The sequence below is a fragment of the Leptodactylus fuscus genome, chromosome 1 (assembly GCF_031893055.1).
Source record: "Leptodactylus fuscus isolate aLepFus1 chromosome 1, aLepFus1.hap2, whole genome shotgun sequence".
Classification (NCBI taxonomy): domain Eukaryota; kingdom Metazoa; phylum Chordata; class Amphibia; order Anura; family Leptodactylidae; genus Leptodactylus; species Leptodactylus fuscus.
The window spans coordinates 337664548-337782779 of NC_134265.1; the positions used below are offsets into that span (position 1 = coordinate 337664548).

The following is a 118232-nucleotide window of genomic DNA, read 5'->3' on the forward strand; positions in this document are numbered from 1 at the left end:
GCAGCGTGTATATATCGCGGGACTACAGGTAACAGCATGCCCTAGCCCATCTAACACCAGGATAGGTTTGGATTGTCCGCAGCCATAGACACTTTTTATAGACTTCTTTTCCTCTAGTGTCTGGATGTGTTTGCAGAGAGTTTTTTTTTTTTTTTCTTCAATAACTTTATCAGTCACAATTGTCCATTCAAGGGTGGAGATCCTGGCTATTAACCCTATCACATCTGAACAAGATTGAGACGTAGCACAGTGCGGTCGTTTGACCCCTTTCGCAGTCAGAGGACAGACGTTATTAATGCTGTATGTAATATTGTACGACTCCTGAGGTGTGAGGGGGGAGCACTGCCCTGACTCCATAGGTTAGCTAATTGTGTCCGGCAAGGGGAGGGTTAAGCAGGGAGCATACAGCGTGGCAGTGTGTAGCTGCTGGTGATCACATCTGGCTGTTTGGAGGTAGGTGACTGCAGGGTTACGCTTCTCTGACCATCACAAAGCTAGAGGATTTTGATAAAAAAGACAAAAATTGTAAATTTTCTTTAGGATCTGAAAGTTTTTGAAGTTGCAAAAAGTTTTATATGGGACACAGGAGAGTATCTGGAGTGAAGCGTCACGTATATTACTATATCCGCTATGTGTAATATAATTGTACACTGTAACTAATCACTATATATATATATATATATATATATATATATATATATATATATATATATATATATAATATACACACAAGTACATGTATCTGCAGGTGTGTAGATAGATAGATAGGTGCAGAACCTGAATACTCGCTATTGTCTGTGCGTATACTCCTATATACTCCTATGTGCACTGATCTATAAGACGTCAGGATTCAGCGCCGGCTGCACAATATGTTAGCACTGTAAACAACTCTGCCATTGTCCTGTTTGCGACGTGCTGATCATAGCAAACCAACATGAAAGCTTTTCCTGTCTGTGGAGCGTGTGCGGACTGTCCATGTACATTTCCCTGACTTTCTCTGGATACTTTGTGTGTATATACAGTATTTGCTTCCTCTCTGACTGATCGGTTTATCGACGTAACTAAGGGACAGAGCAAATACTACTTCACAGGTGTATCCAGTACAGAGCTGAGATGTATCATGGGGATAGGTGATACACCCTGATACGGTGTGCTATTAGGTTATATATAACTCATATACTAGTAGGTGCTAAAAACAAGTCCCCAAATGTTACTTTGTAGAATACGGAGTTCTATATACTCTCATGAGCAGTGGCCTGGTTAGGCTGTATTTACATTTGGCTTCAGGTACCATCTTTATGCTGATGACACCCAGTTATACACATCTTCCCGGGACATCACCCCTGCACTCATACAGAACACCAGTGACTGTCTCTCTGCTGTCTCTAATATCATGTCCTCGCTCTATCTGAAACTAAATCTCTCCAAGACTGAACTACTACTGTTTCCACCATCTAATAGATCTGTCCCTGATATATCCATTGTAGTCTCAGGCCTTACTATAACTCCTAGGCAGCAGGCCCGCTGCCTCGGGGTCATGTTTGATGCAGACCTTTCCTTCACCCCTCATATTGAATCACTTGCACGCTCATGTCACCTCCACCTCAAAAACATCTCCAGAATACGCCCTTTCCTTACCAGAGATACACTAAAGACACTTATTGTCTCTCTGATTCATTCTCGCCTTGACTACTGTAACTCCTTACTAATCGGTCTTCCCCTCACTAAACTCTCCCCTCTACAATCTATTCTGAATGCAGCGGCCAGGCTCATCTATCAGTCTAGACGCTACAGCGAGGCCTCTGGTCTGTGCCAGTCGCTACATTGGCTGCCTATTCATTATAGAATAAAATATAAAGTTATCACCCTCATCCACAAGGCTCTCCATAATGCCGCACCTCCATACATTTCCTCCCTCATCTCTGTCTACCGCCCAACCCGTGTTCTCCGTTCACTCAATGACCTAACACTTACATCCTCTATTATCAGACCCTCCCACGCTCGTATACAAGACTTCTCCCGAGTTGCAACACTTCTCTGGAATGCTCTACCCCCAACAATCAGATTAACTCCCAACTTCTACAGTTTCAAACGCAAACTAAAGACGCATCTTATCAGACAGGCCTATCACAATGTCTAACGTAAACCCTTAACCCTCCCCTGTCCCTGCTCCCACATTACCCCACATGATATGATGTCATCTCAGGATAACTTTATAGGTCCAAGCTCCATCCACATGTTAAAGGACACAACTGTCGACGGCTCATAAAGTCTTATGTTTATGCAATGACAGTCACCTCTATTACAAAAGTGTCTGACCTCTGTATAAGCAATGCCGCCCCTGCTACCTCTTGTGTCACCCCCTCTACCTCATAGATTGTAAGCTCTTGCGAGCAGGGCCCTCAGTCCCATTGTGTGAAATGACTTTCTTTGTAATGTATCTTTCTGTCTGTATTTGAACCCTACAAATTGTACAGCGCTGCAGAATATGTTGGTGCTATATAAATAAAATTTATTATTATTATTTATGCACCATCTGATTGACTTGAGGGTCTGTGACAAAATTTGGACGTCTTATCTTTTTGATGGGCCAATCACGGATGTGTAAATAGATCCATAGGGTTGCATTTATTTTAGGGCAGTCCTGTGAAGGGCATGGTCATGGTACCTTTTCCCTTATTGGGCCTGCACGAGATGCAATGACCATCGGGCCCATACAACATGGAGGGGCACGTATTTTACTGAGCCATGCGGTGACTTCTCCAGTGGTCTATGGGAGATATATGGCATGTCACCTCTTTGACACGCACACTCATGTGAGCTACTATGAACTACTGATCATGATCACACACTTCGGGCCAGTTTCAAGCATAATATGGACGTATTACCAGAGAGAATCCCGTTCCAGTCACAGGTCTGATCACCCAAACTAACCGCACCATAGTTCCTTATGCCTCTTGTGTTGACATAAAGGAGCACTCCGGATACACCATATAATGCCAATGTAAGTCCATTCAGTGTTTCTATAGCCTTACATTACTTATATTTCTTTTCCCAGCAGTCAAAATGTCAAGCGAAGGCAGTAAAGCAGAAGAGGAGACCAGCGGGAGCGAGCTGGAGAAAATTGCAGACCTTGTCCTAAGCGGTAATGAAGAGTCTCTGCCAGAAAACAGTCCCCAAAATGAAGAGGTACACGACAAGCCACAGGACGAACCAACACAGAAGTCTGAAGAGCATGTACCTGAGGAGGCGCAACCCCAGCCGAATCCTGAGGAGTGCTGTGACACCGTGAACCTAGAACAAGGACCCGACTCCAAGGATGAGCAAGAAGAGCATAAACATCTAGTATGTATATCAGCTAGAGCAAGAGCTTCTTATGCACAGTTTTAGGTTATGTTCACACTGTAGCTTTTGGAGAGGTTTGTGAGGCACATCCAGAAACTGGCCCCAATCTGCCTTCATTGTTTTCAGTGGTGGCAGTGACGGACGCTTTTTTTTTTTTTTAGCATACCTTAAAATGAAGTGTCCTGCCTTCTCTGGCTCCTGTTTCTGCAGCACAATCACTGCTAAAGCTGCAGCAAGAGGGCTTACTCCAATCAGTCCCATTATAGGAGACTAATCACATGTACAGAAATGGAGAATCGGCTTTGCCTTTCTGCTGCCGGATTCCTTGGGAGTGTTTTTGACTGCCTCGAAATCCTCTCCAAAAGCTGCCGTAAGAGCATACTCTCTGGATGTATTCACACGTGGCAGATCTGTTGCAGAAATATCACAGGATATGCTATAAATATAGGACTCGCTTCAATTTTGAGAATTCGGTTCCTATGGATGAAAATTTGATTGGGGGCTGGGAAATACCTTTAAAGGTTATTTCAACCCTCACATTGAATGGAGTGAAATCTGCAGAATATAGTGACATTCTATAAATTTGCACGACATGTCAGTTTACATGCAGGAAATAGATAAGATGTGTAATGGCAGGACCATTAGACCAAACCACCAACTCCAAATCTGATTCCTTCATAAAATGCCATTAACGCTATACAACGTTACTCCAAAGAGGTAAGCAACAACACCTACATCGCCCTGTTGGGGGAATGCCCCGGGGTAGATGCCATCGGTATCCGAATCTGGGAAAGATGTGTTATGTCACGAGCTCGGGAGAACATAGAATACAGACCACACACATTCTGTATATCAAAAGTCTTCTGTTTTAATGGGGGAAAAAGGTTGTTTAAGTACAAATCAGACAAAGAGCTGGCTTGGCTATTCTAATTAGTATTCTAATTAGTATAATATGATTGGTTTTAGAGTTATAAGATAAGTCTGGCACATGGCTATTGGCTGAGGCCTAATGTAATCTGCATCTCATTATAACTTTCCAAACTGGGATGGACTGTCTCATGAAACAAAGAAGGATACAAAATACTTGTGTGAGCTGACATCCTAGATGTATCATGGTAAAAGAGATAAGATGACATGCTGGTGCCAGACAACTCCGGCCTTGGAGATAACGGAACAATGGCTTACAGAAAGTCTGTGCCTGCATCACTTCACACTCTGAGTGACCTCACCTCATAGTATATGTGTTAGGATACAATATGGATGACATATTAATAATAGAGTTTATAGAACACAATGGTGTATATAGAGATACATGACTGTATTTGCCACTCACAGCCCCAAAGAGCTTATTCGCATATTGGTAAAAACAGCATGGCAGCTGAGGCAGCGATTCACAAGGGGGAGACACCATTCATACAGCTGACCAGCTGATATTCTGGGTTCTACTGATAGACTCCCTTTAAAGTTTCCTCTTACTGATACTGTATTTGATGTTTTCAATGCATTCAATGGTAAATCTGCTTGGAAAATCCATACAACGTGTGCTTTTAGCTTAGAAGCATCGACTCATGAAGACACTACCTAACACCGGTAACGTCATGGATCCATTCCTGAATTAAAACATGTATTGTAAATCTGTCCTATGTGTTACCCAGTGATGTTGATTTTCTTCAGTGCGTAGTACAGACTATTCAGAAGTGTCCTATTTGTGTTATAGGACTCCGAGGCGTGTGCTAAGGAAAGCACTTGGAGCACCTGGGGAACGTGGGGCAAATCTCTTCTGTCATCCGCCAGTGCCACTGTAGGTGAGTGCACCCCATACTATAGTAATGGCTGAAAAAAGTAAAGCATGCGGTCAGGGCTGAGCCATTATGATCTAGAACAAAATTAGAATTAATTGAACATTTTACCTGGATTATTGGACAATTATTTTAGGACTCTCCTCTGCTATGCCATGACCTCTATATATAATCCACTGAATTCTGGTTTGGGTTATTCACACATCAGCAATCCTGTCTGGACAGTGCACAGTTAGTGACGTATCCTGTAGTAAGACAGGATGGCGCGGAGGCAAAATAAGTCAAATCAATGTGAGCGAGTTCATGTTGGGTAATTGAGCTGGTATTTGGTTATTTTATGATTTATTGCCCAGCCCTGCCTGCTGTAGACATGATATATAACACGGACTCCACCATCATTTCATGGTAAGCAACAACCAGGTGTATCTAGTGATGTAACTCTAGGAATAATACTCAATTTAATAATCTGTCTTTGGTCACCTGGCCATAGGTGTATTCAGGGGTCCGTCCCCTAGAGTACACCTAGAGGATCCACAGTATTTTCCACACACGCAGAATATTGAAAACCATACTCCCGATTTCAGAGATGGTGGGGGACCTGGCTAAGGTGGAGCTGTAATTCTGCTGGGGATTTTCTATTTCAATATTCCAAACAGAAAATGCAGAACCAATCCTTGCACTCCTAGACTAAGCTCCACATCCATATTTGACTACAATGATACAAATGTTGTTACAGCATTGACCTTAAAGTTTTCTATAACTAATTCTGTAAAAGTATTGAGCAATACCGGCAGCTTCACATGTGTAATCTCTGTTTTACCCAGGGCATGGGATCTCTGCAGTGAAAGAAAAAGCAGGAGTCACATTAAGAATCAGAACATCAGAGTCTGAAGAAAGTGGCGAGACAGGAGCGTCTGAGGCCGGAGATGGAGAAGGTGAATATACATGCCACAACTAACCCAGCCATGATTGCCTTATTGTGGACAGGTTATCAAGCGAGCACACCTCACGTATGACCACAGTAAGGATATTATGGCTGGGTTTCTGAAAGTGATAAACCACAGAAAGTCAACGCTAAGATCATTAGAGAAAACTTTTAAAATGCCTCAAAAGTTTGACATGTGAAGAATATGCAAATCTGACTTCCATGATGTAATTAGGAAGCCAGTGCCTCAAGAATGCACACCAATAGAGGGCGCTCCCTTTAACATCATGCCGACCTTCTCAGGAGGCCTTTGTTTGCAATGATGTTGGGATTTTACCAGGTACAGTCTCTCAGCCAAAGACAGCTGTTTCGATGTTCTTGCATCCCGTCAGCTTGGCGCAGAGAGGACTGACCTGGCAGAGGTGAGAGGCTTAGACAGGGTTGAGGGGATATTGTCACTCCATAGGGAGAGACCACAATATAGGTGTGTGGAGTCTTATTAAGCCATGAGCACTCCACTGTGCAAAGGAACATGGGAAGAATATGCAAATCTGACTTCCATGATGTAATTAGGAAGCCAGTGCCTCAAGAATGCACACCAATAGAGGGCGCTCACTGAGAATGTGCAAGTCTATCTTCCATGATGTAATTAGGAAGACGGAGTCTTCCTAATTACATCATGGAAGTCAGATTTGCATATTTTTCCCATATTCCTTTGCACAGTGGAGCGCTCATGGCTTAATAAGACTCCACACACCTAATTGGTGGTTCTCTCCCTATGGAGTGACGATATCCCCTCAAAATTTTTAATTATTTATATTTGCAAAAATGTTTATCTTCTAATTGTCTACAAATGTAAACATTTTTATTTTCACATGAAAACTATTTTAATGCCATTCTTCACCCCCATGAAGGCTTGCAACTTGAATTTTAAAAAAATAAAAAGTATTGGCTTTTGGAAGAAAAATCTTATGGCATATTGTTGTATTAATATAGGGTAATATTTTTCACCTGTCCGTTTGCAGTATCAACAGAAAAGGGTGATAGCCCAGCGGAGCCCACCTCACCCACTGCAGGCCGTGGAGTATTTTCAGCGTTAACTAATGCTGTACAGAACACGGTAAGATATCATTCCCTGGCATGTATAAAGGGTCATCTATTATCAGGATAATCAGGAATATGTGGCAACTTTATGCAAAGACTTGGCAATTCCACCATACACTTGAAGGGGAGCTGAGATGCAGTAAAAGGAACTCCGTATCTAGCACTGCACCATGGCTTCTACAAACAGCTAACACTAGGTTCACACTAGCGCTGGCTCTCCAATGTCCGGGTCCTTCAGGGGAATCTAAACAATGGAGATGCGGACCACTATAATGGGGCCTGTCGGGGTCCGTCATTTTTAAAGGGATTCTACCATTAAAACCTTTTTTTGTGGATAAGACATTAGAATAGCTTTTAGAAAGGCTATTCGTCTCTTACCTTTAGACGTGGTCTCCGCTGCGCCGTTCCTTAGAAATACCGGCTTTTACCAGTATGCAAATTAGTTCTTCCGCAGCGTTGGGGGCGGGCCCCAGCACTCAAACAGCGATGGAGGCATCCCCATTGCTGCCAAAGAAGTGTCTCCAAGCGCTGCCTCCTTCTTCGTCCACCGCGTCCTCTTCAACATGTTCTTCCAGCGCAGGCTCGTAACTTCTAGCAGAGCAGGCGCACAGGCCACGGGAAAATGGCCGCTAACAATACTGTGCAAGCACCCATTTTTCCCGTGACCTCTGCCCGAGGCCTAGAAGTTACGAGCCTGCGCCAGAAGAAGACATTGAAGATGACGCTGCGGACGAAGAAGGAGGCGGCACTTGGAGACACTTCTCTGGCAGCGGTGGGGATGCCCTCATCGCTGTTTGAGCACTGGGGCCCACCCCTATCACTGCGAGAGAACTAATTTATATACCGGTAAAAACCGGTATTTCTAAGGAACGCCGCAGAGGAGACCACGTCTAAGGGTAAGAGACGAATAGCCTTTCTAAAGGCTATTCCGACGTCTTATCCACAAAAAAAAGGTTTTAATGGTAGAATCCCTTTAAACAGAAAGTGGCGGTGGACATAGTTCTTTTTCCTCTTCTGATTTTCAGTGGATTCTGCGATGAAGTCTCCATTGGAAACTCTGAGAAGGACATTCACCAATCTAATAGTGATGACCTATACTATAGGTCAAGAGTATTAATGTCCCAGAGATCCTCTTTCGTTTATTGGAAACTTAAAATCTTTGTCTGCCGTGACCGCTAGTTGCCAACTGTATGCTGTGTTATAGATATCTATGTACAAGTGCTATTCATCAATGGGGTTGCCCCACAATCACAGCTTGTCTCTTATCCATGGGATGGGATAAGTAATAAGTGTCTGATGGAGGTTCTGCTTCTGGAACGCTCACTGCTCACTCTTGTCCTCCATTTAAAATGTAGCAATAGCTAAACATGTGCTCTCTTCCTCCATTCAATTACATCTTTACTTTTCCTACAGAGTTGATGTGGAGTGACAGTGTGCATGTACAACCATAGCTTCATTCAGTCAGGGGACAAAGGAGCCTTGTTCTTGTGATTAGTAGGGTCCTAGTGGTGCGACCCACCAGTGATCAGACACTAAATTAACCTATTCTGTAAATAGATAATAAATGTGATTATGGTGCCAGCTCTTTAAGCTGCCCCTAGTGCCTGCAGCAGGAACCTGTCTGTCAAGGGTGCAAAGCTTAGAATTTTTTATATAAACTAGCAACTAATAGGGGGTGTAAACTTAGATTAGACAGTCTAAAGCCAAACCAGATTTATAAGCCGCACCAGACTGTCTATTCTAAGTTTGTGCTGTCGACCTATTCGTATTATTACCTATGCCCTAATGCGTACTCAGGATACAAGGAGCACCGTATCAAGGAAAGATCGAAAACTGTGTACAGTACTTGTGTATTTCTAGTTACTTATATTACACTCTAGTGACCCATCATGTTGTACAATTCTTCTAGGGTAAATCTGTTTTGAGTGGCGGCCTTGATGCCTTGGAGTTTATTGGAAAAAAAACAATGAATGTGCTGGCTGAAAGTGACCCAGGATTTAAGAAAACTAAGACTCTTATGCAGAAGACGGCGTCTTTATCTCAGGTAATGAGACCGAGAACATATGTCATGACGCTGTGCTGTCTTTCCTCAGTGAATGCAATGTAAGGGCCTTGCATAGCTGCTTCTTTTAATAGGTTTCTGTACCTTAGATTGTCCCTTACCATATGTCTTAATAGACTGTGGTGAGCGTACCCATAAGGATTCTCCATCCTAGAGACAAAAATGACATCCTTTTGGTTAACACATTTGACCTCCACTGAAAACAATAACTAATAGCAAAAACATAATAATTAGAGATGAGCGAACAGTGAAATATTCGTTATTCGTTTCGAGTAGCCCCTCAATATTCGACTATTCGAACAAATATCGAACCCCATTATAGTCTATGGGGAAAAAAACGTGCACCAGCAGCAATTTATTTTTTGGCCCTTGGGGTGACCCCTAAAAAATTAGATTTCAGGCCCTTGGGGGGAGCCCTAAAACATTAATTTTGCAGGCCCTTGGGCTGGAGCTCTAAAAAATTGCTTTGCAGGCCCTTGGGGGGTATCCATGAAAAATTAATTAAATTTAAAAAAAAATTTAGTTTTTTAAGAATTACATTAGGATGAAGGGGCTGGGGTTGGAGGAGGAGGATGAAGGAATTGGGTGCTGGCAGCCCCTCTCCAGTACCTCGACTGTGGACTGGATACCCAGCTGGATATCCACGTCCTCGCCCACGTCCCCTGCTGCATAATTGGCAGGTTCACTGTATGTTTCTCACACTGACAACAAGCTCTCCCTATCACTCCAAAACGAAGATGGCCGACACTATTCTTATGTATCAGACACACATGTTGTTTTCGGCAGCCAATGGGTTTTTCCAATTTTTTTTCGATGCCTACGTTGTCGTAGTTCCTGTCCCACCTTCCCTGCATAGTTATTGGTGCAAAAAACGCGCCAGGGAAGGTGGGAGGGGATACGAAATTTTACTGCGTTTGCCGCGTTTTATTCGATTGGAATCGAATATATCGAACAGCCTGATATTCGATCGAATACCAATTTGATCGAACGCCGTTCGCACATCTCTAATAATACTAAAACAGAGAATAATAATAAGTGGTTCCCTGAGTTATATTGGGTGACATCTATGGTGCCAGTCTCTTTACCCATGTTATAAGGTGTTGTCCGAACCAGGATTCTCTTTACCCTAGGTTGGGGCGATTATGACCCTTCATCAAAACCTCTCCATTGTGCTGGTCTGTCCGTTTAGTGGTAACACATAGTGTCTGACTGACCTTATAGACAGATTGTGTATGACTTGGCCAAACCGATATCCGGTACACCAGGTCTGGCTCATCATGTCTATGGGGGCCAGACATCACTGGAGATCGGGATCGGGCAGTCAGATTTCAGCTCCCTAAACTTTTTGTTAATGGAAAGATAAGCCACTGCCAGAGGAGTTTAGGCGAAGCCTTCTCCCCTCTCCCTGTTTAGCACTTATGCACTTTTTAGCCACGCAACGACGCATGTGCAATATATGGAGGACTCGTTATTATGGGAGACATTGCACAAGATAGAAAATAAAGAGAAATCCTGCAAGATATCCAATGAAATACATGCTAAATGAAAGACTTTTCAATGTCCTTGTGCAGATGTTGAGGGAAGCCAAAGAAAAAGAGAAGCGGAGGCTTGCAGAGCAAGTGTCGGATGAGAGGACGGCACACTATGGCATGTTATTCGATGAGTACCAGGGACTGTCCCATCTGGAAGCTTTGGAAATACTCTCCAATGAAAGTGAGACAAAGGTAATATACAAGAGATACTGGACTGTGGATTGCTGATGTGTAATCTGAACATATTATTATTATTATTATTATTATTATTATTATTATTATTATTATTATAATATTTGGCTGTACCTTCTCGCAGGTCCAAGCCCATTTATCTACCCTGGGAGAGGAAACATTGGAAAGCTTAAAAGCAGATCTTATTGCTATCAAGGATATTTTCCTTCACAAGGATTTTGAGAATGAAGAAGAAAGCAATGCTGAAGGTATCCTTTAAGGAAATGTCACTTTTGATATATACACATATGTATGTCTACATCTCTGTATTTTTCATGGACAAGGCGTTCACACCTGTACTGTAGTCTCCGATAGGTGACTTTGTGGCAGTGTCTGCTTGACATTGGCGAACAAAAACGTCCTCCTGACCGCACAACTTTTTTATCCAGCACTTTTACTTTAAAAACAATGGACACCAATGGACTCCACTATAGTCATTGGGTTCTGTCGGGCTCTGTATGCGCGAGCTATATTAGCTGTCCATTGTTTTGGTCCGCTAATGGGCCAGAACAACGGACAGCCTGAAGCTAGTGTGAACTTAGCCCTAGGAATAACATAATGAACAAGTGTAAGGCTCTGTGCACACTGTCTTCATGCCTTTTGTTAGTGAGGTCATTGGAAAGATTCTGTGCTGTATTTCTCTATTACAAGGCTCAGACATATCCCCTAACATACAGTTGTGTGAATAAGTCTTCATATGTTTGCCTAAGTACAATTCAGATTAAGAGCATGACAAAAACATGACTTTTTTCCGGTTTCTATCCTGCCTACTATTTCCAATGTGATGGCTTTACAGCATTGCCGTATCTTATCCATTGGACACCATGTGTAGTTATAGCTAATGGCTGGTAGCACTTAATGTGCATTTGTATCCGCAGATTTTTTTTTTGTGGTTTTTTTTTTTTTTTTTTTAATCCCAGCTTAAACAAATTCAATGCATGTTTGCAGTTTTTTGTTTTTTTTTAAATAATAGCAACTAAAAACCGTAAAACCTGCTCCTGTACATACATACACCCCCAGGTCATATTCACATGGTGCGCTGAATAAGGTTGGTGCCATTTTTTATTGTGATATATGTCCGAATACTATTTTAGCAATTTACCGTATATACTCGAGTATAAGCCGACCTGAATATAAGCCGAGGCCCCTAATTTTACCTAAAAAAAACTGGGTAAACTTATTGACTCGAGTATAAGCCGAGGGGGGAAATGCAGCAGCTACTGGAAAATTTCAAAAATTAAAATGGTCGGAGTTTTTGGGTGCAGTAGATGCTGGGGAAGGGGAGGGGGTGTTTTGGTTGTCTGTCTGCCCCTTCCGTGAGCTTGAGGACTGGGATTTATTTCCCCCACTTGAAATTCAGCCTGGCTGAATATAGGGGATCTGCAGTGCTCCTATTAACCCCTTCCTGATGGAACAGGAGCACTGCAGCTCCCCTATATTCAGTAGACACAGGGATACCTAATGTGTATGTGTGTCACAGTCATTTTCTACTTTTATATGTATTCTAGGGAAAGGAGGGATTTACAACTTTTATTTTTTAAAGCTTTTTTTTTTTTCCACTATTTTATGGGAGATTCTATACATTTTTTTTTGTTGTTGACTCGAGTATAAACCGAGGGGGGCTTTTTAAGCACAAAAACCTGCTGAAAAATTCGGCTTATACTCGAGTATATATTTCACTAGTAAATCCCTTCTGTTTTTCTACACAGGAGAAGAGCCAGAAGAGTTTACGCGGATGCTTACCGAGTTACTATTTGAGCTGCATGTCGCTGCTACCCCTGACAAGCTCAATAAGGTATTACCTACACTCCAAGGTACCCCGAGACTTGGAGTGGCATCAAAGCAGGTTTATTATACTGATACACATTTGTTTTCTTGGTTTCCTCTTTGCTTATTACTGGTAATATTCCTTTTAAGGCCTTATGTTGACATTAAAGCCATATTACAGAGCTGTATTGCATGTGTTTACATGATGTATTTGCTCTATGATTGTTCGGTGTGACTGATCCATGAGATCCGCTGAAAATCCAATATGAAGTAAAACACCATTGTGATCTGTATTGCTGTATATTATAGGTTGTCAGTATTGGATCAGTGGGGATCAAACACCTACAAACCCATCAACTAGTACTATAGCCTTGACGTGCGAATTGTAGACTTCTATAAATAATATATGAGATATCTTACGGCTGTGTTAGTCATATACTATTACGTATATGGGCACTTGGGAAGTTTTACATCACATTTTGAGAATGGCTGTAACTGTACCACATATATAGGCGATGAAGAAGGCTCATGACTGGTTATCAGCAGAGAGCCTGTGCTCAGAGCAACAACATGAAAAGGTGGCCATGAATTTTCAGGAAGAGACAGAAGTGGTGAAGGATAACCCAGCAGAGGCCAGTGAAGAAGGAGGAAAAGCTGAGGGGAAGGGAAAAATGAGTTCTGAAGTAAGTAATCTGCCATCTTCTAGTAATGGTAACCTGATAAGGCTAAGTTCACATCTTTGCTGCAAAAATCATCATCAATGGGGTCTGCCGATGTCCGCGTGTAACCGCTGTTTTAGTAGTCTGGCTTTCCGTTGTTTGTGACCCTAGCCTAATGGTATTTTCACATGACCATCGCCAGACTGGATTCCATTATTTTGCTCTTTATAGAAGGGAACAATAGAAATAAGTATGGGATACTACCAAGATGCTCGTCCAGGCCCTCATAATCTCCCGCTTAGATTACTGCAACACCCTTCTCCATGGACTCCCAGGAAACACCCTCGCCCCCCTCCAGTTCACCTTAAACTGCGCTGCTCGCTTAATTCACCTCACCCCCCGATCTTCATCGGCTGCTCCCCTCTGCCAGTCCCTCCACTGGCTACCTATAGCCCAGCGAATTGAATTCAAGCTACTCACGCTAACATACAAAGCCATCCACAACCTGTCCCCTCCGTATATCTCCATCCTAACCTCCCGCTACCTGCCCACACGTAACCTCAGATCCTCCAATGACCTCCTACTCCGCTCTGCTCTCATCCGCTCTTCACACAACCGTCTCCAAGATTTCTCTCATGCATCCCCCATACTATAGAACTCCTTACCAAGACACATAAGACTGACCCCCACAATCACAGGCTTCAAGAAGGCCCTGAAGACTCCCCTATTCAGGAAGGCCTACAACCTCCAATAACACTATCACCGCACCGCCATCTGTACAGTCTCCCCCCTCTCCTTCTGTCTCTACCCCCCTTCCCTCATAGACTGTAAGCCCTCGCGGGCAGGGCCCTCTATCCCAACTGTGCCAGTCGGTCACTGTTAGTATTATATCTACCTGTATATTCTGTGTATTGTATGTAACCCCCAAATGTAAAGGACCATGGAATTAATACAGTAATGTGCAGCACCATGGAATTAATGGTGCTATATAAATAAATAATAATAATGGGATGTTTAAAATGATGGACACCAGTGGAGGCTAGAATGTCCCACTGAATATAATGGGGGCTGTTGGGCTTCCATTCCAGTGGACAAATATAGTCCTGCATGCAGGAATATTCTGTTTTGCAATTTTTTGTGGATTCTGAGAGTGAGGCCACCAACACAGACGTGAACTTAGACTTACATTGAGTAGACTTCTTCTCCAATGCAGTACAATCTGACCACTAGATGTCATCTTCTGCAAAAGCTGCCCTACGTTTTTATTATATATGACCTAATAGTATCTTCGGGCAGACACATATTGCGCTCCATACTATCTATTATTGTATATTGACTGCTCATGTGTATTCACTAGGTCACATGTGTTGATTTGACAAATGGTAGAAAATGTAATAATTAGGAGTTTTCATGTTGTTTGGTCTATAATATAATAAAATAATACTGATTTCTTATTTATTTTTAGGATATATACATGAAATCTGTTGAAAGTCTGGCAGAAATTACAGCGCGTTGCATTGAGCAACTACATAAGGTGGCGGAGCTCATACTGCATGGTCAAGATGTAGAAAAACCGGTAAAAGACCAGGCTGTGGTCTTAGCCAAGTGAGTATACAAATATAATACAAGCAATGCAACCGCTAGTGAACTGTAAATGTATCATTAATAAGAATAGTTACATTAATGCCACTTTGGGCACCAGTGATAAATGGTACAAATTCATGAGAGGGGTGCAGATGAAGATTTTAGGTATTTAAGCACTCTTTATTGGGTTGATGATTGGGGATACTGGTATATGATATGCGGTGTTGTTGCCACTTCTCTCCAGGGGATATGTAGGATCAGGAGGTAAAAACATCAACTATTAACTTTACATTTGGTGGGAACATAAGCGCTCTGTACAGTAATTCTATGGAACCAGTGTGTAATATTGGATTGTAGGATACAAATTATTAACATGGACTTCTGCCATCATTTACATAATACTGTGTGTAGCCCTAGACCAGTCTTTCTCAAAGTGGGCGATAACGCCCCCTTGTGGGCGCTGGAGGCCTATAGGGGGGCAGTAAAGGGCACAGAGAAGATTGGGGGGTGATGGCTAATTTAAAGGGGTGGTATCATAACAATGATTCTATCTATACTGCTTGTTAATGTGAATGTAAGACTTTTCCTAAATACACTGCTTCAGCAAAACTGCTTTGTGTGTCCACTATCTTACTTTATTCACTTCATTATGGACACTAGCACCTGGCCCCCTGCTCATTGCTGAGGGAGCCACATGACGTAGCTCCCTGCTGTGTGGGGGGGAGAGAGGGGGGGGGGCTGAGTGTACGGAGCCAGCCTGTGTCTGCACCACACATACACATCACATACACATCACCTAGCTCCCTGCTGTGAGATTGAAGGGGGGGGGGGTGTGTGGAATAAGTGCTGCTTTCTTATATAAAGCAGTCTAAAAACTACTGGGCTAAAGGACCTGGTCTCTCTGTTCACTAGGATAAAGCTTTATTATATAGAGCAGGCTGCTAGTGGGCAGAGGAGCCAGGTCCTTTAGGAAACTCCGTACAAGGTAAATCCAAGTCTTATTTTCACATGACACACATAATTTAATTATTAACATAATGACTGCGATTGTGATTCTTAAGATGTAGTAAAGTAAAAAAATTTTGGGGGGGGCGCTACAAAATAATTAATTCTCGAAGTGGGCGGTAGACAAAATAAGTTTGAGAACCTCTGCCCTAGACTAACATGTGCCATAGCCAGTGAGAGCGTATCTGAGCACCATCTGAGATACAGCACATTGAGCACCCTATGTTCACCAGTGAAATTTGTATGTCTTTGTCCCTTCTTAAGGGGCCTGCGAGCTGTTCTGAAATAACAATTCCGGTACATCTTTTCTTATAACGCAGTGCTGTTTCTCTATTACCGTATATACACGAGTATAAGCCGAATTTTTAGGCACAGTTTTTGGGGCTGAAAATGCCCCCTCGACTTATACTCAAGTCAAGCAGAAAAAGAGCTTGAGGACTGTCCCCCCCCCCCCCACACACACACACTTGGAATTCAGCCTGGCTGAATATAGGGGATCTGCAGTGCTCCTGTTCCATCGGGAAGGGGTTAATAGGAGCACTGCAGATCCCCTATATTCAGCCAGGCTGAATTCCAAGTGTGTGTGGGGGGGGGGGACAGTCCTCAAGCTCAGGGAAGGGGCAGACAGACAACCAAAACACCCCCTCCCCTTCCCCAGCAACTACTGCACCCAAAAACTCTGACCATTTTAATTTTTGAAATTTCCCAGTAGCTGCTGCATTTCCCCCCTTGGCTTATACTCGAGTCAATAAGTTTTCCCAGTTTTTTGTGGTAAAATTAGGGGGGTCGACTTGTACTCGAGTATATACGGTATTCCTCCTAGAAATTGACAACTGGGCATCACCAATCTCCTTTTGGTGTGTCTCTATACAGCCTGACACTGTTTGGACAATGTCAGACCCACCCAAATGGTAACACCCAGTTTATCCGTACATTTCTGGAAACAATAACACAGGAACATTATAACATACAATGCTGAAGAATTAGAATTTCCCGTAGAATACAACACTCTACTAAAATAGACATGTCAAAAAAGGGAACAGATCCTTTTTGGGGGTTTTTATTGGTGTCAAATTGGAGCACATCATTTTTATTCTTTGCCCTTTAGGCTGACCAGCGCTATGTGTAAGGAAGTATCCTCCCTGTCAAAAAGTTTTTCTGAGTTTCTCACCTCCGCCGGGGTAAGTATGGTATATTGTGTGCTTGTTCGTTTAAGATAGTTTAGACAGATACTTTGCTGGCCTATATATTCAGTGTCTATACAGTACTGTACAAAAGTGTAGCAGATGTGGGGACAAAGCTGCAAAGTAAATAGGCTTTCGGATATAGAAATGTTAATGGCTTACTTTGTTAATGAATACAATTACATGAATGAACAAAAGAGAAATCTAAATCCTTCCATATTTGATGTGACCTTTGCCCTTGGTGGCGGAGTCCTGGAAGTGATGATACGGCCCCCGCAGAGCCCTGATCTCACCATCATCCAGTCTGTCTGGGATAACACGAAGAGACAGACGGATTGGAGCAAGCCTACATCTACAGACGATCTGGGCTTAGTTCTCCAAGATGGCGGGAACAACCTCCCTGCTGAGTTCCTTCAAAAACTGTCTGCAAGTGTATCTAGAAGAACTGATGGAAGGCAAAGGAGAGGTCACGTTAAATATTGATGGGAGTTAGATTTCTTCTTTGTTTATAAACTTCATTTTGATGATTGACAAAAATAAGATATTAACATTTCTATTTCTGAAAGCATTCTGAGTTTGCACTTCTTACTCCACACCTGCCTAAATATTTTGCCCAGTACTGTGTGTGAGTGAGTATGTGTATGTATGTGTATATATATATATATATATATATATATATATATATATATATATATACTTCTCTCTCTCTCTCTCTCTCTCTCTCTCTCTCTCTCTCTCTCTCTCTCTCTCTCTCTCTCTCTCTCTCTCTCTCTCTCTCTCTCTCTCTCTCTCTATTTATATATATATATATTTACATCTTGCACATACATGCTGGAGAATACTCAATTATATAATTATATTTACTTAACAGAGCAAGTTGAAGGCAGAAGTATTGAACCCTATGGTCACCAGTATACAGCTGGAGGTAATATAGCTCTATCTTTTTCCAAGAATGATAATCCTATACAAAACCATAGTTTGAAGGTGTTTTCCAGCATAATACATTTATCAGCTGTTCAGACGATAGATGCTTAGTGTTAGATTGTTGGGGGGGACACCACTGAGACCCCAACAGATCACCAAGTGTGAACACCACCGGTTGTATTGGTAAGAAGAAAGCATATCATTGGGATACTCCGGGAATACAGTTCCCAGATATATAATATTATCTTGAAAGACCTGCAGACCCTATCTATATCTGTTAGATTAAAAAATGCTGGACAAAATAGTGCAGCATGCTGTGCTGTTTTGTCCAGTAAAATGACGGACGCCATGTACACCAGTGTTTTGTACTAGACAGTAGTGCACGTCTGTAATAAGTTGTAGCTCTATATAGAGTGCTTAGAAGATTGTCCCAGTGTATAGTTTATACTTATGTGCATTATTATCTTCCTTTATGGAAAGCTACAATATAAATAACCTTTTTCCTCATTTTACAGGGGAATAACAGCACCACCTACATCCAGGACGCGTTCCGGCTCCTCCTGCCTATACTACAATTCTCCCACATTCAGGCTACCTCGTCTAAAGCATAACCGCTCATATACAGCACAGCTAGGTTATGGCCTTTGTACAAAGCACTATCAAAGCTGAGTTTTTGGACATTGTTTCTCCCAATAATTGATCCTCCAAAGTACCAGTCAGTAAAGTGAGCCGTCCCTGGACTCTTTAGAAACTGGAAGAGTCCCCTATGCCATTCAGCAGAGCTAAAAGGGATCGCATGATCCACTTTGGGGTCAGAATGGTTAAGAGGAGTTTTCTTAAGAAGTCAAGTAAAAGGGGTTTCTTGCTTTTTGGTACTTTTAGAGGTCATTTAATGGATGCAGATATGATCACCAGTTAAAGTAGTTTTCTGGGTTTAAAGTATTGATGACCAATCCTAAAGATAGGTCACTAATATCAGATGTGTGATGATCAGACACCTGCTATTCCCATTGCAGATGTACAGAGAATAGAGCAGGAAGCAGACAGCTATGTTCTCTGTGTAGTGGCTGAATTGAGGTACTGCAGCTTAGGTTACATTCAAATGAATGGGAGTTGATTTGCAGTAACCTGGTTTGGCCACTACACACAATACAGCGCTGTCCGCTTCCTACTCTATTCTCTGTGTATCAGCTGTTTACTACAGCTGGCAGGTGGCCCCCACAGAGCTGATAGTAGTCACTTATCCTTAGGAAAGATCATCAATATTTTTAGCCCAGAGAACCTCTTTAAGCTTTGATGGTGTATTGAGCAGAGGACATAATCCAATGAGAATCTGCCCTGCTGACGTGTTCCCTTTTACCATGGTGGCTTTACTATAAGCCACCAAATAGCCAACTATAATATATGTCAGCTGGGAATCGGCGCTGTGTCTGGTACATGCACATTTGCACATTGTATAAAAGAAACCAAACTTTTTAGAATAGGTTTTTCAGACTTAATTCTCAATAATTATTTAAAAGTATTTTTCTGCATAAGAAGCTATAATAATATAATGTTTAATGGAATAGGAAATGTGGTGTCAGGGGGCATGTCACAGAAATACTAAGGTCTCTCCATATCGCTTAAGACCTTACTTATAGAAATGGTAACTGTGCCCTTAAAGGGGAGGAACTCCAACTAAGAGTTTCACCCGGTTCCCTAGTACTCTCACCCTCCCAAGATACAGCCTCTATTGTTCCTTGGCCATACATATTAGACAAATGTCTGCCAAATCCTTTGATTTTGGGGAGGTCGGCCAACCATGTAATGCAGACCTAGGCAAAGTCCGGCCCCCTCTGACTTATTCAGTCCGGCCCGCACAGCTTTGACTAGGGGGGGCGTGTCTAGGGGGGCGTGTCTTAGTGCCGGCCGAAGATGGAGATGTGGAGCATGTTATAAAGTACTGAGAGATGTAAGGTGAGCTGCAGGGGGGAGAGAGAGAGGGTGTGTGCCTGTCTATATGTGTGCCTGTCTATATGTGTGCCTGTCTATATGTGTGCCTGTCTATATGTGTACCTGTCTATATATGTGTGCCTGTCTATATATGTGTGTCTGTCTATATGTGTGTCTGTCTATATATGTGTGTCTGTCTATATGTGTGTCTGTCTATATATGTGTGTCTGTCTATATGTGTGTCTGTCTATATGTGTGTCTGTCTATATGTGTGCCTGTCTATATATGTGTGCCTGTCTATATATGTGTGCCTGTCTATATATGTGTGCCTGTCTATATATGTGTGCCTGTCTATATGTGTGTCTGTCTATATATGTGTGTCTGTCTATATATGTGTGTCTGTCTATATGTGTGTCTGTCTATATGTGTGTCTGTCTATATGTGTGTCTGTCTATATATGTGTGTCTGTCTATATATGTGTGTCTGTCTATATGTGTGTCTGTCTATATGTGTGTCTGTCCATATGTGTGCCTGTCTATATATGTGTGCCTGTCTATATGTGTGCCTGTCTATATGTGTGCCTGTCTATATATGTGTGCCTGTCTATATGTGTGTCTGTCTATATGTGTGTGCCTGTCTATATGTGTGTGCCTGTCTATATATGTGTGCCTGTCTATATATGTGTGCCTGTCTATATATGTGTGCCTGTCTATATATGTGTGCCTGTCTATATATGTGTGCCTGTCTATATATGTGTGTCTGTCTATATATGTGTGTCTGTCTATATGTGTGCCTGTCTATATGTGTGTCTGTCTATGTGTCTGTCCATATGTGTGCCTGTCCATATGTGTGCCTGTCCATATGTGTGCCTGTCTATATGTGTGCCTGTCTGTCTATGTGTCTGTCTATATGTGTGTCTGTCTATATGTGTGTCTGTGTGTCTATATGTGTCTGTCTATCTGTGTGTGTGTCTCACCAACCTAGGGGCAGAGATGGAAGGGGAATGTTATACTAGGGCAGAGATGGCAGATGGAGGGGGGGACATGAAACTGGGGGAGAGATGGAGGGGGGGGGGACATGAAATGGGGAAAATAAAGAGGGATATGAAACTGAGGGAGAAATGGAGGGGGGGGACATGAAACTGGGGGTAGATGAAGAGGGCACAGACTGGGGGGACATTAAACCGTGGAGGAAGCTGTAGGGGGACCTGTCTGCCTCTAGTTGCCCCCAGTTTAATGTCACCCTCCAGCTACCCCTACGGTTTAATGTCTGCTTCCAGCTTCCTGATTTTAATGTCCCCCTCTAGTTGCCCCCAGTTTCATGTCCCGCTCCAGCTGTCAATTTATTGCCCCCCTCCAACTACCCCACTGTTTAATGTCCCCCTCCAGCTGCTCCAGTTTCTAGTTTCCCCCAGTTTATACTGAGGCACCAGGTGAGGGACTTAATACTGTGAGACAGTTGGAGGGGACATTATAATGTGGGGACATATAATGTACGGGTGACTGTAGGAGGATTATACTGTGTGTGGGGGGGGCATGGAAAGATGATTGGGAATGGGCGGAGTCAACATAGAAGTGGGTGGAGCTAAATTTGCCGTGGCGCGGCCCTCTAGCATAGTTTCAATTTCTTATACGGCCCCATGGGAAAATTAATTGCCCACCCCAGGTGTAATGTGTATGTGGGCTTTCCAACTATCCCAGGTAGAAGCTGTTATAGGAGAGAAGAATCAAGCTATTGGATTTAAAGGGAGTCTGTCAGATCCAAAATGTCTCCCAGACCCATAACGCTTTCACCTAGGGACCTTTAATAGGAGTGGAAACTTTTGTGACCACAAACTGATGATGTAAGTATATCTGGCTCCGCCCATGAGGTACTTGCAGTCGCGGCTTCTCGCTCCGGAGTAGACCCAAATGAACGGGCCTAGTCTGGAGGGTGCTGTCCCGAGGCGGACGCCAGGGCTGACCCAGCCGCAGAATCCGCCTGAAGAAAGGGCGGCTCACGGAAAAATGGAAGCTAGCGGTCTGCATAGACCTCTATTGTGAGGGGGCGGATTCTGAGGTGGATTCGGTATCAAAATCCACCCCCTCTTGCCCCATGTGAACGAGCCCTTAATATTTCGAAGATCCCAATACCACTTCAATGGCAATGCTTTACGTGTAAAACACAATGTGTGAGTTCTTTGTATATTTTCTATATGCTTATGACATTACAGAACTAAACCGCTGTCAGATACAATTCTCTCATAATTTAGGATGATATTACAGTCCTGTCTGAATACTTCATGTGTGAGATTATTGCATAAGTGATCTAGAAACTTTACTAAATGGATTATTCTAAATACATATCATGAATTACATTTCTATCATGTGCAGCATGGACCCTATGTTTTGCATACAGCTATAAGTATACCGACAAGGTCAGACTGTCCCACTAGAGGACACGGGGAGAGTCTAGAGGTTCCCGCATGTGTCCCTTCTCTAGGATTGCAGAAATTGTGGCCGTATTCATGAAGAATGATATGTATATGAAGATATTTATTTTTAGGATCCTTCTGCTTAACCGTATGCGTACTTCTTTCTTACAACCTTTGCATATCAGCTTTGACTATTAAAGCAAATTTTCCAAAATTGGTTGAGAATCGATTTGATGGAGTCAGATTCAGTTTGTTGTGTATAAGGTTACCCGAACCCCCTAAAAAAAATTTTTTAAAAAAAATCACTTGTGACACTGAGGTCTCCTATGATTATATCCAACTACTTTGAAGCTCAGACATGTATTAATAATGTCAGATTGACATCTGGCTATGAGTAAGCGTATGATAACCGGTGGTGACAAACAGCTAGTACAAATACACACCGCTTGCCGCACTACATGACGCTTCTTATGAAGCGCAGCGCCATACATTGTATAGTGGCAGTGCTTGATATTGCAGCTCAGTCACTTTCATTTGGCCATGTGACCGATGGATGTGATGTCATTAGCCTAAAGGCAAGCGGAGGACTGCAGAGTCTTCAACAGCTGATCGATGGGGGTCCAACCTTATTGATGATATGTCATTAATATGATAATCCTAGAAAACCCATCTCTTCCGTCATCTCTAATGACTATAGTTATCATGGTAACTTATGTCAGTGTCAATTTAAAGAAAAATTAGGGTAGAATAAAATTTTGGATACCAAGTAACTGGTTATTTCCGGAGACCATAGCCACTTTTATACTCTGACAGATTCATCTTCAGACATCCAAGAACACAGTAACAATAATCTGATACTGTTCTGATCTGATATTCGCTATTGCCATTATGACACTTTTTGTTACAATGGTTTTTATACATGAGGATCGTTGTGAAGTAAGCAGAAACCTAAGTATACTTTGTAGCATGTGTACAAATTGTGCTTCCTGTGCCCTTTCAGTGGGGGGCATAATTTTTTAAGAGTAGACAGTATTTTACAATGTGACAACATACTGCTGCAGGAAATCGTCATGCTTAGATATTACTGCTGATCCTGCTTCTTATAATTCCCTTTATTATAAATGATAACTTATAAGGCGAACTAGCTGCAGACCTTACCTGCGGATTTATAGTACAAGGCATGTGATTCACCCTATTGAAGTGAATGGAACTAAGCTGCTATACCACACACAACCTGAGGACAGGTGTGGCGCTGTTTCTAAAAGAAAGTACTGTACATTTAGGTGCAAGTATTTACAGAAATGTCTCCTGTTCTGGTATATGCTCTGTTCAGAGTTGACACATTTAATAAAAATTATATAAATTACTTATGGTAAATGTTTGTCATGTATCCCATTTTGCATAACTGATCTCTTATTTTGACACTGAATAATGCAATCTACAGTATATCATAACATGCATACTCACCAATACACTAAATAACTGTATAAAGTACACCATCATTTTATTGAAATAAAAAAGTTTAAAAAAAAAAACATACTATACATATTGAAAAAAATGTATTTTCTCTTGGTTCGGAGGGAATCCTGCCATTACTGCAAAAGGCCCCTGGTAACCGTCCCAAACTCCTGTATTATCAAAGAGAATATCCAGTCTGTGATGTGTGTCCTGCACATAATACACTATGTGATGAAAAGTATCCGGACACCTGGCTGAGAATGACTTACAAGTTGGTGGCGCCTCCATCGGTAATACTGGATACAATATGGTGTTGGCCACCCTTAGCCTTGATGACGGCTTCCACTCTCGCAGGCCTACGTTCAATCAGGTGCTGGAAGGTTTCTTGGGGAATGGCAGCCCATTCTTCACGGAGTGCTGCACGGAGGAGAGGTATCGGTGTAGGTCGCTGAGGCCTGGCACCAAGTCGGCGTTCCAAAACATCCCAAAGGTGTTCTATAGGATTCAAGTCAGGACTGTGTGCAGGCCAGTCCATTACAGAGATGTTATTGTGGTGTAACCACTCCGCCACAGGCCGTGCAGTATGTACAGGTGCTCCATCGTGGTGTAAGATGCAATCGCCATCCCCGAATTGCTCTTCAACAGTGGGAAGCAGGAAGGTGTTTAATACATCAATGTAGGCCTGTGCTGTGATAGCGCCGCGCAAAACAACAAGGGGTGCAAGCCCCCTCCATTACCGATAGAGGGCGCCACGAACTTGTAAGTCATTTTCAGCCGGGTGTCTGGGTACTTTTCATCACATAGTATAGATAGACAGATAGTGACATGCACCTTCTCTGGAAATATAGCAGCGATGCAATGATTTTGTTAAATTCATTTGTAGGGTTGTACCTATCCAAGATACATCCAGTGCCTGTTATTTGTGATCATAGAAGCAGCGGTCATTGTACAACCCCCTTAGATAAAATTTAGGCAGCCACTATAACTACGACGCTTACTCTGCCCTGTCTTTGTCGTGGAGGAAGCTTGCTCCAGCAGAAATCTCCCCCCACTGCCCAGTCTGCAGTGGAGACCAAGCAAAGCAGAAGGTGAAGAACTTTCTTCAAGTCTGTTCATTGCAGGGGCTTTTAAGAGTCCCTACACGTGGTTAAGAATTTCTGTCTTCCGTTTCTATCATATACGGCTTTGCAACCTCTTTAAGGTTGTAGTATAAGACCAAGTATCATCACCGGAGATTGTATTTGCACCTTACAAGTGTCCATCCGATGTAAGCAGCTTCATTGAGAGGTAGTCCATGGGGAGAATTACTTGTACACTGTATCTTGCTGTTCAGTTATTATAGGAAGGATGGAGGTTGTGCTCAGAGTTTTCTGTCCCTCTAAAATAAAGATATTAATAATTGATCAGTATCTCAAAATGGCCAGAGCTGTAAGGCCTGAGTGATGTGGAAGATATATAGATCACATTACTAAGATCAGTAGGATCAATTGTATTTTAGAACATATTTCCCCTTGCTGCTGCAAGACTATCTACACAGCCCTGGTTTGGTGACAATCACCTATTGTGTATTGCCATTGTTATATGTATGACCAGCGTCAGATATTAGCATCATCTTAAGAGTATGTCATATGCAGGTTGATGGATGATGGCGGAGATGATCTGGACATATTTGCCATAAATCCGTAAAGATTGGCAAATGATATTGATCCCACTCTTAACGTGACTTCCTGATATCAGCTGCAATATTGTACTAATTTATATATTAATTGAATGTGAATGACGCTTACCCCACTTACACATATCCTCTTTATGACAGACTTGCTTTGATGATATGTTGTTGTGTTCTTCATTCAGTCTTTGGATACTTGATCTTGCTTGGTTATCTGTTAAGGAAATCAGACATGTAATGGTCAGTGTATTATGACTTGTAAGATATTATATATGCATTAAAGGGATTTTATCATTAGAATCCCTTTTTTTCTAACTAACACGTAGGAATAGCCTTAAGAAAGTCTATTCTTCTCCTACCTTTAGATGTCTTCTCTGCGCTGCCGTTCAGTAGAAATTCCGTTTTCTGTCTTGCTGCAAATGAGTTCTCTCGCAGCACTGGGGGCGTCCCCAGTACTGTGAGAGAACTCTCCAGCACCGCCTCCTTCAGGAACCAACCTCTACGCGTCGTCTTCTGGCCTGGCTTTCAATCTTCTACGCATGCGCAGTCAGCTCTGCCAGCAGGCCTCGGGCAGAGCCGACTGCACCTGCGCGCAGTTATTTTTTGTGGCCGCTTACTACAAGAGCTCGCGTAAGCGGCCACAAAAAAATGGCTGCACGCAGGTGTTTCAGTGCTGGGGCCCGCCTCCAGTGCTGTGAGAGAACTCATTTGCATAAAGACGGAAAACAGACAGAATATCTACCGAACGGCAGCACGGAGAAGACATCTAAAGGTAGAAGAATAGCCTTTCTTAAGGCTATTCCTACGTGTTAAGTTAGAAAAAAGGGATTCTAATGATAGGATCCCTTTAAGTGGCTACATAGATATTTCTGATATGAGTTGGTGGACATGAAAGCATTCAAAAATTGCCACAGTTTTTGGAAGATCTGCAATCTATACTGAAGCAGTGCTCGGAGCATAAGCCAAGCGTGGAGCATACAGCAAGAACAGGGACAGAATGCAATGCTTAGGGTGGTATACAACTACTGGATGTTGGACCTGAGTAGAGGGTTGTTAGAATTGTATTTGAAACAATGGATCGAATAACAGATAATCTAATTCAGGGACCAAGGCTGCCTCTCTTTGCCTACATTCACACGACCATGGTTCAAAGCAGCTTTGAAAAACGTCCATTTTTCTGGCCATTATGCACAGACCCTTCATACATTACAGTTTGTGGAGGCATCCATGAAAACAGACAGAGCATGACATATATTGGTCATGTGAATAGCCCCCATTCACAGACATTGAAAGTAATACTTGCCATGTGACGGCCGTTAAAAAAAAATTGCCCATCACACGGCCATTTACAATGTTTATGTGAATGTCGGCATAATGTGCAATGAAGGATATTGAAGGATAATGAAGGATATATTGAAATGTTCTATATTTTTTATACTTACAGTCGATAAAGTGAGAGTTTTTTTCCTCTTGCTTTACTTTGTAAACAATAAAAATAAGCCCACATATAAAAACCAGCGAGATCAGAGTCAGCCAGACAATACCGAGGGGTCGCGTGTAAACTGTGAAAATGAACAGAAGTGTGATCAATAAAAAAAGATTAATAATATGTACAGCGTCACCTACTATTTCTGTAATACAGAGAGCATGTAAATGCTTGACTAATATATACTGTACAAAGGTATTGGCCACCGATACTAATACAGATCTTTATGGTCATGGTATAGGGTGACGTACATCTGCAATCAAAAACATCCACCTCCCCATCAAAATTCAACACCAAATGTCACTTTAAAGGGGTCTATCAGCAAAATTATGCTGATAGAGCCCCACCTATGTGTGATAACATCTTTATCGTCCCTCTTTCCACATCCAACCATTGGTCCCACGCTCCAGATCTGCTCTAGAGGCCTTGTCCGCTCCACCCTCCTCCCCAAGAACTCCCTCTTTTTTCCAGTACTAGGCAACCCTGACTTTACACCCGGACTAGTCGACCGCATCTTCCGCAACTGGCTCCGCCATGGGATCTTCCGTGTCTGCCACCTCCGAGACGATGTGGGATGGAATACGCTCCTGGGCCCTCAAGCCTCTCCTGATTTGCCTCCATTGGACACATGGCAGGAGATGCAGCTCCGCCACTTCCTGTGCTCTCTTTCCCCCATGGAATTCCTCACTGAACCTACCCCCTTAGAGAGGATCTGTGTCGGAAACGACCCCCTTCGCCACTCCCTCTCGCTGGTTTACCAACTTCTGATTAAGCCCCCAGAGGACTTTGTCCCTCCATTCATGCTTAAGTGGGAATCTGATCTGTCCCTCTCCCAGGACCAGCGAAGACGTATCTTCTGCCTCTCTCATGCTACCTCTATCAGCTCCCGCTACCAGGAGGCCAACTACAAAATCCTGTCCCGCTGGTATAGGGTCCCCACGAGAATAAAGGCTATGTTTCCCCAGACCTCCCCTCTATGTTGGAGATGCAGCAAAGAGGTAGGCACCATGCTCCATATTTTCTGGTCTTGTCCCGTCCTGTCACCCTTTTGGGAAGGAGTCAAGTGGATCATCCTCCAACTCACCGAGACCTCTCACCACTTGGGCCCTGCTCTTTTTCTCCTCAACCACTGTGAGTCTCCTGTAAAAGTCTTCAAATGCTCCCTGCTCAGATTTTTGGTCCTCGCTGCCCGGGCATGTATCCCGCTTTTCTGGAAGCGAGTTGAACCTCCCCCTCTCTCCCTCTGGATTTCGAAGGTTAACGAGATAATGCACATGGAGAACCTCATCTCCTTTCTGCACGGCACAACTGAGGCGCATACCAGAACCTGGTTTTACTGGTTCACCTTTCAGCAATCTGTAGATTATCGGACACTTGTAGGCTCTGATCCCCCCTCAGACTGACACTACTCCAGCACACCACAGTCACCTGGATACTGGTCTCTTTTAATCCACCGCCCCCCCCCCCCCCAGGTCGGGATCTGAGCGGCCTGGCGGAAGTGGGCAACCTAGCCTGTCTCTTACCCACTCGCACCCCCCCACACACACTACTGTGTATGTCTCTCACCCCAACTTTTTTTTTTCTTTTACTTCTTCCCTCTTTCTTTTAGTTCACTCCTTCCATTTTACTCTCTCCCACCTTCTCGCCCCCCCCCTTTCCTTCCCCCCTCCCCCTTGCACTGCCCCTTATTGTTTATTGGACTTGCTTTAGGGTGGCTATTTTTCGTGTTTTACTATGTAGCCTGACGTCCTCGAAACGTTTGTTAACCCTGGTACTTGTTACTGTCTGTTCTATTTTCCCCTTGCAAAATGTTTAATAAAAACTCTGAATTTAAAAAAAAAAAAAAAAAAAAGTACATTATGATCCCTATATGGGGCTCACAATCTACACATTAAAATAAAAAAAATACCCACAACTCGCCTAAAAGAAAAAATAAGTTATACTCACCTACCTGGGAGCCCTTGATGCAGCCGGCGTCTCCTCTTCATTACCCAGGATCACAGCGTGCAGGACGTCTGCCTCTCAGCGTAGGAGGTGCGTGATGTCATCGCATCGCGCCTCGTACACGGAGAAGCAGACGTTGTCTGTATGCTCTGCGTCTAAAGTCATTGACCTAGTTTTAACTAGATCGGTGTCTTGCAGACGCTGATCTAGTTAACAGCACAGCCTGGGGCATTACTATCAGGAGGGGTGGCATATAATAATGGCCTAGGGCAGTGATGGCGAACCTATGGCACGCGTGCCAGAGAGGGCACGCAGAGCCCTCTATGCTGGCACGGTTGCGGTCTCCCGGATCGCTCAGTAACAGGAAATCCGGTACAGGATTCCCCGTTAGTGAGCAATCGCTGCTTTCAGCTGGATGTGCAAATGCACATCCAGCTGAAAGCTGTCAGTGTAGGCCGCGCGGTACGCACGGCCTACATTGACTATACAGAGTGTGACCTCTGCACTGGTGCGGACATGATGACGTAAGTCATCAGCGCCCGTAGTGAATAGGTGAGAGAGAGGACGCCTGGCGGCCCTTCAGGTAAGTATATATGTGTATTGTCTGGGGAGGGGGCTGCTCTGGACCATTTTGTGCTGTTGGGTAGAGGGAACTACTGTGGAATATTTCATGCTGTGTGGGGAGGGGGCTACTGTGGAATATTTCATGTTGTGTGGGGAAGGGGCTACTGTGGACTATTTCGTGCTGTTTGGGGAGGGGGAACTACTGTGGACCATTTCATGCTGTGTGGGCAGGGGGCTACTGAGGATCATCTCATGTTGTGTGGGGAGGGGGCTACTGTGGAATATTTCATGCTGTCTGGGCAGGGGGCTACTGAGGACCGTCTCATGCTGTGTGGGGAGGGGGCTACTGTGGAATATTTCATGCTGTGTGGGGAGGGGGCTACTGTGGACCACTTCATGCTGTGTGGGGAGGGGGCTACTGTGGACCACTTCATGCTGTGTGGGAAGGGGGCTACTGTGGAGTATACAGGTATAATCCCTTGGGGGGGGCCACCGTGGGGCAAATTGTACTGTCTGTGGGGGTCACTGCAGGGCAGATTGTAGTGTGTGGGGGGGCCACTGCGGGGCAGATTGTCCTGTGTCTGTGGGGGCCATTGCAGGGCAGATTGTACTGATTTTGTTTTGCTTTTTTATGTAGATTGTGAGCCCCACATAGAGCTCACAATGTACATTTTTCCCTATCAGTATGACTTTGAAATATGGGATGGAAATCCATGCAAACACGGGGAGAACATACAAACTCCTTGCAGTTGGTTTTATGCCCTTGGTGGGATTCGAACACCAGGATTCCAGCGCTGCAAAGCTGCAGTGCTAACCACTGAGCCACCGTGTGGCCCCCTGGCAGATTGTACTGTCTGTGGGGGCCACTGCGGGACAGATTGTACTGTGTGTGTGGGGGCCACTGCAGGGCAGATTGTACTGTGTGTGGGGGCCACTGCGAGGCAGATTGTACTGTGTGTGTGTGGGCCACTGCAGGGCAGATTGTACTGTGTGTTGGGGCCACTGCGGGACAGATTGTACTGTGTGTGTGTGGGGGCCACTGCAGGGCAGATTGTACTGTGTGTGTGGGGGCCACTGCGGGGCAGATTGTACTGTGTACAGACCTTTCAGTACAAGCTCTGTAAAGCCCAATTCACACGACTGTAATTTGTGAGTCCGCAATTGTGGATCCAAATAGTTTTAAGGTTAAATTGCCGTGTTGGCACTCCGTGATAATTTATTGGGTTTTTGGTTACAGTTTGGGCACTCGGTCTCAAAAAGGTTCGCCATCACTGGCCTAGGGCATGATGGAAAGCACAGAGACCAGCGCCCTTCCATGCTGCCCCTCCTTATTAGAGTGGCGGCCCTGATAGGTGCCTGTCACCCCAGCCTCATGTCACAATCACAATGGCTACTGTCTTGGAGGACCAGAACCACAGAAACACATTCAACTTTTTTTTCTTTTTTTTTAACTGTTTATTTAAAAAATGTTATCAATAAAGAGAAACAATAAAAACAATGAAAACCCAGTGTCAAATCAAGCAGTAAAATACACAGAAAGTGTAGAACCAAGTAATACAAAGCAAAAGGCAATTCACACAGACAAAACAATTGACGGCAAGATAGGGTACAAGACAGGAGAAAAGAAGGGAAAACACCCATACGGGGGGAGGTCCAGATGTTAACCTATCAGATCGGCTGAGTGGACCAAAATGTGTTCTACAAAACCCCAATAGCACGGAACTTCTCCTCTTCAATATTAAGCAAAGCTGTTAAATACTCCCTAATTCTAGAGTACAACTCCTCAAGTGCTGTGGGACGGTGGACTGCCACCAATGCTTGGCTATCAAGCATCTAGTGGAAGTGAAGAGAAGTAACAGTAGGTGCAAGGCATGCTTGCATAATTTAACGAGAGGGAGATTAAGGAGGTAGGTTCTGGGAGACAGGGGGAGACTGACCCCCAACACTCGTTCCAAAAGGCTGCGGACCTGGCACCAATAAGGCTGGAGAGAAGGACAAGTCCAAAAAAGATGAAAAATATGCACAGGACGGGTACCCCAACACTAGCAGCAATCTGGGACAGACCTGTCAGAAGAGTGGAGGAGAGCTGATGTGTGGTACCAGAGCATCAGCATCTTAAAGAAATTCTCCTTGTGAACAACACATCCCGAAGTCTTAGGTGTCCCCAAATAAGGGACCAATCAGCACTCGAGATAATCTGTCCCAGATAGGTCTCCCACTGTTACATATAGGGGTATTTAGTAAAACATCAGGGGTAGGATCCAAGAGAAGGCGATATATATCTGAAATCAACCCCTCCGTCCCAGCACCAGTCTTACAAAGCCTCTAAAAAAAATGTGGGTATAGGTGCTAAAGGCCCCCGGAATATAGAGGAAGCCAGAAGGGAGATCTGGATATACGTGAACTCACTGGACCCAGGGAGGCCAAACCCAGATCATAGGTCGGCAAATGGTAAGAGAGTCCGAGTCCTATAATTGATAATATCGGCTAGCCTAAATAGGCCTGCCATGGGCCAGCCACAGGGCTAGTGGGTCCAGGCAGGTAGTTAGGGTGGAAGAGAAAAGCAATCATAGAAGAATGCGGGGAAGAGATGGGAAAACGAGCCAGTCCCTGGGGCCAGGTGTAGATTGGACCAAATCAGGGAGCTAGAATGTTGTGGGGCCAACCACAATTTATCTCCATCCACTTAGAGTAGGCGTGGAGAGTGGACCAGGCTGGAATCCTGCGCAATTGGACAGCCCAATAAAACAAATTGGGAAGGGAAAGGCCTCCCCGTGCTCTAGGAGTCATCATAAGCTGCTCAAAAAGCCTGTATCTCCCCCGGCTCACACAAAAGAAACACATTCAACTTTAATAGTTTAAACACACAAATGAAGCTTAGGACCAGGGACGTAACTACCACAGTAGCAGCGGAGGCGACTGCCACAGGGCCCAGGACATTAGTGGGCCTGGCGAACCCCACAAACACCGGGGGCATAATAGTGTGTGCAGGGGCCACTATGGGGCATAACACTTTGTGCAGGGGCCACTATGGGGCATATTACTGTGTGCAGGGGCCACTATGGGGCATAATACTGTGTGCAGGGGCCACTATGGGGCATAACACTTTGTGAAGGGGCTACTATGGGGCATAATACTGTGTGCAGGAATGCGGGTTGTGTGTGCGCGTGTGGGGGAAGGGCCATGTCAATTGTTTGTGTTGGGGCCCCGCCATTCCTAGTTACACCACTGAAGGAAAGCCATTCATATCAGCTGAGGTAAAGGACAACACCACGTCTGAGAGGACCTCATAGGCTACCATGGCGGCCTGCAGAGAGGGCTCCATGGCCACGATGGCTGCTTCTCTATGTGTAACCCCTTCTTCCCCCTCCCTCCACACAGTATAATGCCGCTTATTGCCCCCACACTGGGACGGGTTTAGACACAGTGCGGCCCTAGGCAGGGGAATACATAAAACAACAGTGGCTGCCTGCTTGTGTCTTTTTTTGTATTTTTTGTTATTGTAATGTTTGTTTGATTTATTTGTATACTATAAATAAAGAACGTATAAAAAACAAACAACAGTGGTATCTATGACGACATGACAGGGCCGCTGACGTCACAGATTCCGCATACAATAGGAATGGCGTGAGTAACGTTGTACACTGGCGCCATCTTGGTCACTTGATGGCTTGAGGAGGACGGTCTGTCAGGTAGGCGGCTCTGTACTCCAGGCTGAGTCCAAAGCCGCTGTGAGAAGGGCGACAGGTAATACATGTGGCTCCACGCTGGCATGTACAAGATGGCTGTGTTACACGTCGTCTATGATCCGTCATCACATGTTGTCTGTCTCTGTCTTTCTTATGTTACTTGTGTGCAGTTCTGATTTTTGGTTCCTCTTTTTTTCCCCTATGTGCTGTCACTGTATCCGGAGACACCTGGACGTCTTATAAGAAGGTAGATATTATCTTAGGGGGTGTTCACACTACCACTGCCGTCCGCCCCGGGGTCTCCATCCTAAATCCCGGGGATACTGGAAAGGACACGGCTTGCCAGGGGTCATCCTATTCATTTGAATGGTTTTGTAAAGGTAACCTCCGGTGTCTGTCTGCAGCCTCATGTATGCATGGACACAAAGTCGTAGGGTAGATTGTTTACATGCTGGGCCTTGTTTTAGATTCCATCAGATAATAATCTTGTGTGTTTGTAGATTGCACTTCTATAAAGTATAAGAATTCCTATAAGTTGTTACTAATGTGAGCGCTAGTGTAGAAGTGCGCAGTTTCCACACGGTCCCCTGGTCATGGCCAGCCTGGCTGGGTGACTCCTGTCCTGGGGCTGCGTTTCCCGGCTAGCGGTTGTTGGGATGAAACTAATGCCTGCCCGCGCTGTGTGATTGTGATTAATTCTAATTAATATCATTACTGTACATATATGCCATGTCCACAGTGTATTTGTAGTATTTGTAGTTTAGGAAGTGACGCCCAGCAGAAGGAGAGGACCTGAAGACTGGTAATGAAGACAGGTGGGGGTGGGGTGGAAAAGAGTATTGGTGACTTTCCGTTTCCAGAAACGGGAAAACGGAATGTCACTGGGAAATCAAAAAATGTGCCGGGGCGGTCACATGACTGCCCCAGGAATAGGGGTATATATACATTTTTTTTAAAAAGGAGTAAATTAGAAGTTAGGTGGGGGAGGGGGATTAGCTTAATGTTAAAGTTTTAGTTTATGCCAAACAACCCTTTTAAGTTTAAGGCCAGGATGTGTATTGTATTAGATTGTAAGCTCTTAAGGCCAGGATGTGTATTGTACTAGATTGTAAGCTCTTAGGAGCAGGACATGTATTGTATTAGATTGTAAGCTCTTAGGAGCAGGATGTCTCTTTCTTTCCTTACAGGGTCAGCTCTTCAGAACAAATAATAATATACACAGCAATATGCAGCAGGACAGTTGGGATCCAGGGAGAAATCCGATCGCCACATCTGGGGTCAGGAAGGAATTTTTTGCCCCCTGAGGTATAACGCTTCGGGGAGTTCGTTTCGCCTTCCTCTGGATCTTTGGGTTGGCTGACTTACGAGTCAGTGACCCATTTTATAATATATTAAAGGACCAGTAATAACTTTATTACAATGTTGCTTATTGCTGTTCAATAAAAAAAAAAAAAAATCTATATTGTGTTTTTTGTCTTTTGTCTGGATCTCTCCTTACACATTAGCCATGATGAGAGTGATCGCTGCAGAACTAGACTCGTCTGCTGATCCAGTATATAATAAAGTGTATCATCTCCTACACACATGGTGGCAGCTGCTGCAGGATCGGAGACTATGGGGGGCGCTATATACCAAGAGCAGATCACACATAACTCCATGTCATAATGTTGACTGTGTTATGAGGGTCAGTCTCTGTGATGGGGACAATAACATTATCTGTCTTCTCTTCTATACAAAACATAATGCCTCTAAGAGGCCTGAAGACAGGGGTCACCAAGACACAAACATTACAGTCGACACCAGAGGCCTTGTATAAAAATAGGAATCAAACTAAAGAGGTGTCGAACACAAAAGGTACAATGAGTCGCCATTGGGTCCCATAACAAAACTTGGACTACTATTTCCAGACAGTGGTCACAGTTAAGTAAAGGTTTTTAGAGTGGCTTGCAAGAAATATATTAAAAGGTGCAGGACTCTACATAAATGTGCATTTATAAAGAGCCAGAAAATCTCATGCTAAGTCTGATATAAGCAGGTGAATGGTTGGCGAATGGGACTGAGCTTGCAGTATATGTTTTGGCCAGTACACAGCTCTGCTAGTGCAAACAGCTAATCAGTGTGGGTGCTGGGACTCAACTGATTATCTAATATTGAGTGAAAGACTCATTTAGGTCTGCACTAAATGCTGAAATTACACACATTGATTGGTCCCGAAAACACAATTGGGAAGAAATAGGAAGTTATCTCCAGATTTCCACTAGGTCATGTTGCACCAAAGTGAGTTCAGACCATACAACCTGTGACCTGCCCTACTGATTCTCAGCTAACATTGGTCCATGTTCTCTGTGTTCTCTAGCAGGAGCACCAAGGTCATGTGTCCTCAATGGCATAAAGGGCTCTTTGCCACATAAGGAGACTCCAATATTATAAATGGCACATTGTAGGTGTAGACTTTCCTAAATACTTTACAAGGGCTCCCAGTTACACCTCTGGATGAAGAAAAACCTGACCTACATAGCAGTAACATACACTATGTGATCAAAAGTATCCGGACACCTGGCTGAAAATGACTTACATGTTGGTGGCGCCCTCCATGGGTAATGCTGGATACAATATGGTGTTGGCCCACCCTTAGCCTTGATGACGGCTTCCACTCTTGCAGGCAGACGCTCAATCAGGTGCTGGAAGGTTTCTTGGGGAATGGCCGCCCATTCTTCACGGAGTGCTGCACTGAGGAGAGGTATCGATGTAGGTCGGTGAGGCCTGGCACCAAGTCGGCGTTCCAAAACATCCCAAAGGTGTTCTATAGGATTCAAGTCAGGACTGTGTGCAGGCCAGTCCATTACAGAGATGTTATTGTGGTGTAACCACTCCGCCACAGGCCGTGCAGTATGTACAGGTGCTCCATCGTGTTGTAAGATGCAATCGCCATCCCCAAATTGCTCTTCAACAGTGGGAAGCAAGAAGGTGTTTAATACATCAATGTAGGCCTGTGCTGTGATAGTGCCACGCAAAACAACAAGGGGTGCAAGACCCCTCCATGAAAAACACGACCACACCATAACACCACCGCCTCCGAATTTTACTGTTGGCAATACATACGCTGGCAGATGACGTTCACCGGGCATTCGCCATACCCACACCCTGCCATCGGATCGCCACATTGTGTACCGTGATTCATCACTCCACACAACGTTTTTCCACTGTTCAATCATCCAATGTTTACGCTCCTTACACCAAGCGAGGCGTCGTCTGGCATTGACCTGTGTGATGTGTGGCACCCAATCACCTGACCACGTTCGAAGTCCGTGAGTTCCCCTGAGCGCCCCATTCTGCTCTCTCACGATGTCTAATGTCTACTGAGGTCGCTGATATGGAGGACCTGGCAGTAGGGGGCAGCACAATGCACCTAATAGGAAAACGTATGTTTTGGGGGTGTCTGGATACTTTTGATCACATAGCGTATTTTGCTCACCCATGCCATAGGTGCCAGTGTTTCGGAAAGGAGAATTGCTACTTCCTCCTCCCCAAATAACCAGTGGTACCACATAGAATCTAGGGCAAAACATGGACATATCCAGGGGCATAGCTACCATGATAGCAGTGGTAGCAGCTGCCACAGGTCCCAGGACATTAGGGGGCTTGGTGGCAGCTGCTACCGCTGCAGATTATTTTATTTTTAAATAGGCCGTTACCTGCTGAAGTAACTCCAGCAGATAATGGGGCCTATTTACTTACCTATCCTGGCTCCTGCTCACAGCTGCTGGCGCTTCCCCTTCTGCGGAGGTGGCTGTGAGCAGGATCTAAGATCCGTAAGTGAGGTTGTGGTCCGCAAATTCGACAAACACTATCATTATACTCGGGGGTCTTTTCAGATCCCCGAGTATAATGATCAGAGGGCTAGGAGAGGTGAGGGAACATTAAAAAAAAACAATGTTACTTACCTCTCCTGGCTCTGGAAGGCTTCAGGCCTACTTGGTGATGTCACAGACGTCACATGGGCCGGGGCTTACCTCCTTATGCGTTGCGACGCAAGCCCCGGCTCAAGTGACGTCTCTTCCATCATTGAAGATGGCCGACATCAGCAGGAAGTGCGCTGGAGCCCAAGAGAAGTAAGTAACATTGTTTTTTATGTTTGTATCTTCCCCTGGGTCTCTGATTACTCTGGGACCCTAGAGTATAATAATTGTTCACGGGTGGTCCACAATATTGTGTGCAAGGATCACTATGTGGCATCATACTGTGTGCAGAGGCTACTATGGGGCATCATACTGTGTAGCAGCCACTATGGGGCATAATACTGTGTGCAGAAATGCGGTGAGGGAGGGGAGCGCAGTCAGTCGGGGTCTTTGGGGGGGCAGGGCCCATGTCAAAAGTTCGCCAAGGGGCCCCACCATTCCTAGTTACGCCACTGCTTGGGACATCATTGGGCTGTCTCTTACAATAGTCACTCCACACGGAATGTCAAAATATACAGCTCTTGGCAATACCTCACGTCCTTGAAAAAATCTAGTGAAATATAAACTTATAGAATGAAAATAAAAATGAATGAGTAACCAGACTGGGCATCTGTAGGATCAATATGGCAGCACCATCACTCTCTGTTGGCCACTCAGGGCTAACAGGGACAACAGAAATACAGTCTATATGGCCAAGTTCCTGGAATAGTTTATACAATTGCAGGTATTGCTCTGGACGACGTAGGGGTAAACAACACCTTAGACATTGCGGTCACTATTGACTTCAGCATCCAAGGTGTTAATCACCTGCATTTGGCTACTGCAATTGCACATAAGGGGGCATTCACATGGAGTAATGCGGCGCTGATTCTTGCAAGATAACTCTTGTATAATAGGAGTTGTCTTGAGCACACTTGTTTCAACTAATCAAGGGCTTCATTAGTGGTATCAGGTGTTCTTGAGGCATAATACATTAAATGCAAGGACTGGCTCGGGGTTTGTTGGCTGTGACATTCGTTTCTATAATGGAAATAGATGTAAGTCAAGAGAGTGGTCCAAAAAGGATATGAAAAGATAGCAAAGGTTCTAAATGTTGGATGCATAGTCCACAAGCTCAAATTTAAAGGATTAATGGGGCAGTAAAAACAGTCTGGGGAAGGGCGGCCCTCATATTTTGTGAGGTGCATGCCTCATCATAAACGAGACATGCGCTCTGCTCAGCTGCACGCATATAGAGAAATCTACGTCACCTTGTAGCTGGCATAGATCTCCTGTCTCACTTTCAACAGATTTCTGGTGTAAGTTATGATAAATCTGATGGGGCCTCCTGCACACCCTCACTATCCCCCTTTTTTGGGGGAAGTGGCAAAGGTGGCACATTGCTTTAAAAAGTCACAATTTTTGGGTAAAGCAACATTTTGCACAAAAAAAAAAAATCTGCACTATTGACCACACAACTTAGATTTGGCAGCTGCTACCAAATTTCCAAGAAGGCAAGTGGGCAAACAGTGTTGTCCTACGGCAAGATTTAGTACAGTAGATACTTAGGTTTCGGTTTGCATAGTAAGGCTCATACAATATGCACTCCAAGATGTACACCACAGTGGCGTAACTAGGAATGGCGGGGCCCCGTGGCGAACTTTTGACATGCCCCCCCCCCCCCCCCCGACCAACACCAACGCCGAAGACCTCGACCGACCCCCTCCTACGCATTTCTGCGTGTTCTATTATGCCCCATAGTGGCCCCTTAACACATTATTATCCCCCATAGTGGCCCCTGCACACAGTATTATCCCCCATAGTGGCCCCTCCACACAGTATTATGCTCCATAGTGGCCCCTGCATACAGTATTGTGTCCCTTAGTGACCCCTACACACAGTATTATCCCCAATAGTGGCCCCTGCACACAGTATTATATCCCTTAGTGGCCCCTGCACATAGTATTATCCCCCATAGTGGCCCCTGCACATAGTATTATCCCCCATAGTGGTCCCTGCACACAGTATTATGTCCCTTAGTGGCCCCTGCACACAGTATTATCCCCCATAGTGGCTCCTGCACACAGTATTATCCCCAATAGTGTCCCCTGCAAACAGTATTATCCCCCATAGTGGCCCCTGCACACAGTATTATGTCCCTTAGTGGCCCCTGCACACAGTATTATGTCCCATAGTGGCCCCTGCACACAGTATTATATCCCTTAGTGGCCCCTGCACACAGTATTATCCCCCATAGTGGCCCCTGCACACAGTATTATGTCCCACTTTGGACACCCATAAACAATTATTATACTCTGGGGTCTTTTCAGACCCCAGAGTGTAATAATTGGAGACCCGGGGGAATAAAAACATAAAAAACTACTGTTACTTACCTGTCCCCCGGCTCCTACGCTGTCTTCTCCGCTGCTGTCCTTGTTCAGTGACGTCGGACGTCACGTGACCCGGGACGCAGGCCGGGTTCATGTGATGTCAGAGACGTCAGGAAGGAGGCCTGGCAGGATCGTGGAGAGGTAAGTAACATGTTTTTTATGTTTCTTACCTCTCCCGGTCCGCCAATCATTATACTCGGGCGTTCAAAAAGATCCCCGAGTATAATGATAGCAGCGGTAGCGGCTGTCACCGGGCCCCTAATGTCCCGGGCCCTGTGGCAGCTGCCTCTGCTGCTATGGCGGTAGTTATGCCACTGGTACACCACTAATCTCCCAAAAGAACAAGAAAAGTCAGATTCAGGATTCAATATACTCAAAACCAAATAAACAAGCCACAGAAAGATTGTGTTTTGTGGAATAAAACGAACTCTTTTGCACTATGGATCAGGATCATGTCTGGAGTTAGTAAAATGAAGCATGCGCTGAAAAGAACCTTGTCCACAATGATTCATAATTCCAAGATGGAAATCCAGCAGACAAAAATTCCTTTTTTTAAAAAATTCTTTCTTTCTTTATTTAGATCCAAGAAACATTATAGAAATTGCATCTGATGGTCATAACGCTGGTGCATGTTCAGCGAGATTTAACTACTTAAATCTCGCTGAACATGCACCAGTGTTATGACCATCAGATCCAATTTTTATAATGTTTCTTGGATCTAAATAAAGAAAGAATTTTTTAAAAAAGGAATTTTTGTCTGCTGGATTTCCATCTTGGAATCGTTACTCGTGTTTACCACGTCCTCAGTCGGGAAGACTTTCTGGAGTTATCCGTGCAGCTACTATGAACCAAAAGTGAGTGACTCTTTGCCTGAGCTTACACCGTAATCAGGATGTTATTTGCATTCTGCATTGGACTGTTTTATTTAGCAAACTTAAGTGGGGGCTGTTGTTCCCGTTCCCCTTTTCCCTATCAGTCTGTATAACTCACAATGATTCATGGCAGTGGCTCAGGGCTGTGGTGGGATTTGAAGAAGACACTTGCAGCATGAAAACCAAAGAATATTAGTGAACTGAAAGCCATTGTCCATGAGGAATGAGCTAAGATCCCTCATGAACGATGCCAGAAGTGGGTGTCTGTCCATGCATCATGTTTGCAGCAGATCACAATGGCAAGGGGTGCTCTACTAAGTACTAAAGATACTTGTTATGAAGGGGTTAAAAGTGCAAAACTTGTAAATTTTACAAATAAACCTAATTTCCAGTGTGGGTGGAAAAATACGACTGCAACTCTATATAAGATTATCAACTTCCTTCCTTCTTTCCTGAGACATCACATAGATTATCTATGGTGAGAATTTTCCTCATATACACAATAACATCAGATTGTAGTTAGGTAGGTATCTTCAGTTGGTGGTTGCTAAGGGCTCGTTCACATCTGCGCCCGGTCTCCGTACTTTAGGTTTCCGTTTCCTACCTAAAACAGAGGCAGGAGACGGAAACCTGCAGGAGTCTCTCTCACCCATTCATTTGAATGGGTGAGAGAGATGTCCGGCCGTGAGCGGCGGTGAGCGTTTTGCGCTCTCCGCCGCGAAACCGGGTTTTATAATCCGGACACAGAGTCGGACATGCAGTACTCTGTGTCCGGATAAAAAAATCCGGTTTCGCGGCGGAGAGCCTAAAACGCTCACCGCCGCGAAACCGGATCTTCTGGCATGCAGAAGACGGAAACCATAGAACGGAAAGAAGAACGCAGGTGTGAACCCAGCGTAAGCAGCATTTTACCTAACAACCGGTCTAATGATCTCATTATCTATTGTGACATCTGCCTCCTCTACATTCGGCCTCCTCATATTTATATGAAGTGTCTTGCAAATTCACCTCAAATTTTAGCATATCCTCTACAAAAACTGATATCACCCACTGAGTAATCCTACTAATATTATTGTGTGTTTGGATGTTTGTGGGTTTGTGTGTTTGGATGTTTGTTCCCTAATCACACCTAAACTACCAAACAAATATGTGTGAAATTTTGCATATACTTACCCTGGGTCCCAGAATGAAAGATAGGTCACTTTGTAGATTCCTACGCCGTCGGTCTTCACGCTAAATTACGCCAATGTTCGCTCCGGTATCTGCTTGAGGAGCTGAGATGACGTCATCCCAGGCCCTTGCGAAGTAACCGCATTGGCTCGCGCTGCAGTGTAGGTGGAGCTATCGGTCGGGCAGCAATCTAAGGAAGATGGCGGCGCTCACTCACTGGGGAGAGGACCGCGCATACAGCCTCAGTGTTCAGCCGCGTACCCAGTGTATCATTTATAGCTTTCCACTTAATACACTGGGACATTGCCGTGTTCACCTGCGCTTGGGTCAGGAGGTTCCGCAGGAGGTGGATGCCGAGGAAGGAGGGGTAGGGAGGGAGCTGTGGAAACTGTGTGAGTAGGACCTAGAGAAGAAGCAGGGGGAACCGTGGGAGAGGATGCCGTGGTAGGAGGAGGAGTGGGGAGGGGGTGGAAAGGGGAAAATGGGGGACAAGAAAGAGAGAGCCAGAGGGTGCTGGGGGACAGGAGGCCAGGGGAGTGGGGGTAGAAAGAGGGGGCCATGTGAGCGGGAGGGTTGGAAACGGGGGCTGACGTGGGGGTTGAGGGTTCCGCGGGAGGGGGGTATGTGCGCTGCCGCGGGAAAGGAGGCGGGGTTGGGAGGGGGGTCCCACGCGAGAGGGTGGAAGTCGGAGGTGGGTGTTGAGGCCAAGGGGGGACGGGGGTTGCCGAGGGAGGGTGGCCCGGTGGTGTGTGCGGGGGCCGCCATGGAAGGAGAGGCGGTGGGGGGAAGGGGGTGCCTAGAGCCAGCGTACAATAACCAGTGCAAATTGGCTACATGTACGTGGCTCAATGCCAACACTGACCCGCGGACGAAGTCGCGGGCAGATGCTAGTATTCCTCACTGTCACTGTATATACAAAAAAAACCCCTGTCCTTGTAAATTATCTGTAACTTTTTGTGTTTTCACTTGTTTTTCAGTTTGTATTTCAAGCATAAGCAAATGAGGTCTTTGAAGGAACTACAACACCCCAGAGAGGAGCGAACGGGTTCAGAAGGAGCTGAGTTCATTATGAATTTTCCACAAAAAAACCTAAAATTTTTAGGATTCACCTTGCATGAATCCAGCAAAATGGTTGACAGCTGGTTATACTATTTTACTGTCCTTTTTGAGTTGCAGAAAATGTGCGCAAACCCCCCCTCCCGAAAAAAAAACAAAGCCCCTTTCATACGCTTTGACGTCATCATTGTAACATACTATGAAGAGTACTGGAACGCAGCTACCTTGTATCCTGAAGAGACCTCAGAGTATAATAAATAATAATTTTCCCAAAATTTTTATGGTGAGCCATACAAATATTCACAAAGCAAATCTGGCCAGGTTCAGAAAGGAGGGAAGTTGAGCTCTGTGATATATAGGTTTATATGATAGCAGAGAGAAGCTGAGATCTGTGATATATCCTATTAATATTATAAATGTGAAAGTTTGTGAGTTTGTGGGTTTGTGTGTTTGGATGTTTGCATGTTCGGATGTTTGTTCCTCAATCACGGAAAAAACGCTCCACCGATTTGGCTGAAATTTTCCACAAACATAGTTAATACACCCGATTAAACAATAGGCTACTTTTCGTCACAATAGCGCACATACGTTTGTGCCAGGACCCCCACAAAACCCAAACTCACACCACCATCTCTGCAATCTCACACATTTTGGACCATAGCAAGCCACAAAATTCATATTGCCCTCTGCAGCCTCGCCCCTAACCCCACACAATCACATATACATAGACTTTACCACTTTGCCCCTCACCTTACCGATACTCCAGGAGGTTCTCTTTAACGCTCCGGAGCAGCCATGTTTGCCGACCCCCACCGCTCTGACAATCCGCGACACCGCCCACCCATGTCAATACCCCTAGGCGGTCTAATAAATGCAAAAAAAAAAGTTTAACAACAAGTAAAAAAAATATAAAAAAATAAAATAAAAAGGATTAAAAATTCAAATCACCCTCCTTTCCCTAGAACACATAAAAGTAGTTAAAAACTGTGAAACACATACATGTTAGGTATCCCCACGTCCAAAATCGCCCGCTCTACAAAGCTATACAAATATTTTTCCTGTTCGATAAACGCCGTAGCGGGAAAAATGGTCAAAAGTGCCAAACCACCATTTTTTCACTGTTTTGATTCTGATAAAAATTTGAATAAAAAGTGATCAAAGCAATAACATTTCCCGAAAATGGTAGAACTACAAAGTACACCCAGCCCCGCAAATAAAGACGCCCTACACATCCCCGTACACGGACGTATAAAAAAGTTACGGCTGTCGGAATATGGCAACTTTTCGAAAAATAATTTTTTAACACAGTTTTGGATTTTTTTTAAGGGGTCAAAATGTAAATAAACCCATATAAATTTGGTATCCCCGGAATCGTAGTGAAACACAGAATACAGGGGACATGTCATTTTGGTTGCACAGTGAACGCCGTAAAACCAAAGCCCGTAAGAATGTCGCAGAAATGCATTTTTTCTTCAAATCCACCCCATTCTGATTTTTTTCCCTGCTTCCCAGTACATTATATAGAATAAATAATGGTGTCATCATGAAGAAAAATTTGTCCCAGGAAAAATTAAGACCTCATATGGCTCTGGGAGCAGAGAAATAAAAAAGTTATGGGGTTTAGAAGGAGGGGAGTCAAAAACGAAAATCAAAAAATGCCATCGGCGGGAAAGGGTTAACTTCAAATACTTCTGTCCCAAAGTCACTATGTAAAGTTTCTCACAACACCGTATATATAGCGGCTCTAATACAAAGTAACTTCAACACAAAAGTCTCACATATTCTCTGAATTACAGCAAAAACAAGATACAAAGTTACATTTCATATCCCATACCTTATACACACTACGAAAACCTTACCCGCGCCTGTATATACCCACTGCTACAATCACCGCAGACGAAGTCGCGGGTACCAGCTAGTAGGTTATATGATAGAAGAGAAGCTGAGCTCTGTGATATATAGGGTTATATGATAGAGGAGAGAAGCTGAGCTCTGTGATATATAGGGTTATATGATAGAAGAGAGAAGCTGAGCTCCGTGATATATAGGGTTATATGATATAGGGAGAGAAGCTGAGCTCTGTGATATATAGGGTTATATGATAGAGAGAAGCTGAGCTCTGTGATATATAGGGTTATATGATATAGGGAGAGAAGCTGAGCTCTGTGATATATAGGGTTACATGATATAGGGAGAGAAGCTGAGCTCTGTGATATATATGTTTATATGATAGAGGAGAGAAGCTGAGCTCTGTGATATATAGGGTTATATGATAGAGGAGAGAAGCTGAGCTCTGTGATATATAGGTTATATGACAGAGGAGAGAAGCTGAGCTCTGTGATATATAGGGTTATATGATAGAGGAGAGAAGCTGAGCTCTGTGATATATAGGTTATATGATAGAGGAGAGAAGCTGAGATCTGTGATATATATAGATTACATGATAGAGGGAGAGAAGCTGAGATCTGTGATATATAGGTTATATGATAGAGGAGAGAAGCTGAGCACTGTGATATATAGGGTTATATGATAGAAGAGAAGCTGAGCTCTGTGATATATAGGGTTATATGATATAGGGAGAGAAGCTGAGCTCTGTGATATATAGGGTTATATGATATAGGGAGAGAAGCTGAGCTCTGTGATATATAGGGTTATATGATATAGGGAGAGAAGCTCAGCTCTGTGATATATAGGTTTATATGATAGAGGAGAGAAGCTGAGCTCTGTGATATATAGGGTTATATGATAGAGGAGAGAAGCTGAGCTCTGTAATATATAGGATTACATGATAGAGGGAGAGAAGCTGAGCTCTGTGATATATAGGTGTATATGATAGAGGAGAGAAGCTGAGCTCTGTGATATATAGGGTTATATGATAGAGGAGAGAAGCTGAGCTCTGTGATATATAGGGTTATATGATAGAGGAGAGAAGCTGAACTCTGTGATATATAGAGTTATATGATAGAGGAGAGAAGCTGAGCTCTGTGATATATAGGGTTATATGATAGAGGAGAGAAGCTGAGCTCTGTAATATATAGGGTTATATGATAGAGGAGAGAAGCTGAGCTCTGTGATATATAGGGTTATATGATAGAAGAGAGAAGCTGAGCTCTTTGATATATAAATTTATATGATAATAGAAAGAAGCTGAGCTCTGTGATATATACTGTATGTGCATATTATAGAGGGAGAGAAGCTGAGCTTAGTGATATATTTGTTGATATGATAGAGGGAGAGAATCTGAGCTCTGTGATATAGGATTATATGATAGAGGAGATAAGCCAAGTTCTATGGTATATAGGGTTATATGATACAGGAGAGAAGCTGAGCTCTGTGATACTGTATATACAGTGTTGGCCAAAAGTATTGGCACCCCTGCAATTCTGTCAGATAATACTCAGTTTCTTCCAGAAAATGATTGCAAGCACAAACTCTTTGGTATTATTATCTTCATTTATTTTGCTTTGTTGATGCCTTTTCCCAAAAAGCTCTACTTTTGTCTCATCTGACCAGAGAACATTCTTCCAAAACGTTTTTGGCTTTCTCAGGTAAGTTTTGGCAAACTCCAGCCTGGCTTTTTTTTCTGTCTCTGGGTAAGAAGTGGAGTCTTCCTGGGTCTCCTACCATACAGTCCCTTCTCATTCAGACGCTGACGGATAGTACGGGGTGACACTGTTGTACCCTCGGACTGCAGGGCAGCTTGAACTTGTTTGGATGTTAGTCGAGGTTCTTTATCCACCATTCGCACAATCTTGCGTTGAAATCTCTCGTCAATTTTTCTTTTCCCTCCACATCTAGGGAGGTTAGCCACAGTGCCATGGGCTTTAACTTCTTGATGACACTGCGCACGGTAGACACAGGAACATTCAGGTCTTTGGAGATGGACTTGTAGCCTTGAGATTGCTCATGCTTCCTCACAATTTTGCTTCTCAAGTCCTCAGACGGTTCTTTGGTCTTCTTTCTTTTCTCCATGCTCAATGTGGTACACACAAGGACACAGGACAGAGGTTGAGTCAACTTTAATCCATTTCATCTGGCTGCAAGTGTGATTTAGTTATTGCCACCACCTGTTAGGTGCCTCAGGTAAGTAACAGGTGCTGTTAATTACACAAATTAGAGAAGAATCACATGATTTTTCAAACAGTGCCAATACTTTTGTCCATCCCCTTTTTTATGTTTGCTGTGGAATTATATTCAATTTGGCTTTTTGACAATTCTTTTTGTGGTTTTCCATTGAAGACAAATTAAATGAAGATAATAATACCAAAGAGTTTGTGATTGCAATCATTTTCTGGAAGAAAATTAGTATTATCTGACAGAATTGCAGAGGTGCCAATACTTTTGGCCAACACTGTAGGTTTATATGATAGAGGAAAGAAGCTGAGCTCTGTGATATATAAGGTTATATTATAGAGGGAGAGAAGCTGAGCTGATATATAGGGTTACATGATAGAGGAATGGTATTTCCCCTTTAAGTTTCCGTGTAAAAAGTGACCAATTCTTTCTGATAAAGAACACTTTCTGCACCTTTGAGCAAATGCTCGTTCCCCATCACAGTGTGAAGTCTGTCACCTACTGTATATCAACATACTGTATACCATATAATGTCTTTGTTTAAATCTAATGGACACATGCTACATAATATATAAGACACTGCCAGTCCCCAGCATAATGTATTACTCACAGGGAATCGGTCGCTCATAGTGTAAGGATACATTGATGAAATCGCGATGATCCAATAGCTGATCTCTTGTTCTGTTATGTCTTGTAAGATTACTAATGTGAATCTCAAGCCAGGAAGGAAGAGAGATAGATTCTTCTTCTTGAGAATCCTCCATGATAAAGTTCAGCTCCACATCAGAGTAATGAAAATATTTCCCCTTTATGTTCAGTGAGACATTTATTGGTCTTCCTATGGTAAAGAATGTACACATTATATATTATAGTGAAGTCTTAGAAGGTTATGCCGTATATAATGTTCATTTAGGCTAAAGGGTCTACCATGGGAACTTTTTGTTCATGGTGCAATTTGCAAACATAGAATACAGCAAAAATATATCATAATCACAAACTGTATTACACAGTGTACACATATATGTTCTGTATACACAAAAATACTCTATATGAGCCCATAGATTGTGTGCACAAAAAGTACAATTTGTGTTTACATACACAACATCGAAATCTCAGTCACAAAAGTATGTTTGGTGGCCCACAATTATATCTTGTTGCACAGAATGTTATATGACTTATTTTCATACAGAATTTCATTTTGTAATTTTGTTGCAGATTTGCGCAGATCTGAGCCAAAGCCAAGAATGGCTACAAAAGAAATAGGAAATATGTAAGAAGTTCTTATACTTCTCCCTTCTGCTCAATCCACTCCTGACTTTGGCTTAAAAACCCGCAGCAAAATCTGCAACAAAAAAAAGCCACTAAGGTCCCACATTGTGTAAATGCAGCTTTTTTTGTTGCAGATTTTGCTGCGGTTTTTTGAGCCAAAGCCAAGAACGGCTGCAATCAATTTTTGTGACACAAAAAGTATTTTGTGTGACAACATGGCAAAAAGTTTTTCTGACATAAAAGGAATCAGAACGCAGCAGAAAAAGTGCTGAATTTTATAGTCCCAACAATGCGAGTGACATTTTACTCAATCTCATCCCCACATTGTTTAACCCTTTCCCACCGCAGCTTTTTTTTGTTTTGTTTTTTGCTCACTGATTCCAAAAACCATAACTTTTTTTTTCATTTTTCTGCTTGTAGAGATATAGGAGGGCTTATTTTTTGTAAGGAGATTGTACTTTATAATGGTACCATCTAATGTTCCAAACTATGTAGTGGGAGGCTGCAAAAATAATCAGAATAGGGAGATGTGGAAAAAAAACAGCATTTGCGCCATTTCCTTATTTTAACAGCATTCATTGCACAATCAAAATTATATGTTACCTATTACCAAATATATATTGTTTTTGTTATGTTTTAACACCTTAATAAAGATCCAAAACTTGGGGAACAAATATTATTCCAGGCTCCATATTCTGACGCTTGGACCATCCATAACATCTGTATTTGGGGCTTTGTAAAGCCTCTTTGTTACGGGGCCAATTCATTTGAATGTATGGGCCAGTGACAACCAGGCATTACACATGGATACCAATCTGTATATCATCCATACGTTTTTGACGGAGCAGCAGACTGCACATGGTCGTATGCAGAAGTCCTAATATATGACAATATCTACATGTCAAGACAAATCAAGTTTTACTTTACGTTCATACTTTGCACGTTCACTTCTTGGAGCAATGGGAATGGATTGCTTGGTGGATGACAGATGACAATGTCAGAATAATTCATAGAAAAGCCAAGTCTGATGGAAGATAAAACAGCATCTTCTGCTGTAACAGTCTCTATATCCTCTTCATTTTCATCCTCTTCCAAGAGACATATTATGGAGGTGATGTAGGAGATGTCCGCCATACAGGGGTCAATACACGATAGGCCCACGGCGACACCTAGAAAAAGGATTAGGAAATATTTACAGACAAAATATTCTCATATAGACTTTCACAAGAATTCACAATATAATATTAACCTGTTAATGACCAGCCAGTTTTAGGCCTTCTTGACCGAACCATTTATTGCATTTTTTCCATCCTCACATACCAAGCCTAGATTTTTTATTTTTCCATCAATGTAACTGTATGAGGGCATGGGTTTTTTTTTGCGGGACAAGTTTTGTTTATTGGTATACCTCATGGATTAACTTTTATTAACTGTAGCTGGGAAGCAATAGAAAAACAGCAATTTTGCCATTGGCTTTTGTTATGCTATAAATTTTGCACCATTCGCCATGCAGCTTAAAGAGGACCTTTCATGGGTTTGGGCACAGGCAGTTCTATATACTGTCGGAAAGCTGACAGTGCGCTGAATTCAGCGCACTGTCGGCTTTCCCGATCTGTGCCGCGGGTAAAGCGCTAGCGGTCCCGATACCATAGCGCTTTACAGTCAGAAGGGCGTTCCTGACAGTCTGTCAAGAACGTCCTTCTGCCCAGCAGCGCCTATGGCGCTGTACTGTGGAGCGGGGAGGAACGCCCCCTCCCCTCCTGATAATACTCGTCTATGGACGAGCACTGTGATCAGAGGGAGGGGGCGTTCCTCCCCGCTCACACAGTACAGCGCCATAGGCGTTTCTGGGCAGAAGGACGTTCTTGACAGACTGTCAGGAACGCCCTGCTGACTGTACAGCGCTATGGTACCGGGACCGATAGCTCTTTACCCGGGGCTCAGATCGGGAAAGCCGACAGTGCGCTGAATTCAGAGCACTGTCAGCTTTCCAGCAGTATATAGAACTGCCTGTGCCCAATCTGATGAAAGGTCCTCTTTAAATAACCACTTTTTGACATTTTTAATTTTTTTTACACCGTTCAACATGCAGGTAAAATAACATTACATTTGTGTTGCTTGGATCATTACAGGGACAGCAATACTCAATATGTGCGTTATGTTTTTGTTGTTATTTCTTAAACATTTTGGGATGATGATTAATGGGTTGGTAAGATTGTACTGTGTTTTTTTGAGGGTTTGGTTTTAAACTGTGTTTGATTTTTTTAATACTATTTTTTAGTCCTGCTAGCGCCATGATGGCGAACCTATGGCACGCATGCCAGAGATGGAACTTACAGCCCTCCCTGTGGGCACCCATCTCTGGAACAGATTATACTATGTGGGGGCCACTGTGGAGCAGATTGTACCGTGTGGGGGCCCTTCACTATTTATGTCATACAGTATCTGTTTTATAGCAAATGTGATATTATTAGAGGCTGCAATGGTATTGTATGGTCACTATACGCTAAAACAGATCCTGGGCGATGTAAATAGTGAACATTAATCGTTCAAAATTATGCCATATGCAAACTCTTACTTTTCAGTATATAGCTGTTTTGTATCAGTGAAAGCTCTGTAAAGCACCATTCACGAGACTGTATTTTGTGAGTCAATCATTGGCCGAAATTGTTGACCCACACAGTATTAAGGTTAAATTGCCGTGTTGGCACTTTGTGATAAATTAGTGGGTTTTGGGTTGCAGTTTGGGCACTCAGTCGCAGTTTGGGCACTCCACGAACCGCGGAATCCACCTGAAAAAAGGGCAACTCACTTCTTTTTTCCGCTAGCAGCAACCTGCCACTAGCGGAAAAAAGATCACGAGCGGTCTCCATAGACCAACATTGTGAGGGCATGGATTATGACGTGGATTCCGCGCCATAATCCGCCCCCTCTGTGCCCGTGTGAACGGGCCCTTATTCAACAAGGCTGCAAATATTTACTAACACAGACTTATAGTTTAGACTTAGAGTTTTATGGTGAGGATTTTGGCAAGGAAAAAATCTGCTTCAGGAATTAGGAAATGTTTTTTCTCCGGCACAGTGTATGGACCTTGAAAAAACTGCTAGCATTTTTTCCACACGGTTTTTGCCAATTCCACGTGGATTTTCCGCCTCCCATTGACTGCATTGGTTTTTGCACGTGGAATCCGCTTGAAAGAAGCTTTTTTTTCAACTAGCAGAAAAAATCCACTAGCGGAAAAAAAAAAAGCTAGCGGAACCCATAGAACTCTATGGGGAGTCGTATTTTCCACGTGGATTCTGACACGGATTCAGCGCCAAAATCTTCACCAGAAAACTCTGTGTGAATGGACCCTAAATGGAGGGGGTTTTTTTCACTCCCTTTCCTAACAAGTGACCAATGCTCTTACCTACAGAAGTTACCAGCTATGTCAGACCATCCCTTAGTCAGATCAGACTTCAGTCCCCATCTATTCTGTGCATATTGGTCTTTTCTTTAAGAGGACTTCCTCTTTTGGAGACTGTTTGTTCATAAAGTGTTCTCAAAGACGTTACACTCTACTGTTTGTGGACAGACACGGGTCAGCAAGGAGGAAGCCAGAAGGAGACAGAGTCATTCTAGAAACTGACCGTGACTTCTGAAAGGACTTGCCACTAGTTTAATTCTACAAAACAATTTGCGTGGCCCCTATTCCACCTCTGAGACCTGACCTCACATGATCCTTTTTGTATCCAAATATTGGATGAGATGGTTACACATGCCCATCACCTTATCCATCAGTGCTATGGTGACAACTGAGCTGGACTCCCATAGATTTCAATGGAGGGAGGCACATAGTTGGCTAGTGGCCAAATACATCAGTTTGGAGCTAGTATACAGAACATACACACTGATGCAAACACCTGCGTGACATTTTATTTACATTTTTAAGGGTGTTTTTTTTGTTGTTGTCACATTTGGACATTTCTGATTTGTGGCTTTGATTGTATTGCATCCTCCTTGCCTCACTTGGTTCTTTGTCTCTTAACTTCCTGACTTGTCAGAGCAAGGGCTCATTCACACGAAGTTTCCATGTGCGGATTCTGACTCGGAATTTGCGTCAGAATCCACGCGGAAAAAAAGCCTCCCATTGACTTCAATGGGTTCCTTTTTCCGAGCAGAAAAAGGAACCCATTTAATTAATTGGAGGCTTTTTTTACGGGCGGATTCTGACGCAGATTCCGCGTCAGAATCCAGGCACGGAAACTCCGTGTGCATAAGCCCTAACCATTATAACCACTAAGGCCGGGTTCACACGGAGTATTTTGGACCAGAATTTGACACAAAGGCCACCTTAGGTTCCGCTCCAAAATACGGGTAGCCGTGACTGGATGCTGGTGCATAAGACCAAGGTCAAGATATTTCACTCGCTCCAACAAAAACTCCCATCATGTATAGACACTGACGACTCCAAAGCTTTATATACTTTGGAAAAATATGATAATGTGGTAAATCTTTCTTCATGTGTTTTGTCAGAAGAGGAATTGAAATTACTTTCAAGAGGATTGGGATTCGTACCCAATGAAGATTTCGATTTCTTTAATACAATCTTGGATATTAATAAATTTGTCAGACTCTTGACTGTGAAAAAACATTTCTTTACCTCCGATAAGGAAAATCTCAGTAGTTTGGAACATAGTGATAGCGATAGCGGAGTTGTTGACCAAGAAAATATGTTTATTGATTTGGGGTTTAAGGAACAAACTGCCTTATTGAGTCTGTTGCAATTACAAGAAACTAATATTCCATATAATGATCAGTCTATACAGTGGGTTGGAGCTGATGGCTCCAATCCTTCTTTTTATCCCTTGGGGTCCCGGGCTCCCACCTATGCGCTGTTTCAACAGGCTATGGAACGGGACCTCGGGACCCTAAGGGATTCGATATTACAGCAACAAAAAAAGAAGAATAATATGTCTAAAAAAGAATATGAAGCTATGATAAAACTTAGTAAGAACAAAGACATAGTTATTAAGAAATCTGATAAAGATGGAAAGGTAGTGTTAATGAATAAATCTGACTATAGAGATGCATGTTTAGATATATTAAAGGACGAGACAACTTACAAACAACTTAAAACTAATCCAACAGAGGTTTTTTCAGGGGCTTTGACAAAATTGATTACTAAAGGGGTCAAATTAGGTATATTTTCAGAGAACCAATCCAAACATTTAATTCCACAATTCCCAGTCTTGCCAATATTCCACGGACTCCCGAAAACTCATAAAAATCAGAAATTTCCCCCCCTTCGTCCCATCGTGGCAGGGATGGGATCTATAAATGAAAATATTTGTTCATGGGTTGACAGGCTTTTACAGCCTTTGGTGAACCATATACCTGGATATGTTCGGGATACAAAGATGCTGTTAAATGTTTTCAAAGATATGATGTGGGATGAAAAATATATATGGGTCACGAGTGACATACAGTCCCTTTATTCTAACATACCACATTCGTTAGCTCTTAGGGCATTGTCATTTCATCTGGAGAGATATAGTAAGTACTCTGATTGTCTATGCGAATACATAATAGAGGTAACAGAATTTTTGTTAACCCATAATTTTTTTCTTTTTGATAATCAGTTTTTTTCTACAAATTAAAGGGGCCCCTATGGGGGTTCCCTTCTCACCTTCGCTCGCGAATCTCACGCTAGCATGGTGGGAGGAATTATTCATATTTACATCTGTTAATCCTTTTTTTGACAGGTTAGTCTGGTACGGACGCTACATAGATGATGTGCTCATCATATGGAGTGGGTCAGTAGCGTCCGTGCCAGACCTTATTGAATTTTTCAATTCTAACCCTATGGGTTTGAGTTTTACCTTTTCATGTGACTCGTACCAGGTTTCGTTTCTGGACATATGTCTTATGGGTAATAAAGATACAGGTAAGATAGATACTAGTTTGTATAGAAAAAGTACTATGGGAAACACATTATTGAGAGCAGATAGTCAACACCCAAATCATACAATAACATCTATCCCTGTAGGTGAGATAATTCGTACTAAAAGAGCATGTTCTTCTGATACTATATACAAGGAACAATTGGATATCACATTGGATAGGTTACGTTGTAGAAAATATCCGAAATGGAGTTTAGAAAGGGCAGTTAAGATAGTAGATGAAAAGACACGTGACTCATTATTGGTTGAAAAAACCGCAGGAAAGAGCAAAAGGGATGGTAGATTGACATTTTCGATTCCCTTTAGTAATCAGTTCTCAGCGATTAAAAAAATCTTCTATAAAAACCTTCCGATCTTGCAACAAGATCCAATAACCAACAAAATTATAGAGGAAGGAATACAAGTGGTAGCTAGAAGAGGGAATTCTTTGGGTAGTAGATTGTCACCAAGTTTATTTACTCAGAACAAAGTAGTTTCCAATACGTGGTTAACTATAAAAGGATTTTTTCCGTGTGGAATGAGTCGTTGTAATATGTGTAAATTTGTAAAGAAAACTGAAAGATTTGTGAATAGGGATCAACTGAAAGTATATTATATCAAAAAACATCTTAATTGTAACAGTCAATATGTTGTATATGTGGTAGAGTGTACGGTTTGTAAAATCTTATATGTTGGATGCACTATTCGGAGTTTAAAGATCCGTATCTCTGAGCACATAACAGACAGTACAAAAAATGAAGAGAATATTTCCAGTTTATCAAAACATTTTCAAGTAGTGCATGGAGGCAATACTAGTACACTAAAATTTTATGCCATTGAACAGATCCCAAAATTGATTAGAGGTGGTGATAGGAGAAAAAATTGTTGATTAGAGAAGCATTTTGGATAATGACCTTAGGTACAAGATTCCCTTCAGGTCTTAATATCCGTTCAGACTAGAGATGAGCGAACAGTGTTCTATCGAACACATGTTCGATCGGATATCAGGGTGTTCGCCATGTTCGAATCGAATCGAACACCGCGTGGTAAAGTGCGCCAAAATTCGATTCCCCTCCCACCTTCCCTGGCGCCTTTTTTGCACCAATAACAGCGCAGGGGAGGTGGGACAGGAACTACGACACCGGGGGCATTGAAAAAAATTGGAAAAAGTCATTGGCTGCCGAAATCAGGTGACCTCCATTTTAGACGAATAGTGGATTTCAAATCCGGGTCATATGAGAATGTGAACTTTGTGACTATGAGACAGGGATAGCTGTACAGGCAGGGATAGCTAGGGATAACCTTTATTTAGGGGGGAATGTTATTAAAAATAACTTTTTGGGGCTCTATCGGGTGTGTAATTGTGATTTTTGTGAGATAAACTTTTTCCCATAGGGATGCATTGGCCAGCGCTGATTGGCCGAATTCCGTACTCTGGCCAATCAGTGCTGGCCAATGCATTCTATTAGCTTGATGAAGCAGAGTGTGCACAAGGGTTCAAGCGCACCCTCGGCTCTGATGTAGCAGAGCCGAGGCTGCACAAGGGTTCAAGCGCACCCTCGGCTCTGATGTAGGAGAGCCGAGGGTGCACTTGAACCCTTGTGCACCCTCAGCTCTGCTACATCAGAGCCGAGGGTGCGCTTGAACCCTTGTGCACACTCTGCTTCATCAAGCTAATAGAATGCATTGGCCAGCGCTGATTGGCCAATGTATTCTATTAGCCTGATGAAGTAGAGCTGAATGTGTGTGCTAAGCACACACATTCAGCTCTACTTCATCGGGCTAATAGAATGCATTGGCCAGCGCTGATTGGCCAGAGTACGGAACTCGACCAATCAGCGCTGGCTCTGCTGGAGGAGGCGGAGTCTAAGATCGCTCCACACCAGTCTCCATTCAGGTCCGACCTTAGACTCCGCCTCCTCCGGCAGAGCCAGCGCTGATTGGCCGAAGGCTGGCCAATGCATTCCTATGCGAATGCAGAGACTTAGCAGTGCTGAGTCAGTTTTGCTCAACTACACATCTGATGCACACTCGGCACTGCTACATCAGATGTAGCAATCTGATGTAGCAGAGCCGAGGGTGCACTAGAACCCCTGTGCAAACTCAGTTCACGCTAATAGAATGCATTGGCCAGCGCTGATTGGCCAATGCATTCTATTAGCCCGATGAAGTAGAGCTGAATGTGTGTGCTAAGCACACACATTCAGCACTGCTTCATCACGCCAATACAATGCATTAGCCAGTGCTGATTGGCCAGAGTACGGAATTCGGCCAATCAGCGCTGGCCAATGCATTCTATTAGCCCGATGAAGTAGAGCTGAATGTGTGTGCTAAGCACACACATTCAGCACTGCTTCATCACGCCAATACAATGCATTAGCCAGTGCTGATTGGCCAGAGTACGGAATTCGGCCAATCAGCGCTGGCTCTGCTGGAGGAGGCGGAGTCTAAGGTCGGACCTGAATGGAGACTGGTGTGGAGCGATCTTAGACTCCGCCTCCTCCAGCAGAGCCAGCGCTGATTGGCCGAATTCCGTACTCTGGCCAATCAGCACTGGCTAATGCATTGTATTGGCGTGATGAAGCAGTGCTGAATGTGTGTGCTTAGCACACACATTCAGCTCTACTTCATCGGGCTAATAGAATGCATTGGCCAATCAGCGCTGGCCAATGCATTCTATTAGCGTGAACTGAGTTTGCACAGGGGTTCTAGTGCACCCTCGGCTCTGCTACATCAGATTGCTACATCTGATGTAGCAGTGCCGAGTGTGCATCAGATGTGTAGTTGAGCAAAACTGACTCAGCACTGCTAAGTCTCTGCATTCGCATAGGAATGCATTGGCCAGCCTTCGGCCAATCAGCGCTGGCTCTGCCGGAGGAGGCGGAGTCTAAGGTCGGACCTGAATGGAGACTGGTGTGGAGCGATCTTAGACTCCGCCTCCTCCAGCAGAGCCAGCGCTGATTGGTCGAGTTCCGTACTCTGGCCAATCAGCACTGGCCAATGCATTTCTATGGGGAAAAGTTAGCTTGCGAAAATCGCAAACTGACAGGGATTTCCATGAAATAAAGTGACTTTTATGCCCCCAGACATGCTTCCCCTGCTGTCCCAGTGTCATTCCAGGGTGTTGGTATCATTTCCTGGGGTGTCATAGTGGACTTGGTGACCCTCCAGACACGAATTTGGGTTTCCCCCTTAACGAGTTTATGTTCCCCATAGACTATAATGGGGTTCGAAACCCATTCGAACACTCGAACAGTGAGCGGCTGTTCGAATCGAATTTCGAACCTCGAACATTTTAGTGTTCGCTCATCTCTAGTTCAGACCTATCATATATTTATTAAATACTCACCTTGTTTGTATTAAGTAGTTGTATTTTGAAGTCCCGGAGATAAGGTGTTTGGTTACGGGTCCAGATTAAACTACATTTCCCTACATGCTCCGCTCGATAATATGATAGTCACATGATCGGACTATTTCGTATTACATAAGTGTATAGTCTAGAGGCGGTGTGATCATGTGACTAAGAATGTTGAATTATGGGTAATCACGTGACTGAGGGAGCATGGATGTGGAATTTATACTGAATATGCTAAATCGGAAGAAGGTAAGGACCATATACTTAAGTTTTTTATAAGATTTGGAACAAACAAGTATGTGAAGCTAGGTTTGGGATAGAGTTAACATATAAATATGCGTCTGGCTTATAAACTAGAGTGCCTTGGATAAATAGGGAGATTTAAATATTTGTCTGTCATTAACATGAAATAACGCTATGGATAACGCATAATGTGTATACTAACGATCCGAAAAAATATAAATATAAATAAAAATAATAAATAAAAAATTATTAAATAACATAAGCATACAAAAGGATAAAAACTAGTATAGATCGCTATGTGGAGTTTATATGCGATTTAACGACATGCTGAAAATCTTTTGTGCAAGTTTATTGATGTGTAGTAGAATCTCTGTATTTAAATGTGGTATAACAAGATTAAATATGTGGGATATGAGTATATACATATGAGGTTTCAAGAAGGTTGTTGTATATATTGTTGGAGATATATATAGATATAGCAACAATGAGATATATGTTGGTACATTTAAGGGTTAATGTTTTTATGGGTGGAGTTTCAATTGGGGGTTTTAAAAGGAATGTTTGTCAGCATTTGAGTATGCCATGAGGAAGGGACAAGACGTGTCCCGAAACGCGTAGCCGTTTATGTTCATACCCTAATGTGGTTTCCAGTATATTTTTAATGGATTAAGAATAAAGATTTGGATATTTTTAGACTTCGGATAGTGCTGGAAAAAAATTTTTTTGCTTCTTGGAATCGTGTAACCGGTTGGGTCCGCTGGTATCCGAGCACACCGAGACTGGATTACAGACAATGAATGGGGTGAGCTGAATACACTTACCTGTTTTTGTATTCATTCTAATAGAACCAGTGGTGGGAATATACAGTCTATAAGAAAACTTACAACCAATACATCAACTTCCTATATACACCCTAGACCAGTGATGGCGAACCTATGGCACGCGTGCCAGAGAGGGCACGCAGAGCCCTCCATGCTGGCACGCGTGCGGTCGCCCGGATCGCTCACCAACAGGGAATCCGGTACAGGATTCCCCGTTGATGAGCGATCACTGCCTTCAGTTGTATGTGCAAATGCACATACAGCTGAAAGCTGTCAGGGTAGGCCGCGGATCGCGCGACCGCGGCCTACACTGGCTGCAGAGTTTGACCTCTGCCCCGACGCGGGCGCGATGACGTCATCAGCGCCGCCAGTGACAAGAAGGTGGATGACGGCGGCTCTTCAGGGGTGAGTATGAGAGTGGCTCACTGTGTATATGATGTTGGGGGGAGCGCTTATAATACTTGGTGGGGTGTATGATACTGGGGGGGAGTGTATAATACTGGGGGGGCTTATAATACTGGGTGGGGTGTATAATACTGGGGGGAGTGTATAATACTGAGGGGGCTTATAATACTGGGGGGAGTGTATAATACTGGGGGGGCTTATAATACTGGGTGGGGTGTATAATACTGGGGGGAGTGTATAATACTGGGGGGGCTTATAATACTGGGTGGGGTGTATAATACTGGGGGGAGTGTATAATACTGGGGGGGCTTATAATACTGGGTGGGGTGTATAATACTGGGGGGGCTTATAATACTGGGTGGGGTGTATAATACTGGGGGGGCTTATAATACTGGGTGGGGTGTATAATACTGGGGGGAGTGTATAATACTGGGGGGAGTGTATAATACTGGGGGGGCTTATAATACTGGGTGGGGTGTATAATACTGGGGGGAGTGTATAATACTGGGGGGAGTGTATAATACTGAGGGGGCTTATAATACTGGGGGGAGTGTATAATACTGGGGGGGCTTATAATACTGGGGTGGCTTATAATACTGGGGGGTGTACTAAAGAGCATATAATACTGGGGGGGGTCCTATTTATAAGCACACAATACTGTGTGTGGATGCCACTGTGGAGCATATAATCCTGTGGGGGGGGGGGGGGACACCTACTGCGGAGCATATAACACTGGGGGGCTACTGTGGTACTGTGGAGAATATAATATTGTGTGGTGGGCCCACTGCAGAGCATATAATACTGTCTGGGGTCCCCTCACTATTTATATCACACAGTATCTGTTTTATGGCAGACGTGATATTAGTACAGGATGTAAGAATATTACACGGTAACTATAAAACAGATCCTGTGCGATGTAAATAGTGAAAATTAATTGTTCAAAGTACCAAATGCCGAGACCTTTACATTTCAGTACAACGTTGTTTGTATTATTGAAAGCTCTGTAAAGCCCCACATGACTGTAATTTTTGGTCAGTAACTGTCCGCAATTGTGGATCCGCATAGTATTAAGTCTATATTGTCGTGTTGGCACTCCGCGAAAATTTTGTGGGTTTTGGGTTGCAGTTTGGGCACTCGGTCTCTAAAAGGTTCGCCATCACTGCCCTAGACTAACAACTGTAGCGACAAGTGAAGAAGGGACTAGAAGTTACTTACGTCTTACCCCACTTGTTCAATTTCTGCAAATATATGTTATTGCTTGTATATTGGAAAGTTCTACAATTTTTCCAATATACTTTCTGTATCAATTCCTGAATAATTTTCTAGATCTTTTTGTCCATTGTTAACTTTCAGTGGATACAATAACAGTATATGGTCATGTGCTAGATACACAGTCATGACGGTACATAGAGATCTAGAAAGCTACGAGGAATCGATGCAGAAAGTATATTGGCAAATTACACAACTTTTTATTATACAAACAATAACATTTACTTTCTAAAACTGGACAACCCCTTTAAGTATATCTTTCTACTCCCCCGTCCTGCCTCTCACATATGAGACTGTAGCTATCCCACTCCCATAGCCAAGTGTAAAGCCTTGACCCCAACCTTGGTTCATGCTGTGTCCAGATGGCCATCCTCCTACGAGTCTGCACCCATACTGAGGCTAATCCTCTGTCCCACCAATCCACTGCTTCCGATTCCTTAATCTTCCTCCTCTGACCTGTGCAATGCTTGGATTATGTGTAGTTAGATGATTTTCCAGATTTTTTAAGCTTCTTCCCACAGTCCAAAGCAATCTCAACTTGGTGGGCTCACTATGTAACAGGACATGGTGTATTTGAGGCTCCGATAAAGACATTATATGGAACAGGGATCCATGTGAGAGGTTGTATTCTTGTATTCTGCCTAGGAATCTGTATATTAGAAATTGATCACTTATAGTACTTTAATAGGAAATAAATGGAGACGTTAAGCTTGTACTGATCTCATGCCGCCCGCAATATCTTCCATATCACATGATTCTAAGAGAACTTGATGCTAGGTAAAGACTATGTATCCTTGTATTTATATAGCTAGGCCAGGCTTACCTTCCTTAGTCTTGAACCCTTCTGGAATACAGACAATGAGCAGGACTGTTATCCCGATGAAGAGTTTAAGCAGCAGAGAAGCTGTCATTGCAGACACGTGTCACAGCTAGAACTAACTAAACCATAGTCTGCCCCCACTTATGTAGTTACTAGTCATTTCCTCAGTCAGTTCCAGCACTCGCTTTCTGTCTCATCATACGAGAAAAGTCACATGTGTTTGAAAGGGAAGTGTCGATGAAATGCTTAGAATTCACATTACTCAGATTTCTGCAGCTGACAAAGAAACTTATCAGCAACTCAGCTAAAGATAGAGGGGCACATTTAGAAAATGTTAGATTTTGTACATTATTCTCAGAGGGTAAACACAACGGGCAGATTTATTATGCCTTGTACGCTAGTACAAATTTTTGTGGAAATTGATGTTTCGCACAAAGACATGAGACATTTTGTTCCTTGTGCTGGCAAGGACATGCAGGGTGCGTGGTGAGCACATGCATGTTGAGGCGCCTTTGTCCTTACTAGATTTCTTATCATTTCTCCCAGAAATCTGGCGTAAATGATGTGGGAATTATGCGAAATGTTCACACCAGCGCCTGAACTATGTTTTCAGGTTTCTGTCTTCTGCATGCAGAAGATGGAAACCTGTCATTCCGGGTCCGGCCGTGAGCACCGGTGAGCGTTTTATGCGCTCCGCAGCTAAACCGTTTTTTTAAAGCGGACACAGAGTACTGCATGTCCAACTCTGTGTCTGGTTTAAAAAAAAAAACGGTTTCGCCGCGGAGAGCAAAAAACGCTCACCGGCGCACACGGCCAGAGACTTTTTAAGCCCATTCAAATGAATGGGATTGAAATATGCTGGCAGGTTTTGTGCGGGAAACGGAAACCTGCAGAATGTAGTATGGGCGCAGATGTGAACGAGCCCTGAGCTTTACTGTTTAATCCATTTTTTTGTTCCTACAGTGGAATAGAAGAATGTTTTAAACAATGCGGATGCGAATGTTAGGCTAGACTGGTGCTGAATGAAAAATCTGGTGCATTGATAATGTCTAGTCCAGGGGTGCTCACACTTTTTCAGCATGTGAGCAACTTATAAAATGACTAAGTCAATAAGATCTACTGTGTGGGCAGGGCCTGGGTCTGCTGTGTGGGCGGGGCCCACAAGTCTAACAAGACTGGGCGGGGCTTAACAGGTCTAAGGGGGGGGCCTGCTCTGATGCAGACGTTCTGATTGGCTCAGAGCTCACATGGCACTGCCCGGGCACCCAGCACAGAGCCGACACCACTGCCAGTGCCCACAGCACAGACCCCCAGCCTGGAAGGCTCCTGCCCGCGGCCGAGTGAGAGCGGGGAGCGTGTCATCCCCGGAGCAGCTTCTGCATCTGTCCCGTGTGTTTCGGCGGCAGAGCGGAGGGAAGTCTTCCCTCCGCTCCGCCGCCGAGACACACGGGACAGAAGCGGGTCATGCGATCGACCCATACTTCCTTCGCGATTGACCGTTAGATCGCGATCGACGTATTGGGCACCCCTGGTCTAGTCTAAGTTTACATCACCTACAAATTGGCTTAGTTTCCAACAATTTGGTGCATTTTTGATGCCTTACGTTACATATTAAGCTCCCAACTCTTTCCTAAATCCTATTTTGTAAACCACCTGTCATCCAAGGCACAGAAACTGTCACAAAGTGTCTTATGCTAGGTTCACACCTGCACTCAGTCTTTGCCTGCGGATTTTGTCCCCCATTCCACTTGAAAAATGCAGAGAGAAAAGCGTTACAAGCAGAGCTTTTCTCTCTGCACTTTCTGCCCTTTTCAGGCAGAAACTGGGCAGGATCCCGACAGATTTCATTATAGTCTATGGGGTCCGCGGGTTTCCGCTTTTTTAGGCAGATTAGTTTTCCATTGGAATGGGAACCCAAATGCAGGTGTGAACCTAGCGTACAACAGTGAGATAATATGACTGTGTTTATTGTCTTTATTCTGTATTCTTCTTTATACTATGGAATACTATATATATATAAACCTCTACAAAAAACATCCAAAGGTTAAGACCCCACAGAATGTCTTGCAGCAAAAAAATGCTGCGGGAAAAACGCTGCGAGCAACACATCTCAGTTCTTCCCCCACCGCTTTAAACATAAAGTTTGCAGAGTTTTCCTCTGCGGACTCTCTATTACAATTATATCTATGGGGAAACTGTCAGCATTTCTGTAGGTATAATTGACATGCTGCAATTTCCAAAAACGCGCCGTTTTGGAAATTGTGGCGTGTCCGCACTGCCGTTTTTACCGCAAAGTGGTCATGGGAATTCGCTATATCATCCATTGGAGTATCATGTAGACTGCTAGATACCAATACACTTAGAAGACCATGGCCCAAGGCAATCATTTCCATATTATATATCTTTAGATTTTGTTTTGTAAAAGTGTCATTTCCTGAGCTAGAACTGTTTCAACACAGCTGTGAGAAACACATAGCAAACACCTGTTACTTGACCTCAGATTTTTAGCATTATGCTACTGTCACAAACTAGTAGATAATATACGGTATATATAGAAGGAAACCAGCTGCTAATGGGGCCAATAGGGGAGAGCGGGAATGTGTCTGAGCAGATCTAGTGATTTACCATCTCTCAATGAGACTGCAAACAAGAACTTGTAGATTTGTTCAGAATGGACATTGTCTTATCGCATCTATTGTTTAGTAGTGTGAGGTTGTATAGGAAGCTGCTAAGTATATGTCAATAAGACAAGACATTAGGATATTTCAGAGGGTCACAATATAAATTAGATAGAAGTAGCGTACAGGTCTATAGTGATTAAAATGGTTTGTACAAAAGAATAAATTGCACATGTACAGTATAAGCTAGGTTCATACTAGCGTTGTTCAGGTCCATCAGCAGATCCCATAGACCAGGGGTAGGGAACCTTCGGCTCTCCAGCTGCTGTTAAACTATAACTCCCATCATGCTCCATTCACTTCCATCAGAGTTCCAAGAACAGCAGAGTGAGTATGCATGCTGGGAGTTGTAGTTTTGCAACAGCTGGAGAGCCGTACGTTCCCTACCCCTGCCATAGACTATAATGGGGTCTTCCAGGTGCCTGTTAGGTTTCCGCCAGTTTCAGTATAAAACATCTGTGCAGGACTCTTCTCTCCAACGTTTTTCGGCAGAATCTGCTACGAAGACTCTGGTGCAGATGTGACACGTAACATTTCTTCAAAACCATTCTAAATTGAAATTGAGTTAAAGGGATCCTATCAGTCAGACACAATTTTTTGTAGGTACCACGTCGGAATAGCCTTAAGAAAGGCTATTCTTCTCCTACCTTTCGTCGTCTTCTCCGCACCGCCGTTCGCCTACAATCCCGGTTTCTCTTGGTATGTAAATTAGTTCTCTCGCAGGACTGGGGGCGGATCTCAGCACTCAGACAGCACTGGGGGCGTCCCCAATGCTGCGAGAGAACTCTCTCCAGCACCGCCTGCTCTTCTTCAGCAGCATCCTCTTCAGCCTCTTCTTCTGGCGGTGGCTTGTAACTTCTAAGGCCTTAGGCAGACTGCGCATGCCCACAGGCCCCGAGAAAATGGTCGCTTACAATACTGTGCACATGGCCATTTTCTCTTGGCCTGTGGGAATGCGCAGTCTGGGATGGTAGGCGAACGGCGGCGTGGAGAAGACGATGAAAGGTAGGAGAAGAATAACCTTTCTTAAGGCTATTCCGACGTGGTACCTACAAAAAATTGTGTCTGACTGATAGGGTCATTTTAAAGGGCTGCCATCATTCTGAATTAACATATGATCATCCATAGAAGGCCTGATCAACAAATACTTTTGCACGTTAACCGGTTAAGGACCAGGCCCAAAAGTATGTTAAAGACCAGGCCTTTTTTTTTTCAAAACTGACATGTGTCACTTTAAATGGCAATAACTTTGAGACGGTTTAACTTACACAAGTGGTTTTGAGACTGTTTTTTTCGTAACACATTATACTTCATGTTAGTGGTAAATATTAATCAATATTTTTGTATTTATTTATAAAAAAACCTAGGAAATTTGATGGAAATTTGGAAAAAATTGCAATTTTCAAAATGTGAAATTCTCTGCTTTTCAGGCAGATAGTCATACCACCCAAATACATGAATAAATATTATCTCCCATATCTCTGCTTTATATCGGCATCATCTTTTGATTGTCTTTTAATTTATTTTGGATGTTACAAGGCTTACAAGTGTAACAGCGATTTTCTAGATTTGCAAGAAAATTCCCCAAACCAATTTTTTAGGGACCGCTTCAGTTCTGTAAGGAATTATAAAGGCCTGTATAATAGAAACCCCCATAAATCACCCCATTTTCAAAACTACACCCCTCAAATTATTCAAAACAGCATTTGGGATGTTTGTTAACCCTTTAAGTTTTTCATAAGATTAAAAATAATATGGAAGTGAAATTTAGACATTTCATTTTTTTTCATTAATACATTCATTTAGACCTAAAATTAACACATTCACAAAGGGTTAAAGGAGAAAATGCATCTCACATTTTGTTATGCAATTTCTCCCTTGCACAGAAATACCCCACATGTGGGCGTAAACTGATTTTTGGGCACACAGCAGTGCATGGAAGGGAAGGAGCGACACTGGGTGTGTGAACAGCAGATTTTGCTGGAATAATTTTCAGGCACCATGCCTCATTTGCAGAGCCCCTAGAGTACCAAAACAATGGAAACCCCCCAAAAGTGACCCCATTTTAGAATCCACACCCCTCACAGAATTTATCAAGGGGTATAGTCAGCATTTTGACCCTACAGTTGTTTCACAGATTTTACTAACATTGGGATGTGTAAATGAAAAATTACTAAAATGTCACTTTATCCCCAAAGTTTTAATTTTCACAAGGGGTTAAAGGAGTAAAAGCCCCCCACAGTTTGTTAAACAATTTCTCCTGAACACGGCAATACCCCATATGTGGCCATATTTTGCTGTATGGGAACATGGCGGGGCTCAGAATGGAAGGAGCGCTATTTGGCTTTTGGATGGCAGATTTCGCTGGAATAATTTTAGGTGCCATGTCTCATTTGCAGAGCCCCTAGAGTACCAATACAGTGGAAACCCCCTAAAAGTGACCCCATTTTGGAATCTACACCCCCCACAGAACATATGAAAGGGTAGAGTGAGCATTTTGACCCTACAGCTGTTTCACAGATTTTATTAACATTGGGGCATGAAAATGAAAAATTACTTTTTTTCCAATAAACTGTCAATTTAGCCCCAAATTTTTCATTTTCACAAGAGGATAAAGGAGAAAAAGCTCCATGAAGTTTGTTAAACAATTTCTCCTGAACACAGAAATGCCCCATATGTTGCCATAATCTGCTGTATGGGTACATGGCGGGGCTCAGAATGGAAAGAGGGCTATTTGGCTTTTGAAGGACAGATTTTGCTGGAATATTTTTCAAGTCCCATGTCGCATTTGCAGAGCCCCTAAATTATCAATATAGTGGAAACCCCCTAAAAGTGACCCCATTTTGGAAACTACACCACTCATAGAATTTATCTAGGGGTATAGTGAGCATTTTGGCCTCACAGCTGTTTCACAGATTTTATTAACATTGGGACGTAAAAATGAAAAATTACTTTTTTTCCCAATGAATCGTCCATTTAGCGCCATATTTTTAATTTTGCAAGTAGTTAAAGAATTAAAAGCCCCCCACAGTTTGTTACAAAATTTCTCCTGAACACGGCAATACCCCATATGTGGCCATAATCTGCTGTATGGGTACATGGTGGGACTCAGAATGGAAAGAGAGCTATTTGGATTTTGGAGGGCAGATGTGGCTGGAATAGTTTTCAGGTGCCATGTCACATTTGCTGAGCCCCTAAAGTACCAATACAATGGAAACCCCTCAAAAGTGACCCCATTTTATAAACTACACCTGTCAAGGAATGAATCAAGGGGTATTATCATTTTGTGCCTAAAATGCTTCCAAAAAATGAATGTCCAAAATGAAAATTGAAATTTTGAAAGAAATCTGCCATTTCGGTGCCCAATACGTTGCACCCACTTTGTGTTGTCAGAGACCTGCACTCCTAAAACTATTAAGGGGCCATCCCGAGGGGCAAAAAAATATATATGTGGGTGTAAACTGCTGCTTGGGCACACAGCAGGGCTCAGAAGGGAAGGAGCACTGCGCTTTTTAGCTTTTGGGGTACAGATTTAGAGGGACTTTCTGGGGGCCATGTTCCTTTTGGAGAGACCTGGAGGTAACTGTAAACCCCATTTTGTAGGGGCAAGTTTAGGGTCTCTGCAAAAGTGTCATGGCATCCAAAAACCAAACCATCTGTGCTCCAAAAACCCAATAACCCTTCTGTGTCCGTCTGTGCCCTAATATCAGTTTATACCCACATATGACATTATGTCCGTTATCCCGGGTACACCAGTGTCATACATGTGTCATAAACTGTAGTTTGGGCACACAGCAGGGCGCAGAAGGGAAGGAGCGCTATTTTGGTTTCTGGAGCACAGTTTGGTTTTTGGACGTCACTTTTGCAAAGCCCCTGAATTGTCAATAAAGTGGAATCCGCAGACATGTCACCCCATTTTGGACACTACCCCACTGATGGGATTTATCAAATGGAGTAGCGAGCATTTTTCACCCTTGAGTGTTGCATTTATTTAGTTTCCAGAAATGAAATCGCAACTGATAATGAGAAGTTAAAAATGAAAATTTTCCAGAGATTCGCCATTTCAGTACCCGATATGTTGTGCCCAACTTATGTCAGCAGAGACACTCCAAAAACTGGTAAGTGGGTATCCCGGGCACAACAGCTTTTAGAGCGTTCATCTCTGATACAAGTCGGGCACTACATATTACGCACTGAAATGACGTATTCCTGGAAAAATGGTCATTTTCACCTCTCACAATCATCTGCGTATTCATTTATGGATAATAAGTTATAGCAACACTTGGGGGTTAAAATGCTCTCTGTACCCCTGGAGAAATCCTTCAGGGGTGTAGTTTCCAAAATAAGGTCTCATATCAGGGGATTCCACTTTACTGGCGTTTCAGCTCTACAAAAGTGTCATGGCATCCAAAAACCAAACTGTCTGTGCTCCAAAAACCAAATGACCCTTCTTCCCTTCTGTGTCCGGCTGTGCCCTAATATCAGTTTATTCCCACATATGACATTACGTCCGTTATCCTGGGTACACCAGTGTCATACATGTGTCATAAACTGCAGTTTGGGCGCACAGCAGGGCGCAGAAGGGAAGGAGCGCGATGAGGCTTTTGGAGTACAGATTCAGATGTTTGGTATCTGGACGCCATGTCATGTTTGTAGAGCCTGTAAGGTACCAGAAAAGTGGATTCCCCAAAGGAGTGACCCCATTTTGAAAACTGCACCCCTCAAAGAATTTATCAGGCGATGTAGTGAGTATTAGTATCCGGACGTGACTGCACAGCGGATGGCGAAAAGGGAATATATAAGCTGTGCGGAGAACATTGCAAACACCAAATTCCCTACTATGTCCCCGTAGCTCCTATGATTGGGGGAGTCACTCTGGGGGTCACTTTGAGGGTCACTTCTGGTGTCTGTTCCCTCATAAGCTGTAAATCTGGGGTGTCCCCTGATATTCGCTCACACTGCTTATACATTCCCTTCCTGACGCCGCCAGTTGTATTCTAATAATTTGGCGATTTGGGTTTTTTTTGTCTTCACATTGGTAGATGCTATATTTTCTTTATTCTTTTGGTGACGCGGCCATATAAGGGCTTGTTGTTTGCGGGATGTGATGTATTTTGTAATGACACCATTTTTGGGGTGCCTACAACATACTGAATACATTTTATTAACTCTTTCTTGCTGGATTTAAAAAAAAAATAAAAAAAAAAATAAATCCTGGCATTGAGTTGTACCCTTTAAATTTTGCGCCATGCAGCGTACAGTATAAGTAACATGTTCCCTTTATTCTGCAGGTCGGTACGGTTACGGCGATACCTCATTTATAGTATTTTTTTATGCGATACTAATTCTGCAGAACAAAAACACATTTGGGGACATAAATCAGTGATTTTTGCATCGCCATCTTCTGAGAGGCGTAACATTTTTATTTTTCGGTTGACAGTGTTGGTTGAGGGCTTATTTTTTGCGGGACAACCTGCGCTTTTTATTGGTACTGTTGTGGGGTGCATATGATTTTTTGATCACTTTTTATAGCATATTTTGTAAGGTGATATGGTGAAAAATCATTACTTCCGGCGGGTTTTTTCGTTTTTTTTTTTCAGATGTACACCGTATACATTAAATATTATTTCAGTTTTATTGTACAGGTTGTTACGGACGCGACGATACCAAATATGCATTGTTTTTATTAATTTTTAGTACTTTTTTTATATAATTCATTTTGTATAGAGAAAAAGGGATTTTTGGGCTTTATAACTTTATTACTTTTTTCATACACTTTATTTTTTTTTTAAACTTTTTTTTTAACTTTTTCATGTGTCCCTTTAGGACACTTGAATCAGTTGATGCTTTGATGAAAGCATCAACTGATTCTGTATAGTAGCTTGCAGGACACAAGCCTGCTCGTGTCCTGCAAGCTGCAGAAGAAGTGAGACACATCGCTCACTTCCTCCATCGGTCGGCAGGATCAACCAGGTATGTGGGGGCTCCGGTAGTCTGGGGTCACTGGCCAGACCCCAGACTACCTTTTACTGACATCGGCACCCCCCGAACTCGCCGCGGGGGGTGCCGATCACCTTCAATTGCCGGCGGATCCCTTTCGATCGCGCCGTGATGTTTCACGGCACGATCGAAAGGGTTAAAACGTTCAGTCGAAACTGAGTCCGACTGAACGTTGTTGAGGGGGTGGTTAGGTGTCAGTAACACCTAACCCCTGCCCTCCCCCCGCCCCACCCCCTGCCTAGTGAGTCTCTGAAGACCGGCCGTAAACTTACAATCGGCTGGTCTTAGAGACCAGGACTGCTGGCCGTAAATTTACGGCCAGCGGTCCTTAACCGGTTAAAGTAGCTCTGTCCTGGGGAGCCCCCTGGACCCAGTACATGTGGTGGGTGACAGAAGGATAGTGTCTGTGGTGGGCCCCATGTTGGAGAACAAATCCCACCCCATGTATGAGATCATGATAGCACTGGGCAGTATTGTCAGTGACCGACTGCTTCACCCCAAGTGTGAGAAGGAGCTATCAGAGATCCTTCCTCCCCGCTGCGGTTAGGCTGTATAACCAACACCGAGCTAAGCGAAGATCATTCCATACAGAGAACTGAAAGATCTTTAAGTTGTGATATCTCTCTTCCTCTTACTATTTTTTACCTCTGCCTTTACTATTTTATCTGTACCTAATGTCATTGTAATGCCTCTACCGTGGAGCTTTTTGCATTTGTATATTGCATTATCCATGCTGCTGTAACACTGAATTTCGCCATGGTGGGACTATTAAAGGATTATCTTATCTTATTTACAGGAAACTTGCCAAGTAATCCTACTAATATTGTGTATGGATGTTTGTGAGTTTGGATGTTTGTTCCTCAATCACGCTAAAATGCCTGGACGGATTTGCGTGCAATTTTCCACAAACATAGTTTTCCCTTGGGATTGAAACATAGGCTACTTTTGGTGCCACTAAACAACATGGCTTCCTAGCAGGAGACTCACAAAAGCAGGACTCCTAGCCCCAGCTATAGACTCACACACACTGCCTCGCCTTTCCTGCCACAAACTGCCTGCACACTCCTTACTGTCACCTCAGGAGTAGCCCTCACTCTACTCACTCACATTTACATATAGATTTCCACTACACACGGAGGCCCATTGCTCCTGCCTGCAATCAAAATGGACTGGGATTGCAGGCATTAACACTTGACCCCCCTCCCCCTCAAACACCCCTTCCCCTTACCTTCAACGTTGCAGACCGGCTCCTGCCTGCTGACCTCACAGGAGCCGACCTGTTCCATACTGAATGCTCCCATGCCTCTGTTTACAATCCTACTATCACAGCTGGGTTATGGATAGCCGGGATAGTAAGGCACACAATCTCTCATAGACGCCAATACACTTGGATTGCCTACTATGGAGGCTTGCAATCAAATGACTGCAGGTGCACACCCCTCAGTGGAACGAAGAAAAAAGTAGAAAAAAAGAAAACAATAAAAAAAGCAAAAAGTCATCCAACAACACATATAAAACTCCAAACTACTGTGATACATATACATATTAGTTACCATTCCGCCTTGAAATTCCCCGTCTACTAATAAACTATTTGCCCTACTCCCTCCACGTCACACTCACACGTAACAAACCACCATTTTGGTTCACACTTTGGACTATCATTTCAATAAAAGCTCATCTAACCAATACACATTCCCCAGAATGCTATATCTACCGTTAATCTGGACCCGCCATATTGTGGTTGCAAAAAAAACCCTTAGGGAGCCTCCACACGGTGTTAACGCGCGTGTATTTTGCCAAAATACACGTGTAAAAATAAGACTCCCATTCACTTCAATGATATTTTTTACATGCCTGTAAAATGTCATTGAAGTCAATAGGAGTCTTATTTTTACACGTGTATTATACACAAATACACACACGTTCACTCCGTGTCAAGGCTCCCATACACTCAGTTCACACCACCGCCTGCTCTCTGTTCATGCGGTTCCATCTTCTGTTGTCACACAGTTCGCCCCTAAGCGCGGCTGATGCTGGGTTCACACTACCGTTCAGCACTCCATATTAGGTTTCCATCTTCTGCATGCAGAAGCCGGAAACCTGTCAGCCTGGGTCGGGCCATGAACGGTGGTGAGCGTTTTATGCTCTCTGCCGCAAAACCGTTTTTTTTTTAAATCAGACACAGAATACTGCATGTACGACTCTGTGTCTGGTTTAACAAAAAAAAGGTTTTACAGCGGAGAGCATAAAAAAGGTCCAGTATGTACATGTCTACTTTACCATAGACCAGCTGAAAGTAACAAAATAAAAAACCTCCAAAAATAACAACAAATTGTCTGTATTGCTACATACACAATATAACAGATCACATTTGCTATCCCACCAAACTTTTTAAAGCACTTTTACGGTTTCACACGTCTGTGTTCGCCCAATTCTCAAATCACCGCGGGTAAAAGCTACCGTAGTTTAAGAATAAAAGGAAGCACCAGTTAGTCCTTACACACGCTAGTATACATAAATGCTTTGTTAAAGAAGAGTAAATAAAACCTACACACGGCGTGCTGAGAACTCCTAAGTACATCAAAATTATTGATCGCTGTAAATTCAGACCACTCTTGCCATGCCGACAGATAGCCAGTCCAAGTTGATGCTGCAACCAACTGTTTCAATAGATCCAAAATTATGACCAGATCATTCCTCGTAAACACTCCGGACACTTGTTCCCCACTTCCTTTGCCACTTCAGATCCAGCAGCATCAGTAAGAAGCTACATATCACTAGCTGGCACAGATTCAGCCTGCCACATAAATCCACCGTTAAATTGAGATAGTAAATCCATCCACACCTGCAAATCCTTTCTTACCTCTTGATCAATTCAAATGTGAAAATATCCTACCCATCAGCATGACCCGTGAGGCAAAAGCTAAAAGCCCTAGCAAGGACTCAATCTCCTGTTCAGAAAGCTTGTGTCAAAAATACCAGTGACAGAATAACATCCCATAGTGGCTGCCATACAGTATAGTATCCCATAGTAGCCCCATATAGTATAATGTCCCATAGTGGCTGCCATACAGTATAGTATCCCATAGTAGCCCCATACAGTATAGTATCCCATAGTGGCCGCCATATAGTATAATGTCCCATAGTGGCTGCCATACAGTATAGTATCCCATAGTAGCCCCATACAGTATAATGTCCCATAGTGGCCGCCATATAGTATAATGTCCCATAGTGGCTGCCATACAGTATAGTATCCCATAGTAGCCCCATACAGTATAATGTCCCATAGTGGGCCCCCATATAGTATAATGTCCCATAGTGGCCGCCATACAGTATGGTATCCCATAGTGGCCCCATACAGTATAACGTCCCATAGTATAAACTCCTAGTATATCTTCTTTTTCTCAGTACATGTGTGTCTACTTCTGTAATATATGACTGTTTTTATTATCCTGTATCTGTATTACTATGCTGCGGTAGCATACTGAAATTTCCCCACTGTGGGACTATTAATGGATTATCTTATCTTATGTTATGTCCCATAGTGGCCCCCATACAGTATAATGTCCCATAGTGGCCTCATACAGTATAATGTCCCATAGTGGCCTCCACTCAGTATAATGTCCTATAGTGGCCCCCGACACAGTATAATGTCCCATAGTGGCCTTATACAGTATAAAGTCCCATAGTGGACCCCACACAGTATAAATTCCCATAGTGGCCCCCACACAGTATAATGTCCCATAGTGGTCCCCCATACAGTATAGTGGCCCCCCATACAGTATAATGTCCCATAGTGGCCCCCCCATACAGTATAATGTCCCATAGTGGCCCCCCCCATACAGTATAATGTGCCACAATGGCCCCCCCATACAGTATAATGTCCCATAGTGGCCCCCCCATACAGTATAATGTCCCATAGTGGCCCCCCCATACAGTATAATGTGCCACAATGGCCCCCCATACAGTATAATGTCCCATAGTGGCCCCCATACAATATAATGTCCCATAGTGACCCCCACTCAGTATAATGTCCCATAGTGGCCCCCATACAATATAATGTCCCATAGTGGCCCCCACTCAGTATAATGTCCTATAGTGGCCCCTCACACAGTATAATATGTCACACTGGTCCCCTACTTCTGTTCCTGTAAGTGCAAATGCAGATGTTGATTACAGGGTTAGATTATAATGGGGCAAATGTGCTCTTTCTTGCCTCTGGGCCCCGTTACATCTTTGGGCCCCCTGTCAATCACACATTTCACACATACACCCTTTCTGCTTCCCATTGAAATGAATGAATTCTGGTGGTGGATTCTGCTACCATATTGCCATGATATCCAGCTACCCTAAAGGCGCTGCAATAACCTTTTTTTACTATTATTTTTTAAATGTATTTCTTGTAATCATTAGAGATGAGCAAACACCGTTCGATCGAATATCATGGTGTTCGATGTATTCGTTCACAATCGAATACAAGGCCGCATACGCAGTAAAAATTCGTATCCCCTCCCACCTTCCCTGGCACGTTTTTTGCACCAATAACTGTGCAGGGCAGGTGGGACAAGAACTACGAAAACGGAGGCAGTGAAAAAAAATTGAAAAAACCCATTGGCTGCTGAAAACATGTGACCTCCCATTCATAAGAACGTCCGCCGCCATATTTGTGTCATTTCAGTTTTGGAGTGATAGGGAGAGCTTGCTCTGAGGGCGATAAAGTGCATTTAGATACAGTGCTTTCTAGCTTTGGTTAGGCAGGAAATGACAGCTCTTTTTAGAGCTTAATACATGATGTAGTGTAGCAGCAGGGGACGTGGACGAGGACGTGGATATTCTGCTGGGTATCCAGTGCACAGTCCAGCTACTGCAGAGGGGCTGCCAGCATTGCCTCTCGTCAACAGCAGCAGGGGACGTGCACGAGGACGTGCATACCCAGATGTATATCTACCCCACTGTCCAGGTACTGGAGAGAGGCTGCCAGCAGTGCCCCTCGTCAGTAGCAGCAGGGGACGTGGGCGAGGACGTGGATATTCGGCTGGGTATCCAGTCCACAGTCCAGGTACTGGAGAAGGGCTGCCAGCAGTGTCCTTCTTCATTATGAGCAGGGGACGTGGGCTAGGATGTGGATACCCAGCTGTATATCCACTCCACAGTCCAGGTACTGGAGAGGAGCTGCCAGCAGCAGCAGGGGACATGGGTGAGGACGTGGATAACCAGCTGGGTATCCACTCCATAGTCCAGGTACTGGAGAGAAGCTGTCAGAACCCAATTTACTCTTCCTCCTCATACTCCTACAACCCCAGCCCCTACTTCTGAATGTGAAAATTTTATTTTTTTATATAAAAAAATATATATATATATTTCCATTATCTCCCCCCCCCCAGGGGGGTTGCAACTCAACTTTTTAGGGCTCCAGCCCAAGGGCCTGAAAATTAATGTTTTAGGGCTCACCCCAAGGGCCTGAAAATTAATGTTTTAGGGATCACCCCAAGGACCTGAAAATTAATGTTTTAGGGGTCACCCCAAGGGCCAAAAAATGAAACACTGCTGCTGCATGGCTCTAGTCACCCCAAGGGCCAAAAATGAAACACTGCTGCTGCATATCCGAATATACCACCAAAAATATAGCAGGTCCGCACTCCTTGGGTTTGGTAAAAAATAACTTTTAATAAGCCATTAAAACTCACAAAGCATAAACCAAAACGTGAAAAGTCAGAAAAAAGACATAGTGTTTAAAACCGGCGGTGCAAGGCTCTACTCATGCCAAGGGCCAAAAACTCTGCTTTTTAAAGGCTGTACTCACTCCAAGGGCCCAAAGCACTGTATTTTAAAGGCTCTACTCACTCCAAGGGCCAAAACACTGTATTTTAAAGGCTCTACCCACACCAAGGGCCAAAAACACTGCTGGTGCAAGGCTCTACTCATGCAAAGGGCCAAAAACTCTGCTTTTTAAAGGCTTTACTCACTCCAAGGACCCAAAGCACTGTATTTTAAAGGCTCTACTCACGCCAAGGGCCCAAAGCACTGTATTTTAAAGGCTCTACTCACGCCAAGGGCCAAAAGCACTGTTGGTGCGACCGTGCGAGGCTCTACTCACTCGAAGGGCCCAAAACACTGCTTTTTAAAGTATCTACTCACTCCTAGGGCCAAAAGCACTGTATTTTAAAGGCTCTACTCACTCCACGGGCCAAAATCTGAATCTCTGCAGAACCAACAAATCTCTGCTGGTGTACGGCTGAACTAAGTTAAAGGGCCTAAAACTCTGCAGGTAGAAGAATGAAGTCACCTGAAGGGCCTCAATCTCTGCTGGTAGCTCAGCTTAAGGGCCTGTAACTTAATTTGGAAGGGCTCGTATTAAGGGCCAGAAAAGTGAATTTTGGAAGGTCTTACCACATCACACACACACACACACACACACACACACACACACACACACACACACACACACACACACACACACACACACACACACACACACACACACACACACACACACCTCAGGGTGAGGGCTTTTGGATTTCCCATTGTCTATTCCATCCGTGGTTGTCATGGGGAATGTGATTTAAAGGGGTGGTTGTTACTGTTTGTTGAGCTTAAATTGGGGTTTCTGTCCATCCATTTGGGGAGTAAAAAGGTTTCCAGGTATTTTCCCACTTTGATAGAGGTTTTTTTGAATGTGGAAAGTGTGTAGTTGTTAGGCTGTGATGTTGGGGTAATAGAGTGTCTTTGGTGTGTTAGATGCCCCCAGACATGCTTCCCCTGCTGTCCCAGTGTCATTCCAGAGGTGTTGGCATCATTTCCTGGGGTGTCATAGTGGACTAGGTGACTCTCCTGAGTCGAATGGTGGGATCCCCTGAAACGAAGCATTTTCCCCCATAGACTATAATGGGGTTCGATATTCGTTTGAATAGTCGAATATTGAGATGCTATTCGGAACGAATAACGAACATCGAATATTTTACTGTTCGCTCATCTCTAGTATTCCTATATTATTGTTAGATGATTATTACAATGTGCCTTGTTATCTTCTGCATTGTCTCTTGGCCACTTGTTGATGTTCTTCGGCTCTTCCTTCTTGTAGCTCACATGGAGTAAAACTTCACAACCTTCAAGCTGAAGTTCCTGGATGACCCCATAGCAAAATATCCCCCCCCCCCCCCCCAAATATACTCCCAGAAGTATAGCAGCATGAGGGAAAGTGACCTGATAGCAGCCTTCCTGTCTGTGCAACACATCCCCCAGCCTCTAGAGGGTTAAGTGAAACCAGTATTGTTTATGAGTACAATGCTCCTCCCTGCATTGCATTGTGGGAGTTGTAGTCTGCACGATGTAGAAATACAGTCTATACAAACTGACATGGATGTTCTGGGGTTTATTAGTCCTGCCTGTCTATGTCTCAGGCGTCAGTCCTGACAGATGTGAAGTTGCATCTTCTGTCCATGATCCTGTCCCTGCCATTGCTCAGTAGTGGTGTGAGCAGCTGTGCGGGGTGTGACCCGTCAGACACAATGTACAGAGGAGGAGGAGGACGAGGCATTGCTATTATTGCCGGGTGTAGGTGACGCCGCACCGGGCACTGTATTGTATTCCGCGCTTCCCGTGACGTCACTGCCGCCCGCCCCTCTCTGCTTGTGCTGGGAGATCCCTGCATGGAGTTCCCAAGAACTGGAGACCGAGGTGGCCGGAGAGGGGAGGTATGGAGGCTGGAGGACCCGCAGCCCCTCACTCACAGCCAAGCCTGAAGCCTCCGAGCCTGTGTCCTCTGCTGCCCCCCTGTGCTGCTGGGCGCACCACTGGCCAGGTACCCGGGCAGGATGGAGTTACTCAGCTCTGCTGCTACTATTCTTGCTGTATACACAACCTGTGGCTGGCTGACTGCTGGGACTTGTAGTGCTATAGTTGTTGTAGTTCAATATCCGACTGGGACATGTTGTTTGGCCGGGTGCAGTGATACTTGTAGTTCCACAGCTGCAGAGGAGGGTCGGTGATCATCTTCAGGCTCTCCAGGGTGTTGCTGGCACTTGTAGTTCTACAGTTGCTGGAGACCTCCATTATAACTGGCAGACTGATACCTTGGCCGGATAAGGTGATACTTGTAGTTCCACAGCTAAGGGTTGGGGTTGTCAGTGACCATTAGTGTCTTAGTTTACAGTCTGACAACTTCTGGCACTGCAGCGGTTCTGTAACCCTGTGATTGCTGGCACTTGTAGTTCTACAGCTGCATAGGAGGGTCCGTGATCATCTTCAGGCTCTCCAGGGTGTTGCTGACACTTGTAGTTCTACAGTTGCTGAACACCTCCATCATAACTGGCAGACGGATACCTTGGCCGGATAAGGTGATACTTGCAGTTCCACAGCTAAGGGATGGGGGTGTCAGTGACCATTAGTGTCTTAGATCCCAGTCTGACAACTTCTGGCAATGCAGCGGTTCTGTAACCCTGTGATTGCTGGCCCTTGTAGTTCTACAGTTGCTGCAGAGTTCCTTTATGACTGGTAATTTGATATGACATAATACTTATGTTGTAATATACACCTTGGCTGGGTAAGGTGATACTTGTAGTTCTAAGGGGTTGGGGGTGTCAGTGATCGTTACTGTCTTATTTTCCAGTCTGACAACTTCTGCCGCTGCAGCACCTTGGTAACTCTGTGGTTATGCTGCTGGCACTTGTAGTTCTATGGTTACAGGAAAGGTCAATCAGGACTGCCAAACCGCTAGGACGTATTATCTTTTAGCACCTTGGCTGGCTAAGGTTATGGCTGCAGTTCCACGGTTAAGAGGTTGGTGTGTTGGTGATCATTGGTGTTTTGGTATATGGTCTAGCAATTTCTCGCTCTTCAGCTATTTGGTAAGCAGGTGGTTGCTGGCACTTGTAGTTCTACAGTTGCTGCAGACCTCCTTCATGGCTGGCAAACTGCTACGTAATATCTGTGATGATGTTTGGTTGGGTAAGGTGATACTTGTAGTTCCACAGCTAGGGTTGGGGTTGTAAGTGATGTATAGTTCCTTTAGTTCTCCAGCAGTTCTGTAATCTTGCTGGTCTTTGTAGTTCTACAATTGCTGGAGAGCTCCTTTATGACTGACGGAGTGCTCGGACATACTACTTAAGACACTTTGGTTGGGTGAAGTGATGCTTGTAGTCCCACAGCCAAGAGGTTGGGGTGTCAGTGACCATTAGTGTCTTAGTTTACAGTCTCTCCAGCAGTTCTGTAACTTGTGGTTGCTGGTACTAGTAGTTCCATATATAGCTTAGGAGGACTCATTGTAGCATTGAGGATGGCAGGATATTGCAGGACACTATTACCCTATGTAAATATATTGATCACTAAGTCTTTCAGCAGATTTGTTACTAAACACCTCACAGGACTTGATGGGACCGGTACGCATGTGGAACAGACATTGGTGCCCCTTCTTATCATCTTGATTGCAGACAAAATGAACATTATGGTGGTATGCCAGTTAGGTGGCATGTGCCACAAGGGTGGTCCAAGTCCTGGCAAGTGCCCCTTATTGACTGTGCAATCCTGTTCTGCTGTCATTGGGATCCTTCTGAAATCCTGTTCTGCTTGTTCCTGGCCTGGCAGATTTGCAGTATGGTCCTTGCGGTGGGCAGTGGTCTTGCCAAGCAGCGAGAATATCATGCATGGCAGAGAGAACAAATGCTGCATGAAGAATTATACAAGTGATTTCAGAACAGGCTAGTTGCTATCTATTAGGGCAAAGCCGGAGGCATTTGGCAGGGTTACCAAGTGAGACCCTGAGCCCTTGCTAAGATTGGGACTGCCCTTGTGGCACTTACCAATTACCTAGTGTAGTTAATATTTTTCTGCAATTACGATGGTACAAGGGACAAAAAAAGTGTCTGTAAGTGTCCGGCAAAGCACTAGTAATAAATCTGTTATCAGACTCCCATGTTGACCACTATATCCTCAGTCTGCTGTCTCTAGTAGTTCTGGCATTGGGTGTAGGACTACAATAGAGGGATGAGATTAGCAGTTCACTCCAGTCCTTGTCAGTCCTTGTCAGTCCTGGGTATGTTGGTGTCTGTAGTTCCATTAATGTTCTGAGTTTGCAGAATATTTCTAGGCATAGATATAACCTAATAGATGTGGTTCGACATGGTGGTCAGTAGGGCCTGCATCAGAGAGGAGGGGCTTTTCGAGATGTATCCGTGTATATTGCTTTTCCAATAAGCAATTCTAGTTGCAAAAATAAAAAATACACTCCTCTATGGGAGAAAAACCCTTTGTACAGATTGTGCCAGAAAATCCCACCATAAACAATGGGTTGTTCTAGCAAACAGTTGTTATCTGTGGACTATGTGGATACATATTGTGAAATAGTTTCCTGCTGGTTTATTCAGCTACAATGTATTTTATTATATTTATTTACAAGTTACTGTGTAACAAGTGACAATGGTTTTATTGATGTCGCATTGGCCAAGGATTGTGTTAAAAGGCCGGTATTGATATTGGCAGCATTACCGGTATGCTGTCACATAAAGGTAGAGTGTACAGGGAGTATACATGACACCTGTCTGTCTCAGAACAACTGTATATAGTACATGGAAATACATAGATCTGTATAGGAACTTTTTTTGACAAATTCCATCATCGTGTTCTACACCAAAGGAAAAGTTCTATTCTCTGCCTGCCATTCATTTCAATGGAAGTTTTTAGGCAGAATCTGCCTGAAGAATGAGCAGAACACTTTTTTTTTTTTTTTATCCACTAGCTGAAAAAATCTGCTAATACCTCTCATTGAAATAAATGGGAGGCAAAGTTTGAGGTGGATTCTGCGTCAAATTCAGCATGAAATAGACCTGCAGCACTGTCCACTGTATTGTGGTGACTCTGGGGTACTGCAGCTCTGTTCCTACTACTTGAATAGGATCAGAGCTGTGTCTAGGGCCAGAGCACAGCTGAATCAGCTGATCAGTACGGGCTCAGGCATCGGTAATAGTACTAAAAAAATGTAAGTGGGTTTGGGAAACTTTTTTAACCCCTCAACAATTAGAATCAGGCAGTACTTGATCTCACAGGCAGGCATTCCTTCACCCCACACATGGGCAGATTTATCCATCACGGTGATTTCGTGGCTACTGCTCAGTGTGATACATAGTCCTGCTTCCACTTCATCAGATGGAACCGTAGATAACAGATCTACAGCGTCCCCTCTGAAATGGTGTTGTCAGGGTCTATGTAACACACAATAATATAATTTAGTATTAGAAGAACATCACATTCTCTGGTTATTCTTCTAAGGAAGGAACACTAGTATAAGATTACAGCATAAACAGACGTGTAGTGTATAGTACATAGAAATTACTAGTACGGAGTTTTCCAGTGTTTGTTCCTCTTTTGGGATGATAATGTTTGTGGTATATTTCTGCAGTTTTATGTTATTTCAAGTAATCGGATGTATCATCTTATCAGTTTACTAAAGGAAGTTTACTCATATCCTTTGGTGTATACCGTATATACTCGAGTATAAGCCGACCGGAGTATAAGCCGAGGCCCCTAATATTACCACAAAAAAACTGGGAAAACTTATTGACTCAAGTATAAGCCGAGGGGGGCTTTTTTAGCACAAAAACTATGCTGAAAAATTCGGCTTATACTCGAGTATATACGGTATGTTAGCAGAGTCATCTCTTCATCATTACTAGGGTGCATGAGTTAAAGGGGTTGTTCAATTTTAGACAAATATTGAGAGACAAATGAATGTTTGTATTATAAAAAGTTGTACAATTTTCCAATATACTTTCTGTATCAATTCTTCACATTTTTCTAGATCTCTGGACTGTCATTCATTCTGCTTACTTCCCGTGGATAAAAATCTGTTCATGGTCATGCTATATACAGAGCATGGTCATGTGATGTACAGTCCATGGTCATGTTATATACAGTCCATGGTCATGTGATGCACACACAGGTGCACAGCTTGGTACAAGATAGGTGTCTGATTACTGTGCTGTGACGAGCTGTGCACCTGTGTGTTTATCATCACATGACTGTGGGTTGTCTTTTATCCACTGAAAGTAAGGCTGGGGTCACATCTGTCACAGGAACAGATGAAAATCAGCGGAGAGAAAAGTCCTGCACGTAGGATTGTTTTATTTATTTTTTTCTCCGCCACTTTAAATTTTGCAACAGATGTTTAACTATGGCGGCTGCCATAGACGCCGGGTGTCTACTGTTTTATACAGTAGACACCCAGCGCTAAATCCTACGATCGGTGCCCACACCAATCGCAGGCATTAACCTCTCCAGCGCCTCGGTCAAAGCTGACCGAGGCGCCATTATACCGGCGGCTCATGGGCGCCACCATTTTTCTAGTGGTCGCCGACACCCGGAGAAAGCTCCGGGGCCAGCTTCACCTTGCTATGACAGCTGGGAACCTTGTGAAGGCTCCCTGGTTTATCATTCTATTGCTTCTATTGCAGGCTATGCTAGGTAGCCTGCAATAGAAGTGCCGGTATTTTGCAGTGCATTGCAATGCATTAGCATTGTAATGCATTGCATTAGTGATCAGACCCCGTGGGGTTCAAGACCCATAGGGGGTCTAACAAATACAAAAAAAAAAGTTTTAGAAAAAAAGTAAAAAAAATAAAATTAAAAATAATAAAAGTTCAAATCACCCCCCTTTCCATAGAACACATATAAAAGTAGTTAAATACTGTGAAACTCCTGCATATTAGGTATCCCTGTGTCCGAAATCGCCCGCTCTACAAATCTATAAAAATATTTTTCCCATATAGTAAACGCCGTAGCAGGAAAAAAAAGTCAAAAGTGCAAAACCGCCGATTTTTCTCTGTTTTGCCTCTGATAAAAATTTGAGTAAAAAGTGATCAAAGCAATAGCAATTCCCCAAAATGATAGAAGTGAAAAGTCACTCCGCCCCGCAAAAAAAAAAAGACGCGTTATGCATACAAAAAAGTTACGGGTGTCATAATATGGCGACTTTTAGAAAAAAAAAATTAACACAGTTTTGAATTTTTTGTTAAGGGGTTAAAATGTAAATAAAACCATATAAATTTGTTATCTCTGGAATCGTACCGAAACACAGAATACAGATGACATATCATTTTGGTTGCACAGTGAACGCCGTAAAACGGAAGCCCGTAAGAAAGTCGCACAAATGCACTTTTTCTTCAAATCCACCCCATTCTGAATTTTTTTTCCAGCTTCCCAGTACATTATACAGAATAATTAATGATAGCATCATGAAGAACAATTTGTCTTGCAAACATTAAGACCTCATATGGCTCTGAGAGCAGAGAATTAAAATAGTTATGGGGTTTGGAGGGGGGGGGGGTCAAAAACGAAAATCAAAAAATGTTGTCGGGTGGGAAGGGTTAAAAAGGTTGTGCGGAAATCCATCCTTAGGATAGCCCATAATTATCTGATCAGTGGGGGCCTATAGTCATCCCCTGTACAAATAGTCTGTGTGGGGGCGCTTCCGGTGCCTGTGCTATTTTGAACTCAGGACTGGAAGCTTTTGTTTCTGTGCAATGTATAGTGGCCGGGTGCCAGTACTGCAGCTCAGCTGCCATTAAAGTCACCATGCAGAGACTGAAACCAACTGCCTCCAGGCCGGTGCTATGTGTTGTACGGGTGCCTGAAATGGCCAAGTATAACTGATCCGAGGAGAGCTGCCTGTTGCACAAGAACCACCCCCTCCCCATCCCCGCTAATCCTATATTTATGGCCTTTCCTTTCGGATGGACCACAGATATCTATCGGCGGGAGCTGAGAGCTGATCCCTGTTTGGAAATGTATCAGATCCTATACAGTAAATGGAGCTGGAAGCAGATGGCTCGGTATACTTTCAGATATTTATGGCCTATGGGCATGAATTGGGATTAGTACTCAGCGCTTCAGTCATAATTCTGAAACTTCACGGGTTTTTCTTATCCAGCAGTCAATTTATTCATGCATTTCTAGGAGGAAAAAATATGCAAATCTATTCTCCAGGATGTAATTAGGAGAACAGTGCCTCTGTGTGAAGCCTCCTTAACATCATGCATGACTCAGTTAACCCCTTCCCGACATGCGCCGTAATTGTATGGCGCATGTCGGGTCTTTAAGCAGTAGACAACCGGCTCTAATGCCTCCGATCGGTCCCCGATCAGCCACAGTCAAAGACCATTTTGCCGGTGATCGCCGTCTCCTGGAGCATGCTCCAGGGCCGACGTCACATTGGCATGACAGCCGGGAACCTTTACAAGGCTCCCAGGCTTGTCTGCAAATTCTTTCTTTTGCCGGCTGGTCTATGCAGCCTGCAAAAGAAAGGATAATTTTTTGCAATGCATTAGCATTGTAATGCATTGCATTAGTGATCAGACCCCCTGGGATTCAACACCCCTAGGGGGTCTAATAAATGCAAAAAAAAATAATAAAAAGTAAAAAAAAAAAATATATAAAAAGTATTAAAAATTCAAATCACCCCCCTTTCCCTAGAACACATATAAAAGTAGTTAAAAACTGTGAAACACATACATGTTAGGTATCCCCATGTCCGAAATCGCCCACTCTACAAATCTATAAAAATATTTTTCCTGTTCGGTAAACGCTGTAGCGGGAAAAATAGTCAAAAGTGCCAAACCGCCGTTTTTTCACTGTTTTAATTCTGATAAAAATTTGAATAAAAAGTGATCAAAGCAATAACATTTCCCAAAAATGGTAGAACTAAAAAGTACACCTGGCCCCGCAAAAAAAGACGCCCTATGCATCCCCGTACACTGACGTATAAAAAAGTTACGGCTGTCGGAATATGGCGACTTTTAGAAAAAAAATTTAACACCGTTTTGGATTTTTTTTTTACGGGGTTAAAATGTAAATAAAACCATAAAAATTTGGTATCCCTGGAACCGTACCGAAACACAGAATACAGGGGACATGTCATTTTGGCTGCACAGTGAACGCTGTAAAACCAAAGCCCGTAAGAAAGTCGCAGAAATGCATTTTTTCTTCAAATCCACCCCATTCTGAATTTTTTTTCCTGCTTCCCAGTACATTATATAGAATAATTAATGGTGGCATCAGGAAGAAAAATTTGTCCCGCAAAAATTAAGACCTCATATGGCTCTGGGAGCGGAGAAATAAAAAAAGTTATGGGGTTTAGAAGGAGAGGAGTCAAAAATGAAAAACGAAAATCAAAAAATGCCATCGGCGGGAAAGGGTTAATAAGCCTACTAACGTGGATTTAATTGTCAAATTAGTATTTCTATTCCAAAAGGAACAGATTCCGAGCTATGGACAGCGCTGTTTCGGTCTTTTGGACCTCCTCAGCATAGCGTAGGGATACTGATTTGGCAGAGTGAGAGACTGTAGACCAGGGTCAGGGGATAATCGTACACATTAGGGAGAGTGTGTGCCTATATAGGCGTACGGAGATATCATACATGACTCAGTTACTAACTGAGTCATGCATGATGGCAGCACACAGAGGCACTGTTCTCCTAATTACATCATGGAGAATAGATTTGCATATTTTTTTACCCAGAATCCCTAGCGGAGCAGGAATGACTTGTAAGTCTCCGTACGCCTATGTAGGCACACACTCTTTCTAGGAGGAGTAACAGAGGATCATTGTAATAGAGGCACAACGTAAAGTTCTAAGAAAAGATGCTCCTGAATTATTTAATGAAGAATAAAAGTATTTACTAACACATATTGAAAAAAACCAAAACAAAAACAGATCCTCTGGTATTTTTCTTGGGAAGGAAAACGTCTTGAACTCCCCATTGTAGGGCGACTGAAAGTAGGGCACAGGAGCATAAATCATTTACATGTTTGCCGTTTGCATAATCTGTGCAGCCGCAAAGCCCATTTTCCATAACCGTACCATAGAAATTATTCACCCGGCACAGTGCAATGTCTAGGTGACACAATGTATCACAATATTTGCAATCTATAACAGAATATTAGAATACGCCATGATTGATTCATTCATCTTTTATCTTGCAAGGCACAGGACAATGTGTAACATTGATTTTCATCATAGTCTGAGTGTCTTTAAAGATTTATGAGTCTTAAGATGGAAGAGTGAGTTAACAGCTATTTATCAAGTTTGTTTTCTGTCTTAAAGATGTATATATCCATTGTATGGGTCGTATCTAGTGATATCTAAGTTTATATCAGGCAGGTGTAGTGTTGCAGATGAGGGACAATAAAGTAACTTTGGGCAGAAAGACTTTGAACCATATATACACTAATTGAGGAAAAAAAGTATATTGCACCCAGAGAGAAATGTCAGATTGCTGGACAACTTGGCATTCAGATGTGTCAGATGGATATATAAATTATTACAGGTGTATCTTGCTACAAGAGGGTGTAAGGGAGTATTCACACATAGGAATTTGGGAGTGGATTCTGTCGTCCCCTAAATCGGCGGCAGTTTACACTAAGACACTGCCTCTCTTTGTTTCTAAGAGATCGCAGCAGGACGTTGAAAAAATAAGCATCCTCCTCGATCTCACCATAGGTTCTTTAACTGCGGCAACCACATTTTGGGACTCCTTGCTGATTAGGCCCATTAATCTAGACCTAATCACTGGCGATAATCCACGACGCATCTCCGTTCTGCTGCGGGTACCTTGCGGCCGCAAAATTAAAGGGGTTGTCCCATGAAAAGCATCCTATCTATACTGCTAGTGTATGTGGATTTAAGACTTTTCCTAAATGCATTGCTTTATCAAAACTGCTTTGTTTGGCCGCTATCTTAATTTATTCACTTCATTGTCGACACTGCATTTCTATGGCCACTTGGCTTATCTGCTCAGTTCCCAAGTGATGTAGCTGCCTGCTCTCAGGGGGGGAGGGAGGGGCTGACAAGCAACGGAGCTCCTCAGATAGGTAAGGAGGAGGTGAGAGCTCCGGGATTACTGTGCTGTCTATCTTCAGCTTTTCCACTTATCAGCCGGTTTAATTGAATTTGGCTGATAAGGGCTGAGATAAGGAGTGCGTTACCTCTGTATGTAATGCAAGCTGACTCAAATCCAGCTCTGCTACATCAGCTTCATACTGTGGTAATGCATTTACAACCAATCCCTCATTACTGACTGCAAACATAGCAGATAGCAGAGCAAGTGAAACCCCGTCCACCAATGTGCCAAGAAATCCAGGAAGTGAAGAGAGCACAGAGCCTGCAGGCTGCAGAACAAGAGTTATGGGAATACCCCTTTAAGAGGAATTTTTCTTTATTTTCTGCCATGTGAATGGCCCCTAAAAATGCTTTTCCTGCTGTCCTATAAGAAGCTCTCAGAAGCTACTTTGGGGTATTTGGGAATTTGTGTATACATTAAGTGGTTTAGGGATTTAAAGGGAGTCTATCATTAGAAAAACAAATTTTTAACTAGTGGCATGTTGGAATGGCTTTTAAAAAGTCCTTCTGTTATGCATATTATGATCACAGAGCATTGTGGGCTTTTCCCCTGTGCTCCGAGCACCCCCCCATGTCATTACTTTCCACTGCCCCTTAGCTGCTTATGTTCAGTCCCCTCTTCTTTGCCAGAACTTCTGCCTTTCGCGGGGATCGGACACAGCGCTGTATGCAATCAGCTCTGCCACTTTGGGTTCAGGCAGAGCCAACTGTGCATGTCTGGGCGTCCATTTTCTGGTGGTCTGCTATGCTCGTGTAGTAGACCATGGGAAAAAGAGCGCCCGGATATGCGCATTCAGCTCTGCTCGAACCCGAAGTGGCAGAGCTGATTGCGTACAGTGGAGTGGACTGAACTAAGGGGCGGTGGAGAGTTATGACATGGGGGTGCTCGGAGCACAGGGGGAAGGCCCACAATGTTCTGTGATCACAATATGCATAACAGAAGAAACGGAGGGCAGAAGCTTAGAATGGAAGGTAGGCGTACAATAGCCTTTAGTTACAAATGTGTTTTTCTACTGATAGACTCCCTTTAACGTGGATTTTTTTTTTTTTTTTTAATTTCCTATCATTCCTTGCTTGCCTTTAAATTTCATAAAATCCCAGCCACCCCCATTAAATGGGTATTGCTTTTCATTTTCACCTATTAGAGTCTCCCATTCAGTGAGTCAGACCCTTTGCACCCCCACCGATGACTACAACAGTACTAGACACCATTATGATGGATGCCGGGCGGATTCCTAGAGCTTAGAATGTATTGCCTACTAATAGTAGTAACCTTGCAGAATTGCCTTTGCATTGTATGTCGAGCTTTTCAGGATATAATAATAATTCAGTCTTTTGCGACTTTTCTTCTTTCCCACGTTTCTCCTCCGCTGCTTTCTTCATAGAATATATGTTGCTTTTTGTCAGGGCCAGTATGTTTTTATGTGAAGTCTCAAAAGCGTAAGAAACACAATATTTCATAGTCCTTTTCATCATCCGCAGAATCTCTCCTGAATATTTCATGCAGGAAAAGGCTTTGCTTTTCTCCTGCTGTGGAAAAACCACCGGTGACAAATGGTCAGGATGACGTTACCCTTAAATGGGATATTGATTGTGACCGAAAACTTTTGACCTCAATAATGTCATAGAATACCATTAAAATGATTAATATGGAGGAGGAAACATTTACCGTATGGGATGAGCATGAGGAATTTCTTCTAATTGTATTGCTAAATTCTTCCTGTTTGAGACCCTTCCGATTATCGATATGTATACATGGGTACAGCAGGGTCTCTAGAACAGACACGTCACTTACAATATTGCTGTTCTCTTATGTAGCAAATGGGTCACGTCTGGCTGCAACCTCTATAACGGATAGCTATGGCTATATCAATTAAAGGGATTGCCCAGTTTTGGTTTTCTAGATCTCTGCTTGCTGTCATTTATTCTGCTTATACGAAGTGGATAAAAATCAGTCCAGTAATCAGATGTCTGCCCGATAATGACCTATGCGCTTCCTTGTCATCACGCGACCGTGGACTGTCCATGACGCGGCCGTGGACTGTCCATGACGCGGCCGTGGACTGTCCATGACGCGGCCGTGGACTGTCCATGACGCGGCCGTGGACTGTCCATGACGCGGCCGTGGACTGTCCATGACGCGGCCGTGGACTGTCCATGACGCGGCCGTGGACTGTCCATGACGCGGCCGTGGACTGTCCATGACGCGGCCGTGGACTGTCCATGACGCGGCCATAACTTCAGGAAAACAGCCGAAAATCAGCGGAGAGAAAAGTCTTATAGTCAAATAGATCTGTGGGTAACCCCTGTTTTCACCAATATAAAAATGCTATTTGGGCCTGAATACCCCTCTAACAGTCCTCACAGTGTATACTATTTACACTGTAATGGGAAGACTGGGATATTTCAGAATTTTTGTTTTATACTTTTATTTCTGTTTGTCATTTCATATAAAATAACCAAGAACCCAATCCTTGTATTGGCTGTGCTCCCAATATGACCCACTTCCATATGATATATAGTATAGTATTGATTATTTTTTATGTCTTACTTTAGCAGCAGTATCTATAAGATGATATTCATGGTCAGCATATTTATGTCACTTGTGACAACCTCTGTACATCGCTGTGGAATATGTATGTGCCATATACAGGACTGACTCCAGGTTTGTGTGGGCCCTTGGGCCCCTTTTGGACCAACTCATGCACACTGCAGAAAAAAAAAAAACAATTGAAATTGGGTTTTTTTTTGCTGAGGGAGACCTACTGGAGTGAAGTGTAATACTGTCTATTCCATACAAGTAGATACACCTGGTTCAGACATCATAATGTAAAGAGGAACTTCAGGCAGACCTCTACCTCGGATTCTTCTTTATTTTCTGCCCCTGGCTCATGGTGCGAGGAATAGTCTCAAGCCCCAGCCTCCGTATCGGAGCTTCCCACTCCAATTAGTTTCTATAGGAGGCAGAATACGGGAGGAATCCGCTGCTGATTTAAGTTTGAAATTCGCTGCAAAATCAGTGCCAGATTCCACCGTGTAGACAGGGCCTGATACTGTTAATAGTGCCACTCCTCAGTGGCCCCCACACAGTATTATGTGCTCCGCAGTGGCCCCCACACAGCATTATGTGCTCCGCAGTGGCCCCCACACAGTATTATGTGCTCCGCAGTGGCCACCACACAGTATTATGTGCTCCGCAGTGGCCACCACACAGTATTATGTGCTCCGCAGTGGCCCCCACACAGTCTTATGTGCTCCCAAGAGCCCCCCCTCCAAGACCTGGTGTTCTTATTATACTCTGGGGTCGACTCAGACCTCAGAGTATAATAATCAGGGGCCCAGGGGAAGTGATTAAAAATAACAATCCCTTTTATACTTGCCTTTCCTCGTCTATTTCTAAGACTGAGTAGAGTCCCTGGAGGCAATAAAGCTGTTTCATGGCTAGGCTTTACATGACCTGCACATAGGTTCAATTTTCTGCCTTAGTTCTGTACCTAATTACCCTCCCCTGCACCTGTACTAGAAGCACAAGCCCTGGTAATCCTCCCCCACAATCATTTCATGGTTGTACCATGAAATACAAATGGCAATAAATAAACTGAATATACATTTTAGAGTAGCTGTGTAATGTATTGTTAGGAATCTGTATCAGGATTGTGTCTACTTTTACTGATCTCAATGCTGTTGCCCATGTTGGTCTTTCTGTCTGAGAAGCAGAAAGAAAGCCTATGTCCAGACTAAATGCTATCCCTGCTTCTCTACTGAGGATCCAGCAGCAGCTGTACTGTATTGTCCCTGCTTCTCTACTGAGGATCAAGCAGCAGCTGTACTGTATTATCCCTGCTTCTCTACTGATGACCCAGCAGCAGCTGTACTGTATTATCCCTGCTTCTTTACTGATGATCCAGCAGCAGTTGTACTGTATTATCCCTGCTTCTTTACTGAGGATCCAGCAGCAGCTGTACTGTATTATCCCTGCTTCTCTACTGAGGATCCAGCAGCATCTGTACTGTATTGCCCCTGCTTCTTTACTGAGGATCCAGCAGCAGCTGTACTGTATTATTCCTGCTTCTCTACTGAGGATCCAGCAGCAGCAGCTATACTGTATTATCCCTGCTTCTTTACTGAGGATCCAGCAGCAGCTGTACTGTATTATCCCTGCTGCTCTACTGAGGCTCCAGCAGCAGCTGTACTGTATTATCCCTGCTTCTTTACTGAGGATCCAGCAGCAGCTATACTGTATTATTCCTGCTTCTCTACTGAGGATCCAGCAGCAGCAGCTATACTGTATTATCCCTGCTTCTTTACTGATGATCCAGCAGCAGCTGTACTGTATTATGCCTGCTTCTTTACGAGGATCCAGCAGCTGTTGTACTGTATTATCCCTGCTTCTTTACTGAGGATCCAGCAGCAGCTGTACTGTATTATCCCTGCTTCTTTACTGAGGATCCAGCAGCAGCTGTACTGTATTATCCCTGCTTCTCTACTGAGGATCCAGCAGCAGCTGTACTGTATTATCCCTGCTTCTCTACAGAGGATCCAGCAGCAGCTATACTGTATTATCCCTGCTTCTTTACTGATGATCCAGCAGCAGCTATACTGTATTATCCCTGCTTCTTTACGGAGGATCCAGCAGCAGCTATACTGTATTATTCCTGCTTCTCTACTGAGGATCCAGCAGCAGCAGCTATACTGTATTATCCCTGCTTCTTTACTGATGATCCAGCAGCAGCTGAACTGTATTATCCCTGCTTCTTTATGGAGGATCCAGCAGCTGTTGTACTGTATTATCCCTGCTACTTTACTGAGGATCCAGCAGCAGCTGTACTGTATTATCCCTGCTTCTCTACTGAGGATCCAGCAGCAGCTGTACTGTATTATCCCTGCTTCTCTACTGAGGCTCCAGCAGCAGCTGTACTGTATTATCCCTGCTTCTTTACTGAGGATCCAGCAGCAGCTGTACTGTATTATCCCTGCTTCTCTACTGAGGATCCAGCAGCAGCTGTACTGTATTATCCCTGCTTCTTTACTGAGGATCCAGCAGCAGCTGTACTGTATTATCCCTGCTTCTCTACTGAGGATCCAGCAGCAGCTGTACTGTATTATCCCTGCTTCTCTACTGAGGCTCCAGCAGCAGCTGTACTGTATTATCCCTGCTTCTCTACTGAGGATCCAGCAGCAGCTGTACTGTATTATCCCTGCTTCTCTACTGAGGATCCAGCAGCAGCTATACTGTATTATCCCTGCTTCTTTACTGAGGATCCAGCAGCAGCTGTACTGTATTGCCCCTGCTTCTCTACTGAGGGTCCAACAGCAGCTGTACTGTATTATCCCTGCTTCTCTACTGAGGATCCAGCAGCAGCTATACTGTATTATCCCTGCTTCTTTACTGAGGATCCAGCAGCAGCTATACTGTATTATCCCTGCTTCTTTGCTGAGGATCCAGCAGCAGCTGTACTGTATTCTGTTGGGCATACATGACTAACAGAGCCTCACTGGATTGACTTGCACCAACCTAATCATTTTGACCACCAGGGGGTACTATTACCTGGAGATAATTGCTTTTTTTTTTTTTTTAATTACATTTTGTGTAAGTAACATCACCTTACAGTGTTACTTTAAAATTCATATTCATTTTACTTATTTCCATTGTTAGAACGACTCCTTTAGGGGAGGAAAAATATTTTTTGACTCTTTTTGACTTAAATATCACAATATATCCAGGGATCAATGTCCAGCATCTAGTACAGAGGACTTGTAATCTTATAAAGGATCATTATTAAGTATTTTCCTGTATGCTTGTGCTTTATTACTATTCCGTTATTTCATGGCTGATTTTGAGTCCTCTTCTTGGCTACTACACAGTATTTTGCTGCAATGCACTTCACATGGCCTTCACCCAGCTGTAGTTTCCGAACATTCCACTGGCTGTAGAAATGAGTAACATATTGATCTGGCCCATTATGCTGAAATATTAATTAAGTGTCCATTAGTTGTAAACAAGTCTGGCAGACCCTAATCTCACTATACATGTGCACGCTATCATCTTTACTTCATATACTTGTCAGTCTTTGGCCGGGATTACTGATGCTAACAGAAGAGAATTGTTGGTGCATTTGAGCTTTTGTGGTCCGAGAAGATGCAGCATGTGAATAGTGCTGTCATTTGTGGGTATGGGGAAGGGGGAGGTGTTGAGCATCTGAAAGACTTTAATGAACGCTGTCAGTGTCTTTGAGAGGAAATAGTCGCCGACTGAAGAAGAATGCGGTGGAAAGTGCTGTGCTTTTTGGATTTTCACGTTAGAGGCACATAGACTGCGTCTCCTTACAGGGCATCTGCATGGCTTCAAGAGATCCTGATGAACATCTGACTCCAAGAACTGGAATCTTCTCATTGTCCTCCGTTCCTGCATTCGCCTGCAGCTGGTCCCTTCATTCTATTTGGATGAATATGTAGATCTTGGATATTCAGCGTGGGCTTTTTTTTTTTTTTCCTCCCCTAGTTGCCTAGACAATCCTTTGCTCTCTAGGAGAGAATGTCTGGCTCCCGCAAGGACTTTGATGTGAAACAGATACTAAAAATCAGATGGAGGTGGTTCGGACACCAGGCAGCACCTGTCAATGCTATCCAGCAAGGAGACTTCCTGAGTAGTGATCAGAGCCCGGTGGCTGGGGACAGAAAGTTTTTGGACTCTAGTAACCTCCCCTTGCCCCTGCAGTCAGTGGCATACAGGAGAAGCAGCAACCAGAGCTTCCAAAATTTGCTTCCATGCACCATGGCATCTGCATCTGAGCACACTGCCTCCTCTGCCGAACTTGCAGCAGGTCCCTCGGAATCAGGACATTGGCTTAACAAACCAGAAACCGAGGATGGTGTCAGCGAGGAAGATATTGAGTCAGAGAGCAGTTCCTGCAGGTCAGAATATTATTTGAGTTATTAACCCTATGCTGTATCTCCCCAAGGCATCCAGCATTTTGTCTTTGCAGCATAAGGCACTTAAAAAAAATAAATAAAATGTATCCGTAAAAAAATGTCATGCATAGGACAGATTTACATTCTCGGAGTCGGGCGTTCATGCAGCAGATTTGTTCCATTCATCTGAATGGGGTCGCGTCGCTGGCAAACGCATGGATTTCTGGAAGGCGTATTTAATAAATTAGACAGTCGCTGATATTTCTGCAACGAGTCTGCTGTATGTGAATACAACCTTGCAGTAAATATTGTGCAGATATAAAGAGTCCTTGAGACTTTTTTTTTTAAATGTTTTTAATGCAAACATTAAAAAAAAATTTACCTTGTTTTTTTTTTTTTTAATTGTTTTTCCTTTATCTTGTAATTCCTACAGTTTTCCATACAAATTTTCTTTTCTGATGTTCATAATTTGTGAAGTTTTAAAATTTGATATGCTGTCCTAGGGGCAGCAAAGTTTTTTGGGGGCGCAGCCTACGGCACCTATACTATTTTGGGGGGTGAACTATCACTTTCTTCTCAATCTTTGCAGACCATGACAATATTTGCAAGCATTATCCATGTCACTATTTCTGCAGCACTATATTTCGGGGTACTAGTGGGCACAGAGGGCAGCGGTCTGCTCGGTATTCTTTTATGAAAATACATTTACCGTATATACTCGAGTATAAGCCGACCCGAATATAAGCCGAGGCCCCTAATTTTACCACAAAAAACTGATTTGGATGGACTACTTCTCTTAGTATCTAGGGCATTTCATGGAAATATCTATTGAATTTATATTAACATGTAAATTTGATTTTCTTATCGGGAATGCCTCGTATGATTAAACATTCCCTGACTCTTCTCCGCAGGTGCCCTTAGTAGAACAGAGACGGTACTATAATTTATGGCGTCCCATATTACAGGAATTAATGGCTGGCGCGGTGTACCTCCCATAGAGTCGCTTCAGGCATTAAAGAGAGAATTTATTATAATGGTGTTCTATCAGATATCACATTGTTCCTAATATTCTTACTAAAATAACTTTAATAATGATAACTTAATAATTTAACCTTGCATATCTTTTCTTAGTTGGACTCCTTGGTCATTTATTACATAGTAAGGAGATCCTAGGTTATAAAATGATGCCTATACCATTGCGTATGGCGAAAGTGAGGTTGCCATATACTTTAGTTGGCCATACATATCTGGTATCTGTCAGAGGATTCCTCCTACAACCTGATGTATGGGGGTTGTTGTTTTTCATTCCATGTCTGCTGTCAAACTAGGAACAGGCTTTCTAGATTTTCTACCCCTAGGACCAGGAGGGTTCTGGCCTGGAGTAGGGGAGAGGGTATGTCGGTAGGTTAATCCCCATCGGACGCTGAGAACTAGGGATTTTCCCATCATAATAAATGGTGGCCAATCCCTACAATCCAGCCTTTGGAATAGTTTCCCTTCATGAGCTTCATTCCCAGGTTGCCTTTGTGTAGAACCTTCACTTTCATGCCATAGCCTTGAGGGCTCATTCACATGGGGCGGATTTTGACCCCGAATTCATCTCAGAATCCACCCCCTCACAATAGAGGTCTACATTGATCGCTAGCTTCCTTTTTTCCGTGAGCGGTATGTTCCCACTCATGGAAAAAAAGAAGCGAGCTGCCCTTTCTTTAGGCGGATTCCACGGCTGATTCAGCCCCGGCGTCCGTCTCGGGACAGCACCCTCCGGACTAGGCCCATTCATTTGGGCCTACTCCGGAGGGGGAAGTCGCGCAGGCTCATTTTGGTCCTATTCTGACACTGCTTCCCACATCAAAATCAGGACCAAAATACGCGGTCACTAGCCCCGTGTGAACTAGCCCTAACTCCATAGATTAGTAAGCGGCTGCCAGTGCCTATTTCCTAATGGAAATACTATAAATGTCCATTGTTTATATAGCGCCAACACATGCTGAGGCGTAGTTGCAAGCCTAATGTTGTCTCACTTAAATGGAGTCTGTTACCAGACCCCAGAATATCCCCCAGCCCCACGGATGGATGGATGGGTGGGTTAGGGTCACCTGAATCATACAGTGATTTACTCTTATGTTATTGCCTGTTTCCAAGATATCGTTGTTTTTGTTAATATACAAATGAGATCTGTGAAGCAATGTGAGCTTTCCTCTTTGGAGCACAAATCTAATTTGTATATTCACAAAAAAAAACCCCCAAAACATCTTGGCAATGGAGGCGCCAATTCATAAGTGGAAAACGCGGTCAGGTTATGGTCACCTGAATCTATCTGCAGTGTTGGGTCGATACGTTGGGTTCTGGTGACACTCCCTTTAAGGTTATTTACTGTACAGGCTCTGAAGATAATATCTTTAATAAGCCTAGAAGACAATCTATAAATAGGAGAGCAAATAAAATGAGTTGTATGGTCCTGGCGTTCGAGTTGCGGAGCCCTGACAATAGATCAGAGTGAACGCTCGCACTTATTCCTGTTCTCCATTACAATAGTTCTATAAACACTCAGTGGGCTTGTTACTTATAGTGTGTACGGAGGTATTTCTGTATATTACCAAGTATGGCTTGTCTGTGGCTTCTCTGTTTTTCAGAAACAGCTATTTATAAACCAATTGTATTGTTTGGGTTTTTTGTCTCGGTGAGTCTGATATTACAGTCAGACTTCTGCTCGACATAGAACTTGTATCATGTTGTCACTGATCTCATGTCTAGTAGTTTTTGGAAAGAGGGTTGCACAATGATGCTAACCAAAGAGGCAGAACCCAGTTGCGCCAGTTGATTCTGCTGCAGATGGTGCACTTTTATGCCATCTGCCTTCCAGCCTATGCATGCTGCACCCTGAAGTAGTCACGCTAGACGGGATAGTTCCCATACAAAAATGGCCTTTCCCCATGTCTTTGGGTCTTTCATTTGGATCTCTGTTGTGACCATTGCGTCTATCCATCCGTGTGGTGCAATCCCAGAACTGTGCCTGGCTGTATAGGTAAAGGCAAGCGTACCGAACATGTTTTTGAGAAACTGTATCCATAGGCACTGAGTGCAAACCCCTGGAACAACTGGGCAATTGCTGTGTGTGTGCTGGCCTCACCCCCACCCATCAGCTGTTCTTAGCAGCTGATACAAAAAATGGAGCAGGAAGCAGACAGCGCTGTTCTCTGTGTAGTGGTGGAACTGAGTCACTGCAATTTATCTACCTACCTTCCAAGTGAATAGGAGTTGATCTGCAGCAATCCTTCTAGTCACTACACTCAGAATGGAGTGGTGGGCTTCCTGCTCCTTTCTCTTAACAGCTGATTCATGGGGGTGCCAGCTGTTTGACCCTCACCGATCTGATATTGATGATCTATCCTATCCTTAGGTTTGCAACTGAACACCCTCAATGATCCTATGGAAGTGACTGTGTACATTTTTTGACTGTGACTTGCAACAATGTCTTTGGCTAGGTCAGAGTAATGGACAGCATAGGAGCAAATTTTTGAGTGTAGGTGGTTGCTGTGGCCATTACAGGCTCACAAACTAAATTCTGTATCTCATGTGCACACAACATTGTCTTTGTATGACCACTGTTGGATGTATACCCTATAGATATAAATACAGAAGAGTGAAGCAGGCTGCATCCACCTGCATTGTATACTGCGTGTGTTCCAGTTTTGGCCCCGTTTTTCCAACTTCATCTTCTATGCCGAGTTTATCTTTTTTTTTTGTTTTGCCAACTAAGCGCAGCACAAATTCCACAGTAATGCAAAAAATATGACTTTCTTCTTTTTATTATGATTTTTCATCAAAGAGTTAAAGCAGCCTACTAAATATAGCTTTATTGTAATTCCAATTGAGGTCTTTCTTTTTTTGCCAGCAGGACCTCAAACAGCAGCCAAACGTTATCTTCCTGCCACACAATGGAGTCCTGTGCCCCAGATGAGTTCTTCCAGTCCCTTAACCATGCCGAGCAAACCTTTAAGAAGATGGAAAATTACTTGCGGCACAAACAGCTTTGTGATGTCGTCCTGATCGCTGGCGATCGGAGAATTCCTGCACACAGGTACGGGCTCATAAACTGGTGTACTATACTCCAAACCGCACCCCACACACACATATGCGACGGAGATTCCTGATTCACTGTGCGTTTATCAGCAGTGGCCACCAGCTTCTTTATACTAGTGTGTTTCAGTAGTCTAAGACTCTCCCCCTTTCTTTTGGATTGGCCACCACTGCTGTAATGAATACTAAGCTGACATCCACAGTACTGATCAATCCGAGACCAGCACGCATGGGTAGGCTGACCAAACTGGTTGGTGGCCATTGTAGATGAATCCAGAGAGAAAGAAATGGAATGGGAGGATGCCTGGTACTTACTAAAGAACTATACATACTCCATGTTTAAAATGGAATAATGCTATGGGAGATTTATCAGGACCGTTGTTCAGAACACTGGTCTTGATCATTCCTGCGCTGCCAGAGATGCACCAAATATATAACAAGGTGTGCGCCTTGTCATAAATCAAGTGCATTCTCTGGCAGGGTTGTGTACCAGCACTGGTAGTTGGCATAGTTATCATTTATACCAGTAAATTGGTGTCAATGATCATAATGCCCATTTTTTGAGCAGGACAAAATAGATAACCCCTAGATATATATGTATACAGGCTTGGGTGCCATAGAGGAGATATGCTACAAAGAGTGATTCCCGCTCTGGAGGACAGCCATGCATTACATGGTTACATAGTTATTTTAATGGGTGCCATATGATACTATATTTCCTGCCATCTTCACCTGATGGTATCAATTGAATAGCCTCGTGTTATAGGGGGGGGACTCGTTGCAACACCTTTTAATGTGTTGTATTATTTTACACTCCCTTGAAAATGCTGCATTGGTATATTATGTGTTAATATAGATAAGTCCGATGATCGGGATGGAGGGATAGCGGCCGAAGGGCCATGGCCAGTTAGAAGGGCATGACTGCACCTTTGTTTTAGTGATCATTGGGGTCCCAGGGATTAGATATTGGTGGTATAAGGAGGATATAAGGAGACAGTCTGATAATAATCCTTATTATGTCCCGCCAGGCTGGTTCTGTCCTCCGTATCTGATTACTTTGCAGCGATGTTCACCAGCGACGTCAGAGAAGCCAAACAAGAGGAAATTAAAATGGAGGGTGTCGAACCCAATGCTCTTTGGGCCTTAGTTCAGTATTCCTACACAGGTAATGTATCTGTATGGAGCTGTGCGAGGAAGTATCACAGTGCAAATAAATGGTGTCTCCACATGAGAGAGAGCGCAAATAATTAGATCCGGGAATATTCCAGCTCCAGATAGAAAACGGCAACTTATGAGCAAAACGGACAAAAGCATTTATAGGATTGTGAGTGCCAAGTTATTATGTTAATGCAACCTCCTAGAATATGAAGACGACGTGCAGAAGGTAAATGAGCCAAAACGGTGGCTAGGAAAGCGTTAACAGTCTGTCCATTGAGTTCCTTTTATACAGTTTCACATCAAAGCATAAAGCTTTGGAAAAATGCTTAAAAAGTCATGTTTGTGCCAAAATTCTTACCCAAACAGAACAACACTTCTTAAAAGTAAACCTTCAGCGCAGGGTTCATACGTGTTCCTTAATATGTCATCTAGAGCTTGTAAGGTAAACTAAAGGTGACCCTATACTCCAGTAGCCTATGCTTCCAAGTTATCCCATAAACATACATGCTCAGTTCGGGCAAGCTTATATAAGAGAATGGATATTGTATGCCCTGTGAGAGTCTGACTGTTCATGACTATAGATGACCCCATTCTTCATTGAAATGGTCTACAGATGGAACATGCCCAGTGTTATTCTGTTGGACTGGAAGAGATGGCCTAGTATAGTGTTCAGGTATTTCATAGAAGTGAGTGGAGCGCCAGCTGGTGGCAATGTGTACGACCACTCCATATTGATTGTACAACCCATTTAGGACTGGACTTAAAATTTGTACTGGGATCTATACATACTATGTATTCTACTTCTGTGAATTGTTCAGTCATGAATGGCATACAAGGGACTCAAAGCTCATGGAACATTGTTGAGTAGAAGAGTAAGTAGCTGCCATACAGGCTCATTCCCAACACCCACAAGGGTCAGTTGTTTTTACAGGGAGCCTATATACCTATTAGTATATTTTTGGTGTGGGAGGAAACCCATGCAAACATGGGGAGAACATACAAACTCCATGCAGATGTTATCCTTTGGATGGATTCAAACCCAGGCCCCCAGATCTGCTAAGCCCTGAACCACTATGCTGTTGGGATAATTGATAAGTTAGAGTATATACCTACCTGGCGGTATAAGAGAGAGAGATCTCCTGACTTGAACCCAATTGACAATCTGTGGGACCACCTCGATCGGGTTGTTCGCGCCATGGATGCTCAACTGCGTAACCTAGCGCAGCTGGCCACGGCACTGGAGTCGGCATGGCTCAACATCCCAGTGATATCATCACAACATCCCCTCTCTTCCTGCACGTCTCGCAGCGGTCCGCTCTGCCAAAGGGGGTTATTCTGGATTTTGACAGGTGGTCACATTAATGTGACTGGACTGTGCATATTTGAAGGGGTGGTGGTCCCTCAGTACTAAGCTCTGTGTTCTGTATAGTATGGGCGTCAGGAGCCACCCTGAAGTGTTGGTTCAGGTAACAAAGCCATGGCCGTAGCGATCACCAAAACCCAACATTGATGAGCCCATATAGTGTATTAGAAGATCATTAAAAAATGGCTGGAAAAAGTTCATGTCCAAGGTCACACATGTAAAACTAACAGACTGGTGTCTAAGACTAAAATAGGTCAATAGCCTGGCTTGTGCGCAAACCTTGGCCTTGCCTGAGCTGGATGTACCTTATATCCCCAGCGGGGTTCAGTGTGTGTGACTTGCATCTTATTACTGCTGGCATCTATTCCTGTATCTACGAAGATGTCCATTGCCTGATATTTCTTTACTTCATTAAGCTACACGATCACACGTTTACTATTTACTAGCGGTTTCTGTTATTTTATAAGGCGTACGACTACGATTCGCTCTCTTTTTAATGGTGTGACCTGTTTTACACCCTCCTGCTCTTAGACCAAGTCCATTAAGTCAGCGCTGGAGTTTCTGCGCAGCGATCCAGATAATTTATTCTCTTGTGCTTTGATGCATAAATCTGAGGAATATTTAACTAATGTAAGTCAGGCATTGAATGATGTCAGACTTAAACAGATATTGTACTTAAAGGGATTGTCAAGGATCACAATAAAATCTACTCCCCACCCCACCAAAGCTTTATTTCAGTCCATGGGTTACATCGGGTGCTGATGTTCATCCTCATTCAAGTCAATCCCAGACGTGGCCCATAGACTTTGTATGGAAAATCACAGAGCCTTGGCAAAATGATGGCAGATATCATTACAAATTATAGATTTATTTTTTTTATGCAATATTTTAGTGAAGGCACCTTTTCCAAGATTACTATGTAATATGTTTTTGACCTTCTACTCTGCAGTTTCTTTGGGTGAATTTATACGTGACATTTGGGATTGTATAGAAAGCAGAGACCTGTATTATCTGCTTCCTTCCTTCTCCCAAAATAAACAGATAGCAGAATTGCTACAGGGCTCCATTCATCCAAGAAGAATCCACTTATTTTCAGTGTATTGCACACGTTCAGGCAGGAAGCCGTATCCCCTGCTGAACACTACAATTAGATATACCTGTTACTGCAGTTACTGTCTTTAGGTTGAGTCTCCTTCAGGTACCCAGGATTTTGTCGCTTTGACTCAATTTGAATGTTCTACGTCTTGACCTTTGTGAATTTCTCGGCTTGATCATGTATTTGTATAGAGATCCTTCACATTTGCATCGTGGATTCCATTTAAAGCGTAAACCACGATGGAGTTCCAGATTCAGAATACTTTGGATACAACTGGCACTACTGAATCATTCATCGTTGCATTGGGAAAAGTATTGCTGCTTATAGCACTGGTGTTGCCGTCAAGGCTTCTGGTGACTGGTTCTTCGAATATTGCCTTACAGACAATGCAAGGATCATAATGTAATATTTGAAGATTAAAGGGGCTCTATCAGCAAAACTCATGCTGATAGAGCCCCACATATGCGTGAATAGCCTTTAAAAAGGCCCTTCAGGCACCGCTAAAGTTATATTAAACTACCCCCCAGTTTTAAAATAATAACCTAAAACCGAATATGATCAACTTACTCATCGTGCATGGTGGGCGGGCATTCAGGGTCCGCCGTCTTCTTCATCCACGCCTCCTCTTCCAGCGATGTCCTCGGATCCCTTCTAACTAGCTAACTGACATTGTTAAAAAATGGCACGGGTGCATGTGCAGTAGCATGCTGCTTCTACTACTTGGGCAATTGTTTAGCTCCTGGTCTGTCCTTTAATCTTGAAGGAAACGTGTGTCTACTTAGACATCTTCTGCAATGTCATTGAGATGCAAAGAGCAATGATAACATCTGTTACATCTTATGACATGTCTGAAGATATTCACATGCCCCCTGAATAATTTTGCATATAGATTTTTTTTTTTTTTTTTTTTTTGTAAAAGCATTGAGTTGACGTATACAGGTTTTCATTGGTGATCTCCTCCCCGCAGGTCGCCTGGAGTTAAAAGAAGACAATATTGAGAGTCTCCTGTCTACAGCTTGTCTCCTGCAGCTGTGTCAAGTTGTTGAGGCTTGCTGTAAGTTCTTGATGAAACAACTTCACCCTTCTAACTGCTTGGGTATCCGCTCTTTTGCCGACGCTCAAGGATGTGCCGATTTACATAAAGTGGCTCACAATTACACGATGGTGAGTACCAATATCAATTAGAAATCCAGCAATTCATAGATCATAAGCCAAAATGTAAATGTTCTCCTTGACTTATAGTGTTATGAGATAGGACGACTGAGAACTCTGATTGTCCGGCAATTCCACAGCCCCTTACTAAAGCTAACCTTAGACTTTACGCTCGCTCTAGGACTGGATTAAAGTGTGCGTCCAATAATAAAAATATATCTCCATAAATAAATAGTACTAATAATAGTAAATCTAAGAAACTTTGTAATATATCTTTTATTTCTGGTAGTGCAGAAAATTCCACAAGGAGATTAAAGGGGTTGTCCCATCACAAGGATCCTATCTATACTGCTTGTTAATGTGGATGTAAGACTTTTCCTAAATACACTGCTTCAGCAAAACTGCTTTGTTTGTCCACTATCTTACTTCATTCAATTCTTTGTTGACACAGCCCTTGACTTATCTGCTCAAATGTTAAGTGATGTATCTGCTGCTCTCAGGGGGAAGGGAGGAGGGGCTAAGTGCACAGGAGCGAGCCTGTGTTTCTAGCTATTCCTGTGTCTACACCACGTGACCTAGCTTCCTGTTAGCAGATAGGGGAGAGGAGCTGCTTTCATTTCTTCTGTTCTCCCAGTTATCAGGCTAGCTAATTCAAATTTGTTCATTATCGCAGAGACAGGTAGTCTCTGTATGTAACACAGAATGGAGTTGCTGCTGCCTGTACTTCATAGTCCAATATGGGTGGGCGGAGCTACACACTAATTTGGGGGCGGAGCTAAACAGCAGGTTGCATGTGAAACCCCGCCCACCAAATGATGCAAGAAACCAGGAAGAAAGAAGATTTTACAGCAGTGAAGACTGGTGAGTATGTGATGTGGGAATACCCCTTTAACCTTCCAAATATTGTATTATTTCACCAATTAATACTTCCATCTGCATTGAAGACAGTGCTGTGGTTTCCTAATCTATAATGGACAGATCTCATCTTTACCACTGGGCACCAGTGTATTATATAAGAAGTGCTAACCATAACAGACGTACTGATACAAGGAGACTCGCAATAAACTCACACTTCCTGTTCTGTAGAGATCACTTCAGCAATCATCTTCTTATCACTGGCGTAGTGATTACACTGTATTCCAATGACAAGAATCATCTATATATAGCTAACCTATGATTCATGATTGATGATAGTTATAGTTACAAATCTCCTCCTCCCCCTTCCTACACAGTGACCTCTGCATAGGTCATAGAGCCTACATGAAAAAACTCTCCAATAGACTTCAATGAACATCTCCAGACCATTGCATCTGTGGTCCATGTGACTACTTTAAAGCATGTCTTAGACTACTGTTAGCCACAGCCCAGGTGAGTCGGCCGCCCCCTTATTCTTGGACAGAAAACGGAAAAAAATCTAAAATCAGAAAATAAAACGGTTGAAAAAAAAAAATTAAAGTTTCATTATCTGGTTTTAATTAGTAAAAAATTATGTAGGTAATACATTCTCTTTATCAATGAATAATTCATCACGTAAGAGGTCCTGTCCGTGTGGGATTTAGGGATTTTTACCGCTCGTAATGAGCTTTTTAAGATGAACTTTAAGTTGTTAGATGAATACATTTTCTGCATTGAAGCTCATATCTCTATGGAAACCATAGTCTACATGACAAACGTATATAAAAACATATATAGTCATACCTATTTTTGGAACAGTCGCGTGTTATGAAAAATAACAAATGTTGATGAAAGCGTCCAATGTCGTCTTATGGTATTTTGCACTTGTGCCTTGATCTTTTTGCTATCTATAGATGGAGAGGGAGATGATAGATAGATAGATAGATAGATAGATAGATAGATAGATAGATAGATAGATAGATAGATAGGAGGGAGATAGATAGATAGATATGCAATAGAAAATGATAGATAGATAGATAGATAGATAGATAGATAGATAGATAGTAGAGCGATTAGATAGATAGAATAAGAATCTCCAAGAAGAAGAAACAAAATGGACCGCACATCCCAATGTCATACAGTGATCTTGTTCTTCTCAGCAAAACCTACAATACTGAACAGGTTCTTAGTGTGTGTGTATATATATATATATATATATATATATATATATATATATATGTATATATATATACACACACACACATATACATGTATTGGTCAAGGTGTATAAGCCCACTAGCCATTCTCCTCAAGTTCAGTATTGTATGTTTTGCTGAGAAACACATGATCAATGTATAAGATTGTATATACTGTATATTGCATAAAATCACCAAGTAGAAAAAATGAGCTGGACCCACATCCCAATCTATGTATATACAGCATGCATGTGTGGGTATATTTATAGATAGATAGATAGATAGATAACAAACACATATTACACTTTCTACTGTGTTCAGATGATTCTGATACTAGAAGATTTGCCTGTTGTTCCTGTATGTGATGACTGGCTAGTGACTGTTCAGATTGAAGAGAATGAATCGGATCCTTAAGTGCCAGGACTGGGATGGCAGACTGTTCAGGAAATAAGCATGGAAAGTATTGTAACTGGCTTGTCCCTATGGAACACTCTGCTCCTGGCACGTAGCGCTCCTTCTATCCATCTGTCTAACAAGGCTGTCCAGACGTGCAGCAACGTCAGGCTCATAATTTAAAAAAAAAAACTAAAAAAAACCCACCTCTCAAATAACGTGTATGTGCCAATAAAAAAATATACGTGATCTTTCTGCTTAGTATAGAGTCAGAATATTACAGCTACAGTGCCTTTTTGGCTTAACCGTGTATGGACCTACAGCTGTCATTTGCTAACGTTACAGAAGGCAGAATATTAAATGGGTTTTCCGGAATGTAATACTGATGACCAATCCTTAGGTCCAATACCCAGGCCACCCACAGATCAGCAGGGATGCTATTTTCACTTCACAGACCAGTGACGTCACATTCATTTGTCACAGCGCAGACCCATTCAAGTGAATAAGTCTGAGCAAAGCCCCTGGACAATGTACCGCAAAGTAAGTATCGAAGAGGCCGCAGTGCTCACAATCAAACAGCTGATGGATGGTGGCCCTGGGTGCCGGACTCCCACCAAATTAATCCTTAGATAAGGTCATTAATATTACGATGCCAGGAAACCCCTTTAAGCTGACACTTGTTCTTAAAGTAGCGTTCTACAGAGAATATGGAATAGATAAATGCTGTCAAATCAGGAGTCGCCATCATGCTGCTGTACCTCAATGTTATACTAGAGAGGAAAACGGTTTGCATTGAGTTGTAGGTTTGCCATATTTAGGACTCCAGGCACTTGGGATGGAATTGCTGATTTTTATGCCTGGATTTGCAGATGGAAAAAGCCACAGCAAACTACAGTACAATACATGTGTTTGAGAATATAACGGATCTCATCTAGGGTCAATGGAAAATTTCCGCAGAGAAATTGAACTTCAATGTAGATTCTTAAAGGGAGTCTTTTATTATAACTCAATTTTTTTCTGCCTACCACGTAGGGATAGCCTTAAGAAAGGCTATTCTTCTCCTATCTTTAGATGTCTTCTCCGCGCTGCTGTTCGGTGTATAATCCGGTTTCTGTTGGTATGCAAATGAGTTCTCTCGCAGCACTAGGGGGCGGGCCCCAGCACTCAAACAGCACTGGGGGCATCCCCAGTACTGTAAGAGAACTCTCCAGCACCGCCTCCATCTTCTTCAGGAACAGGTCATCCTCCGGCGGTGGCTTCAAACTTCTAGGCCTTGGGCCTAGGGCAAAGCCGACTGCGCATGCCCGCCAGCCACAAGAAAATGGCCCCTTACACAGTATTGTAAGCGCTCATTTTCTTGTGGCTGGCAGGCATGCGCAGTCGGTTTTACCTGAGGCCTAGAAATCTGAAGCCACCACCGGAGGAAGATGTGAAGAAGACCCGTTCCTGAAGTAAATGAAGGCGGTGCTGGAGAATGCTGTTTGAGTGCTGGGGACCGCCCCCACTGCTGTGAGAGAACTCATTTGCATACCGACGAAAACCGGATTATATACCGAATGGTGGCGCAGAGAAGACATCTAAAGGTAGGAGAAGAATAGCCTTTCTTAAGGCTATTTCTATGTGATAGGCAGAAAAAAATGAGTTTTAATGATAGGATCCCTTTAAGTCAGCTTTTCAACATTCTTCACTCCTTTCCATGTTGCAAAGGTGGATTTTCCTCTGGGTTTATTGTAAATTGTACTGTCAGATTTGAGGCTGAAAAATCCACCTTGTGTGTAGTTACCCTACAGTTGTCACCGGTTGAAGACCTATGATTTGTGGATAGCATGCATTTCAATGCAGAATCTAGACTTGAGGTATCCATTTGGTAGAAAACTTGTGATTTCACCTGTACTTTTGCTTATAGGAACATTTCATGGAAGTTATAAGAAATCAAGAGTTTCTTTTGCTGCCGGGGGCAGAAATTGCTAAACTACTAGCAAGCGACGATATGAACATTCCTAATGAAGAAACCATTCTGAACGCTCTGCTTACCTGGGTCCGCCATGATATGGAACAAAGACGACGAGAACTTAGTAAGCTGCTGGCTTATATCCGCCTGCCCCTGTTGGCACCACAGGTAGAAATATTATAACCTCCTAGCTAATAGAAAGTCTAAGATAATATAGCGGGCTTGTAGCTCGTGTCTGATGTATTCGCAAGATTGACAGACTATTGTCGATATATGAATACACAGCAGCCTGAAGGTTGGGGGAAGTGCTCTCCTTATCAATACCCCCGGCCCATAACTGAGCCCACTGTTTTATACAACTGGATAAAACTGAAAAAGTGCACATTTAAGACCTGTGGATGATGTCTGAATTAGAAGCATGTCAGCCGTGATTCACACTGCAGTTATAAGACAGAAGCATATAGTCAATGTACGTGTTCAGAAAAGTAGCTGATAAACCTTTTGGCTAATATACAGGGTCGGACTTGCCCACCGGGGAACCGGTAACTCCCCCAGTGGGCCCCGTGCCTTTAATATGTTGCTCGCTTGCCATGTGTAGTGTAGAGGTGGGTTTAGGTACCACAGTGGAGCACATCCTATGGCGGGTGAGGAGCATGGCATTGTTATTACCAGTAGCCGAGCTGTAGCATTACAGCTGATCTGTCCTGGTGACGGGTCCCTAGAAACAATTCCACTGGTGGGCAGTAGACATCCCAGTCCAACACTGCTAATATACGTATATTACTGCTCCGCTAACAAATGCAGTCCCCAAAGATTAGGATGTATTTTCTTTTGTGCCTGGTTATTGGCCGCCTTTTAGGTTGGCTTCATTTGGGCAGTACTGTGATCTCAGACTACACTTTGACTACTGTGCCTATAAAGGGGGCAGAGGTAGTCTGAGACGCACCCCATACCTCGTCACTGCTTTAGACTGCTGCTCTCTTATACTCCTGTTTCTCAGATGGAAGAGGTGACATGCCAGGTATTAGATCTTCACAAATCTGATATGGATGACTAAGGCCTCACCGCTGGATGCTAGGCGCAGACCTGCTACAGCCTAGGCCGCCTTAACTATAGAGCAAGGAGGCATCTGCACCAGTGGGGACTCCCTCAGCTAACCCACATCTTGCTGGGCAGTCCCACATTTTGGGTTATATCCTGCTGTCCGGTGGCGGGTACCAATTTCACCTCTTTTTGTGTCTTTAAAGGGGCTCTATCAGCAAAATCATGCTGATAGAGCCCCACATATGCGTGAATAGCCTTTAAAAAGGCTATTCAGGCACCGTAAAATTTATATTAAGCTACCCCCCCCCCCCCACCCCCCGTTTTAAAATAATAACCTAAAAAAAAGAATGTGCTCTACTTACCGAACGTGCACGCTGGGCGTGCATTCAGGGTGTGTCTTCATCTTCATCCACGCCTCTTCTTCCTCCGATGTCCTCCGGTCCCGTCCTCCTCCGGCGCTCGCGAACGGACTTTGATTTAAAAAAAAAAAATGACCTGGGTGCATGCGCAGTAGCCGTAGTAGAAGCCGCATGCTACTGCGCATGCACCCAGGCTATTTTTTTTATATCATAATAATAATAATAATACATTTTATTTATAGAGCGCCAACATATTCCGCAGCACTGTACAATTTATAGGGTTCAGATACAGACATACATAACAAAGAACGTCATTTCACACAATGGGACTGAGGGCCCTGCTCAAAAGAGCTTACAATCTATGAGGTAGAGGGGGTGACACAAGAGGTAGCAGGGGCGGCATTGCTTATACAGTGTTCAGACAATTTTGTGCATTAGGAATTGTGATAGGCTTGTCTGAAAAGATGCGTCTTTAGTTTGCGTTTGAAACTGTAGAAGTTGGGAGTTAATCTTATTGTCCGGGGTAGAGCATTCCAGAGAAGTGGTGCAGCTCGGGAGAAGTCTTGTATACTTGTATACGAGCGTGGGAGGTTCTGATAATAGAGGATGTAAGTGTTAGATCATTGAGTGAGCGGAGAACACGGGTTGGGCGGTAGACAGAGATGAGGGAAGAAATGTAGGGAGGTGCGGCATTATGGAGAGCCTTGTGGGTGAGAGTAATAACTTTATATTTTATTCTATAATGAATAGGCAGCCAATGTAACGACTGGCACAGACCAGAGGCATCGCTGTAGCGTCTAGCCTGATAGATGAGCCTGGCCGCTGCATTCAGAATAGATTGTAGAGGGGAGAGTTTAGTGAGGGGAAGACCGATTAGTAAGGAGTTACAGTAGTCAAGGCGAGAATGAATCAGAGAGACAATAAGTGTCTTTAGTGTATCTCTGGTAAGGAAAGGGCGTATTCTGGAGATGTTTTTGAGGTGGAGGTGACATGAACGTGCGAGTGATTCAATATGAGGGGTGAAGGAAAGGTCTGCGTCAAATATGACCCCGAGGCAGCGGGCCTGCTGCCTAGGAGTTATAGTAAGGCCTGAGACTGCAATGGATATATCAGGGACAGATCTGTTAGATGGTGGAAACAGTAGTAGTTCAGTCTTAGAGAGATTTAGTTTCAGATAGAGCGAGGACATGATATTAGAGACAGCAGAGAGACAGTCACTGGTGTTCTGTATGAGTGCAGGGGTGATGTCACGGGAAGATGTGTATAATTGGGTGTCATCAGCATAAAGATGCTACCTGAAGCCAAATCTGGCGATGGTTTGTCCAATTGGGGCTGTGTAGAGAGAAAAGAGCAGGGGGCCGAGGACCGAGCCCTGAGGAACCCCAACAGCAAGGGAAAGAGGGGAGGAAACAGAGCCCGCGAATGATACACTGAAAGTGCGGTCTGAGAGATAAGAGGAGAACCAGGAGAGCGCAGTGTCATTGAGGCCGACTGAGCGGAGCATAGTGAGGAGGAGATGATGGTCAACAGTGTCAAAAGCTGCAGAGAGGTCCAGAAGAATAAGAAGAGAGAAGTCACCATTGGATTTAGCCATTAGGAGATCATTGGAGACTTTTGTGAGAGCTGTTTCAGTAGAGTGCAGAGCGCGGAAACCAGATTGTAAGGGGTCAAGCAGAGAGTTAGCAGAGAGATAACGGATTAAACGAGAATAAACCAGGCGTTCCAAAAGTTTAGAGATGAAGGGGAGGTTAGAGACGGGTCGATAGTTAGCAGCACAGGATAGGTCCAGGGAGGGTTTTTTCAGTAGCGGGGTTATAACAGCATGCTTGAAGGAGGATGGGAAGATTCCAGAAGAGAGAGAGAGGTTAAATATTTTAGTAAGGTAAGTAGTGACAGCAGGGGACAGAGATTGGAGAAGGTGTGAGGGGAAGGGGTCACTACTGCAGGTTGTGGGGCGAGATGAAGAAAGTAGCTGGGAGACTTACTCTTCTGTAACAGGTTCAAAAGATGAGAATAGACAGTCTGAAGTGCGGCTGGTGAGGGGATCAGTACTATCGTAGGTGTGGGAGTCAATGCCACCTGGGGCTTGGGCAGTAATTTCCTGATGGATCTTATCAATTTTATCATGGAAATACATGGCCAGGTCATCAGCACTAAGGTCTGTGAATGGCGTCTGTACCTTGGGTGTGAGTAAGGAGTGAAAGGTTTCAAAAAGCCTTTTAGGGTTGCTGGAGAGAGAAGAGAAGAGAGAGAGAAGAGATATCAGTGTCCGTTTGCGAGTGCCGGAGGAGGACGGGACCGGAGGACATCGGAGGAAGAAGAGGCATGGATGAAGTTGAAGACACACCCTGAATGCCTGCCCAGCGTGCACGTTCGGTAAGTAGAGCACATTCTTTTTTAGGTTATTATTTTAAAACCGGGGGGGCGGGGGGGGGGGGTAGTTTAATATAACTTTTACGGTGCCTGAATAGCCTTTTTAAAGGCTATTCATGCATATGTGGGGCTCTATCAGCATGATTTTGCTGATAGAGCCCCTTTAAAGACACAAAAAGAGGTGAAATTGGTACCCGCCACTGGAACAGCAGGATATAACCCAAAATGTGGGACTGCCCAGCAAGATGTGGGTTAGCTGAGGGAGTCCCCACTACCATAGGGCCTGGTGCAGATGCCTCCTTGCTCTATAGTTAAGGCGGCCTAGGCTGTAGCAGGTCTGCGCCTAGCATCCAGCGGTGAGGCCTTAGTCATCCATATCAGATTTGTGAAGATCTAATACCTGGCATGTCACCTCTTCCATCTGAGAAACAGGAGTATAAGAGAGCAGCAGTCTAAAGCAGTGACGAGGCATGGGGTGCGTCTCCGACTACCTCTGTCCCCCTCTCTGCTCTGTGCTGTGCGCCATTATTCAGCCTTCAGCTGATGACTGCTACTGGGAGGCGCGATCTGCTCCGAGCCGCAGTTGCTGTTACAAACCAAACTTGCAGACGAGTCTTTGGAAACATATTTAAGTGGGTGAATTTTGAGCGCCACAGCAGACTATTAGATCACTTGTTTTGGTGACATCAGCTGTGTTAGATGTAGCGGTGGTAGACATTGGGACGGCATGATTGTTTAATGGTAACAAAGCTATATGTAGTGTGCCAAAGATGGTGCTGCCAAATAACAGGCTGTGTCTGTGTAGGTAAACTAAGTTTGTGATGGACACCAATACCAGTTGAACGTTCTGCAGCTCAGATGTTGCTGGTCAGGGCACTTTATCAGTTTGTGCATTATGATGTGGGTAGATTACATATCCTACATGACTGCCAAGATGGTGCAATGTCCTTGCAAATGTCATCATCCATTTTCCTCTCCAGGAACCCGTAAAACCTATTGATGGTCTAGGCTAACATGTAACCCACTTTAAGAAACCTCGACCTGCTCGTGCTATAGGATCACACAACTAATGGCAATATCAAATGTCGTCCTATAGGATTTCTAATGAAGTGCTATCTTGTTAGTTTCTTGCAGACATGGAGAATAATGCACTATTTAGGGATGATATTGAGTGTCAGAAACTAATTATGGAAGCCATGAAATACCATTTATTGCCTGAACGGAGACCCATGTTACAGAGCCCTCGCACAAAGCCCAGAAAGTCTACTGTAGGGATGCTGTTTGCCGTCGGCGGGATGGATGCCACTAAAGGTAAGAGCCTGTTATTCCAGGAAAGACATTAAGAGAGTGAAATATCTAATGAATTGGTTGGCACTGTAATACAGGACGGCTGGCAACTGAGGCTCTAATGTGCCAGAAATGAATGCCAAGTATAGTGTGGGATGGAAATGAAAAATCTTCACTGCGAATGATGTTGTACAATTATTCGATAATTGCAGAAAACGCCGAAAACACATGAATTGCTTGTATTTGGCTGAAAGAGAAGGCTTGTGTGATCCTATCTGGATTGTGCTGGAAGTGTCAAATGAGAAAGTGTTTTTTTTTAAAAAAAAAAAAATTCTCCATATCCAAACTATCTGTATCCATACAGGCTGAGGCTAGTAACAAGATAATGTGTAAATGCAGAGGCAACACAATGGCTCAGTGGTTAGCACTGCAGCCTTGCAACGCTGGAGTCCTGGGTTTGAATCCTGCCAGGAACAGCATCTGCAAGGAGTTTGTATGTTCTCCCCGTGTTTGCGTGGATTTCCTCCCATTCTACAAAGACATACTGATAGGAAAAAAAATGCAGATTGTGATCCCTATATGTATATCCCTATATGGGGCTCACAATCTACATTTAAAAAAAAAAGCAAATAAATGTGTAAATGCCATAAAGTGACACAACAGTACAGCAAAGCAAAATCCAACTACGCCGTGCATGTTCATTATCCATTTTTTTTCAGGGTGGCAATTTATCTTAGGTTTTGTATTTGGTTTGTGCTGTTGAAAAAACAGATTTAGCACATACCATTTTTGCTCCATTTATTGTCGTCCATTTACACCTTTCCTGCCAAATTTGGACAAGAAAAGTAGACTGTGATCAATTGGAGTCTCTTTTGGCCAGACAGAGTTACGATAATTTTATGCCAGAAATTAGTGCAACTCTGCACCTGCTCATAGTTTTCATATTTGGGCCAAAGAAGTGCCAAGAGGTACATTTTATATTAAGGTCAATGTTTCGAACACTGGTCTTAATAAATGTTATTATGCTTCTACCTACCCTTCCTTCTTTCCTATCCCCGTTTTCCACTGTCTTTTCTGTCCCCTCTTCCTTCTTGTGTCCCCCCTTTTTTTCCCCCCTACTTTCCTATATTCTTTATCCAAGGTATAAGAGTATGGCTTCTTTCATCCAACAACAGTGCCATACTAAACCACAGGTTAGTTGCAGCGTTTCAGCCCAGTCCTATGAATGTTAATGGGAGTCTGTCACCAAGAACAGTTGTATAGATGAGAACAATATCTCAGCATGTTGGCCATGGATTTTTTTTAGGGGCAAAAAGTGTTCTATTCAGGTCAGGTTCACTTAAACTGTGTTACTATGTATAACCCTGGTGACTCCCTGGAGCTGAGCTGCCATACCATAAACACCCAGGTACAAATACTTGTCCTCCTTGTATAGCCAAGTAATAACAGTTTTTTGGGGGTTTGTTATCTAGGAGCGACTAGTATCGAAAAGTACGATCTGCGGACCAACTTGTGGACACCGGTAGTGAACATGAACGGACGGAGGCTGCAGTTTGGTGTTGCGGTGCTGGATGACAAACTGTATGTTGTTGGAGGGAGGGATGGCCTGAAGACATTGAATACTGTGGAGTGTTACAATCCTAAAACCAAAACCTGGAGCGTCATGCCACCTATGTCCACACATCGGCATGGTCTTGGTAAGTACAGGCGTACTGAGTTGTACAGATATGATACTAAAAAAAGATTCTATCCTTTACTATATAATGACTTGACTCCATGTACTGTAGCCCAGGTACAATATTGTTGTTCATCCTACAGCAGTATGGAACATTGTATTATATGACCAAAGTTCTATCAACGTACGTATTGTACAATATGGCATTCTCATGCTAATTTATACATGTCTTCTCTATGTAATACTGTAGTTATTCTGCTAAATTAAAAAGTCACCAGTTTATCCTCCTGATTCTGAAGGTGTGGCCGTTTTAGAAGGCCCAATGTATGCCGTTGGTGGCCATGATGGTTGGAGCTACCTTAACACTGTGGAGCGGTGGGATCCTCAGGCTCGGCAATGGAACTTTGTGGCTAGTATGTCCACTCCGAGGAGCACTGTTGGTGTCGCGATCTTGGCTGGAAAGTGAGTAAATGAACATTCTTGTGAAATATATTCAATGAATCTCATGCCACTATAGTTGTTTTCTCTAGTCTTGTTGACGGAGGCAGACTCTCCGGTTTTATTAGTATAGCTGAGGTAGCAGTAAACTTAGTTTTGGCACTGAAACTTAAAGCAGATTTCCACATTTCTCTTCATGTTAATTGCAACTTTTAGAGCATTTATGATTCTTTGAAGAATTGCCACATCTTGGTCTGATTTGTCTTCCAGGCTGTATGCAGTGGGTGGTCGGGATGGAAGTTCTTGCCTCAAGTCTGTAGAATGCTTTGATCCTCACACCAATAAGTGGACGTTGTGCTCGCAGATGTCCAAAAGAAGAGGGGGAGTTGGGGTAGCCACATGGAATGGCTTCCTATATGCGATTGGGGGACATGATGCTCCAGCGTCCAACTTAGCTTCTCGCCTTTCGGATTGTGTAGAAAGGTAATTGTCATGTCAGGCCGTACATTTGTAGCATTTGAACAAGGCCCCCTAATATATTAAAACGGCCTTGTATGTATGCCACCAGTACAATGACATTTTGAGAACATGGGTAGCTTTAAAAACTGTCTTGCTGTGTCCTCTGTAGCGGGCGACCAGAGCAGGGAACATCTTTGGAGGGGTTGCAGCACTAAAATCATCAGATTGGCAGGTGTTTTGTTCAAATGGCCAGATCCACTTACTAAAAGGGATGTGGAACTAAATATAGACATGTAAGACTAAATATGTGCTTAATTTGATAATTTTATAGGTATGATCCCAAAACGGACATGTGGACTTCAGTGGCCTCCATGAGCATTAGCAGGGATGCAGTAGGTGTCTGTCTGTTGGGTGACAAATTGTATGCCGTTGGCGGATATGATGGACAGAGCTATCTCAATAATGTGGAGGCTTATGACCCCCAAACAAATGAATGGACACAGGTCAGTAAAAATACATTTTATAATAACTCCCTCTATTCTACTATTGCTTTAGATTTTATTTGATCATAGGACTCAGAAGAAATCATGGGGTAATCTGCAGAGGTCACTTAATCATATACTCCATGGCATGGACACCGACTTTGTTGGGGTGCCTAAAGTTTGTAAATATATTCATGCTAATATATATGTGTGTGTGTGTGTATATGTATATATATATATTTACAGAAATGCACTAGCAGTGGCACTGCCCATTTTACAATGGGGTTGTGTGAATGTCGCAAGGTTCTTGGTGGAGGGAGAACGTTGAATCTTGTGACCAAACATTGTTTCAAATATTTGGTAAAATGATTGTCACATCGAGTAAATTATAGATATTGAATACTTTGGGGACTTGAAAAATGGAAAACAAATCTGCTTAAAAAGTGGTTACCTGCAGAAACCTGCGGACCCCATGGACTATAATGGGGTCTGCCGTGTTTCCGCCCGAAAAATGCTAAGAGAAAAGACCTGCTTGCAGGACTTTTCTCTCAGCATTTTTCAAGCGGATTCAGGGACGGAATTCGGGCACAGGTGTGAACCCAGCCTTGGGGTAGGTTCAGCTGAAAATAAGGAGGACTTCTGGAATTCCTCTTTGTTTTTTTCAGATTATTGGACCAGATCAGTGGGGAGCTTCATGACGCATACTCTATAGCAAGAGTGAGCAGGACACTTATGTTTTCAGTGTTCTACTTCAATCCCTATCTATCCTTTAAGAAAACAATGGGAGGCAGAATCAAGGAGGGTTCCTCTAAGTGCTAGCCATTGTATTAACAGCCTGCACATGACCCCATAAACATTTAATGGACCTATCCACACCACCATTGTTTTTACAGGCTGCCTGACCGATCAGTTAAAAAAATAGAACTTGCTTTTTTCATAGGTGGTTTTCACAGATCCCTCAATGAATAACTGTCTATAAAGGATCCATGAAAAGAGAAGGTACTTGGTCATGGCCAAGGGCATAGCACTGCCATGTGAATATACTGTTATCCAGATAGGTGATACTGTGTATCTACATACAATAGGGGGAGGATAGGGATACAGAGTTTGACACTGCTCAACTGGTGTCAGATTATGCATTGAAAGGCCCCATTGATAAGGGGAATGGTAAGACTCAATTGTCAATTTATTCATACATTGCAATGCAGAATAACAGTGCAGATAAATAAGGAAATATTAAAGGGGTTATCCAGAGTTTTGGGTTTGTTTGTTTTTTTTTTTTAGGTTTTTTAGATGCTGTACCTAGGGGTTCCCAACTGGATCCCAATCCCTGGTCACGTTATCGGGACCGGCACCCAGCCCCCAAGTCTTTTTGCCTCCTCCTATGGTTACCTGTACTATAGGGACTGGCTGACTATAGTAATGCCAGACCCATATCACAGGTAACTAGTGGTGAACAAGACCTGTGGGCATGGTGCTGGTTCCGGTTACGTAACCTGGTGTCGGAACCAGCATGCGAATCCCTAGGTTACAACATGTAAAAACCCTCGCAGGAAAAGACTCCTTGGACAGCTCCTTTAATATTTACATTGAGGTTCAATTGGATAAAGAGGTTTTGTAAACGAAGTGACTCCTTGGTTTTCATACCAGACATCTGAAGATTCACCCTAATTTCTCTTTGTTCTTCCAGGTTGCCCCATTGTGCCTTGGTAGAGCTGGGGCTTGTGTCGTCACGGTCAGACTATAGCCTGCAGGTTTTCTGTGTCCTCTGCACAGACTTTCACAGTCCCAAAGAGCTACACAATCACGACGTATGTGAAGGACGTACAGCTTTATTGTGAATGGTTAGAGGCTACTACTATTATTTATCACGTCTGATAACCTTCTACCTGCACATTTTATAGATGTTGATCATTTATCTATGAGAGAGTATTTAACTCCTTATATCGGACCAACATACAAGAGACAGAGAGAAGTTTTATTTAGATATGTTACAGGTGCATTTGCAGGGCAAACCATGTAACTGGTCATGTATTGGTCCTTCAGACGTAGAACGTTGAAGTATTCTATTGCAATCTTATATCTGTCCGATCACGTGCAAAGCCATGGCTTCATGCGGAATCAAAGCAAGTGCACTCAGGGCCCCTGGAGGTGTAGGGGCCAATATCGAGAGTGGGGATCCCCGGGCCACTTGTATTCAGATGGTATATGGAGTCTGCTTCAGGAGAGACTTGAGGATGAAGAGCAAAGAATGAAAACCGAAGAGAAGAAACATGGCTTATCTGTTTGGTGGTTGCACGTGTGACCTGGTGACGTTGCGTTCCTTTTTATTTGACCAAAGTTTTTCGTTTATGTTCTTTTTCATTCCGACAATTTTTTTCTAAGGGTCAGAATGCCATGAAAAAAAAAAAAATAGCAGCAATTTGGGATCAGCATGGCAAGTACCATTCCTTCGAGGTTTTATACCATTCCGAACCATCTATAAAATAAATTTTATGGGGCAGAAAACACTTTACAAATAAAACACAAAAAATATAACGGTGCAGTAGAAGTGTGAAAAAACCAAACACGTGTTTTGAGGTGAAGAAAGCTTAAAGGGAAGTTTGGTAAAATTGCCCCTAACCATAATGGTTTTGCATATTGTAAGGGCCCCTTCACACGGCGTAAGCGCGCCACTCATTTAGACACGTATACATGTGTCCGAATGCGGCACTTCAAAACAGAGCCCATTGATTTCAATGGGAGGCGCGCGTATATCGGCATATACGTGCGCTTCCCATTGAAATCAACGGGCTCTGCTTTCAAGCGCTCGGACACGTGTATACGTGTCTAAATGAGCGGCGCGCTTACGCCGTGTGAAGGGAAATGTTGACATGTCAATGCTATCAAGACAATCGCCAAAAAAATCTAAATGCACCCCTGTAGATAGAAGGAAAATCTCTTAAACATTCCAAAAACATTCCTGTTTTCTATTATAATAAAATAAAGGGGTCACTCAGGATATAAAAACATGGCTGCTGTTTTTATTCTTGCAAAATCAGTGCCACTCTTGTATACGGACTGTGTATGGAATTGTAGACATATCTCTTCTAACCTAGTTTTTGCATGGATTTTATTGTAAGTAAATATATATATAATTTTTATTTTTATTTTTTTTGGACCGTTTTCCATGTTTACTGCATTTTTTTAAGGTTTTTTTTTTCCTCCTATAATTTAAATTAATAGGAACACATCTGAAAATAAAACATGAGAACCAGAATATGTTTTGTTTTTGAAAAAGGGGGGGAAAATGGCAAAAAAAAAGGCACACACAGTGTAGGAAAAATAATGTTAAAAATGCAACATAGGTAGAGATTTTCCTATTTTACTATGTAACATTCGGGTCCAAAAAGGTGCCCTAAAATGCAGCAAAAAAAATGCTTGTATAAAACGGACCTTATACTAGACACAGTGTTGGACAAGAGTGGCTCTGTTT

At 43.4% G+C, this 118232-nt stretch overlaps 3 protein-coding genes across 6 annotated transcripts; 2 read left to right on the plus strand and 1 right to left on the minus strand.

The window, feature by feature from the left end:
- Positions 1-282: 282 nt before the first annotated feature.
- Positions 283-21068, plus strand: FAM114A1 (family with sequence similarity 114 member A1). 2 transcript variants are annotated; one of them, XM_075261310.1, is made up of 14 exons: positions 283-453; positions 3059-3345; positions 5063-5150; positions 5969-6079; positions 7095-7189; positions 9083-9217; positions 10807-10959; positions 11084-11207; positions 12708-12793; positions 13278-13448; positions 14890-15029; positions 17122-17194; positions 18069-18122; positions 18637-21068. In XM_075261310.1, exons 2-14 carry the CDS (start codon positions 3067-3069, stop codon positions 18730-18732), a joined length of 1605 nt encoding a protein of 534 aa, XP_075117411.1. In that variant the 5' UTR covers positions 283-453; positions 3059-3066; the 3' UTR covers positions 18733-21068. The 2 variants fall into 2 exon arrangements, with proteins under 2 accessions (XP_075117411.1, XP_075117412.1); XM_075261311.1 differs by having other exon boundaries at positions 3062-3345.
- Positions 21069-25228: 4160 nt separating this feature from the next.
- Positions 25229-60974, minus strand: TMEM156 (transmembrane protein 156). The gene is made up of 6 exons (XM_075257957.1): positions 60883-60974; positions 48981-49214; positions 47387-47614; positions 27036-27155; positions 25712-25807; positions 25229-25302 (listed from the first exon to the last, which is right to left on the minus strand). The coding sequence occupies exons 1-6, from the start codon at positions 60968-60970 to the stop codon at positions 25229-25231; spliced, it is 840 nt and encodes a 279-aa protein (XP_075114058.1). The 5' UTR covers positions 60971-60974.
- A 16205-nt stretch (positions 60975-77179) lies between these two features.
- Positions 77180-117669, plus strand: KLHL5 (kelch like family member 5). Of its 3 annotated transcripts, none has more exons than XM_075261317.1 (12): positions 77180-77358; positions 97256-97438; positions 98466-98602; positions 102022-102218; positions 106596-106808; positions 111541-111727; positions 113176-113400; positions 113678-113840; positions 114087-114299; positions 114607-114778; positions 116448-117399; positions 117619-117669. In XM_075261317.1, the coding sequence occupies exons 2-11, from the start codon at positions 97296-97298 to the stop codon at positions 116502-116504; spliced, it is 1707 nt and encodes a 568-aa protein (XP_075117418.1). In that variant the 5' UTR covers positions 77180-77358; positions 97256-97295; the 3' UTR covers positions 116505-117399; positions 117619-117669. The 3 variants fall into 3 exon arrangements, with proteins under 3 accessions (XP_075117418.1, XP_075117413.1, XP_075117417.1); XM_075261312.1 differs by lacking the exon at positions 77180-77358 and adding an exon at positions 92361-93357 and having other exon boundaries at positions 97253-97438; XM_075261316.1 differs by lacking the exon at positions 77180-77358 and adding an exon at positions 92361-93357.
- Positions 117670-118232: the final 563 nt, after the last annotated feature.

Coding starts and splice junctions, on each gene's coding strand:
- FAM114A1 (XM_075261310.1), top strand. CDS start 3,067: ATGTCAAGCGAAGGCAGTAAAGCAGAAGAGGAGACCAGCGGGAGCGAG. Junction 5,151..5,968: donor ATCCGCCAGTGCCACTGTAG/GTGAGTGCACCC, acceptor TGTTTTACCCAG/GGCATGGGATCTCTGCAGTG. Junction 18,123..18,636: donor TCACCAGTATACAGCTGGAG/GTAATATAGCTC, acceptor CTCATTTTACAG/GGGAATAACAGCACCACCTA.
- TMEM156 (XM_075257957.1), bottom strand. CDS start 60,970: ATGACAGCTTCTCTGCTGCTTAAACTCTTCATCGGGATAACAGTCCTG. Junction 47,615..48,980: donor CCAAGAAGTGAACGTGCAAA/GTATGAACGTAA, acceptor TCTTTACCATAG/GAAGACCAATAAATGTCTCA. Junction 25,808..27,035: donor AAACTCTCACTTTATCGACT/GTAAGTATAAAA, acceptor TTTCCTTAACAG/ATAACCAAGCAAGATCAAGT.
- KLHL5 (XM_075261312.1), top strand. CDS start 92,978: ATGTCTGGCTCCCGCAAGGACTTTGATGTGAAACAGATACTAAAAATC. Junction 98,603..102,021: donor AGTTCAGTATTCCTACACAG/GTAATGTATCTG, acceptor TCCTCCCCGCAG/GTCGCCTGGAGTTAAAAGAA. Junction 114,779..116,447: donor AAACAAATGAATGGACACAG/GTCAGTAAAAAT, acceptor TTGTTCTTCCAG/GTTGCCCCATTGTGCCTTGG.